The sequence below is a fragment of the Zalophus californianus genome, chromosome 3, assembly GCF_009762305.2.
Source record: "Zalophus californianus isolate mZalCal1 chromosome 3, mZalCal1.pri.v2, whole genome shotgun sequence".
NCBI classification, from domain to species: Eukaryota; Metazoa; Chordata; class Mammalia; order Carnivora; family Otariidae; genus Zalophus; species Zalophus californianus.
The window spans coordinates 42157043-42301221 of record NC_045597.1 but is presented as its reverse complement, the minus strand read 5'-3'; the positions used below and the strand labels follow the sequence as shown (position 1 = coordinate 42301221).

At 33.9% G+C, this 144179-nt stretch overlaps 1 non-coding gene and 1 pseudogene across 1 annotated transcript; one reads left to right on the top strand and one right to left on the bottom strand.

The window, feature by feature from the left end:
* Positions 1–28104: 28104 nt before the first annotated feature.
* Positions 28105–88233, bottom strand: LOC113920465 (annotated as a pseudogene).
* A 5806-nt stretch (positions 88234–94039) lies between these two features.
* Positions 94040–94146, top strand: LOC113921112. The gene has a single exon (XR_003519519.1). It is a non-coding gene; the product is annotated as a U6 spliceosomal RNA (small nuclear RNA).
* Positions 94147–144179: the final 50033 nt, after the last annotated feature.

The window sequence follows — 144179 nt, the reverse complement described above, 5'->3', positions numbered from 1 at the left end:
TCATTAAGAATGTTCAAAGAATATTCAGTGTAGAAATCCATCGTGGTAGAGTGTTCAGGCACAAAGTAAGAGACAGCTACTTAGGGATACATGTGAAATCTAAAGGCATGACCTCCATACCCACCTTCTCAGGTGGATGACTAATGTTGGGGAGAGAAGATTTGAAGAGAGAGGGAGGAGGCTGGAGAAGCTCTGCAAGAGAAAGCATAAAAAGGGGGACTCCAGCTGGTGCAACCCCTCTGGAAAACAGTATGGAGGTTCCTCAAACAGTTGAAATTAGAGCTACCGTTCGATCCAGCAATTGCACTACTGGGTATTTACCACAAAGATACAAATGTAGGGACCCGAAGGGGTACGTGTACCCCAATGTTTATAGCAGCAATGTCCACCATAGCCAAAATGTGGAAAGAGCCAAGATGCCCATCGACAGATGAATGGATAAAGAAGATGTGGTATATATACACAATGGAATATTATGCAGCCATCAAAAGGAATGAGATCTTGCCATTTGCAACGACGTGGATGGAACTGGAGGGTGTTATGCTGAGTGAAATAAGTCAATCAGAGAAAGACATGTATCACATGACCTCACTGATATGAGGAATTCTTAATCTCAGGAAAGAAACTGAGTGTTACTGGAGTGGTTGGGGGTGGGAGGGATGGGGTGGCTGGGTGATAGATATTGGGGAGGGTATGTGCTACGGTGAGCGCTGTGAATTGTGCAAGACTGTTGAATCACAGATCTGTACTTCTGAAACAAATAATGCAACATATTTTAAGAAAAAAGAAAAAGAAGAAGATAACAGGAGAGGAAGAAAAGGGGAGTATGTCAGAGGGGGAGACAAACCATGAGAGATGATGGACTCTGAAAAACAAACTGAGGGTTCTAGAGGGGAGGGGGGTAGGGGGATGGGTTAGCCTGGTGATGGGTATTGAGGAGGGCACGTTCTGCATGGAGCACTGGGTGTTATGAACAAACAATGAATCATGGAACACTGCACCAAAAACTAATGATGTAATATATGGTGATTAACATAACAATAAAAAATTAAAAAAAAAAAAAAAAAAAAAAAAAAAGGGGGACTCCAGAGTGTTAGAGTTCCATATTCCTCTTCCTGCTCCCCTCTTCTCCTGACTCCCTGGACTCAGTCACTTATAACTACTGTGAATATTATGAGCCAGAGTTATTCTGAGAGAGAAAAAAAAAGAAAACTCCAGTGACACTGCAGTATAGGTGCAAAAGTGAAAAGTACACCCTCCAAATATCTCTATTCACATAAACTTTTGGAATAAAAAACTAAAAAGTGTTTGATAAGCAACTTCATTGTCTGATTGCCATATCTCTTCTCAAGGGCAATGAAAATACAGTCCTCTGGATTGGTTTAGCATACAGAAAAGAAAGGGAAAAGATTCACATCATAAATATATCTTAACCACAAATGTGTATCTTTGGCTTTAGGAGTTCCAAAGCAGGAGCTGATCTGTACTATTTCAGTCATGTTTTCATGTACATATAGCATGTATCTTTAATCAAAAGGAATGAAGGTATTTCAAAATAATATTAACAAAACATTTATTTTCAAATTAATTAACCTATATGAACTAGATGTACAGATTGATAAATACCGTCTATTTATTTTTTGCTTTGAGGTTTAAAAGCTCAACAATATTCTTCAAGCTTTCCTCTTGCTCCCTGCTGTGTGTGTGAAGTGAAGAATGGAAATTAAAAAATTAAAACTTATAAATAATTGAATGTCTTATGTGATTTTAAAAATGCTTTGGTGTTAAATTTTGATGATTGTTATTAAACAAAATAATTTACACAAGCACACTGTGAAATTGTTATTGTAATTCCATACTTGTTGCAATAACAATCATTACCCCTATTTTTGACATAGATGCTAAAAATTTCTGTAGACTTACTCAAAATAAAACACATAGAATCATACCTAAAGATTTATTCATAGAACAGGCGTAAATCATATCCATGGGATTATACGTTTTTAATGTCTATATTAACATTATCCTGAATAAACACACAAGATTTCTAGAGCAGAACAGATAGTTATTATTTACTTAGAGCAAATAATCTCTGCATTGTTTCTCTGTGTATAATTCTTACCTCTAGGGTGACATGATGAAATCTGGATATCACCCTACACATACAAGTTCTGTGTTGTAAGCAATGAGCCATCCCAAAGTGATTTTTTTCTGTACAGTAAAAGAGGCAGCTGAAGTTTCCTTTGAAACATAGTGAGAAGGATTCTTACTCTACCTCATTGGTATATAAATAAATCTCCCCAGGGGAAAGATAGAATCAGAGTCACCAACTTTGCAGCTTAAGAATATAACCACAGGGTCTCAGCACTCCTTGGAATGTAATGTATATTTTTGAGAAGGTAATATCTCTGGAGTTCTCTCTGTATTATCAGTCATAAAGGATCTCCCAAGGCTTGTTTTTAGCATAGGTCCCAAGTTACAGTAAGAATTGCACAGAAAACCCTAACTGTGCAGAAACCTGAAAATATTTCTCTATAGTTTCACAGATTTCTTTTTTTTTAAGATTTTATTTATTTATTTATTTATTTATTGACAGAGAGAGAGACAGTGAGAGAGGGAACACAAGCAGGGGGAGTGGGAGAGGGAGAAGCAGGCCTCCCGCTGAGCAGGGAGCCCGATGCAGGGCTCAAGCCCAGGACCCTGGGATCATGACCCTAGCCAAAGGCAGATGCCTGAGCCACCCAGGCACCCCAGTTCCACAGATGTCTAAAGTTAAGTCATATTGGCATGAGTAAAATATCAATAGATATTTATGAAGAAAAACAAATTTAATTTTATGGGTGCTGTGATGGCCTTGGCATTCGGTAAATTATTAGGATGAGAGGTAATAGAAAGAGTAAGAAATATAATAATATAATATAATATATATAATAAAATATAATATAATAATTATTCATCAAAATTAAACATTTTTAGATTCTGTTTTATAATTATAAAATAATTTTTCTGAACATTATCTTTTGCCTTTGAAAACAATATTAGTAATTAGGCAGGTATTATTAATATATAATTGAAATTTGATTTGTAAACCAGTTAACTTCTACCAAAGGAAACTGAGTTTGAATAGGAGACATGACACTAAGCTTCCCAGGTATCATTCAGTGTGCTTTGGCTACATCATGTTTCTCTGAAGATGTTAATGGATATCATCTTCTAATTGGCCCAGTAGGTTAAAAAGATAGATAGATGGATAGATGATAGATAAGCAGACTATACATATGTACCTACATATATCGATAGATACCCATATAAATACAGAGATACATATATAGACAGATTATACATTGGTATATACATACATATATTGATAGATACCCATATAAGTACTGAGGTACATAGGTAGATAGTGTTTAGGAAATATAATTGAAAACAAAATCTGATTTCAACCCAGAAATCCTCCCCACAAATTAGAGAAAGAAAACATTTTTATTTTTGGATGAGCACTAAACCAGACTCTGATGTACATCCCGGCTAATCCACTATGAGATTGCAAAGACAAAAAGAAATTGCATCCTTTTATATATCTGAGCAGCATCATTTGTTAAATGTAATCCATTATGAATCCACCTAGTGATTGACTTTACACAAAGGAAAAATAAACTTCTTTTGTCTTTATGATGGAAGGTAGTTTTGCATCTTGAAACAAGATGCCCAATGAAGTCAGGCTCCTACCCTTCCACAGAAACTGGAAGATAGGGGTGCTGTCTCTCTTGACGTGTACATTTCAAAGAGATGGAGCCCAGGTCCTTGAGAAAGACACTCCTGGTTTAGAAAGCTGACAAAAGCCTTATTTAGTTTGAAGGATTTGAATACATTTGAAAGAGATGAAGAAATAAATTACAATTGCAAGTTTTCTGAAGTAAATGCTCTAAGAAAAGAGATGGAGAAGTCTCTTCCTTCATTTCAACGTGGAGAATTAAGCCTATATTTAATTTATTTTCCCTTATATAGTACATATATTTACTAAACAGACACTAGCTTCAAAAACTTTTCTGATGGTAATACATTTTATCTATTTGTATCAAAAGTAATTTGATTTTTTTTTGCTTTTTCTACCATATGTGATTTTTTCATGACTTTTATTAAACATCCATGAGACTATTGTTTTATCTCCTCAGTGAAATGCTTGTGAGGCATCAATATAAAAAAAATCCAAAGGAGTAAATAACATTATATTATAATATTTCATATAAAAATATGAGCTAAATGACTGCGATAAAGAGATTGTGATAAATATGTGCTAAATGATTGTGATAAAGAGTTCTGGGTTCTGAGTAGAAGATTATTAATTAATATTAGGTTAGAGTGCTTCCATGTATCTAATGTTCAATAATGTTAACTTTGAAATAAAGATAAATATTACTTGTCATTGAACTAATATTATCAAGAGTGATATTCAGAGATAAATTTCAATGTGTATATTTAAAAATTTGCTGAAAGAAATGTTTTCAAATTCGTCAGCTATATCTTTTCATTTAGTAAAGATAATACCTAGGGAATTTGGATCAATTTATAATTTCGTTGGACTGGAATATTTATACGTATCATGTAGTACCTCACCATACTTGCTGATACAACAATGACAATTTAACTCTTTTTATTTAGAGAATATACAATTTAAAGATAAGGACCTACTGTCTTTTGTAAGCACAGATAATATTAAAAATTGGAAGCATAAATTAAAAATAAGGCTTAATTCTCTATGTTGAAAATAAGGGAAGATATCCTCTCCCCTCCTTTTTTCTTAGATCATTTATTTTAGAAATCTTAAATTGTAAGTATTTCATCCTTTCTTGGAAATGTATGTAAATTCTTTCCTTTTGCCAGCTTATGATGCAGGAAAGTCTTTCTCAAGGACCTGGGTTCCATCTCTTTAAAATATAAGCATTAATATAGATAGCACCCCTATCTCCTAGTTTCTGTGGGAGGGTAGGAGCCCAACTTCAGTGGACATTTTATTCCAAATTGAAAAACTACCTCCCTGTCATAAAGATAGAATAAGTTTATTTTTCATTTGTGTAAAGTGAATTACCAAGTGATTTTAGGATGAATTACATGTGACAAGTGGTACTGTCAAAGTCCTCTTACTTGAGGATTAGTCACTTATCTCAAGAACATGTTACGTAGTGGGCAGTGTAACTAGGATTCAAAGATATAGCTATATGTTCAGCTTAATAGAATTCTTATTTTAATTTTAATTTTTCACACATGTGTACACATACACATACACCGCCTTGATCTATAAACACAAATGACGTTGGCATATTAATTATATCCAGGGGGGCTCCTGGGTGGCTCAATCATTTAAGCGTCTGCCTTTGGCTCAGGTCATGATCCCAGGGTCCTGGGATCCAGCCCCGCATCAGGCTCCCTGCTCAGTGGGGAGCTTGCTTCTCTTTCTCCTCCCTGCTTGTACTCTCTGTTGCTATCTCCATTGCTCTGGCTCTCTCTCTCTCTCTCTCAAATAAATATATAAAATCTCCAAAGAATTACACCCAGGATAACCATAAATTCTGTAATTTTTCACACATTTTTATTCATATCATGTTTAGCAGGGATTGTGCATATAAAATGATGCTAAATTTTTTAAACTATTTCCATTCATGCAAACAATGGACAATATTCAGGGCAGTCTTAGACATGTGTATCAATGAGAGGAAGAAAAACTAATTTTGAAAAAAAATAAAGGTGAAACCAGTAAAGCCTGAGATGAGGAAGACAAAAGCAAACAGAATGTATAAGAGGCTTTGTTTATTTAGACAATATGGAATTTAGGTGTGTTTAGAGAACATGATTGTATGTGTGTTGTGTGTGTGAAAGGGAGTATGTCCATGCTGTTCTGTTTTCCCTGTACCAGAATATATGGCTTTGCATTAGACTGGATTCTCCAGAGAACTGTATGTGTGTGTGTTTGTGTGTGTGCATGCTTGTGTGTGTGCGTGCATGTGTGTATGTATACATATATATGTGTATATATTTATGTTTTTCATGTATATAGAGAGTGTTCATCCATGTAGGTATGACAACCCAGCCAAATACAGTTGGAACTCTAAAGAGAGAAAGAAGGATGTAGAGGGAGATTTATTATAAGGAATTAGTTCACATGGTTGTGGAGGCTGGGAAGTCCCAAGATCTGCGGTTGGCAAGCCTGAGACTCAGGAGAGTCAAAGGTATGGTTTTAGTTAGAATCTGAAGGTCTGAGAAGCAGGAGAGCCAATGATGTAAGTGCCAGTCCAAGTCCAAGTCTGAAGGCAAGAAAGGCGTGATGTCCCAGCTTGGAAATAGGTAGAGAAAGTAAATTCTCCCTTTCTGAGACTTTGCAGGTCTTCTATCAATTGCATGAAGCCCACCCACACTGGGAAGGGCAATCTGCTTTACCCAAAATTTATCTCATTCAGAAACACCTTCAGAGACACACTCGGACTAATGTTTAACCAAAAATCTGGGTACTCTGTGGCCCATCAATTTAACATAAAATCAACCGTAAAAGGTGCCACTGAGTGTGGTCAGCCTAAGTCATGTCTCAGAACTTTGTACTGAGCTCATATGTAACAGACCCATGATGTTCTGCCAACGATCCCTTCTTTTGGGGAAATAGATTTTCCTTCTGCACCAAGATCACATAATGACAGGATTGAGTCTAAGGAAGGAAAGGAGGGACACCTGGGTGGCTCAGTTGGTTAAACTTCTGCCTTCAGCTCATGTCATGATCCCAGGATCCTGCCTGGGATTGAGTCCGCATCAGGCTCCTTGCTCAGCGGGGAACCTGTTTCTCCCTCTGCCTACCGCTCCACCTGCTTGTGCTCTCTCTCTGACAGATAAATAAATAAAATCTTTAAAAAAAAAAGAAGAAAGGAAAAGACAATCAAGAAGTCAAGAGAAGTTTGCTACTTGATCTCTTATTTTTTACTTTACAATGGATAATTTATTTAATTGCATTTTAAAACATTGTGAATGCTTTAAAAAAAGAAAAATGCAGAATAACATAATCCTTTAAATTCCATATATGATTTTTACAGTTTTTTATTTAGCATAATAAAACTTGCATTTTTTTCTGTACAGCAAGTTAAGTGAGGGCATTAATGTTGATAGTAGCCTATAGCCCTTTTTTAAAAACAAGAAATATTCTACTATCAATACTGTTCTCAAGACATTTTGCTGAGTTGTTCATAATTACATGGATGAATTACATTCATACATGTATTGAATTACAATACAATTACATGCCCTTGTAAGCAAAAGAGATTCTTGATTGTCATGGGTTGAATTATGCCCCCACCCTCTGCTCTCCAAAAATATGTTGCAGTCCTAACTCCCTGTTTCTCAGAATATGACTTTATTTGTAAATAGAGACTTTGAAGAGGTAATCAATTTAAAATGAGAAAATAATCCAGTATTGCCGGTGTTCTTATAAAAAAAGAAGATTGGGACACAGAAGCAGATACACAGAGAGAAGTTGTGAAGACACAGGGAGAAAATACCATGTCTTGGAGTGATGCTTCTACAAGCTAAGCAATTCCAAAGATGGTAGGCAGACACCAGAGATAGAAGAGGTTCTTCTAGAGCTGTCAGAGCATGCACCTTCTACACTTTGATTTCAAACTTTCTGACCTCCAGAATAGTGAGACAGTAACTTTTTCTAGTTTCAAGCCACCCAGGTTTTGGTCCTTTTTATGGTGTCCCTAAAAAACTGATATTCCTTAATATTTAAGAAAATCAGACACTATGTTAATATTTTGGTGGTTTTCATTTGCATAGTTTTTTTCCCAACATAAATCTGTATCAGAGTTTAAATTTGAAGACAAAGAGAAAAATGAAAATTTAGTCTCATTGGAGACGTACAGTAATGAAATAGGAAAGCGTTAACTGCAATTCTACCTCAAAATTAAAGGAAAGGTACCCTTTTTGGAATTTATTTTGGTGATACCTCCAACTGACTTTATTAACAATCTATTTCAGGGTTTGGCAAACTTTTCCCTGTAGAAGGACTGAAAACAAATATTTTTGACTTTGCAGGGTGGAGTTTCTTGCTATAACTACTCAACCTGCTTTAGTGTCAAAGTAGCCATAGACATAGCCATAATAAATGAATGAGCACAGATGTGATATGATACTATTCAATATCCAGTAATGCTTTATTTCCACAAACAAGCCATGGACTGAATTTGGTTGAAGACTCATAGTTTGCCAAACCCTTACTTATTTAATTAACCCTCAAAATTTGACAATATTTTAATAGAACATTAGTTATTCACTATATATAAGTATTTACCAAAGTCATGTGAGCAAACTTACACTTTTTAATTCATAGAAATTATTTCTTGTGCTGATTAAATTTTGGATTACTTTTTAAGAACATTTATTTGACAAAAATGGTTTCATCTTTTGGTATAGATTTTTATAAAGCATTCGGTATTGTTGATAATTGGAGGTATGACTATGGCACCATGGTTATATCCTCTTAAAGAGTCCTTATTTTTAGAGATATATACTTTAAAAAATAGGAATTAGATGTTGTGATGTCTGGAATGATCTCTAAATAAAACAAATAGGGAGAGCTTATATGAGGGTGAGGTTGAGACATAGTTTACCATGCGTTGATCATTGTTGATCTTTGTTGTGGTAGGCACATGTGAATTTCATTATTCTGTTCTATTCACTCTATTTATGTGTATGTTACAATTACTTACACTAAAAACAATAAACCTGTGTATTTGTTCATAAGGATGCCATAACAAAATACCAAACTGGATGGACTGAACAGAAATGTATTTTCTACAGTTCTGGAATCTAGAAGTCCAAATTCAAGGCATTGACAGGCTTTGTTTTTCTTGACGTTTCTCTCCTAGGCTTGCAGATGGCTGTGTTCTTGCTCTGTCCTCATACAGACTTTTTTTTTTTTCCCTTTCAGCTTTATTGAGATGTAATTGACAAAATTGTAGGATAGTTAAAACATACATTATATTGGTATACATATACATTGTGAAAGGATTTCTTGTCTAGTTAATTAACACATCTATCATGTCGCACATTTATCTTATTTAACTATGAGAATGAGGTCTGACTACCTAATGTAAAACCTGATGATGATAGTAGATAACACTGTATTGTATAATTGAAATTTCCTAAGGGAGTAGAACCCAAATGTTCTCACATAGCCTTTTCTCATCTCCCACATCCCTGGTGTCTCTTCCTCTACTTATAAGCACACCAATCCTATTGAATTAGGGTCCTTCCCTCTAGGTCCTATTTTAACTAAATCATCTCTTTGAAGGCCCAGTCTTCAAAATACAGTACCAAGAACTAGTAGGTATGACAACCCATGTGATCTCTTTTAAACTTACTTACCTCTCTAAAGATCCTATCTCCAAATCGGGTCACATTCTGAGGTATTGGTTGGGACTTCAACATATGAATTTATGAATACACAATTCAGCTCATAACAACATGTTGAATCAAACCAGCCTATAAAAAATACTCATTCATTGTAAATATTATGGATTGCAACATATTACAAAGGTAAATTAAAAAATGAAATGATTAGAAACTCCTTTTTTTAGAGGAATGCTCTTTTAGACAGAAAACTCTTAGGGGCAAGTACAAGATCTTGATATTCAAGTTTTTATTTTTTATGTTACATGAAGCATCTTGTATTATGTGGTGCCCCAATAATTTTAATATTGCTATTTTGAACAGTAGAAGACGGCTTTAATATTGCCTTGCATTGCATGCTACTGCTCTGAAGTGCTTTTATTTTTTTAAAAGATTTTATTTATTTGAGAGTGAGAGAGAGAGAGAGGGAGAGCACAGAGGGAGGAGCATACTCCCCGCTGAGCAGAGAGCCCAAAGTGGAACTTGATCCCAGGACCCTGAGATTATGACCTGAGCCAAAGGCAGACACTTAACCAGCTGAGACACTCAGACTCACTCTAAAGTGCTTTTAATTTGTATTTTCCTTTATATCACCAAGCTATTTTTTTGTTTTAATATAACCTAAAAGTTTTTAGCAATCTAAAATACACATTAAAATAGTATAATAAATTAAAGGAGTTCTCAAAAGTAAATATTAAACTCATAACTACATCTTGCCATTTAATTTTTTTCCTATGTGCATATTTAGGAAACATCATGCAGTCTTCTTTTGTTTTGGGGGGGCAGGTTAATGTGGCAAGCTACTTGTAAACATTTATTGATCCACTAAATATTTTATCCTGAGTTTTTGGTAAATGTCACATACTGGGGCTCAGCTAAATTAGAGTGAAATGTTTGCAAGCAAAACTCGTAATCCCATGTAATCTCTGTAAAAAGAAGTAGCATAATAGACTAAACAGCGTTTATTTATACATTGCTTTCTGTAAGTAAAACCACATCAATAAAAAAGCCAGCAGGGGCAGGTGCTTTGTTATTCAGTTGGTAAGAGGCTTCTTTTATTTTTTTTTTATTTTTCTCCAGTATGACCAGGAGGAGAATACACATTAAATCAAGTAAATCTTACTAAGTTCAGACTAGGTTTCAACAACTTACTCTTGATAATCACTGAGCCTAAATATTTATTAACACCCTGAATGCAGATAATTTTATATACTTTAGATAGGACTCTTAAAATTTAAGGGTCATAATGAAGACACAATAAAGTAGAACTTAGTATTTTCATACAGATTGACTTTCTTTCAGTATTTACTTACTACAGCTTCATAAATAAACCTAAGCGAGTATATTTACTTGGAGCAGAATAAATCTTTTAAACACGTTTTTTCGGATCTTTTTATAAAACTAAGTGATTGGGCGCCTGGGTGGCTCAGTGGTTAAGTGTCTGCCTTCAGCTCGGGTCATGATCCCAGGGTCCTGGGACTGAGCCCTGCATCAAGGTCCCTGCTCCGCGGGAGGCCTGCTTCACCCTCTCCCACTCCCCCTGCTTGTGTTCTTGCTCTCGCTGTCTCTCTCTCTGTCAAATAAATAAATAAAATCTTAAAAAAAAACTGATTATGCCTATTTCTAATATTTATGGTAACTATGAGTAAGTTTATATCTTTAATTTTATAATTACACTGTACCCCATATTTTATAAACAAATTATTAGAGAATATAATTTATCATGCCATAAAATACTATACTTTGGGATTAAATAGCTTATACATAAAAATTACACTATAAATGTAAGTTATCACTTCTGTTATGAGAGCAGATCAATTCTTTTGGAATCCGTTATTTGGTACTGTGTCTGCTATAAACAAGTTTTATATTTAAATAGAATTTGAAAAATTTAGTTGACTTTAAAGTTTCTTAGATCCAATAAAGATTAAATTCAGTAACACCCCATCTGACAGTTTTATGTTTTTATAAAAATGTAAAATGAGGAAGCTATAGCTAAAATGTAGATAAGATACAAAACTGATTGTATTATTATTTAATTTATGAGTTTGGTTTTTTTAAAGGTTTTATTTATTTATTTCAGAGAGAGAAAGAGCATGAACCAGAGGGTGGAAGGACAGCGGGAGCGGGAGAAGCAGACTCCCGCTGTGCAGGGAGCCCAACACAGGGCTAGATCACAGGACCCTGGGACCCTGGGATCATGACTTGAGCTGAAGACAGACGCTTAACTGACTGAGCCACACACATGCCCCTAACTTATGAATTTTACGTTAAGAAAGACATAGTTTAATATCCTCTAAATGTGTCTCAATCCAGAGGTGGTCAGTTTTGGCATAAATTCTGGATCTAAGGTTTGTTAGCTGAATATCCCTGTAAAAGGCCTCAGAGCCTCCATGTTATCATTTGTAGCATTCACATTTTCTAGCATCATTTTAACATCCAGATGAGACGGCATATATAAAGTTACTATATAATATCTACACTCAATAAATTATATGTATTCAATAATCATCAAAATATCTGCTTATCATTAACATATTTAAGACTCAAGAAACTTAGAAATCAATTTTCTGCTTTTCGAGAAGAACAAGTTAAAGCTCAGGTTTGCCTAAATAATTACTTTATAAGCCTTTATTATATAATAAGCAAATCTGAAATTCAACCTTTCTCTTTTAGTGAAATCGCATTTGTTATTCCATTTTCTAGACTGCCTTCATCCTAAATCCACATATCTTTCATTTTGTACCCATAAATGCCAAGCTTTGTATTATTCTTGTAAGAGATAATCACATTCTTATGGTAGTCATATGCCTTTCATCCTCTTGAGTCCGAGTATTCAGAAATGGATTCGATGTGAGTATTGCCCAAAGATGCCCAGGGCTGTAATAATATACAAAAAAAGAGATTTTCTTTTTCCTCATAGGATAAATTTTGTATGTTGCCTATTATGTTGCCTTTATAAATCAAAACTTGATAAATATTTTTTTAATTTAGTTTTAATATTTCCCAATTTTATTTAAGAAAAATATAAATACATATTTATTCAACAATTCTAAAAATTCCTTTCCTTTATCTTCCCCTCTTTTCTGCTTTCTTCACCTCCCAATCCAATAAGTAAAATAAGGGAAATCTATAAAGACACATATGTTAAATTGAGAAAACAGTGTATACTTTAAAATTATCAAAATGAACAGTACATATCAGAGACCAACAGAGAGAATGGAAGCCCTCAGTATAATCTGAGAATTAAATTTATGTTTTATCCACAAAATACAATCAGTGTTGTTTCATAACTTAGAATATTCTAAAAAAAATAATTCAAGATGCCATTTTGATATAGGTGATTGTGGAAAATGTATATTGTCATATTTTTACATCTCTATAAAATCATAGTGATAAATTGAGAAAAATGACACCCAAAAATGTATCATCCAATTTATACACACAAAGCACAAGAGTCAGAAATCTGGTTTTATTTTGGTCATTCTTGCTGATTTGAGCTATTATCTTTAAGATAATAATTTACTTCTCTTCACCAACTCGGCTTGAAAATGATTAGGCATTCCATAATATAAAAGCCATTATAAATAACTTATAATACTAAATAATTATGTTAATAATTTGGGGGTTATATTGAAAATACTATTCACAAAACTTGCAGAGAGTAGATATTTGTGCAAGGCTGAACAAGATTGTCTCCGCTCCTCATTTTAGGTCTCACACGAGGGAAAGGAGCCTGTTAGTGGACAATAGCGCATCAGAGTTTTTCAAAAAGATGTGGACATTATTTGTAAGTAAAAATTTGGTCTCATAGGTGGTTCTTTCTAAAGAATCTCACGGAGGGCTGAAAATATGTACATGAATAGATGTAATAATGTTATCTTATTTCATGTTTTCCTGGTATTCTTTAATGATGGACATGTGGGAGGAGGCAGGTGTTCATCAGCTGTAATGAGTGCACCACTCTGGTGGGAAATGTTGATAATGAGGCAGGGTATATGTGGGAATTTTCTGTACCTTCCTCTCAATTTTGCTGTGACTCCAAAACTCCTAAAAAATAGTCTTTAAAACAAAACAAAAACTAATACAGTGCCTCACCTAGTATGTAACTCAACAGGATTAATCACTGAGCTTTCCATCTGCTGGTAAACCTGGCTGCTGATTATAATAGCAAATGGCAGAGAAGACACTGTGTCCACCTTTACATAAGGTGACAGGAGTGAAATCCAAATACAGAATCTGTGGCTAAATTTGTGAGTTCAAATTGAGTATTGGTAGTAGACAGCTAGCAGGAGACTCCATTTTTTTTATGTAGACTGGGTAGGATCCATGCTCTCCTAGAAAGTAATGCCTAGAATACAAGTCTGATTTATTAAGATGATGGCAGATAATTCTGTTTGCTTTTAGAGGAGGGGGTTAGGAGAGGTCGACCCAGTACAAGGCAAATACTGTAAAAGCCATGTGCCATATAGGCAGCAAATCCTTCAAGCTGATTTAGAAAGAAACCTCAAACTTTGCATCTGCTGGCATATCATGAATCAGAAGACTGGGAGAGGATCCAAAACTTCTATAGAAATAGAATCTCCATGGGACAAGAGATAGGAATTGTCAAACCCTGAAGACCAGTATGCAGTGTTTTTCCTAGAGCCATAATGGGATGGGATGAGAAGAGGTAATTTTTGCTTAGAGACCAGAGATGTATAATGATAGAAGAGACAGTGGAAAGATAGCAAACAGGGAAACTAAAGCTAAAATGGACTCCTACTAGGTAACCAATTCTACACTGTCTTGTTGAAACTGAATAGAACTTGGTTGGAAAAAAAAATTACCTATCTTCATACTAATTTATCATCAGTATTGTGTCCTCATTAGTAATAGCCTGCACCTATAAGCTCTGCCATATGTTGCATGACAGAACAAAGGTATCGTCTGTAATACTAGTTATTATGTGTCCCTCACTCTTCTAAATGTTTTTTATATATTATTTCGTGAAATCCTCATGAATTTTATGAGATAAATATTTTCAATCTACATTTTCACAAATGAGGGAATTGAAACATACGGTGTTAAGTATCTCTCCCAAATAGCACAGCTAGTAAATGCCAGAGCCATGCTTGAAACTGAGGCTGTACACTTAAAATGAACTTGGAAAGAACTTTTGAGCTTTTCTCATTATCACTCTCAACCTCAATACAAGAGTACTTAACATCAGTGACCAGAGTTTAAGCTCTTCTCCTGATTCTGTCCTAAGAGGGACAGAAGGTAGCCTAATAGGTTCGTATAGTCCCTGTGTGTATTTAAAAATCAAGCAGTGTTATAGGTCATATATTCCGAAGGGGTTTTGTTTAACCTTTAGCTTCAGAGTCAGCTTCTTAAGTTAGTGCTAAAAATAGTCCTGTGAATATCATGGAGGAACCGATTAGAATATTTTTCAAGTTATGTTTCAGTGATTATATTTTGTTCTTCAAGTTGGAAATAAATTCTCTTATATAGAGAGATGTCTTTGAGTTATTCAGTAGTGATTATGCCTTTCAAAATTCACTGACAAGAAACATCTTTCCCATTAGTGTTCTGTGTCTATCTTGATGAATTTAACATTTAGCTGTTCTCTGTTACTTGTACAGAAATGGGGTTAGTGTTGAGATCACAGAGCAAGGTTGTGTAATTTAAGTAACATAACACGTCACTAATGTATGATCACACTAAGGTAAAATTATGATAATGCAGCAATATCTAGTTTAATATACTTTTGAATTGAAAATGAAGACTGTTGCTTCAAGTGTAGATTGGCTATTTTGAGATAAGATTTAACTTGTTCCACTAAGAGCATCGATAGATTTTGAAAAATTGCTTTGGGCACCTAGGTGGCTCAGTCAGTTAAACATCTGCCTTCGGCTCAGGTCATGATCCCAGGGTCCTGGGATCAAGTACCGCATCGGGCTCCCTGCTCATCAGGGAGCCTGCTTCTCCTCTCCCCCCTGCTCATTCTCTCTATCTCTCTCTCTTGCTATCTCTCTCTCTCAAATAAATAAATAAAATCTTTAAAAAAAAAGAAAATTGCTTTACTATGGTGAAATAAATTATAATTTTGATAGTTGTAAATAGTTCAGACACTCACTTTGACATCTCTCAAATGTGTTGTATACTAAAATAATTTCATATTTAGATATATTAATCTATCTTATCACAATTGATGAAAATAGAATAAATATAGAAATTTGTTTCTATAATGATTTGCAAATTTTATAATGGTGCCTTCTTTAAAATGAAATACAGTTAATCTTAATTTATAGAACTAAAGTTCAAGAAGCAATTTCAGTAAGTCTATTTTGTAAGGCAACATGCTTAATTTTTCTACATGAAATTCCTCCTAACCCCCCAAAAAGAATAGATAGCTATAAAACAAGATCTATTTAATTTATATAAAATATTTAATATCTGCATACTTTTATGATCTTTATTTAATTTTAGATATATATTAGGTAATTTCTATTAGTACCAAATCATCACAATGTTTTATTTTTCCTAATTTCAGAAACACTTTTTACTAGGATGACTGTAATAAAATGTTAAATACTAGAATGATTATAATAAAGGAAACTGATAGTAACAAATTATACTGAAGATATGGGAAACTGATAATTTTCTTAACATTGTTGGTGGAATTGTATAATGGTATAGGGGCTTTGGAAAACAGTTTGATAGTGGTCTTTTTTTTTCTTTTGGTTTTTGTTTTATATAATATACATTCCCAAAATTAAGCCACATCTCTTTAACATGGAGCTCACACCTCGTATTTGATCTGAAGTACCAAAGAAAAAGAAAAGAAAAAGGCTACTCCTTATTTGGTAGGCTATCTAAAACTCATTGAAGACCTTCCTTTTTATTAGCAAAGACTTGATTTTGTTCATATAGAGTTCTGAAGAAGGTTGTATTTGGGAGTAAAATTTGATGGTAAAAAGTAGAATTATAGAAAATGATACTCTCCTAGTTATATTACAAATAAATATACCTAAGGATAATATATTTTGGAGAAAAGAAACAGACATGTTTTAAAAAATATTAAGTAGAGGAGAAAGTTAAAACTCATCTACAAGATGGGGCACTTGGGTGGCTCAGTTGGTTAAGCATGTGCCTTCAGCTCAAGTCATGATCCCAGCATCCTGGCATCAAGCCTTGCATCGGGCTCCCTGCTCAGTGGAGATTCTGCTTCTCCCTCTCCCTCTGACTGCTCTGTTCCCCTTGCTTGTGTGTGCTTTCCCTCTGTCAAATAAATAAATAAAATCTTTAACAAAATTTAAAGATAAAATCATCTACAAGAATATCAAGATATTAACAATAATAAAAATATAGTTCAAAATTTGTGGGACAATTACTTCTGTTAAAATGATAGAATAGAGGCACTTTTAATCTTGATTCTCTGTAGTGTATTGAAAACAACAAAAGTAATGAGGAGATGGAATAATGATATCAATGAAAGAGTGAAATAGCCACAATAAAAGGTGAAAATAAATGAAAAATACAATAAATCATTTGATCTTAAATCAGGGAGAGTAAACAAAGGTGATTCATAACTATTCCTTTTTGAGAATATTGATAATGTGTTAAAGAATAAGTTAAATTCCTGAGAAACTAAAAAAATTACTTGTTCTTATATAAAATAACGTTTTCTTTTTTCTTTCTTTTTTTAAGATTTTATTTATTTATTTGACAGAGAGAGAGGGAACACAAGCAGGGGGAGTGGGAGAGGGAGAAGCAGGCTTCTTGCGGAGCAGGGAGCCCGATGAGGGGCTCGATCCCAGGACTCTGGGATCATGACCTGAGCTGAAGGCAAATGCCTAATGACTGAGCCACCCAGGCGCCCCCTAAAATAACATTTTCTAAAAGGAATTGAGTGAACCAAAGGGAAGTAGGATTTTATCTTTGTGCACATACACTTACAGATAGCACCCCAAAATATGTTAATTTGTTTATAAACATTCAAATGCCTTACTAAGTAACTAAATTGTCACTATTATCAATGTTGTATGAACATGCCAAATTCTTTGTTTTTGCTCTAATACAGGTTAATTACAGTCTTTTTAATTTTTGCTAAACCCTCATATTATTTCTAGGTTTTTTTTCATTTTTACTATTGTTTTCATTTTTAAATTTCCACATAGATTATTATTTAACAATTAATATATATTATATATAACATATATATTCTTTTTTAAAATATTTGAATTTTTTAGCCTTGTCCTTTGTCAAAGACCTCAAATCCAACATAAGTAATGGTGATTATTACCAGGATTGCTTCAAGATAAAGCAAAAATATAATCTGAATATCCATTAATTAGCAAATAGATAAATTTCCTACTTACAATTTGTGATTTGTTACCTTTAAAATGTTTATAATATATTGTATTTGATATGACCAAGGAATATAACACATTAAATGAGAAGAAAAAGATAAAAATAACACACATAAATCTAATGACCAGCATCTGGTAATAACATTCCCAGTTTCACTCTTTGTACTTCCTGATCACAGCTTTATCCTATTCCTCAGGGTACCCCAGCCCTAAGTTCTGTGTTAATTTTCAGTTGTTTACATATACCCCCCAATCCAACTTATTTTTTAATTAGTAGAATTTGTTAAAGATTTGGACACTTAAGGGACTTCTGGGGGAGATGGCAAAGTAGGAGAACCCTAAGCTTACCTCTTCCCAGGGATACAACTAGATAACAGTCATATTAGTGTAAATAACCCAGAAAATGAACCAAAGACTAGCAGAACAAACTCCATAGCTAAATTTGGAGAAGAGGCCACATCAGGAGCGTAGAAGGGAGGAGACTTGGTTGGGAGCTAAAGGGAATGTGGATCTGTTTGTGGGAGGGAGGGAGGGAGCTGCTGGTGCAAAGAGGAGAGAGAAACAGACCCTCAGACTGGGAGCCCACATGGGGAAGATGAATCCCCATAACATTTGACTTTGAAAACCAAAGGGACTGAACTTTGTGAATTCTTACAACCAGTGGGACTTAAAACCTGGAATTTTAAAAAAACAGCATGCTAAATTCTGGGACAGCCTTAAGGGTGGTAGGAAACTGAGTCCCTGCCCTTAAAGAGGTAGTACAACAAACAGCCCACAGAGATACAGCATAAAAGCAGCAGTTTGAAAAACACCTGAGAAATACTGGAGGGAGAGTCATTATGCATCTCAGAGCATGTCCTAAAGGGCAGGTTTCCCAGAGGGACTTCTCCAGGAACAAAGGAGTTAGCAGGCATCATCTGTTCCCTTGCCCCCCAGCATAAACACAAGGCCACCGGTGGGAATCAGCATGGTGCTGGCATTCACTACTGAAGTTGGTACACCAAACCCCACCCCTCCAACTAGACCTGCCCCAGTCCTGGGACTGCTGGTCCCCTCCCCCAGAAGACTGATGCAGACCTTGCCAATACCACTTCTTTCAACTGCACACCTTGTGAGGTCTCTCTCTCTGTGGTGGTGGTGGCCAGTTACCCCTCCTGGAGGTCTGCACCTTAAAACTGAGTGCCCAGCCCATGTGCACTTTGCAGATCAGCCCCGACCAACCCTAGTCTTGCTGGCTGCAGCATGTCCCTAGGGAAGAGGACCAGAGCACAAAACTTGTGGGCATTGCATGCCCAGCCCATGCTCTCTTTGTGGAGTGTGCCTGGGGCTGTCCCTGGTCTCTGCAGTGGTTTCGTGTTTCCAGTGGAAGAGGACCTGCTCATAAAACTTGAGGGCATCGTGAGTCCCACCCTCATGTGCATTGTGGATCGGCCCCTGGCCAGTCCAGTCCTAGCACTGAAAGACATGTCCTTTCTGGAAGAGGATCAGTACACGCCTTGTTAAAAATCTGCCCCACCCAGTACATTCCAGAGCAAGAGACATAGCTAACTTGCCTAACATACAGAAACAGACACAGAGAGGTTAAAAAAAAAAAATGAGGAGACAGAGGAATGAAATGAAAACAAAACCACAACAAGAGACCTAAGCAAAAAAGAGATAAGTAATATGCCTGATAGAGAATTTAAAGTAATGATCATAAAGATACTCACTGGACTTGGAAAAGAGTAGATGACATCAGTGAGACCCTTAACAAAAAGATAAAAATAAACCCAATCAGAAATGAAGAACAGAATAATTGAAATTAAAAGTATACTCGGCAGAATTAATAGCAGGCTGGAGGAGTCAGAAGAATGAATCAGGGACCAGGAAGACAAAATAATGGAAAGTAATCAAGCTGAACTGGTGAAGGGAAAAAAAATAATATGCAAAATGAGAATAGACTTGGGGAACTCAGTGACTCCATCAAGTACAATAACATTTGTATTACAGCAATCCCAGAAGAAGAGAGAAAGGCACAGCAGAGAATTTATTTGAAGAAATAATAGCTGAAAACTTCCCAAATCTAGGTAAGGAAACAAATTCAGATGCAGGAGGCATAGAAATCCCCCAATGAAATTAATCCAAGAAAGTCCACACCAAGAAACATAGTAAATAAAATGGCAAAAATTAGTGATAAAGAGATAAAAGCAGCAAAACAAAAGAAGACAGTTACATACAAGGGAAACCCTTTAAGTCTGTCAGCAGATTTTTCAGGAGAAACTTGCAGACCTGAAGGTAATGGCATGATATATTCAAAGTGCTGAAAGGAAAAAAATCTGCCAGGCAAGACTACTCTATCCAGCAAGGCTATCATTCAGAATAGAAGGAAAAATAAAGAGTTTCCCAGACAAACACAATTTAAAGGAGTTCATAACCGTTAAACAGCCCTACAAGAAGTATTAAAGGGGACTCTTTGAGTGGAAAGGAAAGACCATAAGTAAAAGAAGGAAAAGTGGGAAGCGCAAAAGCAGTAAAAATCAGTCAAAAATTCACAAGATAAAAAAATGTAAAGTACGATACCATATACCTAAAACACGGAAAGGAGTAAAGAATGGGTTCAAACCTAAATGGACCATCAAGTTAAAATAGACTGTTATATGCAGATATTATGTACAAACCTAATGGTAACCACAAATCAAAAACCAATGATAGATATGCAAAAAATAAAAAGAAAGAAATTCAAGGATATCACTAAAGAGAGCCAATTTATGAGAGAAGAGAGCAAGGATAGAAAGGAAAAGAACTTAAAAATAGCAAAAAATGAGTAACGAAATAGATACATACCTATCAATAATTACTTTGAATGTAAATGGACTACATTCTCCAACAGACATAGGGTGACAGAATGGATTAAAACAATCAAAAAACAAAACAAAACAAACAAACGAAAAAAGACCTATCTTTATGCTGCCTGTAAGAGAACCATTTCAGACCTAAAAAAACACGCAGATTGAAAGTGAGGGGAGAAACTTTTATCATGCAAATAGATGTGCAAAGAAAGCCAGAATAGCAATAAATATATCAGACAAAACAGACTTTAAAAGAAAGACTGTAACAAGAGACAAAGATGAGTATATAATAAAAAAGGGACAATCCAACAAGAAAATATAACAATTGTAAATATTTATGCACCCAACGTGGTAGCACTCAAATACATAAAACAGTAACAAACATAAAGGAACTAATCAATAAAGATATAATAATAGTAGGGAACTTTAACACTTCACTTACATTAATAGACAGATCATCTAAACAAAATTAACAAGGAAACAGTGGTTTTGAATGATACAAAACCAGATGGACTTAAAAGATATGTTCAGAACATTCCAACCAAAAACAGCAGAATACACATTCTTTTCAACTGCACATGGAACATTCTCCAGAATAGACCACTTAATAGACCACAAAACAAATCTCAACAAATCCAAAAATACTGAAGTCTTAACAAGCTTCTTTTCTGACCACAACACAATGAAACTAGAAATCAACCACAAGAAAAAAACCTGGAAAGAGCAAAAATGCATGGAAGTTAAATAATATGCTACTAAACAATGAATGGGTAAGTCAAGAAATCAAAGCAGAAATAACAAAATAAATGGAAACGAATGAAAATGAAAACACAATAGTCCAAAATCTTTGGGATGCAACCAAAGCTGTCCTAAGAGGGAAGTTTATAGCAATACATGCCTGCTACAAGAAACAAACAAACAAAAAAATCTCAACTAAACAAGCTAAACTTACACTAGAAGGAGCTACAAAGAGAACAAACAAAACCCAAAACCGGTAGAAGGAAGGAAATACCAAAGATTAAAGAAGAAGTAAATGATATAGAAACTAAAAAATAAATAAATAAATAAATAAATAAATAAATAAATAAATAAATAAGAAAAAACAATAGAACAGATTAATGAAACCAGGGGCTGGTTCTTTGAAAAGATCAACAAAATTGATAAAACTCGAACCAGACTCATCAAAAATTAAAAAAAGAAAGAAATCAAATAAGCAAAATCATGATAGCAAACAAATGACAGCTGATACCAAAGAAATACAAATATAAGAGAATACATTCTTATACATTTTTTGTAATGTGTAGGAAAATATGAAAAATTATATGACAACAAATTGGACAACCTAGAAAAAATAAATTCCTAGAACCATATAACCGACTAAAACGGGAGCAGGAAGAAATAGAAAATATGAACAGAACATTTACCAGCAATGAAATTGAATCTGTAATCAAAATATTCCCCAAAAAAGTCCAGGACCAGAGAGCTTTACAGGTGAATTCCACCAAACATTTAAAGAAGAGCTAATAGCCATTCTTCTCAAACTCTTCCAAAAAATAGAAGAGGAAGGAAAACTTCCAAATTCATCCTATGAAACCAGTATTACCCTGATACCAAAACTAGATAAGACCCCACAAAAAAAGACAGTTCCAGGCCAATATCTCTGATGAACATAGATGCAAAAATTTTCAACTAAGTAACAAACTGAATCCAACAATACATTAAAAAAATCATTCACCATGATGCAATGGGCTTTATTCCTGAGATGCAAGGGTAGTTTAGTAATCCAACAATATATTAAAAAAAACATTCACCATGATCAAATGGGATTATTCCTGTGATGCAAGGGTGGTTTAATATGATTTAATATTTGTAAATCAATCAATGTGATACATCACATCAATAAGAGGAAGGATAAAAGCCATATAATTATTTCAATAGATGCCCAAAAAGCATCTGACAGAGTACAACATCCATTCATGGTAAAAACCCTCAACAGAGTATGTTTAGAGGTAACGTGCCTCCACATAATAAAGGCCATTTATGAAAGATCCACAGCTAACATCATATTCAATGGTGAAAAACTGAAAGCTATTTCCCTAAGGTCAGGAGAGACAATGATATCCACTCTCACCACTTTTATTCAACATAGTAGTGGAAGTCCTAGCCACAGCAGTTAAACAAGAAAAAGATACTAAAAACATACAAATTGGTTAAGCAGGAAGTAGACTTTCACTATTTGCAGGTAACATGGCACTGTATATAGAAAACCCTAAAGACTCCACCAGAAAACTACTAGAAGTGATAAATTAATTTGATAGAGTTGCAGGATATAAAATCAATGTACATAAACCCATTGCATTTCTATACATTAATAATGATCGGAAGGGAAATTAAAAAAGAAATTTCATTTACAATTCCACCAAAAATAATAAAATACTTAAATAAAATAATTAAAATAATAAAATAAAAGGAATAAATTTAACCAAGGAGGTGAAAGACCTGTACTCTGAAAACTATAAAACACTGATGAAAGAAATTGAAGACAACATTAACGAATGGAAACATTTTCCGTGCTCATTGATTGGAAAAACAAATATTGTTGAAATGTCCATATATCCAGAGCAGTCTACAGAGTTAATACAATCTCTATCAAAATTCCTGCAGCATTTTTTGCAAAACTGGAACAAATAATCCCAAAATTTGTATAGAACCACAAAAAAAACCAGATTGCCAAAGCAATATTGAAAAAGAAAAACAAAACTGGAGGTATTACAATTCCAGATTTAAAAGAAATTCAGCTATCCAGTTTGTGATGTTTCTCTTACAGCAGCCCAAGCAGACTAATAGAAGGATTTTGCAGTTAGATTAAAGATCTTGAGACAGGAAGATGATCCTGGATTATCTGGGTGAGCCCATTTAATCATAAGAGTTCTTATAAGAAGAAAGAAGGAGGCATAGACTCAGAAAGATATGATGACAAAAGACTGGATGAAAAATAATGCAGTCTAAAATGAAGGGGCCATGGAGCAAGAAATGTAAGTGGCCTCTAGAAGCTGAAAACAGCAGGGATGGATTCTCCCTAAAGTCTCCAGAATGAAGGCAATTATGCTGACAGCTTGATTTTACCTTTAAGATGCATTTCATACTTTTGACCTCCAGAACTGTAAGATAATGAACTTAAAAAAAAAAAAAGCAAGAAGTCGAACCTGTAAGTTATACCTTTTAACCATCCTTTTCCAGAAATGATGACCATGACCTTCTACTGCAACTTTTTAAAACCGCCATTGATTTCAACATGTTATTATACAATGTTAAAAAAATGACAAAATATATTGATACTACGTTTAAATAACTTCTAAGAAGCTCTGTAAACTCATGAACAATATGATATAAATGCTTTTGAATATTGAGTATATTATTTGATGCCTTTCTCATGGGAAAATACAAGACACTATAAAAAGTACATGAGCATTTATTAGTTTTAATTAAAAAGTTTATTCCCTAATCTGAAAATAATTCTTTTCTTTGGTATTTTGCTGAAGTGTTTTTGGGTTTTGGAGACTAACTTATCAAGATGTGTTAGTTTTCTATTGCTGCTACAACAAATTACCACAAAACTTCTTGCTTAAAACAACAAAAGTTGGTTTCAAAGGAAGCTTGGTAATAAGCAGGAATATGATTTATTGTCATTGAAATGGGGCTTTGAATTTCCACATTTCTTAACCTAATTTAAAATGGGAATAATTGTAGTGAATACAAGATCTCTCACTTCTAAGTTCAAATTCTGGTATTGTATGATGATGAATCTATTTAAAGACAAAATCATAAACCTAAATAAAATGAAAGATAATGATATAGAAGACAGATAAAACTTGAAGTGATGAAGAGCTATGTAAAAAAAAAACTAAAGACAGTAAAATAGTTGTCATGCCCCTCCCCAAAATAACACTCTGGGCATATAATTTTAAAGTGACTTAGAGAAAAATGTCAAGAAACAGGTAATTCTTTTTAAAAAAAAATTCTTATTTGGGTTTAATTAACACATAATATTACATCAGTGTTAGGTGAACAACATAGTGATTCAGCATCTCTGTATGTTATGCCATGCTCACCGCAACTGTAGCTACCACCTGTCACCAGACAACGCTATTACAGTATCACTGACTCTGTTCCCTATGCTGTGTCTTTTATTCCCTATGACTTCATTCCATAACTGGAAGCCTGTACCTCCCCCTCCCCTTCACCTATTTTGTTCATCTCCTCACCCCCTTCCTCTGACAACCATCAGTTTGTTCTCTATATTTATCGGTCTGATTCTTCTCTTTGTTTGTGTATTTATTTGTTTTGTTTTTCCACATATGAATGGAATCATGTGGTAATTCTTAATTTCATAATATTATTCATCTTATCTCTTTCCTCAGGGTTCAGTACATTTGAGAAGTCCATATGCTGCATCTAGTTGCAAAAGTCAAAAATTAACAAACATTTCCCTCTCCTCACATTTACTTTACAATAGATAAACTTGGTAATTTAATTTCTAATCATCCCTCAGATCCACCTGATTCTCTTCATTACTAACCCTAAAATGCTAGCCCAGGCTACCAAACTTCTGTCTCCTGGACCATTACAATAGATGACTAACTGTTGACATACTTTCCCAATTCCTCTCATCTGTTATTCACAGAGTGACCCAGAATAACCTTTGTAAAATTTAAATCTAATAATTTTTCATCTGTGCTTAGCATCCTTCAATAAACTCAATTTTATCTTACAATAAAAAATTACACTGCTTTAAATGGCCTCTCTCTTTTGGCTTTAACTCCCTTCACTCTCTTTGTTTCTGTCACACTGGCCTTGTATCATTTTTTAAACAAGATATATCTCGGGGCACCTGGATGGCTCAGATGTTTAAGCATCTGCCTTCGGCTCAGGTCGTGATCCCAGGGTCCTGGGATCAAGTCCTGCGTCGGGCTCCCTGCTCCTTGGGAGCCTGCTTCTCCTTCTGCTTCTCTCTCTCTCTCTCTCTCCCTCTGTCTCTCATGAATAAATAAATAAAATCTTTAAAAAAATAAAAAAATAAACAAGATATATCTCCTAATTTCCTAGCATATATGCATATTAATATTAATAGCTGTTAAAATTCAATTAAAAATTGATAAAAATAATAAAGATAAAGATTTCAAATTAAAGGAAGTCTTGAAATGATTAATATACTTATGACAAGATTCTCAGCCCTGATAAATGAAAATCAAAAAATAAATACCATTTTAAAATGATAAGATGGATAATCTCAAAATTGACAATATCCAAAGTAGGCTATCCTATGAAAATAGTGGAATTTTCCTTACACTGTTGAAAAAACTCAGTAGTTGCTTTTTTGGAGAAAAATTTCTCGGTATTTAAAGCCCATACTCATGTACACCTTGATATAGCCAGCATCCCACAGAAATCACAGCATATATATAAAGTATCTTTATCCTATTTTTGATATTATATTTATAATCGCTCAATGCTAGAAATGAATTAAATGTCCTTTAAAAGCTAAATAAAACAATGAATTTGTGGTAAATAAATACACTAAAAGTTAGCATATTTCTACTTTATCAGGGCAGACTTACTTGAAGGCAGATAGTGGATGGCACAGAGAGACTTTTCATCTTATCTTTTTTGACCACATTTCTTATTTTGCACCCTCTAATTCCTCTTGAAGATAAAAATGAATCCTTAAGCAATTTTCCAACCACAAGCCACCTCAGACATGCCCAAACTAAACAAATCTGTAGCCACCTGAAAATGCTATTCCTTTATGAATGGTCCCCCACCAATTCCTAATTTCTCTTTAGGAGTACGCTTGTATTTTCAGAGTGAGTGCATACCTAGCTAATATATTTGTGCCTTTTGTTTTATTTTAATTATTGGCCAAATTTACTTGCAATTAAACAGTATACTTATTTTGATTTATTTGAGTTCTTAAAATAATTATACTTATGTATAATAAAGCAGGAGTGGGTTAATTGAAGTTATTGTTCATTGCATTCAAAAAAGATCTGTCAGGACAGTTAAACGGAAATTTAGATGTATTTCCTTACTGTATAATCACATCCACCAAGAAGTTATAGAGTGTGAAATTACAGAAAAGTGTGGGAAACCAGTGCATAGGTTTCAGTTGCTTTTGAAGCACAATCAATATGACAGTATTTTTGGTTAGATAATTAAATGGTTTGGGTAAAATTAAACATACTCACATAGCCAACATTATTTCAACATTAAAATAAAAATTGAAATGTACTAATAAGCAGACAGACCTAGATATGATCTCTTCCCCTAAGGATTTATACCTACCTCTATGTCTTTTTCAGTGCTTCTCAGTTCTTTGACCTCTTCATCTCAATCACAAGTACTTTGCCTACTCCCAGAATAATTATGCTGCCCTAATGCCCAACTCTCTGAAAATCTCTTTAAATGTAAATGTTACTCTTTCTGTTGTTCTTGCCCCCAACATTGGAGTAATCTCTGCTTCTTCTCTTGCCAGTCACCTCCAATCTATCAGGAGAGCCTGATAGCTATTCTGTCAGAATATGTCCAGAATGTTACCACCACTTATCACTTCCCTTGACACCATTTTGTGCATGCTTCTATCATCTATTATCTGAATTATTCCAATTACCTTTTAAGTAGTCTTGGTTTCCATCTTGTCTCTGTAGATCATTGTCAATAACAGCTGTATTTCACTTTAAATATAAGGCAAGTAAGAATATATCAGTCTTCTGTTCAAAAACACACTTAACTTAGAGGGGAAAAAAAAAGTTCATATAGTTATAATGGTACTCCAACTGAAAAGATCACCAAATATGATTATGGGATCACTGTCTTCTTTTCCTTCTCTACAGCCACATTGATTGGGGGAGCATATGCATTATTTTTTAAGCAATACTTTGCTACAAATTCTTCACTAATATTTTAGCTTTTCAGTGAGATCTACCCTGAGCCTCCTATGTAAAACTACAAACCACCAAGATTCCTCCTTTTCATCTTCTCTGATTTATTTTTCTCCCTTACACTGGTCAACTTCTCATACGGTATCCCCATGACAAATTATATTTTCCAAAGGAGGCACAACATTATTTCCCATCCCATATACTCATCTGTAGCAAGACCTTGGTGGATCCTAATTGCCTGTCTCTTGGATCTGAACTGGCAGGCAAGTGACTTCTTGATGTATAAATGCAAGAGAAGTCATGTTCTGGGATTTCTGTGGCTATGTCATAAGGAATCTTGTCACTTTCATTGAGTTCTTTCAGAATGCTTGTTCTTGGGTCTCTCCCTCTTTGAACTTAACCACCATGCTGAGTGACATTTGAGTCACACGGAATGGTCAAATGTATGTGCATCAATCCACATCTCCACCTCAGCTGATGGTTAACATTCACTGCCAGACACGTGAATGAAGCCTCTCAGATATCCAGCTTAGTTAAGCTTTCTCATTACTGCTACAGACTCTGCAGACAATTGACAGCAGCTTCATGAGGAATTCCAAGCAAGAACTGTCCATCTGAACCTAGACAACGCACAGATTGCTAAACGATAAAAACACATTTTTATATATACTCAAGTTTTTGTTGTTTGCTTTTTTAAAAAAGATTTATTTATTTTGAGAGAGAGTGAGAGTGCATGCTGAGGGGGAGAGGGAGAGAAGCAGACTCCCCACTGAGCACTGAGCCTGACACAGGGCTTGATCTCACAACCCCAAGCCCATGACCTGAGCTGAAAATCAAGAGTCAGTCGCTTAACTGAGCCACCCAGTCATCCCTGTTTGTATGCTTTTAAACACAGTAATAGATCACCATTATTTATCATGTTTATTGTATATCTACCTAATAAGATGTAAGCCCCACGAAGGTAGGACATTATGGCTACCCTGGCTTTCTTTTGGCATCCATTTGCATGATAAATGTTTCTTATCCCCTTACTTTCAATCTGCAGGTGTCTTTTGGTCTGATAGGAGTCTCTTGTAGGCAGCATAGAGCTGGGTCTTGTATTTTTATCCACTTTGTCATCCCGTATTTTGATTGGAGCATTTAGTTCATTTACATTCAAAATAATTATTGATAGATATGTATTTATTGCCATTTTATTACTTGCTTTAGGTTGTTTTTATGGATTTTTCTCTGATCTCTTGCTCTCTTTTATGGTTTTTTGGCTTTCTTTAGTGATATACGTGGATCTCTTTCTCTATTCTATGCATATCTCACCTATTAGTTTCTTCCCTGCAATTCACAATCTCCAAACATGTCCCTACCCAGTTCAAGTAAGCATCCTTCCTTCCAAATCTCATTATCAGTGACTCACCCCTCCCCCGCATTAGCAGTTCTGGTTAACTACTTTCAAATTTTATCTGTCAGACAGTTTCTCATCATTTCCAAATTATTCCCAAGTTTAAACAACCATCATTGCTTACATTCAATCTCCCATTATTCCTTCTACTCCAGACTTCTATTACACATTCTCCAAACAGGAATAAAATTAAATCCCCCAGTGAGATGCTTCTCCATCAAGTACCTTCAAAGCCTTCTCAAAAATATTTAGATAAAAATGCAAAAATTGTATTTCCCTTACAAAGTTCTTCAAGATAATGTACCTGACTTCTTCAGCATGTTTCCTGTCAATGCTGTTTTTGCTCACTGTACTCTAGTTAAAATAGTTACTATGTGTTTTTGACAAAATATCAAGCATGCCCCTATCCAGGATTTTAGATTATGCCTCGAATCTGCTCTTTTCCATAACTTTCATAATCTACATCTTCAAGTTATTCATAAACCTGAAGATACTCTGTAAAAAAATCCTTCCCTAACAACAGTATCCAATTACCTTGCTTTACACCAGGTGTCAACAAACTTTTTCTTAAGAGGCCAGATAGTAAAGTAAATATATTAATCTCTAATGGTCATATCTATCACAACTATTTAAACTTGGTTATTGTAGCATGAAAGCAGCCATAGGCAATATGCAAATAAGTGAGTGTGTCTGTGTTACAATATTATTTACAAAAACAGGCAGCTACCTGGTGGATCATAGTTGGCTGACACCTTTTCTGCATCATTGGCATACTTTACTATTTTTCCACGATTTGTCTACCTAAACTTGCATTATATATTTATATTGTTTTGGTTTATTGCCTGCTTTTCTGTTGCCCCTGAGGGAAGGTGATTTCTCAGTTTTGTTAATTGCTCTGTCATAAACATGTAAAACAAGGCCTCAAACATTATGAAGCTTCAATAAATATTGGCTGAATAAATAAATGTATACATGAAAGAATCAATTGAATATTTAATCCAAATGTGAAGAAATACTAAGAACCTACTCAGTCTTTTGGTTATCTTAGACACTACTGTTTTTAACAAAATCACTCTCCATCAATCTTAATGAAGGAAGTTGCTAGTTTTAAGAAGTTGTTGCTTTGTTTTTTTTAATCCACATTTTGGATACTCCAGATATGCCATCTGTTGAAATGATGTTCCCTGTTTCTTCATTGGTATAACAGTTGTTTTCTGTATATAAATAACTCTGTCTCTTTTGTTACTTTACCACAATAAACAGTAAGGCCCTTTCTTAGGCACTAAAAGAAAGATCTCTTAAACTACCAAATTACGTATTTTGAATGGATGATATGCAAATACCAAATTTTAAAACAATGTGACTAAAAATAAATGCCGTATTCTGTAAAATGTCTTCCCACTATGTTTTGGTGAATAAGACTCAATTGTTTTATGTTGTCTTCTCAATAAACATCGTTGTTGCTCTTTGATACATATTTATTAATCTCTCTTGGAGTTCTAGCTTTCTGCCTTTGGCGGGGGCTATTCCTCCTATGAAACAGATAAAAAAAATTCTGACTATGAAGAGGAGAAAAAAGAAAATGTCTATTGTGTTTGGGGTACAAGGTTGCAGGAAATTTTAAGCAGTCTGTGTATGCATCAGTTGGAGAGGACTAATAAAATGGAGTGAATGTACACAGTGTAATTACCCTACATTTTGAATTGAAGGAATACAGCAGCTCTTGAAATTATTTATTTAGCATAATTAAAACTTTTTATCCATTGAATGACAACTCCCTATTCCAACCCACCCCCCGCCCCTGTTAACCACTACTGTATTCTCTGCTTCTATGAGCTTAACTTTTTTTAGATACCTCATATAAGTGGAATCATGAAGTATTTGTCATTCTGTGACTGGATTATTTCACTTGTATCTTCAAAGTTCATTTATGATGTCACAAATGGCAGAATTTCATTCTTTTTAAAGCTTTATAATATTCCATTGTATGTATATACCACATTTTCTTTATCCATTCATCCATCAAAGGACATTTAGGTTGTTTTCATGTCATTGTTTTTACAGATAATGCTGCAGTGAACATGGATATAAAGATAGCTCTTCAATATCCTGATTTCAATTCTTTTGGATATAAATCCAGAGGTGTGATTGATGGATCATATATTAGTTCTACTTTATTTTTTTGATGAAACTCTATATTGTTTTCTGTAGCTGTTGCACCATTATTACATTCCCACCAACAATGTATGAGGGTTCTACTTTCTCCAATACCTTGCCAACCCTTGTTATCTTTTTTTATAATAATAACCATCCTAACAGGTGTGAGTTAACAATATGATATAGTGAAATTCAAAATGTATTAAGAGGTAGATCACATGTTAAGAGGGTAGGTCGCATGATGATAATTAGCAATTCATAATATTATTCTTGTAATAAATATAATTAAAATGATTGGCTTATATTCAGTGACTTCTTTTCAGACTATTAAAATTCAAATGGATTTACTTTCTTATGATGATCATATGCTACCCTAATTAATAAAAGATACAGGGGTGCTTACGGTGTGTGGTGCTTAGTGGCCTAGATTTTAAATGATCATCACGAATTCAGACAATGACATCGTGGAAAATTAATATAGACAATATTGAAAATATGTACATACAAGTTTGCAGATTTCATAAGAAAGATTGAAAACTTTTTTATTTAAAAATGAGATATATATTTATTTTTATATATAAATTAAGAACAGTGTTGCTCACTGCATTTTTTATTGCACTACATTTTTGATGTTTTCACATTAGTTTGAAAAGTGCACACTGATAATGCAAAAATAAATTCAATATAATATAATAAACATTTAAAATTTGTCACATAATTAAAAGAATGTGAAATGTGCAAGTCATAAAATTGTAGCTAATATAAATAAGAGAAATTTGAGACTTCCAGTATATGCCTAATTGCATTTGGTTTCTTCTTGCCACATACATGTCCCATGTGCAGACAGTATGCTGGACATTAGGTATGTGGAGCGGGAGAGAAATGAACAAGATAAACTTGATCCCTGTCTTCACAGAAGCTATAAAGTAATGAGCAATCCAGAAATTGAATACTTACATAGAAGAATAATAGTTTATAAAATAATCTTTGGGTCACAGGGTAGTGAAATTTTAACCTTCTTTGAGAACATAATGCTTAAACTGAAATCTAAAGATTGAGTAGATTCAGCTAAACAAAGGTGGTGGGAGAAGGGAGGTGTCTGATATGGGCAATGGAACTATGTGTGCAATTGCCTGTCAGAGAGCAGCAAAAAGAAAAAAAGATCTAGTGTGACTAGAACATGAGAAGTTAGAGTAGATTAACCTAAATGCAGTGCTGCTAATAGTGGTTCCAAAGGTTAGAAAAAATCTACATGAGGCTTCTCTTTGGACTTTTTAGCTAGAGAAAGAGGATAGCCAGTGATATGTTTTGAAACAAGAGAGTAATATAATCTTAACTTACAAATATTTGTCTGAGTTCAGTGGGGAGAATGTACTTGAAGGGTCAAGTGGCTGTAGAAAGTCAAGTTAGTGAGTTACTGCACTTGTGCAAGTGAGACATGAGGGTAATTTAGACTATAAAGAGGCACTTAAAGTAGATCTAAGAAGAAACCAGAAACACTTGAAGCAACAGTCGAAACTGATTAGCCACATGCACTTTGGAGGCAGAGAAATTTGAGTTTAAATTTTGATTTTATCACTTATTAGGTATGTATGCTTCAACACGTTTTTGGCTATAACTTGAATTACTCTTTTCTAGATTAATACTAGTAATAATATTTGCATCATATGGTTATTGTGCGAATTAAATTAGTTAATGTTTGCAAAGTATTTTGTGTTTGGGAAGCATGTCATATGAATACAGGCTACAAATATGGCCATTATAATAATATATATCATAGAACTTGATTAAATGGATGTGGGATTTAGGAAAAGAAGGGAGACAGCTATGACTCCAAACCTTCAAGACTGAGAGACTAAGTGAGTGGTGGAGCTATTTAATAAAGATGAGACCCTAGAGGAGAAAAACATGCCAGGGTTGTTGAGGAATAGGATGATTTCAATTTTAGATAATAATGTCCATGTCCCAGGCATTCTACTAGGATTAAGTAAAAATAAAATGAAGCATGTTTCATATCCCAGAGGCTGCCAAGAATTAGGTAATGTCTGTATAATTATTTTGCTTTTCTGTATTCCTCCTTTTCTAAATACTTTCTTCATTTCTCCTTTTTATCAGAATCCTGTTCCATCTGTTGTCCCTCTCCCATACAACATTAGCATTTTTTTCTCCAGATACTCCTTCTCTTCTACCTATAAATTGAAAAACAAAAGTGTTCCTCTGAAAACTATGAATATTTCTCTCTTGATTATGGTCTTCATAGGTTTAAGCCTGGTCTACATAAGGTTAAATTCCTCAGAAGGAAAGCATTCTGTGAACTTTTATGACATTATTTCATTCTTTGTTTTTTTCAGTCAACTTAACAATTTTACAAATCCACTTAATACTTGTTGCAATTAACTTTTACAACTTCAACTATTTCATACTTATTAATATAATGTTTAAAATTTCCAATTAATATTTATTTGCAAATTTAACATTAATTACTATATATCAAAATACAGTTTTCTTAATATTCTAAGCTACTTCTCATTATATGTCACCAAACGTCCTTTGTGAAACTCTTTATTCATTAATTCATTCGTTCATGTACACGTGCATTTATCTGCTCATACGTCTGTTCTATACCAGTTGTTTTGCTATGCTTCCAAAACACAATATTTATAAGATCATTACATATATATGTATTGAACACTTACTTTAGGTCAGACACTGATTTAGATCCTTAGAATGGCTCAGTACACCAAAACCTAATACAATTGAGGGCGCCTGGGTGGCTCAGTTGTTAAGCGTCTGCCTTCAGCTCATGTAATGATCCCAGGGTCCTGGGATCGAGCCCCACATCGGGCTCCCTGCTCAGCGGGAAGCCTGCTTCTCCCTCTCCCACTCCCCCTGCTTGTGTTCCCTCTCTCGCTGTCTCTCTCTCTCTCTGTTGAAAAATAAATAAAATCTTAAAAAAAAAAAACTAATACAATTGAGTTTACATTTTATTGTAGGTAGGTTGGACCAAATTACAAAGAATAGATTTCAACTTTATTTTTAGGGTCTAAATGCTATGAGAATAATAGCAGTGAAAACAGAATCAGGAATTTGTGGATACAGGGCTAGTGAGGTTACTTGTAACTTAAAAGAGAACCCAAGATAGCCCTCATTAATTTAACATTTGAACAATATTTGAAAGAAGTAAGGGGTTTAACCTTGTTGCTATCTATAGAAAGATTATTCTAGACAGAGTAGATATCCAATGCAAAAGCTCTAAGGAGAAACAGTAAGGGGACAAGTGTGACTGGAGCAAGAGAGAGCTAGTGGAGAGTCAAGTTATGAAGGGCCTTATAAAATACTTAAGTGGCTGTGGCATTTAGCATAACTGAATTAGTGGAAATTGGGGAATCTGTTTTTTTTTAAGATTTTATTTATTTATTTGACAGAACGAGAGAGCAGGAGAGTACTAGCAGTGGAAGGGGCAGAGGGAGAGGGAGAAGAAGGTCCCCTGCCGAGCAGGGAGCCCAATGTGGGGCTTGATCCCAGGACCCTGGGATCATGACCTGAGCCAAAGGCAGTCGCTTAACCAACTGAGCCACCCAGGCGCCCCTGGGGAATCTAAGTTTTTAGTGAACTTCGGAAATCAAACTTTTTCTGTAAAAAGCACAAGTAATTTTTGACACTTACAAGCTATACAGTCTCTGTCATAACCCTTTCATTTCTGCAAATGTAGCATAAAAAGAATTACAACCCAATAATTGCACTACTAGGTATTTATCCAAAGGATACAAAAATAGTGATTCAGAGGGATACATGCACCCCAATGTTTATAGCAACAATATCCACAATAGCCAAAATATGGAAAGAGCCCAGATGTCCATCAACAGATGAATGGATAAAGAAGATGTGGGATATATATATATATATATATATATATATATACAATGGAATATTACTCAGCTGTCAAAAAGAATGAAATCTTGCCATTTGCAATGATGTGGATGGAACTAGAGGAGATTATGCTAGGCGAAATGAGTTAGAGAAAGACAAATGTCATATGATTTCACTCATATGTGGAATTTAAGAAACAAAACAGATGAAATAGGGGAATGGAAGGAAAAAATAAAATAATATAAAAACAGGGGGAAGCAAACCATAAGAGACTCTTAACTATAAGAAACAAGCTGACAGTTGCTGGAGGGGAGGTGGATGAGGGGATGGGGTAACTGGGTGATGGGCATTAAGGAGGGAACTTGACGTAGTGAGCACTGGGTGTTATATGCAACTGATGAATCACTAAATTCTTCCCCTGAAACTAATAACACACTATATTTAACTAAATTGAATTTAAATAAAAAGTTTAAAAATAAATAGAGGGTAGTTTTCACCTGGAAAAAAATGTTATATGGACAGTACACTAAGTGAATTGTCATGTCTGTGTTTCAATAAAAGTTTATTTACAAAACAAACTTTAAGGGTAGTGAGCCATTTTGGCCAACTCCTACTCATGGAGTGAAGGAACAGCATGATCACACTTTTATGTTTAATGGATCACTGTTAGTGTGATGCTGAGAAGAGGTATGTGTGGAAACAGGGAATCCAGTGGGAACACTCTGCATAGTCGAGGTGAAATGATATGGTAGCAGTATTGGTGGTAGGAAGCTCCTGGATTCTGCATATATTTTAAAGATAAAGTGCACAGAAATTCTTGATGTAGATTCTGTGCATGTGTGTGCATGTGTGTGAGAGAGAGAGAGGGAGGGAGGGAGGGAGGTGTCAGTGAAGTTGTTAAGATTGGTCCATGTCATTGGAAATTCAGAAATGCCATCGAATGAGGTGGGAAGCAAACTACAGTTAGAGAAATTGAGGGGTAAAATTTAGAAGTTAACTTCTGAAAGTTTTCGCTTTCAGATATTAGATATCCAAGTGTGATGTCAAGTAAGCATTTAGATATAAGAATCTGGGGTACAGAACAAAATCTGTCCTGAAAACGGATATGAGAATCTTCCACTTATGGGTTATTTTTAAAGCCACAGGACGGAATATGATCACCTGAACAATGGAAGAGCATGGAAAAAAAAAAATGGAGCAATGACAGTGACTTGCCAACCTAAAGAAAAGGGAAAAGAGGAAACTAACATAGAGACTTAGCAGGAGAGGTTGGTTATGTAAGAAGACAATGAAGAATCCCAGGGTCCTGGGTTCGAGCCTGCATCGGGCTCCCTGCTCGGTGGGATGCCTGCTTCTCCCTCTCTCACTCTCCGGAGCTTCTGTTCCCTCTCTCACTGTGTCTCTCTCTGTCAAATAAAATCTTTAAAAAAAAAAGAAAAGACAAGACAATGAAGAAGATAAGGTTTTAACAAAGCTAGGTGAAGAGAGCGATTAAATGAGTTAAATGTTGAGGGTGTATTAACAGAGATAAAGACTGATATTTCACCACTGGATTAATGAATGTGGAAATCATTGCTGACCTTTGATAAAAACAATTGTCTTAGAGTGATGGTTACAAAGGTTTGGAGTAGATTTAAGAAAGAAATGAATGAGTATAGGAGCGCCTGCGTGGCTCAGTCATTAAGCGTCTGCCTTCGGCTCAGGTCATGATCCCACAGTCCTGGGATGGAGCCCCACGTCGGGCTCCCTGCTCTGCAGGAGGCCTGCTTCTCCCTCTCCCACTCCCCCTGCTTGTGTTCCCTCTCTCACTATCTTTCTCTCTGTCAAATAAATAAATAAATAAAATCTTAAAAAAATGAATTAGTATAATTGGGGACAAAATACAAAAAACTTTGTCAGGACTTCTGTGGCAAAGGAGAAACATGAATTAAAGCTTTAGCAGGGGCAGTTTGGTCAAACAAGATTGTTGGCGGTTCTTATTTAAATGAGAGAAATAAAAATGTGTTTTTATGTCAGTGAAAATTGTCAAGAGAGAAAATGATGTTCTGAGGGAAGAAAGAATTGCTGGGACAATGTATTTCAGAATACATAAGAGTAGGTAAGAGTGAGTGAAGGAGAGAAGGGATTGACTTTAGGTAAGAAGGTGGATTGTTCATTTGTAGAAATAGTGAGGAAGAATAAACAATCAGAAATAGGAAAAGGAACAGTTACAAAAGAAATGGGGCTTGAAAGCAGGAAGAACAAGTTTTTCATAACTTAGTGTTTCTGAAAAGCATAATGCACTCAAGCTGATAGTTCCCTATTTCCATCATTAACAAAACAATGTGCCACAAATGGGTTTAGAAAGCATGTAAAACAGATGTCAAGAAACCTTTCATCACACAGAGACCAATAAACATCAGGAATGACCCACCAAGCAAACTGTGGGTGTGGAATCATTGGAGTCCTCTAGGAAGTAATTCAGACACATCTTTAGTGTTCAGAAATTTTATGGAGAAAGAAGTTTGATGAATTACATGGTATTTAGTTTTTTTAACCTACATTTTCTCAATTTTATGTTTTCTCCCCATGGTTTTGCAGGAAGATGCATTTCTTCCATCTGTTATTTACCATCTTAGGTACTGTATAGTAAACTACAGAATTCAATCCAAAAATTCAAGAAAACATCTTCACTGACTAGCAGTGGAGAAATTTTAAATATAACTGTTTGCAATCATGTGAATCTATAGTCTGCAAATACTTCATTTAAAAATATGATAAATTAAGGCAAAATGATTTTTTCTAGGTTTAACGGGAAAAAATTACTCATTTACTCTAAAGAAACTTTGACAGTGTCAGTAGATATATATAGAAATATTTTTAATTAAGTCTGATTCAGAAACCCTGTAAATCTCAAAACCTCACGTTTTTATTTCTATATGAATTTAGGGGAAAACATAATGGCAAATAATGTAGAGACTAAGAAATTGTTGGTATTGACAGCTCTTTGAGTATGTATTCTTTTTTGTCATTTTTCACAGATGCCATTTTTATTGTGCTAAGTACTATTTATGTAGGTCACCACAAATAACTGGAAATGAGATTTATAAAATTGTAAAAGTTGTCAGGTGACTTAAAATGTATCCAACAAAAGAGTAGTGTTTTACATCATAATAACTAATGAAAGATATGTTCGTGTATTTCTTTTTTGTGCACTATTTGTCAGTTTTTCCTATGAAAATCAAAGAAAGTGTATTTGAGATGATTATTGTTTAAATATAAGAAAGATATGTTGGAAGGTATTGATAATTATTTATATCTATATTAGGTATTAAATGAAGAGCAAAACTTTATATCGATTTGACAGTTATCAACCACATTTAGTCAGTTCAAATGCAATTTTATTTTTCTCATTTCAGTCTCAGCAAAGCTTTACCTACATGACTACCTGATTAAAAAATTGAATTGATCATCAAAATGTATTAATTATGTGCTTCAGCTAATTATGGTGCCTTCATTAGTGCCCACATTTGATCCAACTGAATAAAAAATGCATACTTTTCAAAATACAAATTTAAAATGTTCTTTTAAGACTTCACTTCATTGCTATTTCAAATAGTGTGTATATAATGCTTATTACCTTTGCATAATAGGATGATATTTGACCCTCCTCTTTCTTCTTGCAATGAGTATTTAAGAGTGGTTATTATTTTGGATGTTCATATTTTTAATTTCATTTAACAACAAATATCACAACCTATAATGTACATGTCTTTATTGTTTTTGTTTATATTTGTGGAGAAGTAGACTTAAAGAATTTTTGTAATTTGTCCAAGGGCACACAACAATCAGTTTTAGAGAAGTATTTTATTACAGCAGATTCAGGAAAATATTTCTTAAAATACCTATATTTATACCTAATATTTATTAGCTATAATTCTATATTTTAGGAAATTGTTCTTGCAGTTCGCTTAGAATTATTTACTGTAATTCCGACACCAGAGATTACTTAGTGTTCCATGAAGGTTGGTCATTTTAATCAACTTTTATTGACTAACCCGCTGCTCTTCTTCATCTCTCCAGTGACAATGAAGAATTCGTTCTTTCTCGTATCCAAGGCAAATCCTTTCATTGTGAAGATAGTATCTTCTCTCCATCTTTTTAATGACCTTAATAGAATTCACTTTCTTTTAAATATTTCCTGGGTTTTTTAAATCTGCCTTTCTACTGAAACATTTTACAATACATTTAGGGATTCTCATCTCAGAATAAAACAATAATCATGTAAACAACATTCCTTAGATTCACTTCTGTTACTATCTGATCTACGTTCATTTATCTAAATATAAGCTTCTAACAGGAATTTCCTGCAAATGTTGTATCTATTTATATATTTCCCATTCACATTTTCTTCTTTTCTCATCTAGCTTCCCATCCAACCTACCCCTTCAAAACCACTCATGCTGTTTATAATGACTAACCAGTTTTCTAATCAAATGAATACTCTTCATTTCTTAAGATGTTTTATCTCAGCCACATTAAACCCACTGCCTCACTGTCATCTTTTAAAAACAACTTTATTGAAGTATAACTAACATACAATAAAACATGTATTTTTAAATTATAAAATTTGGAAAGTTTTGTCATATGTAATGTGTATGAATGCAAAACATCACAGAAATCATAATGCATATATCCATCATGTCCATATGTTTCACTATCTCCTTTTATACCCTTCTTCCAGTTTTTCCTTGTAGCAACACTGTCACCTGCCTTCTATCCCCGAGGTAACAGTGATATGTTGTCATAGTAGATTAGTTTTTGTTTTCTAGAGTATGATATAAATAAAATTATAAAATGTTTCTTTTTTGTATGGCTTCTTTCATTCAGCATTATTTTGACATTTTTTCCATGTTGAAATATATATCGATATTTCAATTGGTTTCATTCTGAGTACTGTTCCATTGTATAGATAATCCAACAGTTTGTTTATCAATTTGCATGTTAAGGGATATCTGAGTTATTTCCATATTGGAGCTATTACAAATAGGAATGCTGTGAACAGTCTTTTAAAAGTTTTTTTTTTTTTTTTAAGATTTTATTTATTTATTTTCCAGAGAGAGAGATAGCAAGAGCAGGAACACAAGCAGGGGGAGTGGAGAGGGAGAAGCAGGCTTCCCACTGAGAAAGGAGCCTAATGTGGGGCTTGATCCCAGGACCCTGGGATCACGACCTGAGCTGAAGGCAGACGCTTAATGACTGAGCCACCCAGGCGCCCCTTTTAAAGTCTTTATATAGACATATACTTTTATTTCTCCTGCATAAATACCAAAAGTGGAATGACTGCCTCATGTAGTAGTTGAATGCTTAACTTTATAAAACACTGTCAAACTATTTTCCAAGGAAGCTGTAGGATTTTTCATTCCTACCAGCAGAGTGGAAGAGTTCCAGTTTTTTTACATCCTCACCACCACTTAGTGTGGTCAGTCTTCTTAATTTTAGTCTTTTTTTTTAAATTGAATGTGTTATAGTATCTCATTGTAGTATTAATTTACATTTCCTGAATGAATAATGATGTGTGTTTTTACATCCATAAGTTTATTTTCCATCTTTATGCATTCTTTAATGGAGTTTTTGTTCAAATATTTGGACCATTTTTAAATTTTCTTCTTTGTTTTCTTATCACTGAATTTTGAATATTTATTACACATTCCTTATTAAATATATTAACTGCAAATGCTTAACTCAGAGACTGTAGCTTATCTTTTTATTACATTATAATGTCTTATGAAAAGAAATTTTTTTAAAACTTTATAAAATACAGTTTTTCAATTTGGTCTCTATGAATCACACTTTTTGTGTTTTATCTGTGAAATCTTGGTCTAATCCACAGTCACAAAAATTTTCTCCAAACTGCAAAAAATAGCGTTGAAATTAAACCTACAATAACAGAAACAATCCAATTTTAATCACACAAAGAAAAAAGTGAGTAAACAAAATAAACAGAAACTTGGGATAATCTAATATTGGGATAGTCTAACATATGTGTGACTGGATTCAGAGTAGGAAGGAGACAGAAAGAGGGAAGAAAAGAAAATAGTTTTTGAAGAAACAACTGCCAGAAATTTTCTCATTTTTTTGAAAGCATAACCCACAAATCCACAAAGTCCAGTGAATCACAAGAAAAGATGAATAGAAAGAAATCAATCCAAGCCACATCATAGGGGAAAAAATGGAAAACCCAAACTGCGTTGGGAAAAAAGAACTACTTTAGGTACAGAGAAACAAAATAGGAATCATTATGAATTTCTTGTAAGAGTCTAAGCAAATTAACATTAAGTGGAAGAAAAGTGTGAAGTGTTTAAAGAGCAAAACTCTCAACCTAGCATTCCATAACTAGTAAAAATAACTTCCAAAACCAAGACAATACATTTTATTTTTTTAAAGATTTTATTTATTTGGGAGAGAGAGAGAGCACAAGAGTGGGGTGAGGGGCAGAGGGAGAAGCAGACTCCCCACTAAGCAGGAAAGCTGATGCTGGGCCTGATCCTGGGACTGCAGGAACATGACCTGAGCCTAGGCAGACACTTAATTGACTAAGACACCTAGGCACCCCAAAACAATACATTTTAAACAAGCAAAAGCTGAGAGCATGAGTTGCCAATGTGCTGTATTAGAAATGTTAAACTCTTCACACAGAAATAAGTGTTACCAGATAAAAAACTGAACTATAACCAAAGAGGATTTTTTTAAATGCTGGCAATGATAAATATGTGGGCAAAAAAAGGATATTTTTTTCACTTCACTGTCTTTAAACAAAAATTGATTATTTATAGCAAAAGCAATCACAATATATTAGAGGTTTGTAACCTGAAGATAAAATGTAAAACAGTAGCAGAAAGGATTGGAGGAGAAAAATAAAATATATTACTTTATCATGTTTGCATTATATATGAAGTGGTTTTATGTTACTTGAATGTGGAATGCCATGTGTAATGTGTGTGTGTTTCTAGCCACCTCAAAAAATCAAAGAGATATGGCCAATAAGACAATAGTGGGGATGAAAAAGAGATACAGAAATGACTATTCTTAATTGATGTAAATGCTGAGAGGAAAAGAAAAAAACAGGTTTAAAAATGTAATGAAACAAAGTATAAATAAATAAAATTATAGCTATCAACCCAACCACATCACAATGAATATGAATGATTTGAAACACTCTAGATATCTAAAGGGAGATATTTCCATAGTGTGTATACTCAAGAAAAAACTCTTGCTTCTTTTAAAAACAGGAAAGTAAAGTATGGAAAGAGATATATCATTCAAAATCTCATTCAAAGAATAAGGAATTTTCCCAGATATATAAAGTGACATTTCTTACTGATAAAAGTTTATTTAGCAGTAAAACATAGCAATTTTAAATGTGTATATACTTAATAACAGTATCAAAATGTATGGAATGATATGTCACAGAACATTAAAAAGAGAAAAAGAATTAAAGTTTTCTTCACAAATCTCTCAGAATAAAGCAATAAACATTAATAACTGTCCATCAATGTGAGTAGATTAATATTTACGGAAAAATTCATTCAAACTAAGAAGAATACTTGCTCTATTTTCAAGTGCATATTGGCCTTTCACAAAAGTAAACTGCATAAAAGAAATTTCAATAAATTAAAAATGATTGAAATCATATTGAGTATGTTTCCTGACCACAGTGGAACCAAATCAAAAATATTAATGACCATACAGTGTATATTTGTCATTCAGATTACTGGGATTAATTTTTACTTCTTGGATGATTCTATGTAAGTTAAATTTGAAAAAAATTACATGATTAAATTCAATTTTATTGAAAAGTCACTGATAGTGAAAAAGTCTAAAACTTGGGAAAATGTATTAATTATTATTCGAATTCACAAAAAGGGGTGCCTGGGTGGCTCGGTCGTTAAGCATCTGCCTTCGGCTCAGGTCGAGCCCCGCATCGGGCTCCCTGCTCTGCGGGAAATCTGCTTCTCCCTCTCCCATCCCCCTTCCTTGTGTTTCCTCTCTCACTGCCTCTGTCTGTCAAATAAATAAATAAAATCTTTAAAAAATCACAAAAAATGTATCCCATAATATTAAACAAATATAAAATCATAAATTACATGTAATATTATGTCTTTTTTATATTCATGTTACCAGTGTAGTATACCAGTTGAGAGCATAGAGACTTGAAGTCAGATTTTCTGGTTCTTATTGTTATTGTGAGCTAAATAAATTGCTTAATCCACCTGATCATCTGTTGTTTTTTTTTTTTGCATTTGGAAAATATTTATAACTTCTTTTATCGAGAGGTTCTTTCTAGAATTGAAATGATATAATCCCTATGCTGTTCCTGAATGGAATATAGTTAATACCCAGTACAATTACATTCGATTAGTAGTCACAAAGTAGCAACAGTGTTAGTAGTAGAAGTATTGTAGTAGGGTAGCCATATTATCACCATTTATTTATAATACGCTTATAGACTAGTAAATTTCTCTAGTAGTAGTACTATCATGTACGTGTTTTAGGTTCATATTTTTTTATGACTGCAATTTTCTCTTGCTTTAGTTTTCTACCGAATTTCTTCTTTCATTCATTTTTCTATATATAAATATTTATCAATCCCCCATGATGTACAGACCATATATTAGATGCCAGAATATAAAGATGAAAAAAAAGCATGTCTTCTGTCACCAAAGAATTTACAGTATTGGAGGGAGTAGAAAATAAATAATAAACAAATAGATGCATACTTACATACTTTTAGGTTGCCATATGTGCTATGAAGGAAACAAACTGCATTGTATGAAAATAACTGGGGAAAGGGCATGGCCTAAGTTGGAATAGAATCATCAATGTAGACTTCTCATTGAAGATGCTGTTTAATCTAAGAACCAAAAGTAGGAAATGGTCATGGGTGACTTTTCGGGCACAAGGAGGTTGTGCAGCACCCCAGAACAGAGGTAACTGTGGCTAGTCTGAGAAGATATTAATTCTACTGGAGAGAGAAAATTCAGTTCAGATAATTTGTAAGTAGGAGGTGAGATTGGCATCTAATACATTGGAGTCATAGTGTCACTAGATGGTATTTAAATCCTTTGGAATGGATTTTGGGAAAAGATATCTGAGTGGCATAGGACAGTGCACTGATGATGAACTCTCACTTTTTGAGATCTCAAAGAAAACTAAAGGATTGCAAAAGAAAACAAAATTGGTTTAGATAAGGCAGAAAAAGCAAAAGAAAGGATAAATAGCTACTATTATGCAAAAAAATTAAAACACATAGAAAATTTTCTCTGAGAAATACAAATTAGAATCTTTAATTTCCCGAAGTATTTATGTATAGTACATTATAAAATGCTTTACGTATACATATATCTAAGGTTTTGGGATGAATAATTTACCTTTTGATATTTCTTTGATTCACTAATTAAAATTATTTTTCTTAAGTTTCTTTTTTTTTCTGCCTTGTTACTATAATTCTTATTTCTGTCTTCAACAGTCATCTCTACTGAGATCACTCTTTCTCTTTCCCTTACTTTTTCCTGACTGCCAAATTGGAATTTCTAACAGCCTACTTGGTGTCTCTGACAAATAAACACATGTGAAAATAAAATGATGAAAATGATGTTTTACATTAGGCAGATAATAGCATAAGAACCTCTTAACATATTAAAAGTTTATCTAGATATTTAATTTAATTTCAAAGTACTCTTGGGCAATCATTCTGAGCTCTAATAAGTTAGTTTGTTAAAGTGTTCATGTAGATATTTTATCTGGTTAGCCTAGAGTGATCAATTTGCTTTTGTGTCCTCACATTGGATAATATATATGAATATTTTAGCATAAATTATTTCTAAAAATCTCCTTTCTCCATGCTCTTAGTATATACCTTCTGTTGCCATTATGATGAGGATTATCTATCTGCTCACTTTGTTCCCTCTGAATTTTCACTGCTAGCTGGTTTGCTTTATACCTTGGCAGTTTTCCATAAAATAATGTTTCCCTGACTACAACATCACATCCAGTTGTTTCCATAACTTTTTTATTCCCATAATCACTTTTCAGCAACCACTTTTCTTGGACAAATTATCTTACAAATAAATTTTTATTACCAAATGTACTAAAAACTTGCATTCTGTAAGCTCAGTTGCAATCAAGTTTCTAAATAACACACACATTGGTACTCTGAAATTACCTTTAATGCAATATAGAGATACTAATTTCAATGAAATTGTTATTTGCTTATAAAATATCTACAGCCATTGATTTTTCAGATGATAATCTGAATATCTTTTTTGAACTTCAAATGAAATATATATAAAATGTAGCACACCAACCTTTGTTCCCATCCACTCCCACACAAAAACAGTTAATTCTGTAATTCTTTATTTTTATTATTTTTGAATGGAATCTTTCTTATCCAAGAAAAATTACCTTTGTTTCTCCTCTAACTTACATTTGGTTTCTGATTCTAGAGTGTAGGTTCTTTCCACAGTGCTGTCAAATACATCATTCTAAAAATCAATTCCAATCATTCTCCTGCACAGGAAAATAAGAATGATAATAAAAATTGAATAAGGAATTCATTTGACCTTTCTGTATTATGCTTGTCATACAGTTTTTGCAATTCTCATACAAATTAACCTGCCACATCTAAAGCCCCTTTTCATTTCTATAATGGTTGATAAACCCCTTCCTTGTAAAGGGAAGAGACGGTATTACCATTTGTCTTGCATGAACAAAAAATGGACATTCATAGCCTTGTTAGTGACTAGTAAAGTAATTCTACCATGAAAGGTAATCTAGCTAATTTTTTCTACATGTAATTAGGGAAAATAAAAATGCTATGTGAGTATCTGTACAGTCTTTTTTTTCTAACCAAGTCAATTTATAGTATAAATATATGAGAGAGATCATTTATTATTTCATCTTGTAGCTACCTCGTGTGGTTAGTGGTTATGAATATTGGTTGATTCTCTTGTGTTTTAGGGATGGGGCATAGAAGGAGTAAACCTTGAAGAGGAAGGAGCTCAGATTCAATGGTCACATAAAGACAAAACTGGTGTATATAATCAAAAGGCAAAGCAGAGTCTTGGCAAGAAAGAATTCATTTAGGAATGAGCTCCCATGAATTCTAGTGGGTTTCTGTTTTCAGCTTTCCATATGTATCCTTGAAAATAAGCCCCCATATTCTCAAGGAGACACATAAGAATCTTCCCATTAGGAGGGCACCTGCATGGCTCAGTTGGTTAAGCGATTGCCTTTGGCTCAGGTCATGATCCCAGGGTCCTGGAATCGAGTCCCATGTCGGGCTCCCTGCTCAGCGGAGAGTCTGCTTCTCTCTCTGACCCTACCCCCTTTTGGGCTCTCTCTCTCACTCTCTCTCTCTCAAATAAATAGATAAAATCTTAAAAAAAAAAAAGAATCTTCCCATTAGTCCCTAATATATATGGTCATCCAGTTGACCTTCTAAATCGTATCTGCTCTATTGAATCTAATGGAGTTAGTTCCCATAACATGTTTAACATTTTTTCATTATTCTAAATCTTTTTTTCTTTTTTGTTCATGATATTTCTTTCATTTTACCATTCCTCCATTACTTGGTAAATATCCTTACTCTTCAAAATACATCTCAACTTTTACTTCCTTTATGAGTAGATCACCATATAATTTACCAGTATATTTGACAGTGAAAAAAGGCACTGTTAATAATACTGGGATGATAACCACTCTAGTGATGGTGTATATACCCGATAAACTTACAGCCCATCCCACTGCCATGTAATTGACATTTTAAAACTCTTTTAGCCCCCAAAATAGTCTATTTGACTCAGATTTACAGTTGAAGGATAAAGTGTTAATTGTATAATTAAAAATAAGCACATGCATTTTTCTCAGTATAGGTGCAAATGCATTTTGATACAAATAGAGTTGAATCATGTAATAGTTGATATCTTAGTTACTTGTTTCTGGACAGCACAATAGAGACTAATTTTTTCAGACCAGTACCAAAATAAAAAAGGGGATAGAAAATTTATATGGCTATGTTCCAACTCACAAATTTTGCCTGAACATAATGACCTTTGGAAATGTTCTTGGTAATACCATGCCTTTCTATTTTTCACTTAAAACTTTAGCAGGAGTGAAGTCTAATGGTATGATTTTGTGTGTACATCTTTTGGTTCTAAAATTTCCTAAAAGGTCTACATTGTTATGATTTTTATTAATATCGCAAGAATAATTATTAACTATTCATTAAATAATCTAGATATTGTACAATATTGTGGGAGTATCTGTTTAAAAGTTTTGACATAAGCATATATTTAATTCAGGGTTAATATTTTAACATGGGCAGAAAAGAAATAAAGTTTGTAAAATACTTCACTATGGAAAGCATTTTCACAAATCCAGAAGTTATATTAATGCCTAAAAGACCAATAAATATAACCTTATGTTGTCTTTTAAGTACCTAAAATGTATTTGTGGGATCCCTTAATTTAAAGGAGAACTGAATTTAAAATACGAAATGGAAGCAACAGTTTAAAATATACAGAAACTTTTTTAAACTTTTAGTTTAAGAAGATGATCAAAATACTTCCAAAACACTAAAACAAACAAACAAATAAATAAATAAATAGCCTTATTTTCTATTGCAAAAAAAAAAACTTCCAAAACCAAGAAGCTAAATATCCATTCATATATTATTGAATATTTTGGTTGGGTTTTAAAAAAATTAATCTAGATACATAAAAGTATTGCAGATTTAAATATTTCCATATAGTAGAATTGAAAAACATTTTCATAGCACAGTTTAAGAATTAAGAAGATATGACTTTAGCAATAAGTGTAAATATACATTGAGTGATGGATTGACTTAAGTGATAAAATTTTGAAGATAAGACACAGTAATCTTTGTGGCTGAGATTCAGGGTTATGTTCTTATTAATCAATTTTATCCCTAACTAACATTTTCACATTTATATCCAAAGAGTATTTCTCTCAAAATATGAAGTATTCTACAAAAATTATTTTGTCTTGGAAGAACACATGTTAAAAAATTATGTGAATAATATGTAAATAAGTAGCCCATGCTCAAAAACTTATGTAAAATTCTAGGTTAAAAAGTCCTTGAAAATTTTCTCTTCTCCAGGTGCCTGGGTGGCTCAGTCAGTTAAGCATCCGACTCTTGATTTTGGCTCAGGTCATGATCTCAGGATCCTTGGATTGAGTACCGTGTCCGGCTCCATGCTTAGCGGGGAGTCTCCTTGAGGATTCTCTCCTTCCTCCTCTGTCCCTCCCCCTGCTCTCTCTCTTTAAAATAAATAAATATTTTTTTAAAAAGTTTCTCTTCTGTACATATTCTCAGCTTCTCTAATTCCTGTGAAGGTGTTTATTTTGCTGTTTTATCTTTTTTGACTTTCTTCCCCTGAAACATTTACTGATAGCACATGGAACACAATTTGAGAAATGTGGACATAATAAAATACTTACAAAGGGGTCATGACATTGGTTCGTGGCCAATATAAAATAATGGAGTGTTAAACAGTATTCTTGTAGTATAAAATTATATCCCGTGGTGAAATCAATTCTAAAACCTTTCATAAGCTTTAAAAAAGAAACAAACAATCCTGCTTGCTTATAAAGCATCCACTGGTTGATCCTAAGTCATATACATAGAATTTGGTTCTTCTCTGTTGGTAATAAAATTTAAAAACAGAATGCTTAAGTGAAATACAAAGTCATATTTTAAAGATATGCTTGATATTTTCATATTTGTGGAGTGATATGAGACTGCATCAGGACTGCATCTCATCAAGAAAATTGAAATATTTAAGCTGTCTATTGCAACGCTATGCTCAGCTACTCATGTACCCTCTCTGACTGCTGTGGGTGTGACTAGGGAAAATCTCCACCACCTCTTAAAACTGTTCATCATTGTAAATCATCGACACAATACAAATATATATAATAAGTCAGTCTGGTTTCAACAGGTGAGGAGATGCCTTTTATTAGTTCTTATTTATAATTGTATTAGTTCTAAATATCTATCTTAAAGCTGAGAAATCCAATTCAATGTCTGCCCATATTCTCACCTTAAAGATCCTTATTTGGTATTATTTTTTTCTAATCCTCAGAGGATGGTGAAACCAGGGATAGTAATGGTGATGTTAATAATTATCAACACTTATTTTGCCTTATATGTTGATACTTTTCTAGTTAGGATTTCTCTCTAGATCTACACTTTCAGAATATATATATGACTTCAACTATTACCTATACTCTGACAATGAAACAAACTGCATTGTTACTCTTTATCGCCAACCTGAACTCTAAAGAACTTCCCAAACTGTTTAAATATCTTCCATTCAGATTTCTGCATGAGGTGTTCACATGAAATGAGCACAGGAATTTCATTCAGAAAACATCTGAGTGATATTTATCATGTATATGCTGTTGATTGGCCATGGTAATCTTTCTGAGCCTCAATTTCTGCCTTGTCTGTGAAGTATACCTACTCACATTACAGTGAGCTAGATCGAGTGAGGCATCAAATAGATGTGCCTGACAGTTTTCTGTGCCTATTGTGCAACTTATAGAAGGTCTAAAAAACGTTCAGATTTTTCTCATATTTCTTTTCCCTGTTCACCACATCATTGAGTTCATTCTGTCAGCGAAATTAATTTTCTCTATCATCCATTAGTCTTTTTCCTCCCTGCTTCCCCTCTCTTCAATTTTACACCTGAAATTTAATTTTTCATCTGTTCCCCATGTAGGTGTAATGTAGGTATCCATAAATTCTTTCTAACTAACAAGTATTTTCTTCCCTCAAATTTCCTATTTGTGCTACTAACAAATATATTTCTTAGTCACCTGAATCAGAAATTTCCTTTTGACTTATTTTAAAATTGTATTTTTTTAATTTTTTAATTTAGTGGCTCTCATCCCTGCTAAAACGGCAGTTGGAAGCCACTGCACCACTTCTTCATGTCAGCTCAGGGTAGAATTTCATGTTCCTGGCTTTCCTGAATTTTCCATTTTTCACATGCATTCATGCATATTTATATATGCTTATTTATAATAAGAACTTATGAATATTAAATTAAAACCAATTACTAATGAAAATTAACAGCTCTTTTAATTCTTTTAGTGTATATTCAAATACTCATGTATATGAGTACATATGAGTGTATATATATATGTATATATATACACACACATATGCGTGTGTATATATATACATATATATACACATATATAAAAGATATATATATATATTTTTTTAATTCCCTGTGATAAGATACAGGGCATATTACCAAATTATTTTATATGTTCTATTAGTTCTATTAGAGTAGCGAGAATATTAAACTATTTCAGTAGTCAGTTTTTTAACTAAGCCATATACAAATGGTTCAGTAGTTTACAAAAGAAAAAATAATAAAATGCTGAAGTTGAAGTAAGGAAACTGAATCCTTGCCTGGTTTACACTCCCAACCGTTGTAGCAGGATTGGAGACACATTTGCAGAATGAGAAATCACAGAGCTTCTGTTCTTACTTTATAGGAAAATATAATTACAAAGAAATTTAGCCAATACAAGTGTAGTTAGTTAAAAATTTAAATGTATTTTATTATTTCTCAAATATAAGTTTAACTGTATCAAATTTAAATGTAATTGTATTTTATTTTCTAAAGTAATTACCTACTTAGTTTCTCCAGTTTCACTAAACCAAAAATTATTATTCTGTATCATTGCTGCTATGAATGTTTCAGTATTTTTACTCTGATAATTAATATTACTACCTATATTACTTGAACTACTACTACCATTTCTACTAATGCTACTATAATATTAATTTAATCAGAGCCAGAGTGGTTTTTTTTTTTTTTTTGGTCTGATCCAAAAGTTTATACTGTGTATTCAACTGTTGATATTATTCCTGAGATTTTTTAAAAAAAATCTTTTTATCTCTCTCCACACCAAAAATATACAAAAATATGAACATTATTACATTGATAAAAGCATTCTGGATTAAAAAAAATAGCTGAATCATTTTCCAGTCAGTAAGGAAAAAATAATTTAGAAACATAGAAGTTAAAAGTTCACCATAGACATTAACACCTCCATCTTTCAGTCTTCAAACTGAAACTAAAACTAAAACATAATCAGAACTTTTATCTACCTCATTTAGTTAAGGGGGATATTAAAAGTTTTGATTAAGAATATCCAACACAATAAACAAATGATAATGCTATAGTTATTCCAGAGTCAATTAACATCATTATTTAGGGACATTAGGATCCTGTGAAGTTGCATAAATTTAAAAGCTACTTTTTTTTCTCCCTTTGCAAGGATATTATTCATTTTATTTTTTGGTTTGCTTACATTAGCTCTGGGTAATAAATATCTACATTATTTTTTCATTTTCCATTATATTTTCAGAATCTGTTTTCATTTTTTCTTACTTTATTGCCAAGTGTAAGTGAATGTTTAATTTTAGTATTAAATTTATTCTGAGACACATGCCATTATATGAAATAGTTTTACACTGAATATGATTATGCCAGAGATCAGTGTATAATCTTCAATTGTGTCTTTATTTCTCTGGAAGTTAAAATTGCAATGAGAGAATTCTGTTTTATGATAAGCAGGAAGACACATGAATCCTTGTCACTAAAGTCTGTCACCAAGACATCTTAAGAGAGGCCTTTGTATTGAATGTGCTGTCTAAATCAGCTTTCCTATCAATTCTGAAGTTATTTGTAATCAAAAGTAATGAGTGTCTCAGCTGCTACTTCTTAGGGTTCAAAGTAATACATTAAAAATCAAAATAAAAGTGCAATGAATAAAAACTCCAGTGAGCTTCAGATAGCAATATTGCCAAGGTAATTACATCAAATAACAATTACCTTTTTGATGTTATTAGCAATTGTCAATTTAATTTCTTTAAAAGTTGTCCCATGTTGTTCAATAATGGATATTAATATATAGGTCAAAGATAAACATTTATCATAGAATACAGATTTATTTGTTGGAAGAGGTGAAATAGAGAAGATTTTGAAACTTGCTGTCCTGTAGATGAATGCAATATTCATGCTACAGAGTCTGTTAAAAGAAGTAGCTCACAATTTATTCTAGTCATTTATTTAAGTCTTATAAAGAAACAGAGTTACTGTCATTCAGAAATAAGAAAATGATTATTAGCCTTCAATATGAGTAATAGGCTCCCTAGTTAAAGGCACACTTTTTTTTTTAAGGTTTTATTTATTTGAGGAAGAAAGAATGAGACAGAGAGAGCATGAGATGGGGGAGGGTCAGAGGGAGAAGCAGACTCCCCGCTGAGCGGGGAGTCCAATGCAGGACTTGATCCCAGGACTCCAGGATCATGACCTGAGCCGAAGGCAGTCACTTAACCAACTGAACCACGCAGGCGCCCAAGGCACACTTCTTATGAAAGGGAGACAGATGTAAGGTTATCACATAGATGCAAAAATTAGCTCCCTTAAGAAGTGATATGGAGGATAGAATTTCAGGAAGTTTCTCTGTAAATTTAGTCATATTAAGTGTTTTGAGATTGCTTTGCCACTTACCTAACCCCAAAATATAGTTGATACAAAAATTTATTTAAATACGTATTTACTTATAGGTCAAAGACATCAAGGGGTGTACAGAAAAGCTGATATTGATAGAATTTTGTTATATTATCTGGTTTAGTCCCAATGGAAAAATCAGGATTTTGTCATGATTATCTAAATTTTTTTCAGCAAATTTTCAGGGCCAGAATTTTGTTGAAGTTAACATGAAATTGTTCAAATTGCACAGATTAATAAATCAAAGACAAAGATCTTATTATTATAATTATTCTGGAATGAGGGTGAATATGTTGCCTTTACTTACTAAGTTGTACATACTTTATTTTTGTTAGCTTATGGTTGCAATAGAGACTACTTAAAAAATTCTGCTAAAAGGATGACTATTAAATATATACATTAGGAGAAGAAAGGGAAAAATGAAGGGGGAGGGGAATCAGGGGGAAATGAACCATGAGCGACTATGGACTCCGAGAAACTGAGAGTTTTAGAGGAGAGGGGGGCGCAGGGATGGGTTAGCCCGGTGATAGGTATTAAGGAGGGCACGTATTGCAGGGAGCACTGGGTGTTATACGAAAAAATGAATCATGGAGCACTATATCAAAAACTAATGATGTACTGTATGGTGACTAACATAACATCAAAAAACAAAACAAAACAAAATAAAATAGAAAAAAAAATAAATGTATACAAATTTTGGAGATGATTATGTTATATCCTTTTGAAATATGTTAAAAATATCTGAAAATTCAAAAGAAATATGACTTACCATTCTACTAAAAAGAAGTCATATATTTTAAAGTAGTCCAAATAAAGTTTCCAAAATGTTCTTTAAATTTATATATAAATCAAAAAAAGTACTTCAACTGCCATTTTAACTATTCTAGAGCTCTTTATATAAATAAATACTAAAACATATTAAATATATAATTCCTTATGTGATACTGGTTTTCTTATTTGTTAAACTAAAAATCTTATAGAAATAGCTGTTAAATTCAATTAAAATGTGAGTTTTTGGTATAATTAGTGACACAACAAAAATTATATTATAAAATAGAATTTGAGGCCAATATGATTAAGTAAATGTAATTTGAATTATCAGTATTAATCTAAATATTAAAGTTTTGCTTATAAATAATATTCATTTCCAGAAATTCATATTTTAGGATATCTTTATGGTTTTTGTTTTTGTTTTTGTTTTTTTGACAGAGAGAGACACAGCGAGAGAGGGAACACAGCAGGGGGAGTGGGAGAGAGAGAAGCAGACTTCCCACTGAGCGGGGAGCCCAATGTGGGGCTCGATCCCAGGACCCCGGGATCATGACCCTAGCTGAAGGCAGCCGCTCAACTGACTGAGCCACCCAGGCGCCCCAGGATATCTTTATGTTTTAATAGAAATTATAAACATCAGTGAACTTATTGAGTCAATCCAATTAACTATTTAAGGCATGTAAGTAGATAGCAAAGGCAACAAGAGTTACCCCATGCACCATGTTTGATAAAATGCAAGAAAATACAAGAAAATATGAACTAAAAGTATTAACAGTCTATGGGTTTCATTAACCTAAAGACACAAATTAGGTCAAATTTATAATAATACCAGTCTCCATTTGCTATATTGGTGTATTAGGATTTAACAGAGGATGATCCAAAGAATTCCCAGGACCCAAATACATTTCCTAGAATCTTTTCTGGTCACCATTACTACATGAGTATATTCTGACTACCCCTTAAGAAAGACACACAAACCATTCCCTCAGTTCCTTGCTTCTTAGGAAGTTGTCTTTCTAGATTTCCTCTTTATATTCCACATTTGAAAAGTTTGAAAGTCATAAGTTCTGCCTTCACAATAACAACAACAAAAAAAAAGCTGAGCAGTTGAAAACCAATGATTTTTCTTAGATTCATTAGAATATTGAGGTCACAGGTGTCAAAACAAAAATTCTACTGGACAGAATTAAACAAGCAAGGAAGACTTTCTTCAAAATTATTGAAATAGGGGAGAGAGACTAAACTCAACTCCACTGGAACAGAAAGCAGAATTTTTAAGTACTGGGGTGAGCAAGTGAAAAATCTGGAGGATATTATTCATAAAATAAAAGTACTAGAAGAGGTTAACATCAGTGGGATATGGTGGGCACATTAAATTATTCTGAGTTTGCCAGTATTTTTCTGTGTAATTGGGCCTTCTGAGTTTGCTGTTTGGCACCCATCAAAGTTATACTCTGTACCCTCCTTTCGAAACTGAAAGATAGGGGTCCAACCTTTTGATATTTATATTTCATAGAGATGATTCCTAGATCTTTAAGAAGGACATTACTGGGGCTCCTGGGTGGCTCAGTTGGTTAAGTGTCTGCCTTCAGGTCAGGTCATGATCCCAGGGTCCTGGGATCGAGCCCTGCATTGGGCTCCTTGCTCAGTGGAGAGCCTGATTCTCCCTCTCCTACTTCCCCTGCTTGTACATTCTCTCTCTCTCTCTCTCTCTCTCTCTCTCTCTGTGTCAAATAAATAAATAAAATCTTAAAAAAAAAGGACGTTACTGGGTTGTGAAATAGGCAAGAGTTTGGAAGAAGATTTATATTAATTACAAAGGGACAAAACAAGAATTGACAGTTATAAATATTCTAAAGTAAATTGTTCAAGGAAAGGGAGTTCAGAAATCCATAATAAGGAAGAAAACTGTCTAAAATTTAGATATCTCAGGGGGACATTAAGGCTGTCTTGGTCACAGGAGAAACTATCACTCTGAAAATGTAGGAAACAATAAAATACAAAAAGAGAAAGAGAGATCAGCTCTTCTGAAGCAGAAGCTGCTGAATCCAGTAAACTTGATAGACCACTTACATATTAACTGATGAATTCTTGGAGGCAGTCTGTGTGTACTGGATGTCCTAGCTAATGCTATAAGACATGAAAATAAAATGAAAGGTATACTAATAAGGAGGGGAGAAAGAAAACTGTTTTGTTCACAGATAACATGATTAGGTAGAAAACCTCAATGAATCAACATCAACCAAAAAAAAAACTGTGGAATTAAGGATTAATTCTACTTAATTTACATAATACAATGTTAACAAATTAGCTGTTTTTTTATAATGAGCAATGAACAATTGAACAATTAAAATTTGAATTTAAAATCATAATAAAATTTATATTAGCACCAAAATAAAGGAAATACATAGGTATAAAACCAACAAAATATGTACAAAATCTAAATGAAGAAAATAACAACTATGATGAGGGAGATCAAAGAATATAAATAAATCAAGAGATTTTCATGGATGGGAAGACTCAATTTTGTTAAGATCTCAATTCTTCTCAACTTTATGAAATCCCAATCAAAATTCCAGAAAGTTATTTTGTGGATATTGACTAATTCTCAAGTTTATTTTTATTTATTTATTTTTAGTTCTCAAGTTTATATGGAGAGGTAAGATACTCAGAAGCACTGAAACAATATTCATATGACTGAGAAGAGAATGTCCTTCTTGTATGAAATCCAAGAGCAAAGAATATGAGAGTTCACTGATTCTACATAGCTGAAATGAAAGACATCCCATGTTTGTAGATTGGAACACTTAAAATCTTACAATATCCATGCTAACAGAAGTGATCCAAAGATTCTGTGTAATCCCTAACAAAATCCCAGTGGCAACTTCTTTTTGTGGAAAAAGAGTAAAATATCTTACAATTCATATGGAATGTCAAGGGACTCTGAATAGCCATAATAAACTTGAACTAGAACAAAGCTGGAGGACTTAAATTACCTGATATCAAAACACATTACAAAGCAAAAGCAATTAAGACTACATTTTATTGGCATAAAGGCAGATATATAGAAGAATTGAAACAGAAAAGAAAGTCCAGAAGTGAACCTTTGCATATAAGAACAAATGATTTTTGAAAAGGGTGTCAAGACCATTCAATGGGGAAAGAATCATCTCCTCAACAAACGGTGCTGGGAAAAATGGATATCCCTGTGCAAAAGGATGAATTAGTACCCTTAGCTAATACCATGCATAAAATTTAACTCAAAATGGATCAAAGATGTAAGACCTAAAACTATAAAACTCTATAAGAAAATCTAAGGAACAATTTCAGGACATTTGATTTGCCAGTGATTTCTTGGATATGACACCAAAAGCGCAGGCAACAAAATTTTTAAAAAGTGGGCCTACAGCAAACTTTAAAAAGAAGGATTAAAGGAAACAACAGAATGAAAAGACAACCTACATAGTGGGAGAAAATAACTGCCAATCTTATATCTGATAAGGATTAATATCCAGAATATATAAGGAAATTCTACAACTCAACAACAACAATTAACTCACTTAAAAAATAGGTATATGACTTGAATACATATTTCTCCAAAAAAGATACACAAGTGATCTTTAAGCACATGAAAAGAGGTTTAATATTACTAATATCACCAACATTACTGCTAATTACCTCACACCCATCAGGATGCTCTTATCAAAAGAACAAAAATTAATAAGTGTTGGTGAGGATACAGAGACATTGGAACCCTTATGCACTGTTGGTGGGAAAGTTAAATGTTAAAGCCATTATGGAAAACAGTATGAAGTTTCCTCAACAATTTTTAAAAAACAATAGAATAACTATAAGATCCAGCAATCCTACTTCTGGATATATACCCAAAAGATTCAAAGCAAGATCTTGAGGGGTATCTGTGTACTTCTGTTCATTGTAGTATTATCCACAATATCCAATAGGTAGAAGCAACCCAAATGTTCATTAACAGGTGAACGGATAAAGAAAATGTGAGAGGTGCCTGAATGGCTCAGTCAGTTAAGCATCTGACTCTTGATTTTGGCTAGGTAAAGATCTCAGAGTCATGAGATTAAGCCCTGTGTCAGGCTCCATGCTGGGCACAGAGTCTGCTTGTCCTTCTAGCTCTGCTCTCTCTCTCTCTCTCTCTCTCTCTCTCCAACAAATAAATAAAATCTTTAAAAAAAAAGAAAAAAAAAGGGGTGTATACATACAATGGAATATTATGCAGCCTTAAAAAATAAGGAAATCCTGGAACATACTACAACACTGATGATCCTTAGGATATTATTCAGTTAAGCAAAATAAGTTAATCACAAAAGGACAGATAACCATATAATTTCTCTCATAGGAAGTGTCCAAATAGAAAAAACAATCGTAGAAACATAAAGTAGGGGACGCCTGGGTAGCTCAGTCGATTAAGCGTCTACCTTGGGCTCAGGTCGTGATCCTGGGGTCCTGGGAGCAAGTCTGGCATTGGGCTCCCTGCTCAGCAGGAAGTCTGCTTCTCTCTCTGCCTGCCACTGCCCCTGCTTATGCTCTCTCTCTCTCTCTGACAGATAAATAAATAAAATCTTAAAAAAAAAAAGTAGAAAATTGGTTGCCAAGGGATGGGGAGATGGAAAAGGGTAGTTAGTATTTAGTGGTTATAGAGTTTCAGTGTTGCAAATGAAAAGGTTCTGGAAATCTGTTGCCCAATAATGTAAATATACTTTTTTTTACTTTATTAAAATACTGAGTTTATTTCACATGTATGTTTTTGTCTCCCCACCATTTCCATTTGTCTGACCACCACTACTACTATATCCTATCATGACAGTCCTATACATATTTAAAAACCAAGCAAAGGGTGGAGTTCACCTTTAAAAACTAAACAATTTGGACAACACATTTGTGGTAATGGAATACGGACATTTATCAAACATGGTAGGGAAAGTTCTCGCTCTGCATTATAAAAAGGATATCCAGATATCAACTGTTACAGAAATGAAATAAGACTGAAAATTTTAACAAACTGTTTAAACTCTTTTCTTTGAAAGACTTCCTCCACTGCCAGAGGTCTTCAATAGCCTCTCGGTCAGTCATCCAGAAGCAATTATTCACATAATTGATGAACTTGGCTTCCGCTATGGGAAGAGAACCATCTTTTTCTATACTTGCTTGCATTTCTCCTTTAATGTCTTCTACAGAACTAAGTCATTTTGGTGTTTTGGGGAGTCTTTTCCTGTTTTTTTTTGTTGTTGTTTTTTTGTTTGTTTGTTTAGAAATATTCATGACCTTTTGATCTTGGTGTTGATGGTTTCGAGTCTTTTACATTCTGGTTTGATTTTTGTGCATTTTTTGGGTGGAGTATCTCATGCAGATTTCTTTACTGGAGCCTTTTCTTCTGCTTCCTCCTCCTCCTCATCATCTTCAGCAGCAGCAAGTTTTACTTTTTTCTGTGGAACCTTGCTACCACTTCCAGGGGCAGAATGCTTTCTGGATATACTAAGTGGTTCACGTCTCTTTCTCTTCATCTTCTGGCTCTGCATCTTCCTCCAGAGCTAAGTGCTGTCCACTAATATGCACAGGCCCTGAACCACATCTCAACCGTAGGACCACAGGTGGTTATTTCAAAGCCCCCAAGGGAAACTGTTGGCCCTACAGACATTTTGAGAGTTGCCAGTGTGACTTTAATTGGACCGCCTTCATAATTCCTTGCCTCTGCTTCAACAATGTGCATTTCATCCTTTGCACCAGATCCTAAACTGACTGTTCTTAAAGATAACTGTGCTCATATTCATCATTATCCACCTTAAAGTGATAATCTTTGTCAGCCTTTAGTTCACAACCAAAAAGATAGTTCTGGGGCCTCTGGGGGCTCATGTCCATGTCCATCAAATCTTCCACACTTAGGTGGGAGAGAAGGTGGACAGAGATAAATGACTACTGTTCCACAGAATAGCCATGCAGGATGGAATCACACCAGGGACAAATGTGAATATACTTAATACTACTGAACTATATATTTGAAAAGGGTAAGATGATAAACATTATCTATTCTTTTTTAAAAATTGGCAAAGACTGAGTAGACATTTATGAAAATAATGTATGTAAATGGTCAATACACACATGAAAGAAAATGCTCAACATCACTAATCATTAGGGAAATATAAATCAAGCCACAATGAGTCACAATGAGATACCACTTTATACTCACTAGGATGTAACAAGTGTGGTAAAGATGTCGAAAATTGGAAACTCATGCATTGTTACTAGTGGGGCTGTAAAATGATGCAAATTGTGGAAAACAGTATGATGATCCTCAAAAAAGTAAAAATATCATTGGTCCTTTGATCCATCAATTCCACTTTGGGGCATATATGCCAAAATTGAAAACAGGGACTCACACAGATACTTTTTATTTTATTTTATTTTATTTTATTTTATTTTATTTTATTATGTTAATCACTATACATTACATCATTAGTTTTTGATGTAGTGTTCCATGATTCATTGTTTGCATATAACACCCAGTGCTCCACGCAGAACGTGCCCTCTTTAATACCCATCACCAGGCTAACCCATTCCCCCACCCCCTCCCCTCTAGAACCCTCAGTTTGTTTCTCAGAGTCCACAGTCTCTCATGGTTCATCTCCCCCTCCAATTTCCCCCACTTCATTTTTCCCTTCCTACTATCTTCTTCTTTTTTTTTTTTTAAACATATAATGTATTATTTGTTTCAGAGGTACAGGTCTGTGGTTCAACAGTCTTACACAATTCACAGTGCTCACCATAGCACATACCCTCCCCAATGTCTATCATCCAGCCACCCCATCCCTCCCACCCCCCACCGCTCCAGCAACCCTCAGTTTGTTTCCTGAGATTAAGAATTCCTCATATCAGTGAGATCATATGATACATGTCTTTCTCTGATTGACTTATGTCGCTTAGCATAATATCTTCTAGTTCCATCCATGTCATTGAAAATGGCAAGATTTCGTTTTTTTGGATGGCTGCATAATATTCCATTGTATATATATACCATGTCTTCTACGACCCAGCAATTGCACTACTGGGTATTTACCCCAAAGATACAAATGTAGTTATCCGAAGGGGTACATGCACCCCAATGTTTATAGTAGCAATGTCCACAATAGCCAAACTATGGAAAGAGCCAAGATGTCCATCAACAGATGAATGGATAAAGAAGATGTGGTATATATACACACAGATACTTTTATAACTGTATTCATAACAACATTATTCACAAAATTCAGAAAGTGGAAAGGAAGCAACCCAAGCGTCCATTGAATGATAAATGAATAAACAAAATGTGGTATGTACTCTCAATGAAATATTATTCAGTCTTAAAAAGGAAGGAAATTCTAATTAATGCTACAATGTGGATAAACCATGAAGCCTTAAAATACGTGAAGTAAGTCTGCCACAAAAAGACAAACATTGTATGATTTTCCTTGTAGGGCATTCTTAGAGTGGTCAAATTCATAGACACAAAGAGTAGAATAGAAGTTACTCTGGGCTAAATGGAAAGGGAAATAAGTTACTGCTTAAGGATACAGAATTTCTATTTGGGATGATAAAAAATTATTGAAAAAGTGGTAATGGTCACACAACATTGTTCATGTGCATAATGCTACTAAATTGTATACTTATAAATGGTTAAAATGGTAGCTATTATGTTATTTTACCACAATTAAAAAATGGAAACAGGAGGTGCCTGGGTGGCTCAGTTGGTTAAGCATCTGCCTTCGGCTCAGGTCATGATCTCAGGGTCCTGAGATGGAGCCTTGTGTAGGGCTCCCTGCTCAGTAGAGAGTCTGTTTCTCCCTCTTCCTCTGCCCCTCCCCCCCAAGCTCTCTCTCTCTCAAATAAAAAATAAAAAATGGAAATGAATATGAGTTTATTACGGGGCCTCTTTATAACAGGAGGACTAAAGAAAGTATTTATATTTAAGCTAGACAGTAAAACATTTTAGAAGAGAGGAAGTGAATCAACAAGGAAGTTTATATGGGGAAGGAAAATATGTAACAAAACAGGGATAAGTGTGATTTGAAATATATAAGAAGTGTCAGAATAAAGTATGGAATCAATTCTACAGATAATGAGATGAAGCTGAACCACATAGCTTTAATTGTTGGATAGAATGTCTGCTCACTGGGGCACCCAGGTGGCTCAGTCAGTTAAGCATCTGCCTTCGGCTCCAGTCATGATCCCAAGGTCCTGGGATTGAGCTCCATGTCGTGCTCCCTGCTCAGCGGGGAGTCTGCTTCTCCCTCTCCCCCACCCCCCATCCCTGCTCATGTTCTCTCTCTCTCTCATTCACTCTCTCTCTCTCAAATAAATAATAAAAAAAAGAATGCCTGCTCTCAATAGTACATTTTTTGTTTGCTTGATATTGTCCTTTGATTTTGCATAAATGTTTTCTACACTTTATGCTTTAGTATATTTAATAATAAGGTATACATTCAGTCAGTATTTAGCAACTGTTTCTTTATGTCTTCTTTCTCTTTCTTTCTTTCTTTCTTTCTTTCTTTCTTTTTCTTTCTTCCTTCCTTCCTTCTTCCTTCCTTCCTTCCTTCCTTCCTTCCTTCCTTCCTTCCTTTCTTTTTCTTTTTCTTTCTTTCTTTCTTTCTTTCTTTCTTTCTTTCTTTCTTTCTTTCTTTCTTTCTTTCTTTCTTTCTTTCTTTCTTTCTTTCTTTCTTTCATTCATTCTTTCGTTCTTTCTTTCTTTCTTTCGTTCTTTCTTTTTTAGTTTTGATGACATTTCTCTACTTCTCTGAGATCAGAAGCAGTTATCAGCAATCAGGGCAGAGATACTTGGTATTTAGAGGACAGGGTTCTTTTTGTGCACCCTGGCTCCCACAAGCTCTGTGGCCAAGCTGCTTCTGGAACACTTGCTGAGCTGCTACTATGGCTAGAGGGGTTCAGGATGGGTAGGTGCTACTGTGCTAAGAGCTGAAATTGAAATTAACTTCTGTTTACCATACAAGCCTTCTCCTGGAAATTCTAAGCCTTCAGTAGACTCAGGTTCTAATATAGTTACATCAGGCAGATTCCACCACTGCAATGTTATCTCGGTAGGGAGACATTCCTGGTGCTTCCTACTCTGCCATTTTCACAGAGAATTATATATATACATATATATATATCACACATACACATATATACACACATACATATATGTGTGTGCATGTATACATGTATGTATCCATATATGGCATATACATATATGTATGTGTGTATACAGAAAGATCTATATATGTATGCAGGTATATATATATGAGGTATACATTAATATATGTATATATAAGATTATATCTTTAAACTGTTAAAGGTAATTTAGAGAGTGAGGGGAAATTTGGAGGAATATAGTCTAGATAGTCCTAAAATTTCTTGAAATGTAAGTCAATCAATAGTACATTCTATATATGGGATACATATTTTCTAACAGCTAGAAGAAATGAGATATTTGGCAATATGTTGATGAATTTAGGTCATGAAAATCCAGGATTATTTATTAAATATTTGAATTTGGGTTTGTATGTGTGTGTAACCCTCTGATTATGTATTGTTATAATCAAGTTGATCAAAGAAGAGGCACCTAATTATAAGTGGAAATCATTTTATGATGCATTTTTATTTTTGTCCTTGGGGAGTATGATGGTGTGATTCCACATACTGAATTTCCACCTTCCATATAAATTTCCTTATTATTTCTGGATAACTTTTGTTTTTTCCTTTCCCTCTTTTTTTTGAGTATTTATTTTATGCTAACATTTTTACAGCCTGTTGAATGACTATCAACACATAGGTCAGTTAAAAGTGTCCATAGAGCACAGAATATGCTGCTAGAAAATATTTTGGAGATGTGCCTAGTCACTATTTACATTGGCACTTGCAGTCTGCAGTATAATCAAAATGAGTTAATGTAATGTTGCACTAAGTAAGCAGGTGGCTTAATTTTGCAGGAATTAAGCAGTCAGTAAAATAGGGAATTTGAATTTGGTCCATAAGCACAGGAGTTGCTTTAGTTTAGCAATGTTGCCAAACTTGGAAAGGACAGCAGGATTTGTGTGTGTGTGTGTGTGTGTGTGTGTGTGTGTGTGTGTGTGTACATAAATGAAAGGTAATAGAATATGAAGAGAACTTGTTAGAAAATCTCTCAATATTGGAAAACAGATCATATCTTGATGATTGAAAGAAATGCTAATACTATGGAATTTTTTTCTTCCATCAGATTAAACAAATTGAAAATATAGATTCAAAAATGTTTTAAGTACATTCATATATTTTATTTATAATTTTATCTCTAATAGAATATATAGTAAAGGTATATCTCAACAATTGACTTTACTATAAGACTAAAAAATATATATTAGACTGATGCCTATATGCATAATGAAATGTGTACTTTATATGCTTCATCTTATTTATTTTTTCCAACATCTTTATAAAATACTAATTCTTAATTTATTATGGGGAAAGTACAATGTGTTTAGTTGAAGCAGTGTGGCCAAAATCAAGTACCTAGTAAATTGTCCAGCTAGGATTTCAAGGCAGTCTTTCTTATATCAAGGTTCTGTGCTTGAAAAATTGCTAATGCTTCCATTTACTTAAGGAAAAACATCAAGGGGATGGATGAAGATTGAGGAGGGTAGTGCTTACTTCTGTCTTGACCTGGAAGAATTTGCTGAAGTAACATTTACATTTAGAAAAAAAAGAACATTATATTTCTAAGCTGACATGGGGAGGGAGCAATAGAGAATATTATGAACAGAGGAATTATTATGAGCAGAGATATGCAGGTTCATAGTTTTTTTAGGAGACATGCCACACAGTCCAAACATATTTTGTAAGGTAATTTAGAGTCAGAGTGTTAAGGGCTTTCATTGAACTTATAAGATGAAACTTGAATTGTATCATATAGGAAATTACAAGGGATTTAGTAAAGGAAAATAGACTCCCCATCATAAATCATAACTTCATAATCTGTTCTGTTTGAAGTATGATAAAATAGTATATATATATATATATATATATATATATATATCCATAGTATATATGTTGATTTATTTACCCCACAAATTTCAGTTACATTGGATTCAAGCAATTGCATTAAAATATAATTTGGATGTTGTTTTATTAAGGGCAGTGTTGAGACTTTGTGTCAGTCAAGTCCACTCACAGGTACCTGAGTGGCTCAGTTGGTTAAGCGGCTGCCTTCGGCTCAGGTCATGATCCTGGAGTCCCGGGATCGAGTCCCGCATCAGGCTCCCTGCTCAGCAGGGAGTCTGCTTCTCCCTCTGACCCAACCCCCTCTCATGCTCTCTCTCTCTCTCTTATTCTCTCTCTCAAATAAATAAATAAAATCTTAAAAAAAAATCAAGTTCACTCACATATGTTTTTCCCCTCCATATCTTTGCTACAAGAGACCCATCTATCCTACGGTTTATGGCACTATGATCCAAATTGTTCTTTTAATTCTGCATCTCAATCATTTTTATGATTTATTATTTTCTAGAAGGAACTAAAATGAAAATCCAGCAAGTTAAAAAGGTCAAAGGCTTTTGAATTAGAATTTTTTTATGATTCTTGCCTAAGCCCACACTCTGAACAAGATAGTTAACTCTCCAAAATATCCATTTTTTATCTATCAAGTAGTGGGGAATTCAGTTCTAATACATGATGTTGCTGTGAGAACAATGTAAGAAGGAGAACACATAGCATTAGTTTCTTTTTTTAAGGATTATTAGTTTCTATCTTTCCACCATGCTTACTCCTGGTCATTACTTTGAACTAGAATCAACAACCATTGAGTTTTGGCTAGAACGTACTCACCACATGTAGCAGCTTAATTTGGGTTTGATCTAGATAGTCAAGGCCAAATATGAGGTTTTGTTAGATCACGGTCATAACAGAGCTTGAATCATTATTTTAAGCCTCTCCCATCATTGGTAATATAGTTGCGGGGTTTCAGAAGGCATAGTGTTCATCAAGGTACAGTTTGATAGTAGTATCAAAATGTTTCAGTGTTGTTCTCAATTTTCGATTTCTTTCAGGTACTCCAAAACCAGTCTTTGAAAAGGAATAGGGCTTTAGCTTCCCAAACTGTACTGAATACTGAACTCATGTAGTGAACTTCTAACACTATGGATGACAAGCCCATATCAATTAAATCTGTATGTCTGCAGGTAAAAGCCAAGAATAAATATCAATATTTTTTTAAAGATTTTATTTATTCATCTGAGAGAAAGAGAGCACACAGGTGGAAGCAGGGCAGAGGGAGAAGCAGACTCTCTGTTCAGCAGGGAGCCTGACACAGGGCTCCATTCCAGGACCCTGAGATTCCAGACCTGAGCCGAAGGCAGATGCTTAACTGACTGAGCCAACCAAGAGCCCCTCAATATTTTAGAGACCTCTCTCTCCTTCCACCTCCTGGTGATCCCACTGTAGAGCAAAGTTTAAGAATCACTGGCTTTGCTTTATGTTCTCTTTCAATTTGAGGTTCAAACTAAGATTTTTATATGTAGCCCAAAAACCAAATTAAATTTAATTTAATCAAGTAATAAAATAAACAAAAATGATCTAGTTATTTAGTTTTAATTATCAGCTGCTGATAAAGGTTATAAATTGTCTTCAAACATTTGCGAGTGTGATTATTTATTGTCTAATGTGTGAAATAACATAAATCTTACATTACCGCATTTCTATAATTGTAAACACAAATTTTTAGCTTTCAGAGTTTGGCTTCAAATGGAGAAGGGGCATAAGTGGCAGAAATTTAATGCAGATATCTAAGGATTCTCTCCCTGTCAGTTTTCTCATTGAAAATGCAATGTTTCCTGGGTTTTATTCTTCCATCAAATCCAACAGAAGGCATGATGACATATAATCATCACCGTTCAGCTTAAATGGCTTTTAACTGCATTCAGCAGGACTTTCTATTAGAACTTGTGTAATAAACTCCATTATCAAGTAGATATTACCAGAAATTGTTATCACTAACTCAAGTTGTATTATTTTGTGAATTCTAGTATATCTCATTTTATGATACTTGATTCCACTTAAATTATTTTCTTCTCTTGAAACATTTCTCTAACACTACCATCACTTTGTCATCAACTGTAACAGCTTTGTTCATTACACATATTATTGCAATTTGTCATTATTTAGGTAGCATTTACTATTGCTGAAGAATTACATGTTTTACCCTTATCACTTAGTTTTATAAGCTATATGTGTATATAAGTCGTATATATAAGCTTCTTTGGCATGTCATGCAGTTTCTCTTCACTCAATGAGCTGTTGACAAGATGTAGACATTGTGTCAGGAAATAGATCTATCACACAAAATAACCCAATTGCCTGCTTAATGATAAACAAGCTGAAGAGAAAACAGTGAAAGCATAGCTCTAGTAATCATGCCCAATCATGATCGTTATGTAGGATGCATTTTTATGAGTGCTAAATGTTTTTTTCTCCTTTTTTTTCTTTTTATAGTATGATGTCAGTATACATATGCTATTAGAAAAAATTTACCATGCATATTATTCTAGCAATATGCATTTATTAATTATTTGCAATAAAGACTAAGAATAATAGCATGATGACATAATAATCTAAATATATTCTATATTTTATTTTATATAACTTATATTGTATAAGAATTTAAGCCTAGTCACGATGTTGCCATCAAACACTACTGGCAAAATATAAGCTCATAATACAGCTTGGATAAATAATTAAAATTTACTACCAAGTTAATTTTAAAAAGCACTTGCACAGTCAGATCATGCTGGTTTTATGAACTGTTTATGCAACAGTGGGGGAACTCTATGTACATTCTGAATAAAAACATTAAGTATTCATGAAGTTATTGTGTGGTGTGTCTGGCAATACAGTATGCATACATTTATGTGAATATATAAATTGAACTCAGTGTTTTAAATATAAAACAAATATTGCTTACTATTTACAAAAGAACAGTTGAAGCAAATACTAGAAAATTTAAGTTTTTAAAAGTAACCAGATGTAGAAAAAAATTGATGGCGTATACTACACAATAATTCTAGGAGCTTACTAATTTCCCAGTATTTTTACAAGAAGAAATCCTTCAATTTAATTTATTCATGTTGCTTTTTGGTGCTCAGTGTAATCCAGTAACTGTCTGAAAAATATGCGTGTAATTCTTTTTTTTATTTTTTTATTTTTTTTAAAGATTTTATTTATTTATTTGAGAGAGAGAGAATGAGAGATAGAGAGCATGAGAGGGAAGAGGGTCAGAGGGAGAAGCAGACTCCTTGCTGAGCAGGGAGCCTGATGCGGGACTTGATCCCAGGACTCCAGGATCATGACCTGCGCCGAAGGAAGTTGCTTAACCAACTGAGCCACCCAGGCACCCAGGATGCATGTAATTCTTAACTGATTGTTGTTGCATAGCAAAAATTGTATATTCACACGAAACAAATTCCTACATTTTAAAATCATGTCTTAACAAAATCATGTCCTATGCATTATCCATAAACAACACTTTTGAAAAATTCAGACTTAATCTTTTCTGTTTAAAGTTGATCCAAACCTCTTTCTGCATTTTCAGACTTCATTTATGTTATACTTATTGTCTACAGAATCATTGAGATTTTTGAGATTCTCCAAATACTTTCTCTTCATTACTCATGTCTTCCTGAGTGACAAATTTCAGAGATTCACATAATAACGTCTTAAACTTCTCTTTGTTCCTGTCTCATTTACCACTTTGCATAGTGCCTGATGGGATGAGGTATGCATTCTATATTGTTTTCAAAGTAATAGCAACCCCTACACCCATCACCCATCAATCGGAACTAACTCACTATAGCATCCCCCGTGGTCTAAATGCATTTTTAAACCTATTACTAACACTACTACTGCAAGGCTAATATAGATTACAGTTTCAAGTCAAAATAATTTTATGCCAAAAATTACTTTCCATTCTACTTCTTTAATACTCATTGAGATTACTAGAATCACTCTCTGTGGAGAAGTGATTCTTGTAGCATCTATAGAGGTTTAATCCATCACTTTGATTTTATTAGCGTGAAGTATGATCCACTCAGATAACAAGGCAATAATATAAAGTGTGCTACAACAAAAAGTATGATATGCAGAAAAAGTATTACCTCAGTGACTAGTACTGGCCACTTGTTATCAGTTTGTTCCAACTGCTGTTCATAGTATTGACTTCAGTTTTCTGTATCATTGAGACACTTAATTTGTTAAAGTATCTTTACTTTAATGCTAATAGAGAAGCTCAGGCATTTCTGCTAAACAACTACTAGATCTATTTTTGTTTTTCTTGTTTGTTTTTGAGAGAAAAATCTCCTTTCAATCCCATTAAAAATGATATGAGGATGTTTATCAGAAGAAAATACAACATTCAGTTACTGTCAACTTTATTTAGTCAGTCCTTCTGGGTACATTTAAATCCTTGTATAAAACTTGTAATGAAAGGTTATGACTGGTAAATTTGATAACCTCATAAATGAGAATTCTAGTAAAGCCTTTTTATAATTGGGGAAAACATTTTAATTAAATAATTTGTAAACTTTTTTGAAAATTCAAAAACAAAACGAGTATAAGGAAATTCAATATGTTGTTAACAAGTTATCCTCATCACAAAGACCCTGATAAGAGGAGACAAGAGAGTCTGAGATGAAGAGGGGACAGGATGGTAGAAGCAGTGGTGAGAGAGATTTGAAGATAGTGCACGGTTGTCCTTGAAAATGGAGGAAAGGATTTATGAGTGAAGGATGCAGGAGGCCTCTGAAGTCTGGAAAAGTTAAGAAAAGAAGCTCTCTCTTAGGGTTTCCACAACATAGCGTGCCAATATATGGATTTTAGGTGTTTTGACCTCTATAATTGAAGGATACTAACTCTGTGTTGTTTCAAGTCACCAAGCTTATAGTTTATTACAGCAACAATAGAAAATTTATACCCTGAAAAAGCATTTTGCCATTGTTTATAAGGTGAGGAATAAATTTGTTTAAAAGGTTTTATTTATAATTCTAGCTTTTACTTAGCATTTGCTATGAGCCATCTCTGTGTGAATCACATATCTCAATATTCCATAAGCAAAGAGATAAAATTTACCCAGGTTTCCTTTTTGTAGCAGTTTGTTCTAATACCAATTAATAGAACTGAAATGCAGTTTGTTATTTAAATATGTTTATTATGTTTACTTTTTATAATTGAAATTGGATAAAAGTGCCTCTCTATTAGACAGATGTTTAGTTGTTTTAATCACTCTTGGATCTTACTTAGAAAACCTAATCCAAACCCTAATCATAAATATTCTTGGTGGTATGGTGAGCTTTTATCAGTGACTTTTAAATATTCCTCAAATTCTGCAATTCTCAGATTTTTACAAGATAAACAATTATTTTCAGTCTCAATTTAGTATATTAAAATTTGATTTCAGAAACTCTTAAGAGTATTCATTAATGCTCTTTACCGTTTAAGCCCTGCACCCTTCCTTCTGGGAACATAATGGGACTGTATTTCCCCAACTCTTTTGAAGATAAGCATGGTCATTCCATTGGCCAATAAAAAGTGAGAATAAGAAATAGCTGTCTGTATACTATTGAAACTTTAAGTGCCAGTGCACATCTCCCTGTTTAGACACAGGTGAATACTTGCATGGACATGGGACCTCCGTTAGCCTCCATTCCTTTGTCACCTGCCTGTCCCTTTTTAGGCATGTGGTATAAACAAGAAATAAACTTTGGTGTTTTTGGCCAATGAGATATTGGGTTATATTTTATAAACTACAACATTATAATCTAACCTGATTGATATATTATCACCTACAAATACCAAAACTAATTTCAATGATAAAAAAAACTACAGCATACTTAATCACTACATTTTTTATTTTTACTCTCATTGGTTTTGTCCACCATCATTATGAGATCTATATTCAATTTTGGGGATAGGGTAATGAATATCTGTATACTGATTAACTATAAATACAGGTTCTCTAGAAAGGAATACATTTTTAATAATTAATAAAATCGGCTGAATTTCTGTTCATAAATTTAATTTCCTGCCTAAAAATTATATTCCCAGGGCATACCAGCTTTTGATAATAAGTTTGGTTCAGCCAGTGTGCCACACAGGTTTGCTCTTGGATTTGACATAAGAAACTTGCAAGGAGAGAATATCTGCCTGATCTTTAAATGCAAAAGTGTAAATTTTAAAGTTATTTGAAAGGAGAAAATTTGAAAAGAATTTTATTGGAATAAGAATCTGATCTTTCTCTTTGTTTACAACCTTATTCTATTCTTAAATTTTTGTCAAGCTATGGAGCCCCCACAATATTAAATTCTCTCCAACATATTCAGTGATTTAATGTTTTACCCCTGAATGCTTCATTTCTACAACAGGTGAGTAGTGTGTGAGCCTCCAGCAAAGCTCTAGCTTCCTTCTTCCCAAACTACTTTACTATTTCCCACTCTCCAAATACACTGGAACACACAATCTCTCATTCACACACACACATACATACACATATACACATAGAGAAATTTATGACTATACACATAGAAATTTATGACTATCTCCATTTGTCATTAAGAATTTTATATGATACCACAAAAGAAGCTCCAGTTGAATATTATATAGATAATAATACTTAACTGAAATGGTCGATTATATGCTCTTATGTTTTAATATACATAAAATTTACAATATTGTTCTAAGATTACCTAAGACAAACTACATTTTTTAAGCACTTTTTGGATCTTACAACATACACTCATTCCATCTACATAGGAAAAAAAAATCATGTCAGTTTATGACATAACTGTTTTCCCACTTCATTCTTACCAATTTGCACAGTTCCAAATCTTCATTTCCCCACACTAAATGTTTCTTGTCAAATTATATTTTTCATCTTGCACTGGTCCACCTACTCCCCATGTCATGTGTCCATCTACTTCCCATCATCACTGAGTACTGATGTCAGAAGTTCCAATGTGGATTTATTTTAGAATAGATTTATTGTCCTGTAACTCACATGCCAAAATATACACCTTTTAAAAGTGTACAATTCAGGGGGTACCTAGGTGGCTCAGTTGGTTAAGCGTAAGGTCTTGATTTTGGCTTAGGTTCTGAGATGGAGCCCTGAAACCGGGCTCTGGGCTGGGTGTGGAGCCTGCTTAAGACTCTCCTGTTCCTCAGCCTGCTCTCATACATGACTTCCTGCTCTCTCTCTCCCCCCCCCCAAAAAAAAAAAAAGACATTTCAGTGGTTTTTAGTGAGTTTGTGTGATCATCATAACTAACTTTAGAACGTTTTATCATTTTCCCTAAAAGCCCCATACACATTAGTACTCATTTCCCATCACAGTAGCCCCCCACCCTTCACAGCTTGATTTTTTTGGTTTTAGTTACCAGAGATCAACAGTGATTCTGAAGCAGATGACTCTTCTGACATATGGTCAACAGGTCAGTAGCAGTCTAACACTGCATCAGAGTACATGTATCATTCCCTTCACTTTATCTCATCATATAGGCCCTTTATCATCTCACATCATCACAAGAAGGGTGAATACAGTAAAATATGATTATTTTGAGAAAGATTACATTCACATAACTTTTAACACAGTATATTGCTAAAATTGTTATATTTTATTACTATTGATGTTAATCTCTTGCTCTGTTTCACTTAATTAAACTTTATCATCAGTATGTATGTACATATGAAATAAGAGTATCTATAGGGCTCGGTACATCTGTGGTTTCAGGCATCCATTGGGGGTCTTGGAACATATCCCCCATGGATAAGGGCTCAGTACTGTACTCTCTTGCAAACCAGCCTTGGCAACCACTAATCTACTCTCTCTATGGATTTGTCTATCCTGGACATTTCACATAAAAGGACTCATGGGCAGCTGTAAAATTGAAAGGAAGTAGGCAAATACTCTGGGTACTTAAAAGCAAGTTCATACTATAGTAAAAAAAAAAAAAAGTTTAAAAAATTAACAAAACATTAGTGTTCCACTAATAGTAGACTTTACCTACATTAACAGTTGATTCCATTTATATTTTCTGTTCTGCAACCTGAAGTCTTTAAAATAAGAAATTATTCCAGACATTAAATCAATCAATGAGAAGAAAAGATTCTGTATGAATAGGTAAGGACACAGATTTTACTAAACCTTAAAGTCTATAATAATTAACTTATCAGTTATTGTGGTAGACTTTAATGGAACAGTTATAGAACTAAATACTTCCATGGGACAACTAATGGGAGATAGATCTTTTGATAGTCCTTATAACACATTTCATACAATATTCAAATACTATCATGTGATTTTTCCTATGATAAATTATTGCTATTTAGGCTTAGCAGAATTTAATTTTGTCTTTTCCAATTTATTCATATATATTTTTAAAAAACAGATAACTTTCCAGGAATGTTTAAAAGGAAAAACACTGAAATTTTAACCCAAAGATTAATTTATATTTTTAAATGATTAGAATTAGTTATTTGGAAATCTGGCTACATAGAATCCTTCTTTACAGTGCTCTGCATAATGATGCAATAAACAATAAAAATCACATATGAAGTAAAATATTATATTTACTCGGTTTATTCTGAGTTATCCATCATGAAGGTTGAATATTTTGTAAGAAGAAAAGAAAACTTTCAGAGAAGTCTTGTTTTCACAAAAAAAGTTAACAGGAAAATTATGCTTTTCTGATGAGTTGAGTAATATGAATAACTTATTTGCCCTTAAAGTAGCAGAAAGAATTAATTTTTGAGCACAATGAAATTAAAGGGTTTTAGCTTGCCTGATCTGAACAAAGTAAGATAAATTTTTAATACAGTGAATTAATTAGGCACGCAATGAGAAATAGAATATACACTATTTCTAATTCAGATAAATAGCAAAATAGCCCAGATCCTAAAAGAAATAAATATCATTCATCATAGACATACCTTACATTATGTTTATTGGAAAATATTAATGGCAACAGATAGAATGTTAGATGAATTGCTGATTTAGTTTCAAGAAATTACATTTCATTTTGACCCTCATCTATAACTTTCTGTGGAGTTAATCTTAGGACATTACTCATTTTTGAAGGTGTTAATGTACCATAAAGGATTTTTATTATCGTTAAACATACTATCTATGCCAGGTGTTACATGTTCTCTGCATCTGCCCTGAAGTTCATTTAACAGCTTATAAATCTTTATGACCATATGATCTGTTTCTGTGATCACTTGCATCCTTAAAAAGTTTCTCTAACATATAATTGTTATTTTTAAACTTTTTTTACATAACCCAATACTTATGGATTAATTTTAATACTTTGGTTTTCATAATATTTAGTTTCGTTGTTTGAGCAACTTTCAGTATATATGCATATATATATATATATATGAATAATATAGTATGTTAACATGCAATATGATACAGTGACTCAGGATCTAATCCTTGGAATTAAAAACACTTTACGTCTCCCAGACTCATTGTCCTAATCTACAGACCATTGTATTTGAGCTGGATGATTTATAAGCCGTAGCATTTTGGGGGGAAATTTTTGGTTTTATTATCATTACTAAATTGCAAACTATTAGGGCACATAAAATGATGAATGGTGTGTTATTTCATATATTAAATAGATTCTTTAGCCAATCACAGATACACTGTAAAAAATATATTTATTTTATTTACATTTATTTTACATTCATATATTATGACAAGTATACTTAAATATACATCTTTTTGTGCCAATTGAGTAGAATTTGTATTAACTAGTTAAAGAAATAGAGTAAAGAAATTTTTGTATAATTTGATCACTTAACTATTTGAGCGAGAGGCCAAGGAAAATATTTAATTGAACCTTTTTCTAAATAAAATTATGTCAAAGACAGGTAACATCTATATCTAAAGATACAAAACAATTTGACAAATCCTATTTTTTGACCAATCCTACTTTAAAATAAAAGACAGATACTGAATTTTAGTCTTTATAATTTATTGTTAACAATCCTTTAAAATCTGTTTCATAACCCATTGTAAGAGTTAAGCAGTTTTCTCATAATATAGTAATTTTTGTAGTTGCCTGGCATGCTTATTGAAAAAACACATTCCTGGATACCACAGTATACCCACTGAATCAGAATTATTGAGGACATTTGACAGTTTTCTTCCATATCTCCCTTCCTCTTTCCCTTTTTCCTTCCCTCCCCCTCTGTCCCTCTCTTTCTCTTTTTTCTTTCCTTCTCTTCTTTTTCTTTCTTTCTACAAAATAACTCTGTGGTTCTTAACCAACAACAATACTTAGGAAAACTGCAGATTTAACATTGGAATGTTTAGAGTTTAGACAATAACATCTGGCTTTATGTAGTACATTTAATTAGTTAGAAAAAGTTGTATACATCATTGGGCCATGGCCCATAACACTTCAAAAAATTTTCTCTCTTTATCCTATATTGATGATTACAATAGATTCATTATAAGACTGTAGCTTGACTTTTTTACTAGTGGGCATTCAGAAACATGTTATTCACTGACTCTACTTTTCCATCAGATTTTTAAAATTACAAATAAGACACAGAGCCTCAATATGGTAATATATTGTTTTAACAGGTATCTAGATAAAATTGATATGCACTTTCTGTCCTTACTTTGTTAGGTATTTGTTTTTTACAGTATCTCAAGGAGAAAATCAGGCATAATATCTCTCAGAAAACGTTTAAGGAAAGCAACATTTCAGTATATATTTAAACTAGTATGAGTGAATAGCATGTTTCTAGTTTTTTATGTACGTTTACTCATTTAATTCCTGCAATAACTCTATGAGATAAATAGAAACTTATGTCTGTTTTAAAGATGAGGGAACTGGGGTGCTTCATGCCTCTCTCTCAGTCTAATGTCTACATTGAAGATATCAGGAGAAATACGTGTAAAGTCTTTGGCCTTAATCTATTTATCCCTGAGTCGTTTGATCACTTTGTTCAGAGTTTTTGTTAATCCCTTTTGTACCTATTTGGGATCTAGGAGCAGTAGTTTGTCCTGTTCCTTAAGGCTCCTGTCTGTCTTCTTCTTAATTATTGAATCTGCCGATTCCTTCTTAAGCCCATCTCTTTCTTGTAATATCTTGCTTAACATATTCAGTAACAACTGGCACATATTTTTAACCTTCTGTTTTCCAACTTTTTCCCTTAAAGCTGCCAACTGAGTGAAGAAACAATGTTTTTTTTTTTTTTTCCTACTTAGAACATACAGCAGTATTACTAAATATTTTTCTCACTACCTGATACAGATAATCATCTTCAACATTCAAGCATTGTTTTTTCACAGATGTCCTCTTAGATACTAGGCCAAGTGTTACTGCTTTTGAGAGCTGCACCCTTCTTTTGGTCTAATTTCTTTTATTGCTTTTACTCATATTTTGCATGACAGAACTGGCCTTATGACTCTAACCCAAACTCACTAGAAGCTAGGAAATTTAGAGGAATGGATGGGAATTCTCTGAGCACTAATAGTATTATCCACACTACATTATCATGCTTTCTTTTTTAACTTTTTTCTTTTTCCTTCCTCAATAACGGAAGAAAAAAAGAAAGAGCAGGACAGAAGAGAGAATCAAATCTGCATAAGAATGAAGACTAGATTCCCAATCAAATGTTTTTAAGTTGGGGTTACTTAGGGGAAGTTGTGCAGAAGTAACAGAATGTAAGCTCAGACTTGAAAGATGAACATTTTCTCAGACAGAAAGGCTGGATAGAGTAATGATTTCCAAAACTGGTTCATCAAAATCTTGAGTTTCTTTTTTATAAGTATAAACACCAGTTTCCATCCTAGATGCATGAAATGAGACTTACTAAATATAGTACCCTGCATTTTATGTTTGCTGCAAATATAGTATCTCCATTTTATGCAGCTCTGTATATGGTGAAAAGAATGTTCTACTTCCTCTGGTTCACAAAATGTTCTTTTTTATACCATAGGAAGCTCCAATCAACTTTTAATGTAAAAACTTACCAGTTTGATCGCCACAACAGAATTCTAAATTTCATGAATCTATGTCACGATCTTTAATTGTTTTGTTTAATATTGTGACATTTTTAAGGTTTCAAATAATTTTTCATTACCAGGAAAGGTCTACAAGGCTCATTACAGAAATCTGACTCATGCTTTGTGATTACCTAGATTAGTAATTCTAAGCTGGCACATAGATGATTTGGAGAAAATCGGTTTAAATAAATGTTTTCATGATGTTTTAATTTGACTACATTAGCATCATATTACTAACACAAGTTACATAAGTTTATTCAAAATTGAAAGTATCTGTTTTGGAAGTTAGATCTCCATCTCAGGCAGGGTATCAGCATGAAACAGATGGCACAGTCAAATTAGAATACTTCAGGGAGTTTTTAATAAAGAGAATATTTATAAAAGTGTGAGCAGAGTATGGCATATCAGAAAGGGTGGTATGATTCTAAGGAGCTTATTATGGCAAAGCTATTACCACTTCTAGAACTAAAAGAAGGAAGGTAGGTTAGGGAGCATTTGCCAAAACCTAGGAGAAAAGGACAGATAGCTAATGAAGAGTAATGACTTCCAGTCATGGAACACAACCAAACTAGGGTAACACCGTAGGGAGCCAAAGGAATGAATGCCCTCACTTTACTGTGCTGGTTTACCACCTTTCAGGGATCTCACTGGCTGACATAAAGCAGGAGCTAGAAAACACGAAGTCCAGTGATGGAGTACATATAGGCCAGCATTTTAGGGCAAGGAGTTAGGAGGAGAAGGATGAGGAATAAAGCTGGAGGGGCAAATGGATGACAGCACAGTCCGAAATTAGACCAAGGGGAAAAATTAAGTTGGCTATTAAAAAACAAAAAAAAAGGAGAATAGAATAATGAGAAATATTGGCCACTTATTTTATGAATATTTTCATGACAACTCTTCTAGTTGATACTATTTGGTGATTATCACTGACTGACAAATATGGCAAAGCTTTCTCTATAATGATCTGATCAAAGTTGACATAAAACTACAGGGTTTTTGGATTACTATTGCTGGAACCAGAGTTTCAATAAAATATCTATATGAAGTCTCTTTGATATCTGGCTCGAATACAATAGAATTTCTTACTTGATAAAAACAGGATGCTTTAGAGAAAAAGATTAAATGTCATTAATAAAATTACTGAATTTGCTGAAATAAACTAGATTTTTATGTTTAGTATTAAAAAAAAACTGAACTAAAATTCTCATTAAAATTCCATGCAACAGAGTTGACTTCAATATATATAAACAGATATGTGATTTTTCTGCAAATGTTCTTTTCCCATATATTATATCAAATAAAATCTGATGTTGAGCCCAACCTATGAATATCAGTGGTGAATTAGTCGCTTATACTCCCATAACAAAGTACCACAGACATCTTTTTTTTTAATTAATTAATTTTTTTTTGGTGTAGTGTTCCATGATTCCTTGTTTGCTTATAACACCCAGTGCTCCATTTAATACATGCCCTCTTTAATACCCATCACCAGGCTAACACATCCTCCCAGCCCCCTCCCCTCTAGAACCCTCAGTTTGTTTCTCAGAGTCCACAGTCTCTCATGAGTACCACAGACTTCTTAAATGATAGAAATTTATTCTTTGTTTTACATTGCTGGAGGCTAGAAATCTAAGATAAGGTGTCAGTAGGGTTGGTTTCTGGCGAAGACTCTCAGCTTCCAGACTGCTGCCCTTTCACTGTGTCTTCACATGGTCTTTTCCTTGTGTGCACATGCAGAGAGATTTCTGTATCTCTTTCTCTTCTTATGTGGACACCAGGTCTATTCAATTAGGGTCCCAACCTTATAATCTCATTTAATTTTAATTCTCTCCTTTAAGGGCCTGTCTCCAAATACAGTCACATTGGGGCTTAGGGCATCAGCATATCAATTTTGAGTGAATACAATTCAGTCCATAATATATGGCATGTTATTAAGATGAGTATATTTGATTAGTTCAGAATCATGACTACTTCAGTCCATAAAGCTAATTAATGATGGTAATTAGTTTATTTTCATAAACATAAATTTTGAAATATGTGATAAGGAGTAAGTTTTAAAGTTACATATCAATCTTATCTTCCAATATATCTATTGATGTTATATGTTTTACAAATGATAAAATACAGTTTTTATGAAGAAGAAACTATCAATAGTGTTTTTTTAAGGATGCCTTTCAGTTTTAGGAACTTCAAAAATTACATACCTGAAATTCCAAAACAGAATCGTAGAGTGATTTTTACTCCTTTTTTGAAAGAGTAACAGTTTAAGTACTCCTTACATTCTGTTATTGACAGATGATAACTTTTGAGCCAATCAATGAGAGGTTTCTTTTTTAATCCTTGTTATTTGACAAAATTATTTTAATTTCTTATAACATTATGACTTCTGCATTCCTATTAAAATTTCAGCTAGTAATATGCCCACCTGTGTTGAGTATTCTTACAGAATATCAAGAATTAAAAAGCTAATTTTCTTTGGTTTTACATTATGAGTCCAAACGTTACGTTGTCATTTATCACTGATTTTTTCTAAAGGCCATGATAGTCTATGAATCTACATTTCCCAATAAGAGTGACTTCAGTTGTTAAAATTATCACCAAGATTCTAGAGGTATTCAGCAATGGAAAGGTATATTTTTCTATCCATATCAATACATTTTACTTCTTAGATATGGTGCCAAAAGAATAAGTGACAAAAGAAAAATTATATAAATTGGACTTCATCAACATTAAAAACTGTTGTGTTTTAAAGGACATCATCAAGGGAAAAGAAAATTCATAGAAGGAGAGAACATACTTGCAAATCATATATCTGACAAGCAACTTATATCCAGAAAGTATTTTAAAAAAACTCTTACAACTACAAAAAAAAAGATAGTCTAATTAAAATTGGTTAAGTGATTTGAATAGACATTTCTTCAAAAATACATATAAAGTACCATGAAAAATGCTCTAATTCATTAGCCATATGAGAAAATAATATCACTTCACACTCTCTAGGATGACTGTGACCAAAAAGACATATAATAACAAATGTTGGCCAAGAACTGGAGAAATTAGAACTCTCATATGTTGCTGATGAGAATGTTAAATGATGCAGCTCTTTGAAAAACAGCCTGGCTGTTTATCAAAATGTTAAACATAAAGTTTCTATATGATTAATCAATTCAAATTCTAGGTCTTTAGCCAATAGAAAATATATGTCCAAACAAAAACTTGTAATGAAAGTTAATAGCATTATTCATATCAGCCAAAGAGTGTAAAGAGCCCTCACGTCCTTCAAATAAATAATGCATAAGCAAATGTGGTATATCCATACAATGGAATGTTACTCAGCAGTTAAAAAAATGTACTAAGGCATAAAATACATGGATGAACCTTGAAAACATTATGCTAAGTGAAAGCTAGTCACAAAAGATTATATATTGTATGATTCTATTATAGAAAATGTTCAGAATAAGCATATTCAAAGTGACAGCAAATAGGGCAGTGGTTGCTAGGGACTACGTTTAGGGGAATGGAAAGTGACTGCTAACAAGTATGGGATTCTTCTAGGGTGATGTATATTTTCTAAAATTAGATAGTTGTTATGGCTGCACAGCTCCTGTGAGTATATTAGAAACTGAATTCTCACTTTAAATGGGTGAATTCATGGCATGTGAATTTTATCTCAGTAAAGCTATTTTAAAATAATGACATATTAATGTTTAAATATCTCAGCTGTTTTTTGATGATGTCCTTATTAAACTATTGAAAGTTAAATTCCACTTTAGAGAGATACCAATAGTATATACATTGATTAGAAGAAGAGCTTATTCGGGTACCTGGGTGGCTCAGTCAGTTAAGCGTCTGCCTTCGGCTCAGGTCATGATCCCAGAGTCCTGGAACTGAGTCCTACATCGGGCTCCCTGCTCAGCAGGGAGTCTGATTCTCCTTCTACCCCTCCCCCTTGCTTGTGATCTCTTTCTCTCTCAAATAAATAAATAAAATCTTTTAAAAAAAATTTAAAAAAAGAAGAGGAGCTTATTCAAGAACATAATTCAAATCACTGTGTCTTAAAAACTTTATAAAATCATATAATTTGAAAAGGCCAGTCTGTGGAGGTGGTATAAATGGAGAAATGAGTTCTCTCCTGTTCAATCTCTTTTTGATATATCAGGTTCTAAACATAATTATTTTGGATTTGTAGGAACTACACTAAGTATTTTAAGCTTCATATTATTTCTTTAAAAAAATACTCATAGATCAGTGTTCAAATGTGTGGTCTCTGAGTCCAATCCAAACACCATCACAACTTTATAAATTTACAAGATAATACCCAATTTATTTCTCAAATGCCTTTATAAAGTTATATTTCCAAAAACAGATTATGAGAATTCCCATTTTACTACACCACCACACCAATATTGAGCATTTAGCATGCTTGGACAACTATTTCTCAGTTCCATTACCTGTAATATGAGAGTTAACGCTATAAAACATCTTCTCTCCAGTAATGTCTGGAACATGGGAAGCACTATTCTTAGTAAGTCAACTAGTTGTTGTTAGACTCTGTCTTAATTTTAGTAGTAGTATTTTTAGTAGTCTAGTAGTATTTTTTTTTTTAAGATTTTATTTATTTGAGAGAGAGAGAGCATGAGCAGGGGAGAGGAGCAGAGGGAGAGTGAGAAGCAGACTCCCTGCTGAGCAGGAAGCCTGACACAAGAGCTTGATCCCAGGACCCTAAGATCATGACCTGGAGTGGAAGGCAGATGCTTAACCGACTGAGCCACCCAGGCACCTCTAGTAGTATTTTTAGTATTATTACTATTAGTAGTAGAATTAGTAAATATGATTCTCTTATATGATTCAACAAATTAACATTGATTGCAATTTAACAACGTAATAGGTTTTGAATATAGCCAATTTACCCCATATGAGTTAATCTCCAAATTTAAGAGTCAGTTCACCAAAAGCACATTTGTAAAACAATAGTATAGGAAACAGATGACTTTTAAAAGCATACACTTAAGCATGTTTGTGGGAAATTGTTATAGTATGAGCTGGGTGATTTCTTCTACTATGCTACTCATCATTCCGTAACCATTCCCAGGTTGGCAAACAAACAAACAAAAAAATAAAAATCAACGTGTAACTTTCCAACAGATTAAAAATTTCAAACATCGACTATTAACATGCCAAATTTTAATAAGCTTAGTGGCACACAGGGATTAAAAGATTTATAAATGCTTTCAAATCAACCTTGTAGAAAATACTACATAACCTTCAAATAACCCTGACTTAATGCAATAGTTTAGTGGAATAAAATTTCTTCAGTTATTTGTTGGATGGAAACTATAATGAGAACATATCATAAGTGGATTAGAAAAATTTCCTATTGAACATGTTAATAGTGTATCATGAGCAATCTTCACATGCAGCTATCAATCAAAACTGCTATAATCAAGAACAAAAAATGGTGCTTTCTTGGGGGCATAACTTAGTTTACTTAGATACTTAGAATTATTGAAAACAAGTCAAATTTTAATTGCTCAATTACAAAAACTGGGAATGTTTTATGAATTACAAAAATATTTTCCTAAGATTATTTAAGAAAAAAACATAACTACAACTCAGTGCAAATTTCCCCTTAAAATCAAGGCCTTTAGTGAACAGTAAAACATCATATTCCCACTTCCCATTCAGTGCTTTGTATTCCCTTCCCCATTTTTTTCACAGAACTTGTCGTATATGATATGCTATATATTTTGTTTATATGCATATTGTCTTTTTACTCCAACAGAATATGAAATCCTTGAGGGAAGGGATTTCATTCACTGCTAAATCTTTGCACTTGTAATATGCATACACTTAGTAAAGCTTTTTGGAAGGAAAGAAGGAAAGAAAGAAGAAAGGAAAAAAGGGAAGAGAAAAGTAATATCCTCATAAGACTTAAATGTTTTACTCCACCTTTTGTTTCAGGCAAAAACTTGGTTTTTGTGTTCTTTGTTTTTGATACACATAAAACTACTTCATTATTTTATTCCTAAATTTGAGTAATATTACATGAATACATCACATTGGTTTATTCATTTCCCAACTGATGACTATTCAGGTTAGTCCAAGTTTGCTATTAGAAAAAAATTAATGCTGCAGTGTACTTCTTTGAACACTTCCCCTAGTGTACATAAACAAGAATTTCTCGTATATACATATATATGCACTGATTCAAGAGTGTGTATTTTTAACTTTAAAAGTTTACAAGATAGTACCAATTAATCTCCCAAAGTTACATTTCCCAAAACAGATTATGATAGTTCCCATTTTACTACACCACCACCAACATTGAGCATTAGCATGCTTTAACTTGTCTTTTTCCAATCTGATAATTGTGACGTTTTAATTTCAGTTTCTGATGACTAGTGTTGCTGGAAACTGCTTTCATATGCTTTACTCATTCGTATCTATTTCCGGGTGAATTCCTGTTTATTAACTTTGTCCAATTTTATTGAAACAATTTTTTTCTTATTACTTTAGAAGACTCTCTTATACAGTGTGGATAAATATTTCTTTTCTGTTTATGATATTATGCCTATTTAATGGGGTTTATTTGTTAAATGTAGTAAAATTCACCAGTCTATTAGTTTATGATTTCTGCTGCTTTTACTTTTTAAAGACCTTTTCTATACCAGTTCTTAAAGATATGTCTTAAAGATATTTCTATTAAGTATGTTAAAATTTTTAACACATTTAATATATCTGTACAGATGATCCCTGATTTACAATGGTCCGACATGATTTTTGACTTCTTAATGATTCAAAAGTGATACACATTCAATAGAGATTGTACTTCAAATTTTGAATTGCAATGTTTTCCTGGACTAGTGATATGCTGTATGATACTCTCTCATGAGGCTGGGTAGCCAGCCACAACGGTCAGTCACAATCACAAGGGTCAACAACTAATACATTTACGACCATTCTGTACAGCCATTCTGCTTTTTACTTTCAGTACAGAATTCCATAAATTACATGACGTATTCAACACTTTATTTAAAATAAGCTTTGTGTTAGATGATTTGGTCTTCTGTAGGCCAGTGTAAGTGTTCTGAGAATGTTTAAGTTACGACGTTTGATAGGTTAGGTCTATTACATACATTTCAACTTACGATGGGTTTATCAAGACGTAACCCTAAGGTAAGTCGAGGAAGATCTGTGTTTGTTTTGGGACATATTCTGAGATAATGTTTTAGTTTTGTTTTATTCCTTAAGGAAGGGTATTGTCTGAAATCACATATTGAATTGTTATTTTTATACAGGTGTGTAATGCTAACTCTAGCAAGTATCAGTGTATTTGTGGAGCTAGTTCTGTGCTTTCTGTTTTGTTCTATCGATATCATTTTTAAATCATGTGACCATAGCAATATTATTTATTTATTCGTTTTTAATTTAAACAATATAGTTTCAAATTTTTTCCAGCTTTATTGAGACAGTTTTAATTTTTTTCCAGCTTTATTGAGGTATAACGTTCAATACATAATATAGATTTGTTAACTATAGTTACTATGAGATACAGATCCAGAACCTATTCTGGTTGAATAACTGGAAGTTTATACTGTTTAACCAGTATCTCCCCATTTCCTCCATCCCCAAGCTCCTGGCAACCACCATTCTACTCTGTTTCTATAAGTTTGGCTTTTTAAGATTCCACATACAAGTGAGATCATACATCTTATAATAGATCTTTTAATGGCCCTTTGGATGTCTTCTCTGGAAAAATATCTATTCAGTTCCTCTGCCCATTTTTTAATCAATTTTTTTTTTTTTGTAATTGCATTCTCTGAGTTCCTTTTATATTCTGGATTTTAACTCTTTATCAGATGTATGGTTTGCAAATATTTTCTCCCATTCTGTAGGTTATCTTTTCATTTTGTTTATTATTTCTTTTGCTGAGCAGAAGTTTCCGTTTGATGTAGTCCCTTTTATTTATTTCTGCTTTTGTTGTTTGTGCTTTTTGGTGTCATATCCCAAAAAAGTCATTGCCATAACTAATGTCAAAGGGCATTTTTCCTATGTTTTCCTCTATGAGTTTTGTGGTTTCAGGTCTTTTATTAGGTATTTAATCCATTTTGAGTTAGTTTTTGTGAGTGATGTTAAGATACTAGGTCCAATTTAATTTCTCTGCATGTAATTATCCAATTTTCCCAACATCGTTTATTGAAGAAACTTATCTTTTCCCCATTGAGTATTCTTGGCTCCCTTGTCAAATATTAGTTGACCATATATGTGAGAGTTTGAAAGTATAGTAGCAAGGCAGATAAGAACAAATCATATTACGATACTCTAAGGAATTACTAAGAATTTGTATACAGTATTATAGGAATGACACTTGATTCACTTTATTTACTTCATGTTTGATTGTCTTATAAAATACTATTCTTCCTCTTTCTTAAGTTTGTTTATTTAAAAAAGAGTCATAGACAATATAAATCTTTATTATGAATTACAGTTATTTTTTTTTCATTTGAAAGGTCCTGGCATGCCTCTTCTGAAATACATATTCTTCTAATATATGTAATTGTACCCATCCCTGTCATGTATCCTCTTGAATAGAAATAGGTATTTTTCTGTGATCAAAAGTTTTGCCCAAAACCTCTAGATATTTTTCTGATATGAATTCTACAATTAAGCCTTAATTTTGCACTTATATTAGTCAAAAATGATTGATATTGACTAAGAAGGAAGCCTACGTTTAGAATATGAGAATTACATTTGTAGTTTGTGTTGGTAACTTCAGAAAGAAAAAAATATAAACTTTATTTTTCTTTATTTTCTCTTTCCTTTCTCTCATTTAGCCCATAGATTAATAAGATATCCTTTTCAAATGTATAAATTAATTACATTATAAAAATTTTCTCTTCTTATAACATGCAAAATCAGATACAATACATAACTCAAGGCTTGTTTATTTTTACAGCAGGAATGGCATTTTGCTGTTAATATTATACTAACTCTTAATAATGAATTTGATTTTCCCAAATTGATGAGGAAATTGCTCATTATATGAAGTTTCCATATTTAGTAAAATGAATATTAATATTGTAAATGATGAATTGCTAATATGGGACATTGAGCTTGCAATCAACTATAAAATATCCCTCCTATAAAAGACAAGAATTTATAGTGATAATTTTGGAACTAATTCCATTTCTAATGCCATGTATAACAAAGGAATAGGTAACTCTGTAGCCCTTCATGGGGGAAATAATTATTTTTCTTTAAAAATGTTTATTTTGGCTATTTTGGGGAAATAACATAATTGTGTGACCATTATCAGCATTTTATTTTAAAATGTGCTACAAAAAGAAAGGAGAATAAATGCCTGCTTGGTAGTAGAAGAAAAATGTCTATCAAAAAAATGTTAGTTGATTAATAAACTTATAAAAGTCATTCTTAATTCCTAATGACAAACAGTCAGGAAGTGTTATGTTAAATTTAGCTCCAATTTCAGTTAAGAGGTATTGAATTGGTTTTCTTTAACAGCAAACACAGCATCACTGTTGGATATAATTCTGTTTAAATATGTTAGAAAAATAAGCTTAACAGACAGGAGTAATCTCTTTTAATTGACATTAAAGAAAAGTGATAAAGTTATGCTAATGAACCAAGTACCATATATACAACTAGGTATGATATAAATTCAACCCAATAAAGTCTCTTTTAAACGGAGATATCAGACCATATACATTTAAATATTTCTATACCCTAAATTGTTAAAAAAAAACACAGAAAAGTACATCTGTGACAAAGGATTAACATCTGGATATATGTATGAAGCACCACCACTTCAGATCCTGCCCTGTCTCCCCTTGTCTTGCCAGGTGTTCCAGCCCAGAGATTGCTGTAATAACTGGCACTTTGCTGCCTGCAACTGATTTTGTGTGGGTGTGCCCTTACCAACACCCAATCCATACACTTTTTGCCTACAAATCTGGGGCTTCCCTGTTGACCTTGAGGCATGAAATGTCTCAGCTCATTTGTATGAGCAACTTAAATTTTGGGGTCAGTTAAAATCTAGGAGTGCAAATCTTTGACTAGTGAGATTTGGGAGCCAGTTACATAAGTTCTTACCCTTTCCTCTCTTTTATAGGCCTTGCTGAGATGCACTCATTATTGCTACTTAGAGTAACGTCATGAAATCAAGTAGTTGATACATTTGGTATCAAATGATAAGCATCCTTTCATCGTGTCTCCTTCTTGGCCTTATTATTCCCTTGTCCTTCACTTCCACTTCTCCGATTTACACTTCCTCAAAGAAATATCATCGTATAAACTTTTGTCTCAGGCTCTGCTTTCTGGGAATTCACACTAAAACAACATGTGAAAAAATTGTTATAAATAAGAAATACCAGAGGTCAATTTGATAATATAATAATAAGGAAATAACATGAAATATAATTCACAAACCAATAAATGCGGTCAGAAAATGAAAAAAGACCACCCTCATTACTTATAAAATTCAAAGTAAAATGTGATCTCCCCAAATTTAACTGTTTTTTTAGTTCAATAAAAACATCAACTCTTGCTAATTTTGAGGAGGAAGGAATCATAATTGTTGAATTAAAATGGAAATCATGCAAACATTCTATCTTTAAAAAATAAGTTTTCAGCGAGAGATTACTATAGGACAGATATTTTTCTCAGTGCTTTGCATATGTTGAACAATGTAATCTTTAACTCAATTCTGCTATGGGTATTAATGCTACCATTTCTCAGATAAAGAGTGGAGACTGAGGGTTGACGTTAGAATTCAAGCTCAGCACTCTCACTCCAGAAGACTTGTTCTTTACTGTTCACTCTGCTGCCTGTTGTGGATTGCAGAGACTATGGAAGTCTTCAGGTATCTGTACTTCCTGCTTCAGTTTCAGGGTATCCTCCTGGTGCCCAGGTTTTAAGTAACCAAGGCAACCATCCTGAACTCAAAGTTCCAAAACACGTGGCCTACAAACAGGGTGATTAATCTTTTTATGCCCATGGGCCCCTCTGGCAGTCCGATAAAATCAGTGGATCCCTCTGAGAATAATTGTTTTTAAGTTAAAATAAATAATATAGAGAAATTAAAGAAGTAATTTTATTTAAATATAGCTTATCAAATGTTGAAAAAGTAAATTTGTGATGTAGCAATATATATGCTTCTTTAACAAGATTTTGTGTTAGTTCTAATAGCTAATTTCAAAATAAGAATGTCCCCACAATGACTCTAAATGATATTTCAAGATATCACTACAAGAGTTCATGAGATATGAATTAGAACCTCCAACCAAAGTTTCATAAACTCGGCTTTGGAAACAGTGGCTAGAGTGGACTGGAGCTGGGTATTTCCTTTCCCCAGGTCAGTTAGGCTCAGATAATATCCCAGCAGGTTAGGCTCTTATTAACTAGTTCCCCCCGAGGGCAGGCCTTGTGGAGAACAGAGTGTTCGGCATATTTTAAGATGCATCCTTTTCCCCCTCTCCCTCCTGGAAGCATGAGGGGAATTTTCTTCAATATTTATTGTGAAAAGCTATATAAGCCGCTGGAGATAAAACTCACAAAAGTGTGGGGGCCTCCCTATAACTTGGTCCCCCTGGAAGTTTTAACTCACAGAACTGTGCACACTGAGACTCTGGCAATTTGTCAGTTGCAGTGCAGGTTTTTTTACCCCAGCACTGGTTGGCAGAGCATTTTTTGCTCCTGAGTTTCTTCTCTGGTAAGCCATAACCTCTGAATTCACCTCTCTCTCCACTCTCAGAGGCAGCCGTTTTCCCTATGTCCTCCATTATGGATTCAAGAAGAGTTGTTGAATTTTCAGTCTGTTCAAGTTTTGAGTGTTGGCAGGACAGTGGCAACATTCAAGTTCCTTATGTGTGGAAATGGAAACTAGAAGTCCTACTTTTTGTTTTTGGGAAGAATAAAGAACAGAAGGACCAAAGGAAGGAGGGAGGAAGGGAGGAAGGGAACAAAGACATTCTTAATAGGCAAGATAATCCAAGGATTTAGAGATTGTCTCCCAGAAACTAGGCAAAGGCCAAAACTTTCTTCGGAATATACAGTATTGGACAGCCAAGACATGCTGGGTTAATTCTTTACTGCACAATCACCAACTGTTCATACAGTTCTGTCTTTGCTCAGACAAATGCTTTTCTGCTTGCCCTATCCTTCAAAAACAAATAAGGATACCACTCAGTGTAAATTTCTTTTAGCATGGGCATTCTTTTAATCACCTTTGTAGCCCTAGTGTATATATAATGCCCAAAATATAGTAGTGGCTCAATAAGTGTTAAAAAAATATTTGAACATAAATAAATCAAAGTCTTTTCTTGTTTTTTTTTTTTTAATTACTCTTATTCAGGAAGTGTGTAGTGGAATGCATCATTGCATAATGTAGAGATACCCTCTAATTATAGTCAACAATTGTGCATCTTACTAAGTTAGTACATCTACATATTTTACATATTAGAAACAGGTGAAACATGGGAAAGAATAATCTAATAATTAAGGATGAAAAGTAAAGCAGGTAATATGAAATATGATTAAGAAGAAATGAGATTAAATTTTATTTTGGATAATTTTCAAGCATTGTTCCTGTAAGTTTCATAACAGTTCTAATAGATCAGAGGTCCATACCAATGGAATTTCAAGTACCACTCAGCAGGATAAAGTTCAGGTTGCTTAGCCATTACTTTCAAAGAGATGTAGCGAGAGGATCGGGAAAGGATCCCAGTAGACACTCAGATCACAGCTTCAGAAATAGTCTGGCCACAAATGTGAGGGACAGACACAGTTATAGGACACAGATGTTTGACAAATAAAAAAAATAAGGTTGTATTTTAATTAAATGACAATTTAATTAAGAATTAAGTGTCAATTTTGGGAAATTGGGCTTTGAACCTGGTAGGTTCTTGCAAACAAGTACCTAGGAACCTAGATATGAGAAATGAGGGACAGGCAAAGGCTTAACCACAAGCGATTTAAAGTCAGTTTCTGGTACCAAGCTATAGGGTCAGAGTGGGAACAATCAAAGTAGATATAGTGAATAACTAATAATCTAGTTCTTTGTTATAACTCTTTTTTTAAGCAGAAATCTAAATCTCGGGAAAGATGAAAGCATAAAGTAGCATTAAATGCTCCAAAATTCAAGGTTAAAATGGACACATGGTCATGGATTCAGGAAAAGCATCACAAATTATGATTTATCCTCATTTTTAAAAGGTTATTTAAATTCTCTCTCTTTGGGAGTCAAGAAACACAAAATGCTCTTTATTTCTGTGCAATATATGTAATGTTGACCAGTTTCTCTCTTGGTTACATTCTAATTATTGTTTTCCTTTTTCTCTCTAGAATCTGGAAGGAATCTTGTTTCCTTTCTGGCTTTGATTTCTCTTTCTACCCAATTATTTATATATACCGAATAAAAGAAATATAGTACCATGAATTTACCAGAAAATAAAATCAGAACTATGTCAGCCAAAATTAATGAAGTGAAAAACACTGTGACAATAAAAAAGGAGATTAGATGGGGAAGACGGTGAGAGTAAACACTAGTGTTCGCTATTTCTTTCATCACTTGAATCTATTGTTATTCAGTGAAACAAATGCAGAAATAAGCTACAATCAGGATTATTTAGAAATATAGACTTTATCAGGATGGAATACCATCCATCATAATATTAATTTTTCGTGGGAATTATTGGACAATTTTTATGGAGTGTTCTTGTTTTAATAGACATGTAGGGAATGGATTCTGAATTCAGACAGGCTGGGTTTAATCCTAGAGCCACCACTTAATAAACTCACTCAATCAGTCTGTTCTTTGGGGTCATCTCATCTGAAAAGTGGTGGGAGAATAAAAACACCTCTTTATTATTTTGTGAAAATTAAGTAGGTTAGTTCAGTTAGTGTTCACCCTCGTGCCTGACATAAAAACAATTGTTCAAATCAACACCAGTTATTACATAAAAACTAGAAAAAAATGTAGATATACCTAAAATCCAAAATGTATTTTGGTAAGAAAGTCATATTGGAAGGTTAGTCTGAATCCTTTGGAGGCTAAGTTACTAACTTAAAATGGGGATGTTCAAGGTTTACATTCAAGAGCCATCATGGCTCTCCTGCTATTGGCTATAGGTAACAGAAACTCTAATTCAAACTTAAAAAATGTAAACCATAACTAAAATCATATATTATTTGACATAGCATTAGGTAGGAAAACAACCCAGGTTTTTTTTTTTTTTTTTTCCCCTTTCTTTCTCTCTGGTTATTTAATCAATGCATGCCTTTCCCCTAAAATAATTCCGTCATTGCCATAAGATGTCAGGCAGAGAAACTGAAACATGCTGGGTCCTGGATCACACCCAGAAAAAGTGAAAACCTTTCTTCTCAAGCTTGGGATAGGAGTCTTTCCCTTCAAAATGGTCATTTCTTGTTCACCTGCTCCATGCACCAAATGGCTGAATGAACCGCATTTATTCCTTGAGGTCAGGAGCAGGGGATTGGGGAAGTTTCCCCACATCTGTGCAGTTCAGTGGCATTGGAAAGAGACTGGCATAAAATGAATATTTGGTAAGAACAAAGTAGGGAGGAGCAAATGCTAGAGAGACAAAAACAGTGTCCACTACAATGGTAGACACTTTGATTATATCTCACTGATTTTATTCTAGTAGACTATCAGTTTAGCAGGGAAACCGTGCACTGATAAATTAAGTTGTTGCTAATATAAAGAAACTTCTACACAGAAATGTCTCTCCCGCCTGTGTACTACCGACTTGATTTTTATCTTTAAAAAAGAGTGACAGGCAGTTATATATAAACTTGACACACTGTACATTTATGCATAAAGTACTGATAAAAATATAATTTCCTCTAAATATATTTTGATTAGGAAAAGAGGCAAAATGAGGCTTGAAACATTTCCTAGGGTTGTGTATTATAGAAAGAGAGAAGGATGAATGTGTGGAATAGGAATTTCCCTCATTGCTAATTCTTTCCAGGACTGATATTCATATGAAATATATTTACTTATAGAATTAAATATTCTTTAGTCTGTAATATCATAGAATTAAATATTCTTTAATCAATCCTTTCTGATTCTTTTTTTAAAGGAATAAATCTATAGGGGAAAGAGCAAGAAAGAGTTAAATGGGCAAAGAACACAAAAATGTACATATAAACAGAGCCATATGATTTTAGGTATAATTAGATTTTATGACTTAACTATTATAATTTTCTCTGTTTTGCATTTAAATTTGCAAAAATATGTGTCTCAACTCAAATATATCTTATTGGGCAAAGTGGTGTTTAATTATATGATGCTCATCATCTTGAGAATAGATTTAATATATATCTAGGATTTAATCAAAACATGCTAAATCATTAGAAATTGTCTCCCAATTTCTTGGGTTTATGCTTGAAATCATTTTTGTTCTTTGTTAAATTCAAAAATCTATAGCTATAAAGTTAAAAGAGGGAAAATCACGGTGGTACCATATAGAAAGGATATTTAACAGTCTTTATTTTAAAGTTTAATTGAGCACAAGGAGTAGAGATTTCAAAGTGCTAAATTACCTGAAGTATTTATTCATAAAATAACATATATTTTAAAATAATAAAGATAACAATAATGAATTCAAATAGCATCTTGCTCCTGGACACAATTTTTAAATATGATTATATTTAATTCCATTTTTCCCATAATATACCTATTAGATTGAGAGTGAATTTATGTTGTTTCCAGATTAATTCTTTCACCAAATATTAGAGAAATAGATTGTATTCTGTGGGGGGATGCTGCTATGAACTGTTGTTTGCTTACTAATCATGGGACTTGTGTATCCTCTATTTCATCCTTCTTTGAGTTTATTGATTACTCCATTGACTTTTCTATTTCCAGCCTGTCTGTTCATTCGGACTAGTTTGCACCATTAGCAAAATATACAGTTTGTTTTATTCCTCCCCTCAATACCCACTTTTGAAATTAGGCTTTGAAATATGGCAAATGCTAGGCATTAAACAAATATTTTAAACTTTGCAATGAGGTAAACTCCAATTTTTTCCTAAATTGAATGGAATCTGAGGTGTTTTCAAAGTAAATAATGAAAATATTTACTAGAAATACCAGAAAATAGCTTATTGTTTATAGGACATAAATACATGATAGTATTTAGATAGAAAAACATATATTTGTAAAAGTGAAAGATATGCTTCGAGGCTGTTTAGATAAGAATATTTTTACTGGTAGAATTTAATCTTTATTGTTATTCACTATGATTCAAAAATTTAAGAAGATATGACATTTTATAATTTAATATACCATTTATATTTCTAGTTGATATAAGATAAAGAATCATATAATTTATATTTTATCCATCATTTTTTCTTAGATATAAACACTTTCAGAGCGATGAAGGTGACATAATTCAATAAGTAGATTTTTTCTTATGACAATATTTTATTCATGATTGAAAAACATGAAAATTAGTTCTAAATTATCAGAGCTTCTCCCATAATATTTTAATAGATTTTCATATTCTGGACTATATGTAGTCCCTATTATAAATCAAAAGATATGTATAAATCACATTCACAGATTGTCTCATGGCATATCCGTACACTCTTATCAAACATTTAAAACTAAGCAAGGCCTGGTTTCCCATTTGAAATGTGTATTTCTACACAGAGAAAACTATTAAAACAAATTTGCCTCCTTTAAGTATGCTCAAAAACATGTTTCAAAGTGGCATAAGACCTTTAGAAGTTAACAGTAATGACTGCCCAGTGACACAAAGAGGCAACATTCTTTAATTCAGGTTTTGTTAAGTTGAAAGCTACATATGGGCGAGGATTCTTACTTGTTTTAATTTTTGTTCAGTGTTAATTTTGTTCATTGTTCTAGTTTCCAAAACCAGTACTTAAAGATGGTCTCTTCAAATCAATATGTGTTGTGCTAAATAATTAAATAAATAAATTTATTGTTGCTTATTCTCTGCTCTTCAACCAGAGTTGCTTATGCAACCAAATTTAAAGATTTTAAAAACAGTTTTTAGGCATTTTCTTCCCAACAGTCCTTTATGCTAGTTAAGTCCATGGCGTGCATTGTTTCAAAGGTTGGATGAACACCCTTAGAATAAAAAAAAATTCAATGGACTTTATAGATTATTTTTGAAATCCAATGTGGAGAAAATAATTTTAAAGGCAATGTTTAATATTCTATAACCCAACCATTTATTTTGTATACTTATTTGAAAATATGTGTTTTATGTCAAAAAACGCTGAGGGGCGCCTGGGTGGCTCAGTCAGTTAAGTGTCTGCCTTCGGCTCAGGTCATGATCTCAGGGTCTTGGGACCCAGCCCCACATAGCACCTCCAGCTCCCTGCCTCAGCTGGGTTCTGCTTCTCACTCTCCCTTGCCCCCCACACCCCGCTCCCACTTCAGCTCTCTCTCTCTCTCTCACACAAAATCTTTTCTTAAAAGCTGCAATTGTTAAGAGTAAAAAACTTTAAAGATAGGGTTAGGGTACAATGAAGGCAATTCCAAAGCTTAGGATATTTAACAGGTGTTAAATACTACAACTTGAAGGATCGGGTGCAGTGCTCTCTTCAGCAGCACATATACTAAAATTGGAAGGACACAGAGAAGAATAGCATGGCCCCTGCACCAGGATGGCATGCAAATTTGTGAAGGATCATGTACATGGAGGGTATGCTATAGACAAAGGACAGGGGAATTACACAAACTGATTTTGGAGTTAATCTGTTCCCTAGTCTAAGAGCTGGCAAGAGGATGATCTGAGGAATCTATGTGATGTAGATCCTTGAGAAGGGACCCAGTACTCCAACCCTTGGGCTAAATCCCCAGGTTGTAACTAAAAGGGAAGCTAAAAAAAACCAGTCAGCTTTTAGAGGCTAGGGTTGCATACTACCAAGAATAGTGCTTCATTCTGCACATTGTCAGAGAGGAAAGTAACAATGGAGATGGAATTCCTCAGGCAGGTCTCACCCCCTTGGGCAGCCTGCAGAGTCCAGCACACCCTAGTGCAGTAGAGGAGGCTTCTCTAAATCTTTCCATCTCCTCTGGGGGATAAAAATGTGGGTTAGATTAAAAAGAAACCCCCTAAGTACTCTGGAAGAAGGATAAGGCAAAGGTGGAAATTGTGGAGCTGGCTATCTGAGGACATAGCAGGTCCAAGGTATCAATAATGATTGACGTACACAGCTTTGAAGATCCCCCTACTCAGGGGTCAGTATAGACGGAGAATAGTTATGAGGCTTCTTGCTCCTTTCCTCCTTGAATTAAAAAGCATATGTAAGCCCACACACTCCAGGGAGAAATAAAATATAAATGTGAAGGGAGAGAAATCTGAGAGCCTTGATTGAATAAGGAGTTATGACAAAAGTAACTCAGTTCCAAATGGAAGAACATGAGGATAATCTTTCTTTAATGGAGAATAGTAACTATCCTGCAATCAATGAAAACTAGGTCACATCATTTGTACTTAAAGAGATGTAAAGATAGGTCTTTCTCTACACAACTGATCAAAGAAGTGTAAATTTCATGCATATTAAATTTGTAATATGTTGTTAAAAGGTCTGTAAGTGGTTCAATATTCGAGTCAAAACTTCCTCTCCTACATTTAATCGGTATCACCTGAAGGGTTTTTAGTAAAACACAGATTGCTGGACCCCCAGGGTGGAGACTGAGAATTTGCATTTTTAACAAATTTCCAGGTGATGCTGATCCCGCCAGTTTGAACCCTACGTTTGAACAACCATCACCTTTTTGTACATAACCATACTGTATGGCTTTTGCTTTAGTCAAAACCTCCAGTGTTTTTGTAATGTCCACTATTTTCTATGTCCTGTTTAACAATCAAACACAAGAGAAATAAACCAATGTCACTTTTATTTTTGCAGTTGCACTGTTGGGTGGCAGTTAAATTAAATCACAATGTATGGGATGTGCCCAGAAAAATCTCATCTTCTTTTATGGAACTGTGCTTTCCTAAATTTTTCTGGTCATTGCTACTTATCCTTCTTAGGTGGAAGGGTTCATGCAAGATTAGTATTAATGAAAAGTACAATGTGGGTGATTGTGCCATATTTTCTACTAATGTATTTGTTTTAGCAAATAAACAATAACTTTGTTGAAATAGTGCAGAACACAGTTGTGTCTGGGATAGAGAAGAGTATGTTTGGGTATAGGATAATTTACTCTCATGTTAGGTAACAAGGTATAATTGATGCCAAAAAAAGCAGATGTCTGAAAACTATTTGATGGATTGAGAGGTGACATGCTCTTTGAACTATAAATAAGCACTGAAAAAAAGTCTTAATTGTTCCCTTTACCTTCGTATCATAGAAAAGTCAACCATTTTTCCAATAGGCTGAATTATACACATTGTGATAGACACTTGATTCATTTTCAGAGATGGGGACAGAGGATTCCTTGATATACTATTGAAGTAAGAGCAGAGAAACTCCTTCTTGGACTCCTGGGGATTAAAAATCTTGTGTTGTTGGGGCGCCTGGGTGGCTCAGTTGTTAAGTGTCTGCCTTCAGCTTGGGTCGTGATCCCAGGGTCCTGGGATCGAGCCTCACATCGGGCTCCCTACTCTGCGGGGAAGCCTGCTTCTCCCTTTCCTACTCCCCTTGCTTGTGTTCCCTCTCTCACTATGTCTCTCTCTGTCAAATAAATAACATCTTTTAAAAATAATAATAATAAAATAAAATAAATAAAAATCTTGCGTCGTTAACGCCTACTCTGACAATGTGGGTCCAAGTAGTGAATCCACTTGCCTGAACTAAAAATCTTTTAAAATGTGTTAATTTAACAAGCACAAGATTTTCCAGGCATTGTTCTAAGCATGTATGACATATGTTAATCTTTATAACAAGCCAGTGAGATGAGAACACATTGCACAGACATTAAAGTATTTTGTCCAGTATCATACAGCTAGTAAGAGGAGTAATTGAGATTAGAATCTGGCATTTGGGTAGGGATTCTTAATGTTGTCAATAAAATTGAGATTTTCTCTCTTTCAAGAATCTATTACCATACCTACCATGAGACTATTATCAGATGTCTGATCCCCTTAATTAAATAATCATGATGTTTTCTCCTCCTAGATACCTCTGCATAATTGTTTACTCTTCGTGGCCTCTCTCATTTTCCATTTCATTGAATTTTCTAGTTTTCTTCCTAACTTACTCACTTTTCTTATGTCTGACTCATGGGTTCCCCTTTTCTTGCTATTTGATAAATGAACGCATTTTCAAAATTAAGACATCAGCCTTCTATTTTTCCTAGTTTACTTTGGCAATCTCAGCTATTCCCAGGTTCAGCGATTATATTTTCAAGAAATACCAGCATCTCCCATCCCACTGTTCTTTTTTCAGTATGAACCTGTCATTTCACCATCGGGAGGTGGAATTTAATTTCCCAATCTAAGCAGGCTTATAACTGCTTTGACCAACAGAGTATGTGGGAAGAAAGCTATATATCTTCCAAGGCTAGGTCAAAAGAGGCTATCAGCTTTAACTTTGTTCTTTTGGAACATCACTCTGAGCAAAGCTAGTTGACATGTAAGAAGTTCAACTATCCTGAAACTACCACTGGGTTTAATATTTCCAGGTATAATATTTTCAGCCTTTTAGCCATCTCTTTATGCATGAAACAGATGAGCAAACCCATGTTACACCATTCAAATGAACCCAACCACCAATGGAATACCAATGAGTAACAGATAATGAAATGAGAAGCAAAATCTTTCATATTTATCTTAAATAAATTGTTTTCATGTCAAACCCTGCCCATATTTCTGATCTACAAAATCTAAAAATAATGATTTAAGTTTAACCCATTAAATTTGAAGTGGTTTATTGTGCAACAATATTAACTTGAATACCCACGTATTTTTTTTTTTTTCTGGCTTCACATGCCATTTTCTTTTTTTTATTTTATTTTATTATGTTATGTTAGTCACCACATAATACATCACTAGGTTTTGATGTAGTGATCCACGTGTCATTGTTTTCGTATAACACCCAGTGCTCCATGCCGTATGTGCCCTCCTCAAAAAATTAAAAATACCCACGTATTCTAAAACCCCCATTTTACAGCTAAACTTCTAATAATGTTCGTTCCCATCTCATTCTCCTCCTATTATGTTGTTTTTACTTTCAAACCTTGTATTCTAAATAATTACATTAGGCACTGGACACATTAACATCAATAAGATGCAGTCTGTTCCTTCGTGTCTTATTTGGAAAATAAATGTTTTATTTGGAACAAAAGAGCAAATATAACAACATATTGAATTAAGTCAATTTTAAAATTAAGCAAAGGTATTTGGGAAGAAATAGGAATCACAATTAATACTCAGTAGAGTCATGATAGGATTATAAGAACAAGCATCACTGCCCACATACTTGAGTTGGAGAAAATAAACCAACTGCATTAGTGTTGGGTTAGGCATTTTGGAGAAAGGACATTCAAATAACAGAGCTAGCATAAATAACATAAACGTATAGTTTTGTGGCGAAAATTCCAAGTGGTTTGGTGTTAGAGTTATGAGTTATGTTACTCTAATTCCTAAAGATGTCATAATATAAAATGTCATAATATCAAAATGTCATAATATAAAGGTAGAGACAGACAGACAAGAGCATGGACATGATGAATTACTGGACTTCCTTTTATAAATAACTGAGTCTCAGATAAGAGTACAAGAATCACTGAGTACAAGGTCAGTGCTTCTGAAACTATTGGTAATGAAGAATCAGTGTTTTTCCCCCAGTTTGCCATGGACCAATACTTGTATAAAATACAATAGAAGTGAAGTTGCTGGAAAAATGAAACTGAAGTGATACATAAACTATAAGCCCTAAATTTTTATTATTAGAGTCAATGGACATAGGATCACTCTATCAAATTGCTAAAAAATTTCAAATTTTATATCTTCAATTTAAATAATTATTTAATGTAGACACATAACAAACAATTTCTGGACTGGCATTAGTCCATGGCCCATACTTTTGAGTAACACTGCAATAGGAGACCCAAACAGGTGGCTGGTGAGTGACTAGGCTGTTATTGCAATTGTCCAATTGAGAAAGACTAATGTATTACCTTGTCTTATTATAACTAGAAGTGTAAAGGGTAGAAATAATATTAGAATTACTAAAGAGTTAAAATGCCTTTATTTTGGATACTCTCAAGCTAAAATCAAGGATGATCTTTAGCTTTGTGTCTTAGACAACAGAATAAAAGTTACCCCTCTTCCTGATTTTTCTGATGGGGCATATTCAAGGACTTTATAGGGGAAATTTAAGTTTAGAGTTAGGATATGGTAGGGGATAAGAGCAGGGGTTCTGGATTACCAACTGGTTTCATACATGACTCACTGGTCATGTGACCTCAGGCATATAATATAGGCTCTTCCTACTCAGCATTCTATTCTATAAGATGGAAAAAATAACAATTACAAATATTTAATTTTCTACCTGAATGCTTGATAGCTTCACCTGAGTTCTGTCAGGTCAAAATCGAAATAATAAAATGATTCACACACCTCTACAAATTAGGTCTACCTTCTGACAATTATTTTTGGTTATGGCCCCACAATAACCTAAGGAAAAAAACCATTCTCAAAATTTAGTTTATTTTTTTAATATCTGATATTAATTTTTTAATATTGATAAATTTAATATTTAATATTTAATATTTAATATTTTTAAATATTTGATTATAAATGACTAATTCTAGTGATTCTAGTCAAATAAAATTATCCTTTCTATTTCTATTCCTCGAGTCATTGCTCTAATACATATACTCTCACTTGTGTGTTATAAGGTTTCCTAATATATACGCAATATATTCTGTCTCAATCTGTGGACGAAAATAAGCCACAGACCCCACAGCTTTCATAGTGGAGGACCCATAGTGTTTATTGTAGACTCCTGCAGCCTGCTCCACAGAGGACACCATTTGTTTTTTTTTTTTTTTTTTTTTTTTAATTTTTTATTGTTATGTTAATCACCATATATTACATCATTAGTTTTTGGTGCAGTGTTCCATGATTCATTGTTTGTTCATAACACCCAGTGCTCCATGCAGAACGTGCCCTCCTCAATACCCACCATTTGTTTTTGCCACTGAGGTAACCAACAACTGTTGCTGCTACAGACACATGAAGAGGGAGAGCTGCTGTGCACCCCTCAGAAGGAGTACTGTTGCACTATCCGGGATTCACAGCAGCCAGTCTCTCTCCCAACCATGCACATACCCCACACTGAGAACCATGGTTCTATCACTCTGCTCTACAGCTGCTCAGGCACCTCAGCCACTATATGGGGGGCAAGACAGTGTCCTGGACCCTGGAGCTTCTTTCTTTCTGTGAGTACCTGTGCACCAGTTGCCAGGACTGCGGCTGCCTCACAGGCACCATGAATCAGACACAGTGCTCTTACTACTGCTAGTGTGCCCGCAAGCCAGACCTGCTGCCATGGGGCCTCTCTCAGCCACTACATCCCTGTGGGAAAAGAAGAGATCAAGAGGTCCCCACCAGCCTTTGACAGAGAAGACTCTAAAAGCCTTTGCCACCACTACTGATACCCACAGCCTTGGCCACTGAGAATCCCTGCACTCTTCGCTACTGCTGACTTTAGCTAATGGAGCTGCATGACGACTGCACTCCTGGGCCTTTGCTGCAGCTGGAATTGCCACCCCCACTCTGCTGGCACTCTCATCTCACCACGGGTGAAGATCTATCCCCACCAAAACCAGTATGCAAAGTCTAGAAGTGGTAACTGCTCCATCAAATGTGGAGCCATCTTACACAAGACTGTAGGAAACACAAATAATCAGGGAGACAGGACACCACCGAATGAACACAATAATTATCTCTAGGTAATCCCATAGGTAAAGCCTATGTGGCTTATAAGATATCATCAGCCGAACAATTTTTGCATTATGAGAATGCCAAAAGGAGAAAAAGAGGCAGAAAGCCTATTTAAAGAAATAATGGCTGAAAACTACCTAAAGCCGGAGAGAGATATTGACAGGCAGGTACATGGAGTTTATAGGTCTCCATGCAAATTCAACCCCAAAATGACCACACCAAAGCAAAAAAAATCAAAGACAAAGGATTTTGAAAACAAAAAGAGGAAAGAAACTCATACAAGGAAACCCATGAAGGCTGTCAGCAGATTTCTCAGTAGCAACCTTGCAGGTCAGGAAAGAGTGGGCTGATATATTCACAGCACTGAAAGAAAAAACCATCAAACAAGAACACTTTACCCAGTAAAGCTGTCCTTCAGAAATATCGGACAGATAAAAACTTCCCCAAACAAAAGCTGAGGGGAGTTCATCACCCCTAGATCTGCCTTACAAGAAATGCTAAAGGGAGTTCTTTATGCTAAAGTAAAGGATTCTGATTAGTAACATGAAAGAAAACTGAGTTTTATCTAACACCAAAACTTATGTTGTTAAAAATAATGGTATATTTTTAATATCACATTCTTTGGAATCTAAGACAGTTTATGGTATACTTTTTATGATTCTATTGTGAACATGGGACTATTAAGAAAAGCAAGATATTAAATAGTGTTCAAATAAACATTTGTTTTATCAAAATAATATACTTCCATTTGAATAGCTTTATTTAAGTAGACTGATGTTTTTGTGATTACCACTTTATCAATTTTTATATGTTATATATTTATATAATACCTAGTAACTTAAAAAATAAGGTGTTTAGCTCCATGTTATAGCTATAATTTTATCTTCAGTGATTTTTATTTCAAAGTACATACATAATAAGGGGTACTGAGTAACACAAATTATACTGCTGCATTATTTTTTAAATGTCAGCTATGTTATATTTGAGAAGTCACCTGCCTCTATGGTGTTTCCTTTTAACCATGACCCTCCCTTTTTTTACTTGTCATACATTCATAGCATTAAGGTAATAGATGAGTGAGACAGAACCATTCAACCTGTATTTCATTATAATGGGCATCAGGTAAGAGTTATTAACCGTCCAAGGCTTTAAAACCATTTTCACAAAATTGTATCAATCATTGTCAAAAGTAAATACATTGAAATAACAAGTGAGAAGCTTGCTATAGTATATTCAAGAGACTTCAATAGTGTTTCTCTTTGGTTTCAGAATATTATATTCCATAGTTTATCTTAAATTATTTGAAAAATCTTTTTTCCAAATTGATATTGTCTAACCTGCATGCATAAAATTAAATTAGGACAAAACACAAAACAAAGTTATTTCTTTAATTACTAAACAAATTCACTATTTAATAATCAAAGTCAGATACTCTGGGGCAGGAATTGCACAGTGTTAATTCACGCTTAGGTGCATTGATGGCTCAGAGCCATCATGCTTAGCAACACACTAGGTGTGAAATATTACAACACAATTCACAACCTGTCATGTCTTATGGCTTAATTAGGAATGTTTATGATCTTGTTATTCATACCCTATCTGTAATAGACAACTGAAAAAAAGAGACAAGGGACCATTATATGCAGAATAGTGTCATCATCATCTCATAAACTGAAAGCTCAAACTGTGGCTTAATTCAGTCTGGAATGGTAACTAAAGAAATAATGAAAATAAGTATCATAGGAGAGTAGCACAGCACAAATATTGTACCCAGGAAAAGAACTGTGAAACGACATATGTATGCATTATTTGATCTCATTATTGGACACTTGAATATTTGGGGATATTTACTTAGTTTAGAAAGACATAAAGTGTTAATCATCCAAGAAAACTATATATATATATATATAGAGAGAGAGAGAGAGAGAAAAGGAGGAAACTGAATTAAGCCATCAACACAATAGAGGATTTTTGACTTAATGCCTGAACTTAAAAAAGATTTTATTTTATTCTCTGATGATAAAACTTCCAATATTTTCAGTATTTCTTATAGCTAAATGACTACTTAGTGATTCCACAATTGTTGGATTCTGTGTTTTTATTTGCATATCTATGTGGTAGTAGATAGATATTTAATAATTCACATCAATTAAGAAATATATTAGAGGAAAGTTCATTTTAAGACTGTTAATGTAGGGGCACCTGGGTGGCTCAGTCATTAAGCATCTGCCTTCTGCTCAGGTCATGATCCCAGGGTCCTGGGATTGAGCCCCTCATCGGGGTCCCTGCTCAGCGTGAAGCCTGCTTCTCCCTCTCCCACTCCCCCTGCTTGTGTTCCTTCTCTTGCTGTCTCTCTCTCTCTCTGTGTCAAATAAATAAGTAAAATCTTTTAAAAAAACAAAAAAAAAAGAGTGTAAAAAGCACTTACAGAATGATCTGAGAATTATGATAGATCAAGAAAGATCTTGGGCATGAAGGTTAGTAAAATAGGATTAAACAATCTATAGAAAAGAATCAGACCTGATCACATATAAATGTCCTAATTTTACCTATAATATCTACTGTAGTTTTAACTTTTTTTCATGTACTCAGGGCAAACTGATCTTTATATTTGTGTGTTTGTATTGGTCAAAATGTGAGTATCTACTACAGGCTGCTGTGCAGACTAGTTGAAATCACTACTAAAAAAGTTTCTTGTGATTTTGTATGAACCTCCATTTCATCCATTAGCTCAAGAGTTCAATTGTTTTTTCCTAGCCAAGAAGAGTCAAATATTATTTATTATTGTAGCTGAACATGATTTAAAACCAGATTGCTCTGAAATCTTTTGTGAAAGTAGGAAAGGCAACATTTGCTCAGCACTTTCTACTCAATCTGCATTGAATTTCCTTAAAACATTTAGAAAATGATTGCATTGATTTTTAACAACAACAAAGAAACTGTTAGCAAGAAACTGATTGTTTCATAAATATATTCAAATAAACTGGTATTCACTGAAACATTTAGTTCTAAAGCTGACTGACTTGATTTAGCTGTTAACCATTACTCATCCATCCATTCATTCAACAAATATTTACTGAGCACCTTGTAAGAGGCAGCACTGTAATGCACTCCTTGTATAGTGGTGAATAAAACTGCCATTCTCCCTTATATTGAACAAAATTTCACCCCCATAGGTTTTTAGCCCACTTCTTTCCAATATTAAAAATGAGGGTTTTCTCATTTTTTAATACTGAAACTATTTCATATCATCTGTGGAGTGATGTAGGTATGCTTTGTATCTCAATGAATTTAATCTCTAATTGTATTTCATCATAAGCCATATGGGTGAACCATTTTCACATAGAAAAATAAGAATAAAAAGAAAGAAAAAGAAGATTGATGGACATATTTTCTCTAAACTTTATATCAATATTTCCTTTTGTTGGGTTAAACAGTGTTAAAGCAATTATCCAGGAAATTTGGGCAAAAAAATAATAATAATAACCATTCTTCTATATGTGAAAAAGTGAGAATAGTTAAAACATTAAAACATCTTTGAATGAATCAATGAAAATATTCCTCTCTATTGATAAAACATATTTGGTAATTTTTCAACCTTTTACATTACTGCACTGGCAAATTGCATCATGTGTTAAGTGATAAAACAAAGGACATAGGTAGTATTGATAGAAACACACTGCACAAGAAGAAACTGCATTTTTGCCTTCAGTAATTCAATTATTTTTAAACGTCAAGGACAACTAATGGCAGAGTACAGGTGATTTTGGTTATTTTAAAGATAAAGATATATATAATTGTTTTAAGGTAAAGACAAAGATATTAATTACAACTAGTGTCAAAGGGATAAAAGAGCAGTACCCCCAATTCTTCATTGCATCATCAGCTTATCTGTAGGCATCAATAAGATCATCCAGAAATTGATCTCTCAAATTAATAATATATAAGACATGCCTCTTAACAACCTCTTGTCACATTAAACTCAATGAGTCAATTACAGCATAATGTGATCTGATTATAGTCAGTTCCTATTGATTTAAAAATGCATTTAAATGGATTTGAAATAAAATTAAAGTGGTTTCATAGTTGGAACATCATGTTTTGTTTTTTTGTTTCTTTTCCATAATCATGTTTTCTTTTTTGCATTTCTAAATTCTCTCATATCATTATTAAAGTAATATAAATTTTCATGATTTAGTGTTTGTGGGGAATAATAAAATAGAGGATTCAAATTATTATTTTATGAATTTATTTAAGACTGGCAATCAATCCTGAAGTAATTTATATTACTTCAAAATTCTCCCTAATACAGGTTTATTTTAGTACTTTTTTAAAAAGTTTAATCTGAATCCTTAATTTACTTTATTTACAAGTTCCACTATACTATACTGTTATAAGTGCCTTTTAAAACTGCTGTTTTGTATAGGGAGAATTCATATAATCATCCTTCCAATACATACCTTTAAATATTAATTTGTTAGTCTTATATGAAGAAAAGTAATTCACATATCAATATAAAAAGATCATGATTATTTTATAAGAAATATTTTACATTGCAAACTTTATTTCAATAAATATTATTACTGTACCACAAATTTTTTATCTTCATATTTAGAGGCCAATTGAAACAACAGACACAGGAATTTTTAGCACAGTATGAAGAGAATTAATTATGCATCTCCAATTAAGGCCAATTAGAGTTGTACTTCCACTCCCTTGCACACCATGCAAAAACTCTACCCAAAGTGTCTAATAAACATAGAAAGTTCATTAACATTAAGTTTGGCTTCCATGTCTATTATCATCTCCTGTGGTGTTGTGTAGATTACTAAAACGTAGTGGAAATTTATCTATTAGAGATGTATAACATCTAATACCATCATTTATAGGGACTGTACATATGAAACTATTCATGAACACCTTAACGTTAGTAATATTTTTAGGATTTTGCAAAAAATTTCAGGAAGTTTTGGATTGAATGGTTTGAGAAAAGAGAATTTTAAAAATCCATTACCCTAAAAGGTTTAATTCAGGAAGTAATTACTATGCAGTACTAAAATGAGTCTTAAAAGCTCTCCATAGTTCTTTGAAGAATTACAAATTGTGTTTCTTTTGGCAAATATTATTTGTACAGAGATAGAATATCTTATTACTTCACATTTTCAATGGTTTTCTTCTATAACACAAGTATAAAAATGTTTTATATTGACGAGCCCTGTGAACCTGTGCAAATTTGATTCAAAATAAGAGCTATGAGAATTAGTCAGCCAATAGGCATGAGCCTTAGTGTTAATTTCTTATATGGTCTAAAAAATAGTCCATAAACATCTGTTTAAAGCTATCTATATGCAGCTTTTATAAAATATTCTTTATATTTTGAGGCAATCAAGATACTAATCCAAACATGACATTTTACACCAAAACTGAAATTTGTATTTGGAAAACTCACTTGTTTCATACAGAAATAGCTTTTGGGTTGACATATAGATACTATATTCAGGTGCAGATAAAATTTTAACTAAATTCTTAATCAGAATTACGAAGACCAAATAAATGTCAACAGATCTGGAAAATACTACTGAGTTCAACTTTGAGCTATTTTAAGCATGTAATATGTTAAGATACACACAAACATAGACAGTTGAATTGCACCAATGCAATTCAATGGAGAATGGCAAGTCTTCAACGAATGTATTAGAACAGCTGGATATCTTTTAAGAAAAACAGTGTATGTAAAGAAAAAATGTACTTTGACTCATACATCAAACCATTAAAAAAAAATAGTTTTGAATGGATTAAACACTTATCCATAGTGCCCTTATGAAAAATTTTTTTAAAAGATAGATAGAACTTCATAAAAAATAAAACCTATTTATCAGAATTTACCATTAAGAACATAAGAATGAAAGTTGTAGATTGGAAGTATTTAACACATGTGTATATACATATATATATGGAAGTATTTAACACATGTATATATATATATATAACATATATGTATATGTGTGTGTGTATCTGAAAAATGATATATAAAAGATCTCTACAAATCAATAATAAGATAAATAGCACAGTTTTTTTAATATGCAAAATACAGCCAGACACATCGTAAAAGAGTATATAGCAATAACCAGTAGGCACATGAAGTTACTCAACATTGTTTCTCACCACGGAAGTGTAAAATAAAACCACAGTGAGATACCACTTCACACCCACTCAGATGGCTATAATTAAAAAGCCAAAATGTTGGAGATGTTGAAGAGTAACTAAAACTCTCATACTTTGCTGGGAGGAGTATAAAATGGTAGAGCCACTTTGGCAATCTAGTTGACAGTTTCTTTAAAATCTAAATGTATGCCATGTGCTTATTTTATAATACTCCGTGTGATCTATTCATTACACTTTTAGATATTTACCTAACATATGTTCATAAAGAGACTTATACATGAATATTTGATGCAGTTTTATTCATAAAAACTAAAAACTGGAAAAAATACAGGTATTTATCAACAGAAGAATGGGTAACAAATTGTACAAATAAATTCAATGAAATTCTACTCAGCAATTAATAGCAAAATATAATTTATACAACAATATGGATGACTTTTGGGAACATTATTTTGAGAAGAAGCAGTAGACTATGAAAAGCCCACACAAAATGTTTTAATACAAATGAACTTCAAGAACAGGAAAAACTAGGGGCTCCTGGGTGCCTCAGTCAGTTAACTATTGATTTCAGCTCAGGTCACGATTTCCGGGTCCTGAGATCAAGCCCCATGTGGGGCTCCATGCTCAGTGGAGTCAGCTTGAGATTTTCTCTCTCCCCCGCCCTCCTGCTTCTGCTTGCATTCTCTCTCTCTCAAATAAATAAATCTTAAAAAAAAAAAAAAAGAACAGGCAAAACTAATTTATGAGGAAGGAAACAAGAACAGTTATTGATAATGTTCACAGTAGAGGCTGGTTGAAAAAGATACAAGAGAAATTGGCAAAGTGATAGAACTTGTCTGTATTTTGTGGGGAATATGGTAGGTATATGTTGGTGAAAGCTCACAAATTAGTACATTTAAGAACTGTACACCTTACTCAATTAATCATATATCAACAATAGAAAGATATGTAAGATAGATGTCATTTTATATTACTTGCTTGTATAGTTTCGTATGTAGTAAGGTGTTAAGAACTATAAAAATTTTGAGATTTCAGCCTATCTGTAACTGGACAAATTTGCCTACCACTGTTTTATGGATGGTGGCAGAAGAAGCGAGATTTCTAGGTTCAAGTCAAATTCCCAAATTACTTATGTTACAAAAGGCAGGATGACCTGTATGTCTGCATCAGTTCCCTTTGCTCCCCAAGTCCAATAGAAGGGATGTGGAGGGGCCCAGGTGGATGCTGCAAGTACACCACCGGTTTGTATCAGAGCCAAGGAACCATAATAAGCCTGGGAAACGCTCAAGTTTCTAAGCAGGGTGTTAGCAAACCTGCCCCAACATTACCCTACAAAGAGGCAATTTATTATTTTGTTAAGGAAATGTATCTATTCTTTACCCTGAAGAGAGACAGGATATCTATCTTCAAAGGCTGTTCTCTGGCTGTTGGTGGTATAGTGGTGAGCGTAGCTGCCTTCCAAGGCTGTTCTCTGTTGGTGGTATAGTGGTGAGCATAGCTGCCTTCCAAGGCTGTTCTCTATACAAACATCCTTGAAATGATATCTGGAAATGGTGATTTTATTTAAGAAGAAAGTCCATGGAGAATCATCTCCCAACATGTGGACATTTTTATTTAAAGATTATTTGGGAAAATACTAAATCTATTAAAAGGTTTTGTTTTGTTTTAATGTGTGTGTGTGTAAATATGTAATATTATGTCAATTTATCTATCCATACACATTCCTACAGGAAATAATGTAAAAAAAAAAAACAACTATCTGTTGTTAGGGATTAAAAAAGAATAAGTTTTTTTTTTAATATTTTATTTATTTGAGAGAGAGAGAGAAAGAGCATGAGCAGAGGGAGGACAGGGAGAGAGAGAGAAGCACACCCTCTGCTGAGCTGGGAGCCCGAGATGGCCGGGGAGGGGTCTCCTTGCCGACGACGATCCCAGGACCCTGAGATCATGACCTAAGCTGAAGTCAGATGCTTAACCAACTGAGCTGCCCCGGTACCCGGAAAGAATAAGCCTTTATGGATTTTTAGCCTTATGGATTTTTAAAACGTTTTAAAATGTTTTAAAACGTTTTAAAAAATGTTAAGTTCAACAATGATAAATATTATCCTGGAAAAATCAACTTTGCTAAATATTGGATTTTTTGGTCGTGGCTTTTATGGTTTAATATTTTTCCTTTACTTTTCTGCATGCTCAGAAATAAAAGAGGATGTAGTTTGGGGTTTTTTTTTCTCTTCTCATTCTAAGAATGATGGATGTATTTTGAGCTTCCTGGTACTCTCCTCTTTACTGAGGGAATGCCAGTGCACTGTCTTTCGAGGTAAAACGTATATGATAGAGTAAGTTCTTGTTGAAAAAGAAAAGTTCCAGTCAGGAAAACATTTATCTCTTTTTTGAGAAATGAAGTAAAAACATCTTGATTATAGCAATGGGCATGAAAGTGCCACACTAAAATAACACTTGATTTTTGGGGCCTTATCTTTTATTATTCTTACAACAGCAAGCTACAGAACAAAGGAGGAAATTCATAAGAAAGAAGGGAAAAAATTAACAAGGTATTTCCATTCTTGGTGAGAATTTAGGAATCTATTTCTCTATAAAAGAAATATCAAACTAACAGTGAAAAACTCGACATCCTAAGAGCTGCTGAATTTATGTACATTTTTATAATTTTTACATCCTTTTGTCAATCATTATGTTTAAAAATCGCCTTCCTAAAAAATACACTTTAATATTTTATAGCTTGTTTTTTAAGAGTGCATCATTCTAAACAATTGAGAAAAATTTTTAGACAGAGAAGAACAAAAGCACCTTATTTTGGCAAGAGAAGTAAATTATAAAATAAGACCTATTTATCTGTAAATTAAATGACTCCTCATCAACTCACTAACACCAAAATGAAAATTGAAGCTATTTTATGAAAAAAAGAAAAACAGGAAACAACAAATAATGTAATACATGCTGTGATGCACATACATATGGCATGGAACATCTTTCAGGTTTTGGATATAAAAAGGAGTATCTTTTCTTGGGATGCCTGGGTTGCTTAGTTGGTTAAGCGTCTGCCTTCAGCTCAGGTTGTGATGCCAGGGTCCTGGGATTGAATCCCACATCCAGCTCCTTGCTCAGCAGGGAGACTGCTTCTCCCTTTATCTGCTGCTCCCTCTGCTTGTGCTCTCTCTCTCTCTCTCTTTCTGACAAATGAATAAAAAATCTTGGGAAAAAAATGAGAAAAAGATCTTTTCAGGTAATACATATAAAACTTCATCAAAATATTTTGAAATTTTAGGGGCACCTGGGTGGCTCAGTCATTAAGCGTCTGCCTTTGGCTCAGGTCATGATCCCAGGGTCCTGGGATCAAGCCCCACATCGGGCTCCCTGATCAGCAGGAAGCCTGCTTCTCCCTCCCCCACTTCCCCTGCTTGTGTTCCCTCTCTCACTGTGTCTCTCTCTGTCAAATAAATAAAATTTTTAAAATATATATACATATTTTTGAAATTTTAGATATCTAAAATAGGGTTTTCTGATTAAGAACAAATTTTCCTTGGTGCACTTTTGCCCAAAAAGAAAGCAGTGCTTAGTATATATAATGAACTCAAACATTGTCCCCAACACTACATTCTGATTCTATTCTGAGGCAGCTTTTCAATATTCACATAACTGTGGATCTAGGTTTCCTTTCTAACCTTGGGTTAGAAGGTCCTACAGTGTGAACTCTATTCTGGTTGGGATCACCCTCTCCATCAGCACCTCCATTTTTCCTCAGAAAACATGGAAGGTTGAAAATTTGAACAGGACTCCCTTGCACTTTTCATCTGCCCATAGCCACTCCAGATATTTATGATGTGATGAGGTGCATTCCACTGAGCAAAAGGCTTTTGGGGTCTTATTGTCAAAAGAAAAGATAGCAAACAATAAAAAAAACTATATACTTAGAGGTTCCGGGGAGGATACCTTGTTATGGATGACTTTTCACTGAGAATAAAGGCAGTGCTTCTGGCTTTCCTGAGACTCAGGGAGGATACAGTCCCCAGGGTGACAGTGACAATGACTTCTGTAAAGGACACAATAGTCTCACTCTGGAATATGCCTCAGGCATTCACTGTCTACTGAGCTATGAAAAGGAGGGCTCTGTGAGAGAATGCCATTTCACATTTAAAAACTTTTCAATTTCACACCATTGCCCTCAGGAAAAATCCAAACTAGGGCTGACCTCTAGGTATCAGCCACCCTTATCTCACATTTCTATGCTTTTCCACCCTGCTTATGCTCCAGATCCACTGAATACCTTGTAATTCTTGGAAGAATTATGCTTTCTGAATCTCAGGGTTTCAGTCTATGTATTCATGTCATTATACACTGTGTAATAATTCCTTGTTTGTTTCTTTCCACAGCTTGTAAGCTCTTTCAGAAAAAGAGACTATTTCTTTTCTGCTTTCATATCTTCAGTCATTGGCAAACAGTAGCAGGCAAGAATATTAAATGATTTAATGAATTAATTCCCAAATGAATAAAAATTAGAATTTTAAATTAGGAACCTTGCTCTGAGAATTGTATTCTCTACCTAAGACTGTAACAACTGGCCAGATAATAAGAATGTTGAGGCATCCATTATGATAAAGGGGCCTCCTACTCATGGCTCTAATTATCCTTAAAGGACTGTTATGTGTGTTTGGTATGGAGCTAGTACTGAGAACTAATTTTCTTTTCAGTTAATAGAAAGCAGAAGTAAATATCAGTTTTACAAAATGATCAAAGGTAAATGAACTACTATTGCATTATTTGAATAAAATAAACAATTTTCAGATTATTTGAATAAATACTGATGTTTTCTTCATCTCCTAGTACCACTCTAGCAAGTGGTATATTACACTAAAAGTTTGTCTACAGATAAAAATATTTAATATCAAGAAGGCAAAAAAAAAAAAAAAAAGCCATACAAATTGTCAGTATAAAGCTAGCAGACAGCCTCCCATCCCCACCTCCTCCATTATTAGGCATTTTGAGAAGCACCTAGAGTCGAGTGTTTACTCTTACGTTTTAATTGGGTCAAGTGACAGAGTTCTTCATTAAGCACTTGGCTGCTGAGTTTGTCAAGTTTTATACTTTATTCATGCAAAGATGATAATGCCTATATAATCTTTTTTGCCAAACACATTTTTTGAACATTATCCATTTCTCCAGGGAAATTATTTCTATCATCCCTACCATCAAATTAAAAAACATAACAAAACAACCCCCCCCGGGGCAAATTTAGGTAATCGTTGGTCATAGCCATTTATGTAATGTACACTTATTAATAGAGACCTAAATGAAAGTTGGCAATTAACCTAGATATGCGTATGTGGATATTTTAGAGTAAATTTCAGATTTTTCTTTGTGTAAATACCCAGTAGTAGAATTACTGGAACATATGGTAACTGTATTTTTAATTTTTTTGAGGAGCCTCCATTACTGTTTTCCACAGTAGATACACCAGTTTGCATTCCCACCGACAGCATATAAGCGTTCTTTTTTCTCCATATCTTCACCAAAACTTGTTATTTCTTCTGTTTTTTTTTTAATTATTTTAGCCATTCTGACAAGTGTGAGGTATTATCTCATTGTTGCTTTGAATTTCATTTCCCTGATGATGAATGATGTTGAGCATCTTTTCATGTGTCTTTGTATGTTTTCTCTGAAAAAGTGTCTATTCAAATGCTCCACCCATTTTTTAATTTGATTATATGTTTTCTGGCTATTAAGTTGTATAAGTTCTTTATATACTTTTTATAGTAACCCTTTATTTGATATATCATTTACAAATACCTTTTCCCATTCAGTAGGTTGCCTTTTGGTTTTGTTGATGTTTTCCTTCACCAAGAAAATATTTTTTTAATTTAATTTTTAATTTAAATTCAATTAATTAACATATAATGTATTATTTGTTTCAGGGGTACAGGTCTGTGATTCTTCATCCTATATAATACCCAGTGCTCATTACAACACATACCCTCCCCAGTGTCCATCACCCCATTACCCCATCTTCCCATCCCCCACCCCTCTAGCAACCCTCGGTTTGTTTCCTATAAGAGTCTGTTATGATTTGTCTCCCTCTCTGGTTTTGTCTTGTTTCATTTTTTCCCCTCTTCCCTTATGATCCTCTGCCTTGTTTCTTAAATTCCACATATCAGTGAGATCATATGATAATTGTCTTTCTCTGATTGACTTATTTCATTTAGCATAATACCCTCTGGTTCTATCCATGCCGTTGCAAACCCAATAGTTTAATTTTGCTTCTGATTCCTTTGCCTGAGGAGTCATATCTGGAAAAATGTTTCTACAGCTGATGTCAAAGGAATTAGTGCCTGTTATCTTCTAGAAATTTTATGGTTTTAGGTCTCAAATATAGATGGGTCTTTAATCCATTTTGAGTTTATTTTTGTGTATGGTGTAAAAGTGGTCCAGTTTCATTCTTTTGCATGTCCAGTTTTCCTTAAGACCATTTGTTGAAGAGACTGTGTTTTTCCAATCGTATATCCTTGACTCCTTTGTCATAGATTAATTAACCATAAAAGTTTGGGTTTATTTCTGAACTCTCTATTATGTTCTCTTGAGCTCTGTGTCTATTTTTGTGTCAGTACCACACAATTTTGATTACTACATCTTTATAGTGTATCTTAAAATCTGGGATTACAATACCTCCAGTTTTCTTTCTCTCTGTCAAGATTGTCTTTGCTATTTGGGGTCTTTTGTGGTTCTATGCAAATTTTAAGATTATTTTTTCTAGTTCTGTGAAAATGCTGTTGGTATTTTGATAGGGATTGCATTAAATCTATAGATTCTTTGGATATTATTGACATTTTACAATATCAGTTCTCCCAATCCATAAGCTTGTAGTATCTTCCCATTTGTTTGTTTAATCTTCAGTTTCTTCATCAGTGTTTTATAGTTTTGGAAGGGCGGTTCTTTCATCTTTTTGCTGGGTTTACTCCTAGGTATTTTATTATTTTTGATACAGTGGTAAATGGTTTAGTAAATTGTTTTACTAATTTTTCTTTCTCTTTCTTCATTATTAGTGGATAGAAATGCAACAGATTGGGCGCCTGGGTGGCTCAGATGATGAAGCATCTGCCTTCGGCTCAGGTCATGATCCCAGGGTCCTGGGATCGAGTCCCGCATCAGATTCCCTGCTAGGTGGGGAGCCTGCTTCTCCCTCTGCCTCTGCCTCTCTCTCTCTCTCTCTGACTTTCATGAATAAATAAATAAAACATTTAAAAAAAAAGAAATGCAACAGATTTCTGTACATTGATTTTGTATCCTGAGACCTTACTGAATTCATTTATCAGTTCTAGTAGATTGTGGTGGAGTCTTTAGGATTTTCTAAATATAGGATGATGTCATCTGTGGAATAGTGAAAGTTTTAGTTCTTCCTTACCAATTTGGATGTTATTTATTCCTTTTTATTGTCTAATTGCTGTGGCTTGGACTTCTGTGGGACTATGTTGAAATAAAAGCCGTCAGAGTGGACATCCTTGTCTTGTTTCTGATCTTAGGGGAAAAGCTCTCAGTTCTTTAGCATTGAGTATGATGTTAGGGTTTTACATATATGGCCTTTATTATGTTGAGGTATGTTCTTTCTAAACCTACTTTGTTGGTATGAACGTATGTTGTACTTTATCAGATATTTTTTCTTCATCTATTGAGATGATCGTATGTTTTTTAGTCTTTTTCTTGTTAATGTGATGTATCATGTTGATTGATTTGTGAATATTGAACCCTCTTGCATTCCTGGGATAAATACCAATTGATCATGGTGAATTATTTTTTTTTAATGTATTGTTGGATTCAGTTTGCTAATATTTTGTTGAGGATTTTTGCATCTGTCCATCAGAGATGTTGGCCTGTAGTTTTCTTTTTTGTTGTGTTTTTTGTGTCTCTATCTGGTTTTGATATCAGGGTAAGGCTGGTCTCATAGAATGAATTTAGAATTTTTCCTTCCTCTTCTATTTTTTGGAATGGTTTGAGAAGAATAGATAATATCTCTTCTTTAAATTTTTGTTATATTTCATGTGGGAAGCCATCTGGTCCTGGACTTTTGTTGGGAGTTTTTTGATTACAATGTCATCACTAGCAATCAGTCTGTTCAAAGTTTCTATTTCTTCCTGATTCACTTTTGGAAGGTTATATGTTTCTAGGAATTCAATCATTTTGTCTAGGTTGTCCAATTTGCTGGCATATAATTTTTAATAATCTCTTATAATCCTTTGTATTTCTGTGGTATGGGTTGTTATTTCTCCTTTCTCATTTCTGACTTTATTTGAGTCCTCTATTTTTTTTTTCCTGAAGAATCTGGGTAAAGGTTTACCAATTTTGTTGATCTCCTCAAAGAACTAACTCCTTGTTTCATTGATCTGTTCTTTATTTTTGTTTTTGTTTTTGTTTGGTCCCTATTTCGTTATTTCTGCTCTAATCTATATTATTTCATTCATTATACTGGCTTTGAGGTTTTTTGGTTCTTCTTTTTTTAGCTCCTTTAGGTGTAAGGTTAGGTTGTTTATTTGAGATTTTTTTTTACTTGAGCTAAGCCTGTATTGCTCTAATCTTCCCGCATAGAAGAGCTTTCTGCTGCATCCCAAAGATTTTGGACCAGTGTGTTTTCCTTTTCATTTGTCTTCATGTATTTTTTATATCCTCTTTGATTTCTTGGTTAACTCATTAATTGTTAAGTAGTATGTATTTGTGTTCTTTCCAGATTTTTTTTCATTGATTTCTTGTTTTATATCATTGTGGTCATAAAAGATTCATGATATGATTTCAATCATTTTGAAATTTGTTGAGACTTGTTTTGTGGCATAATATGTGATCTACTCTGGAGAATGTCCATGAGCACTTGGAAAAAATGTGTATTCCTGTTTTTGGATGGGATGTTCTGAATATGTCTGTTAGATCCATCTTGTCCAATGTGTCATTGCATGCCACTGTTTCCTTATTGATTTTCTGCTGGTTGATACAGCCATTGATGTAAGTAGGGCATTAAAGTCCCCTACTATTTTTGTATTACTATCGATTTCTTCTTTTCTGTCTGTTCATACGTTTCTTTATGTATTTGAATGTTCCCATGTTGGGAGTATAAATATTTACAGTTGTTAGGTTTTCCTGTTGGGCTATTCCCTTTATTTATGTTGTGTTCTTCACTTTCAATCTTCATGTGTCTTTAGGTCTGAAGTGAGTCTCTTATAAGCAGCCTAGAGGTGGGTCTTGCTTTTTTATCCATTCAATCACCATTTAGTCCATTTATATTTAAAGTAATTATTGATAAGTATATATTTATTGCCATTTTGTTACATGTTTACAGTTGCTTTTATAGTTCTTTTCTGTTCCTTTCTTTTCTTGCTCTTTTCCCTTGTGGTTTGATGGTTTCTTTAGTGATATGCTTGTATCCCTTTCTCTTTATCTTTTGCATATCCATTACAGGCTTTGATTCATACAATTAAGTTGATATTTAACATCTTCTGCATATAGCAGTCTATAGTAAGTTAATGATTGCTTAAGTTTGAACCTATTCTAATAGCACTAAAAAAAAAATCAAAACCGTGTTTTATGTATATTATGCCACACTTTACATCCTTTTATTTTGTGACTCCCTTGACTGTTTTTTTATGGATATAATTGAATTTACTCTTTTACTGCTTTTGTGCTTTAACCTCCATACTGTTTTTTTTCTTTTCACATCCCTACTGATTTTATAAATAATTAATTTACTTTTATTATGTTTGTATTTACTTATGAAATTTTTTCCTTTCCTATTCTTTCTCCTGATTATGGCCTTTTCTTTCCACTCGAAGAATTCCCTTTAACATTTCTTGTAAGGCTGGTTTAGTGATGATAAACTCCTTCTACTTTTGTTTGTCTGGGAAACTTTATCTTTCCTTCACTTCCTAATGATATCCTTGCTGAATAAAGTATTCTTGGTTTTTCCTTTCAGCACTTTGTATAAATAATGTCACTCTCTTCCTGCCTGCAAAGTTTCTGCTGAGAAATCCACTGATAGCCTTATGGAGTTTCCTTTGTATGTAATTGCTTTTTCTCTTGCTGCTTTTAAATTTTTTCTTTTTCACTACTTTTTGCTATTTTAGTTATTACTGGTCTTGATGGACTTCCTTTTTGACTTTGCTGGGGCTCTCTCTGCTTCCTGAACCTGGATATCTGTTTCCTTCCCTAGCTTAGAGAAGTTTTTCAGCTATTATTTCTTCAGTAAATTTTCTGCCCCCCTGTCTCTCTCTTTTTCTGGGAAGCCTAAAATGCAGATATTATGCTTGATGTAGTGGCTGAGTTCCCTTAACTTATTCTCATTTATTATTATTATTTTTTATTTTACTGTTAAGCTTAGTTGCTTTTCATTTCTGTCTTCCGACTCACTGCTCCATTCTTCTGCTTCTTCTAATCTACTTTTGATTCCCTCTACTGTATTTTTTATTTTAGTTTTTGAGTTCTTCATCTCTGATTGGTTCTTTTTTGTATTTTCTGTTTTTGTTGAAAGTCTCACTGAGATCCTCCCCTCTTAAATCCAGTAAGTATCTCTATGACCATTACTTTGAATTCTCAATCAGGCACATTGCTTATCTCTGTCTCACTTAGCCCTTTTGCTGTAATTTTATCTTATTCTTTCATTTGGAACATATTTCTCTTTCTCATCATTTTGTCTAACTGTCTGTTTGTTTCTCTGTATTTTGGAAAGTCAGCTGTGTCTCCTGATCTTGAAAGTAGTGCCTTTATGAAGAAGAGGTCCTCTGGTGCCCTGCAGTGCTGTGTCCCCTGTTCACCAGAACCTGGTGCTGAAGAGGTATCTCCTGTGTGGATTGTGTATGCCCTAATGTAGTGGCTGAGCCACTGCTTTTACTTGCAGTTTGTTGGCTGCAGTGGCCCACTTTGCCTGTTGTGGGCAGAGTTTGGCCTCTGTACTCTAAAGAGGCCAGTCTGGGACTGCCTTGTGGTTGTAATTGGGTCAGAACAGATGTCTGCCCTCAGACTTTTTGCTAGGGATGCAATCTCATGGAATGGCAGGGTTCTCTCCTTGTACTGCCTCCTGTGAGATTTTGGTGGGTAGAGCCAGCGGCAGTAGGATTATTGTCTGCCTCCAGCCCACTGCTGGGTCTGCAGTGGAACTGGTATGTGTGGTTGATTATTGTTTATCTTCCCCTCTTCCCAGGGAAGGAGTCACTCTGGAGTGGCACTGGTTACTGTCAGAGCTGCTTGCAGAATGAGATGTGTCAGGAGCCATTTTGGAGGGACTCCTGCAGAGTGGGTGGGTAGAATGGGGCAGATTGAAGGAGAATGTGGAGTGGGGTATGTTAGCAAGCTACATGGAGAGTGTTGGAGCCAGTTCCTGCAAGTGTCTGGGTATCAAGGCTGGTGGACAGGGAGAAGAAGTGGTGTCCACCAGCTCTTTTGTTCCTGAAGAAGTCTAAGTCTCCCTGCCTCTCCAACACACACTCTAAAATTAGTAAATAAATCTTTCAGTATACTCCAGGAACTTTTCAAACCGTTGCTTCTGTGCTGTACATCAGTGAGGTTGTTAGTTAGGTTGTCTCTTTTAGGGCAGGAACTCTCTTCCAGAGAGGAGCTCACTGATTTTTAAAGTACGTGGAGTTAAACCTCACTGATGGTATAAATTCACGAAGTCAACTCCCACTGGTTTTCAAAGCTAAATGTAATGGGAACACATCTTCCCAGTGCAGTTTCCTGTTGTCTGGGATGCCTAGTGTGGGATCTGTTCCTATTCCTTCTCCATGCTTGTGGAGTTTGTGGTTAGTCTCAGTTTGTGGTTAGTCTCAGCAGAAGTTTGGTTACCAACTGCATCTCCGCCTCTCTTATCACTTTTGATGTGGCCTCCTCTTTACAGTTAACCGTGGAAAGTCTTTTCTTCCTGTTTTCAGGTCATTTTCTGGGTTAATTGCACAGAAATGGCTGTTACCTTGGTGTATCATCAAGCGAGGTGAGCTTATGGTGCTACTACTTCACCATCCTTAGAGGCTCTAATCTCTTCAAATTCTTTTTTTTTTAAGATTTTATTTATTTACTTGACAGAGAGAGACACAGTGAGAGAGGGATCACAAGCAGGGTGAGTGGGAGAGGGAGAAGCAGGCTTCCCTAGGAGCAGGGAGTGGAGGAATTGGGCAGTATACCTCACTGGGCACAGCTCTAGTCTGCAGACTCTTGAATATCCAACTTTTCATGTATGGTGTACAATTCTCTTTGTGGTTGATATACCCTTTTAGTAGCATCCAAGCTGGCTACAGTAGGATTGCACTATCAATCTGCAAATTAGAGTTTCTTAAATTTTGAAATATTTGGTGAGAAAAATTCAGCTGAAATCAAATTAATTTATTATATCAACATTATATTAATGAATTAAAGGAAGAGACATTTTAAAACTGAAGATCTAATTGGCTTTATTAAATGATTCATGAATGAGGCAGCATCCCATCTATCTAATAGAGTGGTCCTCCTGAAACATGGTTTTTAATAATATAATTTTAACTGTTGTTAAATTTTCAATGGTTGTAAAAAATGTTTAATTTTTTTATCAGCTACTCATGTGAATGTAGTTAATCCTGATATCAAGAAATAGACATTGGGGAGGGTATGTGTTATGGTGAGCACTGTGAATTGTGTAAGACTGTTGATTCACAGACCTGTAACTCTGAAACAAATAATACATTATATGTTTAAAAAAAGAAGAAGATAGCAGGAAAGGAAAAATGAATGGGGGGAATCGGAGGGGGAGATGAACCATGAGAGACCATGGACTCTGAGAAACAAACTGAGAGTTCTAGCGGGGAGGGGGTGGGGGATGGGTTAGCCTGGTGATGGGTATTAAAGAGGGCACGTTCTGCGTGGAGCACTGGGTGTTATATGCAGACCGTGAATCATGGAACACTACATCAAAAACTAATGATGCAATGTATGGTGATTAACATAACAAAATAAAAAAAAAAGATAAGAAAAAAAAGAATTTGAAGAGGGGTGCCTGGGTGGTTCAGTCATTAAGCGTCTGCCTTGGGCTCAGGTCACAATCTCAGGATCCTGGGACCAAGCCCCATATCAGGCTCCCTCCTCAGCAGTAAGCAGGAGCACCAATCTATTAGATAGATGGGATGCTGCTTCATTCATGAATCATTTAATAAAGCCAATTAGATCTTCAGTTTTAAAATGTCTCTTCCTTTTAATTCATTAATATAATGTTGATATAATAAATTAATTTGATTTCAGTTGAATTTTTCTCACCAAATATTTCAAAATTTAAGAAACTCTAATTTGCAGGTTGATAGAGCAATCCTACTGTAGCCAGCTTGGATGCTACTAAAAGGGTATATCAACCACAAAGAGAATTATACACCATACATGAAAAGTTGGATATTCAAGAGTCTGCAGACTAGAGCTGTGCCCAGTGAGGTATACTGCCCAATTCCTCCACTCCCTCTCACCAACACTCACTTCTTTTCCTGACCTACTTTTGGGCTGGGCTTTGTTTTCCAGACCCTGAGACATTAACTCTAATTACCTGACCAGGTGTTTTATCCACCATGTGCTATGTTGCTCTCTGCTGATGCTGTTGAAGTCAATATCTTCAGAATAGAACTGATCCTTGGCCATGCTCAGCATATTTTGTCAAGATAATGTGTGCTAAACATCACTCTTGCTTTTTACCTGCAGTGACCACAAGGTATGCCATCTAAACTTGCTTCAAAAGTGACATCCTACAAGGACCCTCAGATGAGGCTACTTATGGCCAGAGATGACAGTCTTAAGGCCTCTAGCTACCCTAGGCACTGGTCCACCACCCCAGGGACAGTATCAGTTTCCTAGTGCATCTGCGGGATATAATTGCTGGGAAGCTCTGATATGGATAGCTCTTATTAGACTATAGAAGAATGGTGTGGTAGTCTATGTAAGAACTGTAGAAAGTTCTGGCTCACATGAAAGAGGATATATTAACTGTAAAAGAAAACCTAATAATTGGTGGAAACTTAAATATCACTTATTCAGTCGGTGTTAAATAAAACTCAAAAAGTTAGAAATTAAATCAATCTGGGTTTAAATCTTAGATCTACAACTTTTTTAACATGTAATGCAATGACTCAAAATTTAATCCTCAGAATTCTCATATTCCATAAAGGAAAACAATAACTGTTTCAAAATAAAGCAGGTGTCTAGAAATGAGTTAATGAAAGCAGTCAACTAAATTGACAAAATATGTAGTGCAACATAATATATACTAGCAAATATTTTTGAACAGCCCATTTTCATAATAACATAATAATGAACTCATTCTCAAAGTGTGGTTTCCAGTCCAGAAGCATCAGAACACTTGGGAATGCAGATTTTATAAAACCCACTCCAGAACTTACTGAACCAAAAGCTGAGCAGAGGGCCTAACAGTCTGTGTTTTAGCAAGCACTTCAGAAGAGTCTGATGCATGCTAAAGTTTTAGAACCCCTGGTTTAATGAAGCATGAAGCACAAATACATTTTTTACATTGTTAAAAATGAACATTGTGTAAACTAGGCAGAAGCAGTTATGATATCCTATTAAATATAAGTGCAAATAAGGCACTTAATATCAGAATTATATAAAATATGGATGTGATCAAGGAAATTCGTATACAATTATGAAAATAGGCATGGTTTAAATTGGAGATCTGGTAGAAAATTAATCTCTATAGTTGTTGGAACAGATTTTCAGAGTTCTCAATTTTTCTGTATTTACAGAAGATAGTAATCAGTATTCTCACAATTTAAGAAATGAACCTAACTGCTCATATATAGGTATAATAACAGAAGACTGATAACTTAATTTGTATTTTTATAAGGAAATACTCTTTTTTTATGATTTCAGTGAACAAATACCTGTTCCTTTAACAGAATTTTTTTATTAAATGTTTGAGCCATTATAGTTTATATGCTTGCTAGTCAATTATATAATTCAGAAACTATTTCATTTGTTTTATTTTTATTAACTGTAATAAACATATAGAAAGTCTTACAACCAAGACAGCAGGAAGGGAGAAGGTACATTTAAATATTAAATAAGAACAGTGTACTTGTCTTTTCCTCAGAAAGATGCTTTTTGATGCTTTTTTTACAGTACTATTTTAGTCACTGAAATTTAAATTTTTTCCAACATTTTCTTTCTTATTTTAAATAATTTTAATGTTAATTAAATTCTAAAATATAAATTTAATTATAACATATATTTCTGTAACTAAGACAAATGGAAAACACTAAAACCATAGCTTTTGCTTATCTTGTATTACCTTATTTCTGTCTATTCATAAACTAAGTTTATTTATTCATATATCAAGGTCATGAATATTATAAAAGGTAAATTGGAGCATTATAAGGTAAATTTTGCTAAAATCTCATTATTTTCAACACAATAAAAATGCTATTTAAATAGCTTCTCTATATCAACTCCCAATAAAATCTTAAGAATAAAATAGGTAATAAAACAATACAAATAAGTAATATGGCATAATTCTACTCCCTTTAGCTTGCTTGTGATTAATAGGGAACAGATGAAATTTATGTGTAAAGTTAAAAAAATACAGTGTTTTTTGGAAAAGAGATATAAACATAGTATTAGAGGGTTAAAATCAAGAAAGATGATCTCCACTGTTTTGTTCAGAGAATTCTTCTTAGAACCTTGATCTCTAAGACTAAAAAGTAATCAAATAACTGCCAAAAGTTCATACAATTCTGCTTCTGATTTTTACTTGAATTTATTTATTAACATTTTAGCAATGAAAGAAATTAATGGTTAGATGCAGTGAAATAGAAGAGAAATGGAATCATTACTAGGCTTAAAAATTTGGTATTGTTCTTTTTCAACACTAATCTCATGACTATCAATGACTAAAAAGTATACTTAAGATTTAAAAAAAATGGATTCTTTTACAATAGGATGATTTCTATTCTGAATTGAAAACTTGGATCATTACCTTAAGATTATAGTTTGTGCCTAGTATAAATAGAACATGATGGGTCCCTGCCATCCTTTGGATTCAGGAGAAACATTGCACGTTTGGTAACTGTGGTAAGCAGCATAAAAACTTTCTATTATAGCAGCTCAGTTTTACAAAGAACTTTTTAAAAATCACTAAGAGATAAAGCTATTCACTTGTGAATAGGACATTATCATCTACTGAATAACTGAATGCAAGATCATTTATTATTGTCAGGCTCTGACATCTTTTGCACAATGAAAATGGTATGTGATTACAGAATAACTTGGAATAAATATAAAAATACAACCTTACAAATCACTTAAGAATACCATTATATTTATGTTAATAATGCAAAGCACTATTTAAATTTCTATCTGACTTTTGGCATGCTTTATACTATTTTTCCAATTTTTAACAAGGTGAAAACAATTGCAAAATTTGAATTATGAGAGAATATTTGTTTCTTATAGAAACTGAGCTTATACCTACGCATTAATGTAATTTCAAATAAGGTTTTCCTAAATTCTGTGAGAGCAATTATTCTTTTTACCAAAGTACCAGTTACCATTCATGATAGAAAACAGTACTGTTCTCTGGAACTAAATCAGACCATCCCTCATCACAGGAGATATGTTACCTTTTGAAGCTCTTTTTTTTTTTTTTATTTTAATCATTCCTCTCAATTCTAAATTTTTGTCTTCTAAATTATACATGAGCTTTTACCAGTTAACTTGGAAATGACCATGATGGCCTTAGACTTCTCCTCAGCTTGACTAAAAGTTTCTTCCTTACTATTGGTCTATGACCTTCCTTTTCTTAGAGCATTTGCTTTAGAAATAGTGCAGTTATATAAATTCTTTCTCTACCCCTTTGCAAGCTAAATCTTCTTCCAGCCTCTTGCCAGGTTTAAAACCTTGGAATGTCTTTTTCAAGGACCTGGGAACCATACGTTTGAAACGTATATATAATCAAGAAAGATAGAACCCCTATCTCCCAGTCTCTATGTGAGAGTAGGATCCTAACTTTGATAAGTGCTAATTAGCAAGCACAAGTGGTCTAATCACACTGACCAACCTCCCTCCTAACATCTAGTACTTTTCCACTAACTCACCCCAGTGCTTAAAAACTCTCCTGTCTTTTGTTTCAGTAAAGTTGAGATCAGTCTTTCTCCCTGTTGCAGTAGAATTGAGTAAAGTCTTCCTTTCTCCTTTAACTTTTCTGGTGCAATTTTTCTTTTACATAAGCTACCAACAGCATGAAGTTATATTATTTCCCTAGGGAATTACAACTTTTGTTTCATATTGCTTTGTTTAATGAGTTAAGAAATATACGTCAGGATTATGAATATAAAACTAAAAGATTGTTCCTGAAAATGAAAAAAAAAATCAAGCAAAATCAAAGTTTATATTTTGGAAAAGAACAAACACTATTATTTGAATTTTCACATGTTCTCACAAACCTTCCCCACCTCATATTGAAACCCTACTCTGTTAATGATCCTGCAGTCTTTTTAGCTATCTTGGCTTGAAACATTAAGCATATTATTTTCTTTTCTTTTTATTTTATTAGGTTATGTTAATCACCATACATTACATTATTAGTTTTTGATGTAGTGTTGCATGATTCATTGTTCACGTATAACACCCAGTGCTTCATGCAGCACGTGCCCTCTTTAATACCCATCACCAGGCTAACCCATCCCCCTACACCCCTCCCCTCTAGAACCCTCAGTTTGTTTCTCAGAGTCCATAGTCTTTCATGGTTTGTCTCCCCCTCTGATTTATATGCAACATTTATTGCACATCTACCATATAGCAGATAACTAAGCTGCATCATTTTACCTCAGTCTGTTTTAAGTAAAGATCTGGGAAAAGATCTTTCCCTCTCAGCCATTTAGAGATAGACTGTGTCTAATAATTCTTGTATTCCCAATAACACCGATGATTGTACCTTGCACGATAGGCATTAATACTTTTATTTTTTTTAAAGATGTATTTATTTATTTTTAGAGAGAGAGAACGCATGTGGGAGAGGTGGAGGGAAGAGGGAGAGAGAATCTCAAGCAGACTCCCCTCTGAGCACGGAGCCTGACACAGGGCTTGATCTCACTAGCCTGAGATCATAACCTGAGCTGAAATCATGAATTGGATGCATAACCGACTGAGCCAACCAGGTGTCCCGTTTAATACTTTTAGATTGAAGCACAGAATTCATCTTATTCACCTGAGTTTCAAAGTCAATTTCTTTTAGAAATAAAGTACATTATTTGATAATTTGTTACTTTTTAAATTGTATAATATATATTACATGAAATTTTATAAGATGTGTCTATTGATCCTTATGAGGTTGTATTCTAAGATATATACAAATATAACCCATGTACCTGTGAACACACAAGCATAGATTTGTTTGTATAAAAACAACTGAAATTTTGAGTCTTAATAAGTAAATTATCTAATAAAAAGTGTTCTAATATATTATTCTTTTTAGGTAGTCACTGGATTTGGAGGAAACAAGAGGGATCATAATCAAAAACAATATTTTAGATAATCTGCTTAAAATATGGAAGGTGAAATTTAAGCAAGCGATTCTAAAACACAGAAATTAATTCCAAGAATCATCTAGATGACAAGAAGGATCTAAACTTGGAAAGTAGCAGTAAGAAGGAAATAAAAGGATATATAAGAATTAAATTATGAGGGGGATGGGTTAGCCTGGTGATGGGTATTGAGGAGGGCACGTTCTGCATGGAGCACTGGGTGTTATGAACAAACAATGAATCATGGAACACTGCACCAAAAACTAATGATGTAATATATGGTGATTAACATAACAATAAAAAATTAAAAAAAAAGAATTAAATTATGACAGTGATCGCTCATGTTTATTATGAGTGTAGAAAAGGAAAGAGTTAAATACAACTCTAAGATTTCCAGTTTGTGTGACCAGGAGTAAGGGAACGCTGGACAGAAGGAAACTAATGAGGAGAGGGACTGAAGATGAACAAATGGTTTGGACAAGTTAACAGGTCATCAAGATAGGAGTATGTTGGATGGAGTTAGACAAGAAACCCCAGGCTCTATAACTAGCCACGGAGGAGAGAAATCTTCAGAGCTTGAGCAGTGACACCTAAAAGGAACTTATAGGGAAAAAAGCAATAGGGAAAGAAGAAAATCAGGCAGGTTTACTGCTTTTAATCTGTCACTAGTCTCTTTCCTCCAACACAGTTTTTCCCCTCCGTTCACATTGTACATTCTTGATTATTTATTTTATTTTTTTTATTCATAATGCATTTAAAAAAAAAAACCCTGTGCCCTTTCTCCTGTTCCCTGATTTGCTTTGTTTCTAAAAACTACCACCACAGATAACTTTTTTCCCCACATATTATATATTCTCCCAGTTTCTTTAGGTAAACAAAAACATGGTATTAATCTATGTTCCTGCCCTCCTCCATCTTTTTTATGCAAAATTATTCTATATAGACTGTGTTCTGCTCCTTGCTTTTTCATCTAACTGTAGGTCTTGGAGCACTTGTCAGAGTAGTGTTTAGTGTCCTTGGTCATTCCTGTTTGTAGATACGTATCAGTGCTCTGCATGACTGCATCATCATTTATTCAAACATTCCCTTTTTAATGGATACTAAGGAAGTTTCCTGTCTTTCCACTTTCAAAGCTCTTCTAATCAGTTTTTCTTCCTATTTATTACCTCTTCTGTCATTTTCTTTCAGAAGAAAAATCTGAAGGAAAAATTCTTCATTAGAAAAATCGTATGGAAGAAATAAACCACCATGAAAAATTAGACACCATGAAATATTAGCCTGTAGCAAAAGATTAATGCCCCCAAAAACCCTAGTACAATGCAAAATTCAAAGATGTCCCAATTCTTAATTTTTTTAAATCACATTTTCTTATAAAAGACGCACAAACATTCATTAGTAATTGATTGCTTAATTTCATTAATATTTCATCCTGGTGATTAATCACGTTTAGGATTTAAAAGCAACCCATCTAATTATTATGTTCATACTGATTATTCTGCTTGTAGATTATTTAAGTAAAAGTCAGTAATTGCTAATATATACTTTTTTTAGGCCAAAAAATAGGATGACATTAAAGCCTATATTATTAGATGCTAAAACATGATAAACTCCCAAACACTGAAAACACTCTCTGTCTCTGTCTCCCACATTTCCACCATTTAAATACAGAAGGGAGGAATACAACCACAAAATAATATTATGTGGTTTTTGAATTAGTAAAATTTACGATTTATTAGTTTTATGGCAAATCTTTGGATATCTGCCTAGACTCCTAGTCTCCTGTTGAGAATCTCAGATGAAAAGAACACAAAGTGGAGATGATCAACTTTCTGATCAACTTTCTGATCCACTTCTGTGATGTTACCTTGTCCCTGAGAAGTGTCTGACCAGCCTGGAACTACATTTCCCTGCTCCCCTTCACCTAGGTGTGCAGGTGATTAGCTTTCCCCTGCCAAATGAGATTTATTGTATTGTGCTACTTGTTTGTGATGACATTTATGGAACAGGTTTGGTGATGAGCCTTTTCTCCTTTACCCGCCTGATACAGGCAAAGACCATCCACGAGGAGGTGGTGGAGTTTCAGATTGGAAAAGTTCGGTGGCCTTGATTCAGAATATAGAGGAGGCTGCCTGCTTACTTGGGATACCCCACTTGTCATATGAGCAAAACATAAATTTCTATTATGACAACCCACTGCAATTTAGTAATACACATTTTTCAGCACCTAGTGTAACAATATTTAATACAAGACAGATCAGCACATGAATGCATGCAAATTTTACAATGGGCCTTCTGAATCTTTCCTTCCTTTCCTTCCCTCTTTTCTCCTTTTCTTACTTATTTTTTTTCTTTTCCTTCTTGTCTATTTAATTGAATCAGTTGATGTGATTATGGACTGAAGTGAACTTGAGATATGTTCAAAACAATCAGACTTCTGTAACTCATTTCTGAAGACTCTGATGACACACCCCAGTTAGGCTGCAGTGGACATCAGCACAACTGCAGAAGTTCCATAACAAGAGCATCAAAAGTGAAATAAGGACATTTAATGGTGGTAAAGCCTCTGCCTCTTGCCTTCCACTTCAGCTTTAATAAGCAACTCCTCAGGACTTGTTAGATATATGCTCCTCAAAGCATTCTGACCTTGACTGATAAAAAATGGGTGGTGCCAATAAATCTATGAAGAAAATCTCAGCACTTGTTTTTATATCATACAGGGATATAGAATTTTTTATTATAATGAAAATATTTCACCAAAAAAATTAAGGATGCATTATGTAATAGTAATTAGAGTTCTATAAGACAAAGTGAATTTGGCAAAATATGAGGAGTAAGATTAAAGAAACAAAAAACTTTTTGTTTATATTTGGTATATATTCCAACCCTGACCACACATGTTCTCCCCTATGTTATTCAATTTCCTTCCCCACCTCAGTTGAAGCATTTGAGAGGGAAGTCTTACTCTCAGCCATTATTTAATGTTTTCTGTGATTACTCACATTAGATTTTGCTTAATTTCTAAAGCTTGGATTCCCCAAATGATTATTTCAAGCTTCTTACTATAAGCTAAGAATTGGGTTCACATGAACAATATTTTTTCTTATAAAAGATATCTTTAAATAAATCTATATATTCCTATCAGTTACATATCTGAAAAAAAAAATTATTATCTGGAGAAGGGTCACCACTCTGGGGGTATAAGACGAACTATGCAGGGGCGCCTGGGTGGCTCAGTTGGTTGAGCGACTGCCTTCAGCTCAGGTCATGATCCTGGAGTCCCAGGATCGAGTCCCGCATCAAGCTCCCTGCTCGGTGGGGAGTCTGCTTCTCCCTCTGATCCTCCCCCCTCTCATGTGCTCTCTCTCTCTCTCTCACTCTCTCTCTCAAATAAATAAATAAAATCTTAAAAAAAAAAAGATGGAGGATGCAATTTAAAAAAATCTCCTATCACATAATTCCAATATGCCTTGAAACAGGCATGCCCTACTGTTATGAGTGCTACTTTGTTAATAAACAGAGACTCAGAGAGATTTGGAAATCAAATTGTCCATAAATGCAGTATTCAAAGTATATGCAATTGTGTAATTGAGCTTCAGACCTATTAAAAAGCAGACTGTTCATTTATATTTATAATCAGGGCATAAAAGATAGAATAGAATAGAATTTATTTCTTATGTGCTAACTTATTCTATACAGGAGCAAGAAAAAAGTGAAAATGATTTCCAACTCTGGCTCTTCACAGTCAATAGTCATGCATACCATCTTCACATATCTGACTTTTCACCTTCCAGAAAGACATTTTGTTATGGAAGAATGCAGTTTCCTATAGCAGTAGAGGCCCTCGTCTATGTGTCCCAGTTTAGGTTATGTGCCCAATTTAAATTTGGGGAAACAAGAGCTCCTTTCTATAGAATAAGGTAGCACACCAAGAACATATAACCTTCTGTTCTATCTCTTATACTCTGATTATAAATTTAAATGAGGACTGATTACTTTTAAATGTGTTTTTGGGGTGCCTGGGTGGCTCAGTTGGTTAAGTGGCAGCCTTCGGCTCAGGTCATGATCCCAGGGTCCTGGGATCAAGCCCCGCATCTGGCTCCTTGCTCCATGGGAAGCTTGCTTCTCCCTCTCCCACTCTCCCTGCTTCTGTTCCCTCTCTCACTGTGTCTCTCTCTGTCAAATAAATAAATAAAATCTTTTTTAAAAATGTATTTTTAAGCCCTATATTAAATTTGACATACATTTGAAATGTCTCATTCATGGATTATTCAAACTCCAAACACTCTGGGTTTCAATTTATTTATAATGTTATACCCATGATTGTGGAACATGTCATTAGCAAGACATGATAGAATTATATAATGACAGATTCACTCTTCAATAGTGCATGCCTCCTCCATACTCCTCAAGGTGGGTGGTCTCTTTCCACATAATCATTTTCTTTAACAAGATGTTACTAATACAAATTTGCACACGTAAATTATGTTGAAGCAGAAACACTTTTGGAATTCTGGATTAATGTCAATGTTTATCAAATAAACTTTGTTAATGATAAAAATCTGGATTGGTATTAACTAAATTTTATCAAATGGATTTTGTTAATGATAAATTCCTTTGTAGGTCTAGCACTACTGCAGTTGTACTCATGCATTTCCTTCTCTTGACTGCCTGACCACTACTCCTAGGCATGTTCTCTCCTTAGGTGCTAAGGAAATTTTCGCAGATCTCAAGACTAACTCATATTCCATTATTATATTTTCTTATGAGAACTTTATCCTCTTCTTCATATCACATCTCTTAGTTATGTGGTGTTTTGGTTTTTTTTCTTTCTTTCTTTGATTCTGTCTTTTAAATTAGCTGAAAATTCTTAAAACACTTAATCAAATGATTAGGTCTGTTTGGGTTCTGTTGTACTCTCTTGTAGAGCTCAGTGCCTTTCTAGGAGCTCAACATTTTACCTAATATTGAGACACAATTTTATCCTTGGTTATGTTCAAATATAAGATTACATAGACAGAATAGAAGGAGCTGCCACGAAGGAATTGAAGGTTTGATGCACTTCTCAGGATACTCTAAAGACACATTTACAACTTGTGCTTTTCACCAAAAATTTTATAGCTGGCCTGCTTTGGTTTTTTCCTTTCTTATTTCTTTATTTCAGAGTGATTTTTTTTTTTTTTTTGTATCCCTGAATTGAAAATTTCAAATTGAGAGAAACCAACTTTTTGGGGGCACCTGGGCTGCTCAGTCAGTTAAGCATCTGCCTTCAGCTCAGGTCCTGATCCCAGGGTCCTGGGATCGAGCCCCACATCGGGCTCCTTGCTCAGTGGGGTACCTGCTTCTCCCTTTCCCCTTGCCTGCCGCTCCCCCTGCTTGTGCTCTCTCTCTCTGTCAACTAAATAAATAAAATCTTAAAAAAAAGAAAGAAAAAAACCAACTTTCAAGGAGTGAAAAGTAGAGAAGGAGGACATTGCCACCAATTTAACTTTGGTGATGGTCAGAAATAAGCTCAGAAGATCAGAGTGGAAGCTGATTGGCCAGCCTGTAAGCCAAAGGCCTTTTCCATAACTATTGCTTTTTGGAGGATCTTTCTCTTCTATTCCAGTATTCCAGCTTGCCCTCCACCAAGTATAAGATCTGAGAAAAATCATCGCAGTTCAATATGTTTCAGAACACATTTCATTATAGGACATGATCTGTAATGTTCCTGACTTTGCGTTATTTTTGCTACTGATATAAAAGACCCCGCCACACCCTCTTTACAAATGTGCACAGAGAGGAAATGCTTGAGTACCATCTATGGCTGTTCCACTGATGACTGCCCTGTCATTATTGCCTTAATTAAAGTTTTATGTGAGAAACCCTAAATTAAATCATTTGTATATATGTTTAACATATAACATATAAGGTAAGTTAAATGTGTATGAGATCACTGTAAAATAAGAAGCACATCATGGAAAATTATACAAGTTGCTTATTTTAGGCTGAAGGCTTACAGACAAAATATGTCCCAAAATATTTTATAACACTATTAGTGTTTTAATCAGCAGTCTTTATATCTTATCATCTATGGCATCTCATAACAATGCAGATAATTGATCAGATGTTAAATGCTCAATTACTTTTCAGACAGATGTATGTGATAAGCATAAGTTTCATCTCATTCCCTTCAGAGAGAAGTGGCATTTGAAAGCCAAATCTTTATATATAATCTAACTGGAGACAATATAAAATAATTTGGCCTTCATTATCTGTTGGAAGGAAAACTTTTTATTTTATAAAATCTCCTTTTGTATCACAGTCTCAGAATGATTCTAATCAAACCCTAATTGACATGGAAGGACACCTTCCAATTAATGCAGACAGTAAAAACAATCTGAATCAGGATAAATGAAAGCCTTAAAAATTTATGGGATTATTGCTGACTGAATGTGCCATAAGTCTGTCAAGATTTTACACAATAAGCATGCTAAAAGAGTCTACTGAGATCAAAAGTAGAGATGAACAAAGAAACACCTCATGTAGGGTAAGGGATTCTGAGATTTAAACACCTTTTTGATTTATACCTCTTGACTAGTCATAGATACTTCACCTGTCTACCCATGTGAAGTAGGTCTTATTTAAACACATTGATTTGAACTTCAACTAAACATTTTTTTTTTGCAATTATAATACAGTAGTCTCTTGAATATCCATGCAAATGGAGAGCTTTGGTAGATAAGAGAAAACTAGAGTTCATTCAAACCACAAATCAAATTTTGTTTCAAATAGAGTAGTCAAAAATTATTTACCACTCCAGGGAAAATACCTAAGTATAGTCTATTTGTTTTGCACCAGAAAATGGATTTCTGCTATAGTCCTCTTCATTTGGCTATTGCCTAAATACCTAAAACTTGAAAGTACTTTTACAGGCAAGGCATGTACATGGTTTATTTCATTTCAAAAAAGAATTATTAAGTAATTTTCTGCTGTGTACAAAATGTGTCTTATGTCATTTTGACAATATGATAAAACAACTCAATCAGTAATAATATAATTTGTCTAAAACACTAAAACACCTCTCTTTTAGGTACAAATAATTGTATCCCATTTAGTTTGTGAAACACTGTGATTTAAGATGTGGGCCTTTAGATTCACATTATCAATGTCTTGTATGTAATATGTAATACTTTCTACCAGATTGGTGATTAAAAATTTACGTGGGTAAATAGATGGAAAGACAGGCATACAATAGGATTTCTGGTCCTATTTCTGACATGGGAATATATCATAACAAGCCTGAACTTGTGGGTGTTTGGACCTCAATGTTCCATATAGATAAGCAATGTTTTTTTGGAGTAAACGAAGCCTGCATGGAAGAGATCAGTCAAAAGGCTCTTGGAGACAGGAGTCAACATGATACCTCTTCCATATAGAATAGTTCTGAGTGCTTTTACGAAAGGGGTTATAGGAACAAAACCTAGAGATGATGTTTAACCAGGGAATGAATGAATGAATGAATGAATTTGTTTGTATGTTTATGTGATGAGAATAAGCAATTGGGAAATTGAAAAGTGTGAAGGGCATAGGGACATTTCTAAAATTTTTGCATAGAATGGAAAGAACAGGCTATGCCATTTGGGCTCCTGCAAGCTTCTCTCTCCCTTAACAGGGACAGCAGTAGCAGGGGAAGTGGCAAGGCCAGGTTTCAAATGTTTTTGGGGGTAGCAGACATCATACAAGGGCCAAAATGGAAGACAGATAAAAAAGTGAAAATAGTATTTATGATCATACATGAAACCCCCCAAAGGACTATTAAAAATGATTGGGGAGAGAAACCCTTTGAATGGGAATTTAGTTTCTGTGTTAAATAGGTAGAAGTCAAGATGCAGTTAAATTGGAACTATTATTGATAATTTGATTTCATATATAAACGTAGCTTTGTGATGCCTACACAAACATGCAGATATATATGTATATCACCAAATGAACGGAATTATACATCTAAATCTATGTTATATACACACATAAATACATACACACTCATACAAACACTCCATTACTACTATGTGTGTGAGAAATATGCATTTGGATGTATTATTCCACTCATTTGATGATAATTATAACAATGATGGCAATGAGGAATACTAAAACCTATGAAGGAACACAAATTTATCTGCTCTCTAATTCAGGAGTACTTTTTTATAGTCAGTGTATTAGCTTCCTAGGGCTGCTGTGATAAAGTACCACAGACTTGGGTGGCTTGAGTAACAGAAAATTATTTTCTCATTGTTCTGGAAGCCAGAAATCTGACATCAAGTTTTGGCAGCGTTGGTTACTAGGGAAAGGACATATTTCTTGCTTATCTTTTGCTTATCTTTTGTTTGGCCATCTCTACTTTGTGTCTTCAGGTAGTATTTTTCTATATGTGTCGAAGTTCAAATTTCCTCTTCTTATAAGGACAGATAAGGACCATCCTTATGGAATGAGGGGCCCTCCCTAATCACCTAGTTTTTAACTTAGCTACTTCTGTAAAGATCTCCAAAATACAGCCACATTCTGAAGTACTGAGGTTTGGGACTTCAATATATGAATTTTTTGGGGGGAGGGGAAGGGGGCACAATTCAACACATAGCAGTGAATTACTATTTTTATTCTCTAAATGAGAACAATGAGCCCATTTTATGAAAAAAAAATTCTGATATCTTTTGCCAGTGTTGATCCTTTATTTAGGAATGTATTGACTTTATTTGTTTGGTAAGGTTGGGATGGGAGAAAGTTATGGAAATCACTTGTCAGAATGCTTTTTATACCACTTCTTAAATAAGGGATCTGTTTCCTTCCTGTTTGTTGAATCTACAAATCTATATCTTGATTCAGTCTTTTATAGTGTGCTAAATAAATGTGACCTGTAAATGTTCTCTTATTATCCATATTTTCACATAATATTTTTCTGTTTATGTTCGGAGAAGAAACACCTTCCATAAACAATCTTAGAAAAATGCCTTTCATGGGCACCTGGGTGGCTTAATCGGTTAGGCATCTGACTCTTGATTTCATCTTAGGTCTTGATTTTGGAGTCTTGAGTTCAGGCCCCATGTTGGGCTCTGTGCTGGGTGTGGAGCTTACTTAAGAAGAAGAAGAAAAGAAAAAGAAAAATGCCTTTCAAAACAGCAAACTGGTTGCTTTTGCTTGTCTTGCTCGAAGTTTGATGTAGTTCACAGCAACAGTGCTGGCTTTTTATAAGCAGTTTAAATAGGAAACAAGGCAACTGTCAGTGGCTCAAAGAGCATGTAGTCTGTTTTTAACTACAAATGAGAGGCCCAGAAAAAACCTATCTATGCACTCAGGCTGCCACGTGTGGTGGCTGGTTCATGACATCACCACAAGAAGCGCTGTATCTGGGAAATTGGCTTCCCAGATGATGAGAGCAGTATTGAAGGAAGTTGGAGAATAGTTTTTATGCAATGGGAAATAAATTTGCTTTGATATTTTAAGGATAAAAACTTGAAAGGACAGCAGCTATATAAAAGTATATTTTGCATAAGCTTTCATTATTTTCAAACTAGTTTTCTTATCTGCTAAGTAAAAGTGAGTTAAATCTTAAAAAGCCATATATAAAATAGTTTAATTTGGGATTAAAGAAAAATGCTGTAAGTCTTAATTAAATTCAGGCTCTTCCATTTACTCATTTTGTGAACTTGATGGCTTACTTTTCCTCTGTATCCAAGATTTATTTTTATTTTTATTTTCCAAACATAAATGGGGTTAAATGACTTGAAGTTCTTTTACAGTCTAATAAAATGTTCTTATTCAGTATTTCTAATATTGCTATTAGGGATGATACACTAAACAAAGACAACTGTAAAATATAAATAAACTGATAAAAGCTCATAAATTACTCTATTGAGGCAGTGATCCCAAGAGTGATCTCCTTTCCTGTGCAGGGCAGATACAGAAGGTTATCAACACTGAGAGTTCATCTGAAAATTTGTAGTCATAAAACATTTTTCAGTTTGTGAACTGTAGCCCAGCGTCAGTATTCAAAAGGCTGTAGGAAAAAAATAAAATAAAAAACTTCATTACTGCTTTCACTTTGTAGAAAAGGAAATCATTGTTAAGTTCTGCAATGGCTCAGCAAGACACATTGCTCCATTTCACCCACTTCTAGGATCTGGGAATTCTGAGGTGTTTTTCTTCAATTGCCATAAGAGAACAGTGAATATATTCTTGACCTTAAACTTTTAGGTGTCCTGTTCTCTACAGCAACCAAATATGATCCTTGAAAAGTAGTGATGTTTGAGACCACTATTATCATAAGATTGATGTGTTATAGGATGATTATCATTTTCTCCCAGAATATACTATTCTTGTAATTATTAGAGATCATGTACTGAATAAACAGATGGTCTGATGTGACATAACCATTATTGCAATAAAAGCAAAGTGTAAAAGTTTTAAATGTTCATACTTCAAAATAGTAAAATAAACCATTAAATTTTTAATCTCATGACACTTTTCTGTCTCTTTCTCTGTCATTTTCTTTCTATCTCTGTCTCTGTCTCTACATACTGTTATTTTTTTTTAATCCAGAATTAGAGTCATAAGAAGTCATCTTTCCAAACTATCACATTTCTAGGCAGAACGCTTAGTAGTTGAGAATAGATTCACCTCACCAACTGTGTGACCTTGGCAAGTTTTAGAATTTTAAAATAGGGAGAATACTAACTCTTCCCTAATAATATAGTTGCAAAAATTGAAAGAGTTAATATGTGTGAAATGCTTAAAATAGAACTTAGCATAGTTTTTATTCACAATAATTAGTGATGTGACAAAAATAATGATTATGATGATGATTCTTTTTTTTAAGATTTTCTTTATATTTGAGAGAGCGAGAGAATGAGCAGTGGGGAGGAGCAGAGGGGGGGAGAGAGGGAGAGAGAGAGAGAGAGAGAAGCAGACTGACTCCCTGCTGAGCAAGATGCCTGATGCAGGACTCAATCCCAGGACCTGGAGATCACGACCTGAGTGAAGGCAGACACTTAACGTACTGAACCACCCAGGCGCCCTAATGATTCATTTTTTGAAATAAATCAGATACCTTATATTTACATAATATTTTTCGGTATTAAGGTTTTTTTTTAAGATTTTGTTTATTTGACAGAGAGAGAGAGAGAGAGAGAGAGAGAGAGAGAGAATACAAGCAGGGGAAGCAGCAGGCAGAGGGAGAGGGAGAAGCAGGCTACTTGCAGAGCAGGGAGCCCGACGTGGGGCTTGATCCCAGGACCCTGGGAACACAACCTGAGCCGAAGGCAGACGCTTAACCGACTGAGGCACCCAGGTTAACCCTAACCCTAACCCTAAAGGTGCCCCAGTGTTAAATTTTTTTATTACAGTTTTTTCTTCTCTCCTGAATGACAGTGCTGCAGGCAAAGAGAATAAATTCCCTGTATAAAGTCATGAATATGTTCCTGATACAGAAGAGCCACCAACAGCCTCTTTGTCTTGTTCACCAACACATCACTTTCCTCAAGTGGTGGGGAGGTAGAATCATCATTTACTGTGGGGGGGTGGGGGGAGCATTTACTTTGTAACAAATTAGTAGTATGAGCTGTTGTACTTGAAGTTACTGCTTTGGTGTCTGAAATTATTTTTAAAATTGAGGAATTTTTCTGACATTGCATTTGGTTGTAAATAGGCTCCATCTCCTGGTGACTCACTCCGGGACATTCATTTCAATGATTCTGACACAAACTTACTGCCCCAAAATTCATCTCTACTGTTTTCCTTGGGAAACCCTGTTTACTGAAAGAGCTATAAGCCTACCAGGGCAGGAATGTCTTTAAAAAGAATAAATAAGAAGTAGTCAAATAGTTTACATTTCAAAACCTTGTTAGTATAACCTTGTTAGTATATGTTTTAAAGCATAAATTAATGAAACATAAATATTGCCTTTTTTGAAGCATAAATATTGTAGTGACATGATACTTTGTGATATTTCTCATCATCCTGTGATATACCATTGTGCATCTTACAATTGCTGGCATTTTTTTCTTTCTCTATATATATGAATAGAGGAAGTTGTTTGGACCTTGAAGACAATGAATACTTTTCTTGTAAGGACTTATAAAAATTAAATATTTTATTACTTGTAAAATTTTTAAAAATGCTCAATGAATAGTAGGGACTTAGCAAATAGTAAAGATTCAATTAATGTCAGTTGTGAAATAACAGTTATTGTTATTACATTATTATTAAAATTCTGTGTCTATTATACCTGAACTAACACGTAACTTTATGTTTCAGCTTCAACTGAACAACAAAAGATGACATTTTCATTACAGGGCATTTTATTGTTTTCTACATACCTTCCATGACAATCTCTTAGAAATAAAAGTGTGAGAAGTGATACTATTTGAGCATTTTAGTTGTTGAAGTGAAGTCACTGGATGTTTCTACTTCAATTGATATAACAAAGATATAACTTCACAAAAGACTACACTCTTACCAGTACAAAGAGTCTGTTAGATAAAGGAGCATAAAACATTTTAAGGGAGGAGATTGGAGCAAAGTGGTTCAGTGTTTTTTATTCTTCTGTGCTCCTGCAGTTGAATGCTGCAGTAATTTAAGGTGAGGCCAACCGAAGAAGTTTTACAGTAGAGAAATGTCATCTTGTTTGCGTCTAGCTCATCACTCATCCACTTTACTACTTGCCAGCAAAACTAGCATACGACTTTCTGACTGCTCTGCTATAAATTGCTATCACGTACCATTGTGCATCTTGCAATTGCTGGCGTGGTGGCTATAGTTTTAAAGAGGTAGCTCTCCTCTTGAATACTCAATACTCCAAATGACCTTCTTTTTTCCATTTTTTACTTTTTCCATCCATTCTTCATATAACTGACAGCATCTTTCCAAACATAAATCAGATTATGTCACTCTAGTTAAAACACTCCAGTGGCTCTCAGTTGTACAGGGAAGAAATTCAGAACTCCTTACCATGCCTTACAAGGACTTCGTGTCCTAGCTGCGGATCTGTGTGACCTCATCTCATATTCTCTCGGCATTCATCCTGTACCGCCATACCGGCCTTCTCTCTGTTCCCCAGCCTCTGTGTCTCACCTGCCTCAGAGGCGTTGAATCAACCTCTGCTTCTCCCTTCAACACTCTTCCACGTGATTTTCTTATGTATGGCACCTTATCATCATTAAATGGTCTGTTCAAATGCAACTTTCATAAACGTCTTCTCTAGACCAGAAAATCTGAAGTAGCTTGTACATCCCTAAAATTTTCTATCACAGCTCTTAATTGTTCCTACAAAATAGCATTGCCTGGGTAAATTAAACAACAACAACAACAAAAAGCCTATCCCTGGGCCCACTCCCCAGACACATTAAATTAAAAAATGTGAGGATGAAGTCAGGGTCTCATTATTTTTAAAACTTTCTCCAGGTGATTTTAATACACAGCTAGAATGGGCAACCACTGCTCTAGTATATCATTTATTTAATGTTTTTTTCTATCAGGAATTACCTTTTTGATTTGCTTGTATATGATCAATTTTTTCCCATTAAAGATCCACGAGTGCAGACACATATCTGTCTTTTTTTTTTTTTAAGATTTTATTTATTTATTTGAGAGAGATAGAAAGCACATGAGAGGGGGTAGGGTCAGAGGGAGAAGCAGACTCCCTGCTGAACAGGGAGCCCGATGCGGGACTCGATCCCGGGACTCCAGGATCACGACCTGAGCCGAAGGCAGTCGCTTAACCGACTGAGCCACCCAGGCGCCCTCTGTCTTATTTTTGTACCCCTAGCATGTAGAGAAATGGTTCTTAACATTACCATTTATTGAATGAATTCATCATATTCACCATTACAACTCATGATTAAATTTCTATTCACTTTAAAGTATACCGTTTATCAATATTTTATCAAATTGCATGAAAACACAATAAGTTGTTCATTTTCCTGCTTTGACATTTACATATGATGAAAATTAAAATAGCTGAAAACTGAGTAACTAATAAATTCTTGACTTTTTGACAATTTATTCTCTTTGGAGAAATAGAAATTGTTGAGAGAAAGTGAAGATTTAGGTTTAAGTCTTTACCAAAGAGAAATGTGAAAGAGATGAAAATTTTGATAAAAACTCTTATCTATTTTGGAACTGACTAAAATGGAAAGGAAAACCTCATATTAATCAGATATTTTACATTTTTGGAAAACAGATATCAAAATATTTAGGGACACCTGGGTAGTTCAGTTGGTTAATATCTGACTCTTGATTTTGGCTCAGGTCCTGATCTCAGCATTGTGGGATTGAGCCCCACATCAGCTCTGGGCTCAGTGGGGAGTCTACTTGAGATTCTTTCTCTCCCTCTCCTTCTGCCCCTCCCCCATCTCAAATAAATAAATAAATCTTTAAAAATATTCAGAGAACCAGTATCAACAAAATCCCTAAAAGTAACAAATAGATAACATAGCAGGTGGAATAAAAAGACACAAAAAATAAATTCACACTGTATTTTCACTAATAAATTCAACGAGAAAAGCAGGAGGGAAATATAATTATATGATTTATTTTTAGTAATTCACATATAATATCATGACCAGAGGAGTAGCCTAGACTTATTGATTACTTCCAAAATACACAGCAGAATTAAAAAATATTCTTCTGAGGAATACCTTCAAATGTGATTTGAGAAAAGAGAAGTACTAACTCAGTGGTTGGGGAAGGCAGTATTATATCCTAGCATACACAAAATGTTCTTTATACATAATTCACCTATTACTTTCATCTTCTTTACCATATAAGATAAAAGAATGGGAATATGGACCTAAACATTTGAAATATATAGTAAGCTAGTGTAAATGATTGTGTATTTTTGTGTCCTGATGAAGGAAAATTTGATTTTGCTAGTTTAAGGAAAGGCCTCTCTAATGGCATTAAGAAAGCATAACAAATTAAGGGTTCCAGAAGCCTGGGGATTAGAAATCTGATTCTGATCATCTAAAATGTTTTATAAATTTGAAAAATATTACTGATTTCCACCCAAATTTGAAAATAAATATTAAGCAGATTGTAACTGTTTGAAAAAGAATTATATGATCTAAATTTCCAACTCAACAACTACGTTAGATTTTGCATGTTAATATGCAAAGATTAAAAATCATTAAATAATATTTATTAAGGATAAATGTAGAGAGACTTTAATAGAAAGCTGAAGAAGGGCTTTTGAAAGCAATGATCAGTAGTTGCACCTAGAAATTTATGAAAGAAAGTTCCCAATCTTTAAACGTCTAATTGGGTTATGTCTAAATTTGGGTTCCTCTGAAACAGACCCTAAAATGAAGATTTGGGTGAAAGTTTTAGGAAGGTAGCAGAGTGGGACAAAGAAAGGGGCTATGTCAAGCACAGCTCCATAGAGGGAGTTATGGATAAGAAAAAAAAAAAAGATTACTGGAGTTTTATACTCTGGGATCCATTAGCAACAGTTCAAAATTTGTGCATGGAGGAATATAAATTCGCAGGTTTTTTCTGCACCAGAAAAAAGAGGATTCTGGCTCCTAAGGTGAGGCCTCCAGAAAGACACAGGTGCTTCTCTGATGTAGGAAATCACACTAACAGCCAGAGTGTAGGAAAATAATAAAGGGATCCTAGGGGATATTGGGAGAACACTGAGAGCGTTTTCTTTATTCTTTTGTGTGGACAAAGCCAAAATACATGTGTCCAAATTTTTCTTAAAAGACAAATGCATTAATGATAAAATATTTAGCATTTTATTTTGTTAAATGATATTCTACTTGAGTATAAGAATGGAGAAATACAGAAAATACACATTTGAGCAATATCACTACTTTAATGAAATATTACACATTATGTTTTAAATTAGCATATTTGTGTTGCAGTGTATAGGCATAGACAAGAGCCTATTTAAATATGTTCATTTCAGTAATTATGTAAATTTTTAAATAATCATACCCCATCAATCTTTAAGAATCATTGAAAATTTTCTGACAAAGGTGCCAAATAGGTGCTGGATGAATAAAGTACAGAAATTGTAATTTTGCATAATGTAAATAGCCAAATAATTTGAGGTTTGCTGTTTTTTTTGCTAGATTCCAGAACTAACTAAAAGCATTTTTCCTTGACCAACAGACAAAATAAAATTTAAATACATTGTTTTGTTGACAACATAACTGTCTAATTCAGTGTGACAATGATGTAAGAAAAAATGAGCAAAACGACACTTAAGATGTTTTAGATTATCTTCCTTAGAGTTGAGTCCTATTTTGAAAAATGTTCCTTGTGCATTGTTCAATTATGGATTATCTTGGAATTGCACCAATTTGAATCCACTTAGGGAGCCGTTATTACATATAGTGAAAGATCTTAGCTCTGTTTTAACCAAATTATATTTTATTTTTCTTTGCTCCTTGAAAAATACCACTGATATAAAATCATTGTTTTTACCACCATTTGCAATTGTGACTTTAACTATGACACTAACCCTTCAGATTTTATTTTTATGGTTTCCAAAAAGGAATTGGACTACAATAACTGGAAGTTCAGAAGTTGCTATTTTGAAAATCAGTTCATAGTATGTATTTTAAGAAAAATAAAGAAAAATAAATTTATCTGAAGTTCAAAATTATCAATTAAAATTTATTTAAAGATCTTTTAAAAAATGTGATGATCCCACTAATTGACACTTGAGAAATACACATTTATTGCCATAGCAGATATGTAGTTTATAATATAGACAACTTCATCTTTCTCATTTATAGTGTGTGTGTGTGTGTGTGTGTGTATGTGTGTGTATACATGAGCATGTGTGTGTGCCTTTTTCACATACATAAAAATTATGGATTGGGAGGAATAGGCATTTTATTAATTTCTGTACTATATATCAATGTTGAATTAATGCGCTGCTTTCAGTGGGATTGAAGATGCATTTATTTTCAAGATATTTCAAATATTTCTAATTTAATTGAAGGATCATTGGCTGAGCTTTCACAATTGGCCTAGTCCTGTGTTTGTTGGCCCCATCACAAAAATAGGAAAAAAAGAAATCAATGTCCTTAGCACGTAATTCAAGGTATTTTTCAGGGATCCGATTTGCAAACATGGACCAATATATGATATTTATGAATGCAAACGGAAAGCAGGAAAGTATTTCCTGATCCCCCTCCCAGAATGTTTCTGAGCTATCTCTTATGTATTCAGCTCTTTCTTCTCCTCCATAGAACCTAGTCATATTTTGCTTTATTTATTTCATGATGATTTGATTAATGCCAATCTGCTTCTTTAAAAATTAAACTCTTCCATCTCAAGAACAACTATTTTTTTATAAAGATATTTATTTATTTATTTATTTATTTATTTATTTATTTATTTGACAGAGAGAGACACAGTGAGAGAGGGAACACAAGCAGGGGGAGTGGGAGATGAGAGGAAGGCTTCCCGCGGAGCAGGGAGCCCGATGTGGGGCTCGATCCCAGGACCCTGGGATCATGACCTGAGCTGAAGGCAGATACTTAACGACTGAGCCACCCAGGTGCCCCAAGAATGACTATTTTATTTGCCATTTCTTAACGCAAATATATGGATATTAAATAAATATTTTTTTCTATAGATGATAAATATTGATGCCAATTTTGACAATGAGAATATTTAAGAGTATTCTGTTGAGTAAATCCTTATGAATTTTTTCAATCTAAAAACTTTAAAATATATATGTATAAATCCATATATTTAAATATGTATATCTCACTATATATGTATTTGACACTTCTGAAATCAGATGCAGAACAATCAATATATAACATTGAAATTAACTTCTAATTTGAATTAAATATGTATATATTAATAACAGATATTCTTAGTGCTACAGACATGAAAAACTAATGCAATCAATATGATCAATATAGTTTCTGTGAACTTTAGATGAATTAATGCACATAAAGAGCTTAGAACAACATCATTATAACCATAATGATATTTTTCTATAAAACATGCAATTCCATGATAATTACAGTCTTATAAAGTAAATTCAATCTTTTGCATTCCTTTGGGCTTCACAGAAATGTAACTTTGACTAATGTGATAAAATAGCTTTGTGGCTTTGTGTAGCTTGACCACCTGGAGAGCAGAATATTGATTCTATAATCAACTGTGACCTGCAAAGTGCAGCCACCAAAATTACTTTTTTAAAAAAATAATTTTCCCTTCTGAGAGTTTACATGGAAAACAAGTTGTAAAAAGAAGATTTTAAAGGGTAATATACATTGAAGTTTAAATCATCATGATTGTGATTTTCTATAACTCATTTTAATTGCTGATATATTCACATGAAAAGACAGACTGGTACAGAATAATTTGGGCGAAGGAATCCTGGTAAAATATTTGTGACCTGAGATTCCAAACACTGTAAATCTCTAGCTTTCACATCTTTAAATTTGTAAGGGCCATTAATATGTTTTTAAAACCCATAGTCAACCCATATTAAGATTTAAAAAATAAAGTGGATACCAATTTTCAATTTAAAATATGTACTTATAAGTTAGAAAATTGCAAGTGAGAAAATGGGCTTGTTTTGTCATCATCGTTAATAAAGGAAATGTTTATTGTAGTTTTCCAAGCCTCTACTTACATTTTATATTTGTTACTAATAAGTGCATCTCCAATTTTTAAAGATACACATGTAATTATTACCATATATATATATGGTAATTATATACACGTACACACACATGCTTACATCTGCAAATCTATAAGGCATCACTAGCTTTTTAAAAAATATTTTAAGGGACCCTGGGTGGCTCAGTAGGTTCAGTGTCCGACTCCTGGTTTCACCTCAGGTTGTGATCTCAGGGTCCTGGGATCGGGCTCCGCGCTCAGCGCAGAATCTGCTTAAGTTTCTCTCTTGCTCTCTCTCTGCCCCTCCCCCCTGCCCTTGTGCTCTCTCCCTCTCTAAAATATATAAATCTTTAAAAATTTTTAAATAAAAATAAAAAATATTTTAAAAATTATATTCATTTATATCAAATAGTTCATGTTGCCATTAAAATTAACTTCATACAGTTCAAAATATAATTCTGTTTACATTATAAAATTTCCAAATTGTAAAAAATGGTAAAAATAAATGTTCATGTTGAAGAG